General features: G+C 44.6%; 1 protein-coding gene across 2 annotated transcripts; it reads left to right on the top strand.

Moving 5' to 3' along the window:
- Positions 1-7565: 7565 nt before the first annotated feature.
- On the top strand, positions 7566-101910 carry MAP2K6 (mitogen-activated protein kinase kinase 6). 2 transcript variants are annotated; one of them, XR_012154916.2, is made up of 13 exons: positions 7566-7876; positions 54346-54412; positions 57618-57666; positions 63224-63337; positions 68651-68770; positions 69879-69995; positions 70829-70880; positions 73681-73808; positions 75296-75373; positions 80272-80411; positions 82473-82778; positions 84972-85017; positions 91549-91586. XR_012154916.2 is itself a non-coding variant. In XM_073311641.2 (12 exons), the coding sequence occupies exons 1-12, from the start codon at positions 7861-7863 to the stop codon at positions 91624-91626; spliced, it is 1005 nt and encodes a 334-aa protein (XP_073167742.1). In that variant the 5' UTR covers positions 7566-7860; the 3' UTR covers positions 91627-101910. The 2 variants fall into 2 exon arrangements, 1 of the variants encoding a protein (XP_073167742.1); XM_073311641.2 differs by lacking the exon at positions 82473-82778 and having other exon boundaries at positions 91549-101910.
- The last annotated feature ends 1517 nt before the right edge of the window (positions 101911-103427 follow it).

Raw genomic sequence — 103427 nt, 5'->3', positions numbered from 1 at the left:
TTCGTTTATTTGCACTTTCTGCTGTTCAGTTCAAAGATTAGAGGCTGAGATAACTATTTCATGTACTGAGTGAACTTTGCAAGTCACAAATCTTGATCAGAATCAATACTGAAACCGGGTTAAGTAGGGTATATAGCTAAGAATAAATCAAAGGAACGACCACCAGGGGGAATATACAATGAAAGGTGTTCTCCAGTGATTTAGGAGCAGGGCTGAGAATCAGGAAGTCCTGAGCTCTGACAGTGATTCCCCTTTAAGCCTTTGTCAAATACTCAAATAAGTAAGGCCCTACCTGAATCGCAGGACGACTGTCAAAAAATTGTGACTGAGTTGTGGACAAGCCATGGAAAAGTAAAAATGGACCTTGTTATTTGCTGGAATAAGGTTCATTGAGACTTTTCTGCAATTTCCCTCCATGTGCAGCCCCGGGGCTCAGAACAGGGCTCCTGCTGTCAAAATTGTAGTGGAAGCCCATTATTGAGGGATCAGCAATATCACAAATGAAGTAGGGCCTTATAATTAAGACGTTTCTGTCTTGCATGCACATCTACGATTTACTCATTTATACAGAACTAAGAACTAAAATCACCACCCTTTACCTGTGTTTGAAAGTTACTCAAGCACCTTGAGAGATGAATGGTCCTAAGCATAGAATACAATTGAGTAGGGGCTCTGAGGGCTGTAGCCCTTCAGTGTAGACACTCCCTACAGTGACAGGAGGGGCTCTTTTGAGTGTAGACCTGGCCTTAGACAGCCCATTGAAAAAGATTTAGGATGGTGCGGTGGTGGTGGTGGTGGTGAGAGGAGACTAATGTTGACCAAAACAAACAAACAAACAAAAAAGACAGGGTAACTTTTGCAAAGGGAATTTTGCTTTTGACTTTACTGGGAACAGGACCAAATCCTGGAAAACGATAAAGATACAACAGCATTATAAATCTGGACCAATGCCTGTATAGAGATTAGAGTAGAAGTTAAAGATGGGAGGATTTTCAAGTGTCTTCTGCTGCTTTGTCCTTGGGAAACTGAATGCAAGCATTTTCAGACAGAGTCATCATAAAAGCTGGGCAATACTTTTGCCAGAGCAATCTTGTTGCTGGTATCCCTTTATTTTAAAATGTAAAGACTGCTAGGTCTGCCATTTGCTGACGTGTCTAATATTACTACAGTACAGTACCAATTAGTTGGAAAGTTGGCATATTAAACTCTTTATGGCAGCATGGACTTGATCCAACTCCTGTTAAAGTGAATGGAAGTCTATTGACATTAACTGTTGATGCATCAGGCCCTATATGCACATCAACAATTAGGTCCTGCTATTGCAAAGACCTATTCCACAGTAGTAAGAGACAGTCTTTTCTTACAACGAGGAGTCCTTGTGGCACCTTAGAGACTAACAAATTTATTTGGGCATAAGCTTTCGTGGGATATAACCCACTTCATCGGATGCATGGAGTGGAAAATACAGGAGCAGGTATAAATACATGAAAAGATGTGAGTTGCCTTACCAAGTGTGAGATCAGGTGGGTTCTAGCCCATGAAACATGGCTACCACTCTGAAACCAGTCTTTTCTTACAATCTAAGGCCTGGCTTACACTTCAAAATCAGCTTGATCTAGCTATGTCGCTCAGGGCGGTGACAAATGTTGCGGCCTGTGCGACAGTTAAGTCGACTCAACCCCATGTGTAGGTGCAGCTAGACTCATGGACAAATTCTTCTGCTGACTTAGCTACCACCTCTTGGGAGGCGGTTTAACTACACAGATGGAAAAAACGCTTCCACTGACGCAGGAAGCAGACATGCCAAACCTGCGGGGGAAAAATGCAGAAATTGGGCTTGTTTTTGGCTTAATTGGCTTGTGAGTTGCTTGTTAGCTAGTTTTTGGCTTGAAGTTTGTTTGTCCTGTAGCCTGTTTCTTTTTTTTTTGATTGGCTCCCAGCAAGCAGGGCCAAGGGGAGGAGAGAGTCAGGGGGACGCAGCAGGCCCACTACAATCCCAGACTGCATGCTGGGGGGGAATCTAGTCACAGAGTGTTGGGGTTCTTAGGGATTGGCTTGTTTTGGCCTTGTTTTGAAACGGGATTATCTTGATTTTTGGCTTATTGTGAAAGCCGGGGTGCTTATTTACCATGTGAAAGTTGGCAATTGTGGCAGGTTGTATGCCACAGCTGTGCCGCTATAGTGCAGACCTACCCTAGGGCTCTGACCTGCAAAGACTTGTATATCTACTTAAGTTCATGCATTGCATGTACTCAAGTGAGTAAAACTTTATGCACAATGAATTGTTTCACTGTGCTTAAAATTAAGCTCAAGTAAGTCTTTCCAGGATTGGGGCCTTAGACTGCAAACTCATCAGGGCAAGGAGTCTCTGACTCTGTGTTTGTAGAATGATTAGTACAATGGTGCCCTGATCTTGACTAGGGTCTCTACACATCACGGCAATAAAATAAATGCAGCCATCATTACCACTCAAAAGTTACACATCCTGGGGGAATAAAAGACATTAACCAGCAAAAAAAACCCCTCTACACTTCATTATTCATAGTGTTCCTGCGGCATACGTTTTGCTCCTATATTCGGTTTGTGCCTTCTCATCTAAAGTATATAACAGAATGCTTTTGGGATGTATCAACTTTTATGTGCAAGCCAGCGATGGAGGAGCAAGTAGAAAGTGTTGCTAAAACTGCAAAGAAAGATAACTCCACCTTCTACAGGGAAAATGCATTACAACAGATAGTCTGCTGTGGTCTCATGGTGGATTTTTTTTGAACAGCAGTCCAAAAGCTAAAAAGTGAAAAATCAAAAGGAATATCACTTAATATGCCTCCAAATCTGACCACCTACTTTTAATCCAAGGATTGAAATCAAACCAGAAGAAAAAGACCAACTCAATACAGATCTTCAAACTGGCTAGGTTTGTAGACTGCTGCCAGGTTGCTACAGCCATGCTTGAAAGCCACACACGCTACTGTTAATTTAGCTTATGGCTACTGTATTGTAACACTGCCATTCAGGATGTGTTAGTTAAAGGTCTGTCAGCATTTCCACAATAAACCCCTAATTTTAGGGATTTATTGCTTGGTTGTAAAGATTTTCTCTCATATGAAACTTGGCATGTAAGATCTCAAAGAGGGGCACATTTTAAGCCATATCCCTGCCCTCCTGCCCCCCAAACAATCACCCTGGACATTAGAAAGTTATACAAGCATACAGCTAATTGAACATTGCCATATCCTTTTAATTTCTGCTCTCATAACTAAAAATGGCAAAAATACCATTTGCCAAGTGACTACTGCATAATATGGTTTAAGTCACTTGAGGCATGTTGGAAGGAAAAAGGGGAGAGAGACGAAGTTGTGGTATAGAAATCTGCTACAATACACATTTTCCAATGTATGGAAAAAACATATTATAGTGATGACTAGTAGCACTGCTTATAATTATAGATATGTTCCTTCTGAACCCTTTATGCAGGATTTTATACCACTGGTATCGCTATTTTGTGTATAAAAGTTCCAGCACAAATTTTGCTGGAAGTCTTTTAAGAGTGTACAGCTATTCGAGCCCCCAAAACAAACGTTAGATTGTTGAAGCCAGTTTTTACACTCCTATAATGAAAGGCAGCTTTATTATTTAAAATGACACTTTGCAGATAATAGATTTGGAAGGTGGGAATAACTTAAAAAAAATCTGCTTTAAACAAAAGTAGGGCTTTTTTTAAGTGGTTCCCACCTTTCAGTTAGGAAGAGTCCACCTGCTGGCCACACCCCTATTTTCCAGTATGGTGGGGCAAACTGTTCACCATTCTTAAGATTTGCTATGGAGTACAACAGAAACTTCATTGGCCTCTATGTGAATTCTCCATGGGATCACTGGGACAGAGTTGACCATTACACCTCCGCATGGTGCAAACGCTGCCTTGAACTGCCTCTTCCATTTCAAAGTTGAGCATCTTATCCACCTGAAAGAAAAAAAAGAAAAAAAAAAGGAGAGAAAATAAGAGCTCACCCATCTCTGATCTATTTGCACCATGTGTTTCCACCTGTGTGCTTCACAGTTTAATTGTATTGTGTCCTAATTGAGTGTGTAAGCTCCCCAGGCAGGGAACTGTATTAATTATGGGCCAAATCCATCCCTGGTGTAATTCCAATAAGTTACACCACGGATGAACTTGCTCCTATGTGGTTTGCAAAGTTCCATGCAGACTCTACGGTCTTTATAAATAATTTCTGGAATGGATCAGTTAGACAGAGAAGGCAAGATTTACACAGGAATAGATCAGAATTACATCCACTAGGATCTCTCATTAATATGCATCCCTAAGACTGATGTCTGCATCCAGAATAAGATCTCCTAGATCTGCTGAAGAAGGGTCACTTGGCAATATTTATTTTTGAGGACCTGAGTGATAGCGGTGGGCCTAGACACGGAGGAGGTGCAATTGCAGTACACGTAGGCGTCCCCTCGCTAAAAATAGCAATGTAGCCATGTCAGTGCGGGTGTCGTCTCAGGCTAGCTAGCTGAGCACAATCCTGCTCAGGCCCCGGGCTACATACTCTGGTGGCTAGCCCATGCCAATGTGGCTATGCTGCTATGTGTAATGAGCTGACTCGATCAAAGCTACCTTGGGTATATCTATATGATCCTCCTGATTGCAGTGTAGACATAGGTCAGTTGTGATTCAGACTCTCTCTCTTCATCCCAAATGGACCACAGCTGACCCTCATTTTGGAGAATGATTACTCTAAAGTGAGGCATTTTGCTGCATGTAATGTGTACAGCATGCTGCTATAAGGACAGCTTTTTCGCAGGTTGACCCAGCTGCCATTGGTACAGCAGATCAACATAACATATACAGTTTAAAAAAAACCTGTCCAACATGAAGACTTTACCTGATCGCCTTGAAGAGACCTATAAGCAGCTGTCTGGGTTTGTCAGTTTTTTACTTAGTACAAGATTAAAAAACAAAAACAAAAAACCACCCTATATATTGATCTGGAAGTTTGGAATGACGTCTTCAAACAAACCAAAAGTGAATAATCTGACAAGAGACAGGAAATTAACAGCTAAAGTTGACATTTATTCCCTTCCTCGGTATATTGTACCTTCTAGTCCTCCTAACTAAGGGCTCGTCTTTACTGCGGGTTAATTTGAGGTATAACTCGAGCGTTGCCCATAGCCCAACTCCTGACAACACACAAAAGTCTCTAGCTTGCGTTAAATGAGGTTTTAAATTCAACTTATGTGGTTCTGCGCATCGCACACAATCATTCTGTGCCGCTTGAGGGTTTTGCAGTGTGACTGTTCTCACTCAAGCTAGGCTAACTTGAGCTAATGTATGTTTGGGCTGTAAGCGGCTTGGAGGAGACACATAGGCCCTGCTGCAGAGCTCACTGGTTTTATTCCTGATTTGTGCCCAATCCTGCACGCACACACACACACACACACACAATTTAAGCACACGAACAGTTCCACTGACCTCAAATTAAGCATGAAGGGAAATCTTTGCATGATCAGGGCCCTGGCAGAAGCAAGATCACACTCAAAACAGTCTTCAGAGTAGCAGCATCCGATGAAGTGAGCTGTAGCTCACAAAAGCTCATGCTCAAATAAATTGTTTAGTCTCTAAGGTGCCACAAGTCCTCCTATTCAAAACAGTGTTAAACTTCCATATTCACTTACAGCCCCCTAGATAATAGTTTAACCTAGAATGTATTAGGTTCTTCTTCATTATTATCACATCCTAACTTTTATACTGGTGCAGTTTTAAAAAGTATTCTAATGTAGCTAATGCTATTGTCTCATTATTACAAACTATTCTATAAAAATACACTATGCAGCATATGAGTTATTGAAAACTCTTGTTTTTTGGGGAAAAAACAAAACCAAAGCACACATGATCACTCTGAATAAAATTGCAGCAGAAAAGCAGGCTTACTGCTCTTCAAGAAAATACCATAATATTGTTTTGTTTTTTCAGAGTCACATAAAGACATTAAAAAGAGCACCCAGATGGTTAAAGACTGTCTGAATTCAGAGTCTCTCTCCATAAAATAGTTACAATTTTTCAATTACAAAGTTCTCAGAATGAGTATGTCAGACCTTGACACACCACCTGAAAAAATGAATGGAATAGGACTCTAAATAGAGCCATTCATTCCCATGATATGAAGAGGACTTCACAATAAAATTTGACAGCCTGGATACCACATGTTTTGTATGAAGAGAGAGGTCAAGGAAATATAAGGAAACGAGCACAATTAGTTTTTAATACATCAGTGATGCAATAACAGTGACGGGCATGCCTGAATACAGGCCTGATGAAAGGGAAAACGTGTTTGTACCCTTCCTTTTGCTTCTTTATGATGCATAAAGGGAAGATTTGGATCGTTTTCATTCCTCTTTTCAGAATTATTTTTCTCGGTGGTTGATTTTTTTTTTTAATTTCAGATTTTACAGATTTCAGTAAACATCAAGTCTGATTGCCTCTGTATTTGCTGGAGGAATTATTGGAAAACTGGAGTGGGAGATTTTATAGCCTTAACTGAAAGAGGAATCATTGTTGAATCTTTAACAAAGAGAGGATTTCTCCCAATGATGTGTTAGTTAAATGGGTGGAGGTTTTTTTTAAATGAAGTATTTCTATGGCACTGTCTCCTTGAACTGCCTCCAAATGGCTTTATTGAAAACCTGCAGCATATATGCACCAGTGTCTCCCTTCCTCTTACATATTTAAATATTGGAGTAATCTCTTTTTTCCTTCCACAGGAGAAACAGCATAACTAGATTGTAAATTCATGGTGTTTATTTTTGTGGGTGGCAGCGAATCAATGTGCTGTATGCAAACACTAACAGAGCGAAGGCCAAACTGAAGAAATGAGTCCGGCACTTAGTTTTGAAAGCAGTAAATTCCATGGACATTTTTATTTCCTGGGGGAGTTAATTCCATGATCGGGCTCCAGCTCTTGAGCTCAGCAAGCTGCCCCCTACTGACTGATGGTTTCATTGATCCAGTGGAACATGGCTGTCCTTGGAGGCTGCTGGAGGAAGAAGACATGGTTTGTCATTGTCAGGGCGTTAGGACCAAAGCCATCACTGGACTGTGCTACACTGGAAGCCAGTGAATAAGCATTGGCGAGATGTGTTCTAGTCACCCTGTGTTGCTAAGCAGACAGGCTGCTGGATTTTGTACCAACATGCATAACAAGGAAGGACTATTATTAACTACCATAAACAGAAAAATGCACACAATCGCCAAAGGAATATTGTAACTAAGGAGAGAGTAATCTGCATCTCCCCCAGCTTGATCAAAGCCACACAGACTCAAAGGCTGCTGTTACCGTGACACTCCCTGTAAGCACAAGGACGTGCAGTCGTTTGTGGCGAAGCCGATTTCTGCCGTGTGAACGAGACGATTATTTTTTGCAATGCATCCAGATCGACTGTGCTGTGCAATGCACCGCAGCAACTGTCTCCCCCTTAAGGAAGCGTTCCATGGACTTCTCCGGGAAACTACATTACCCAGTGATCACCGCGGTGCTCGTAGGAAGGACGTCTGCGCACTAAGATACTCAGATCCAAGTTTGGAGCTTTTAGCTGCCAGCCCTGGCCCATCATGTAGGTGCAGCAGAGCCTTCCCTTCCATTGCAATTGGGGAAAAAATACTTTGCAATCTGTTTTGCAAGGTGTGCAATTGCACCGCTCCTCTCTGCAAAGAGATCTGCTGCAGCAAGTCAGAAAAACTCCAGTTGCATGAAGATTGAGCGCTTGCAGTTTGCATCTTTGTTGCAAAACTAGCTACAGAAGAGAGGCAAGGCAAAGTCTTTTGTGCTCCCCTCCCCCATCAAAGCAAAGGGGAAAATGTCTCAGCCGAGAGGTAAGGATCCGACTTCTGTTCCTTGCAAAATATGCAAAAAAGCATGCATGCATTTTCAAGTGCATGAATGCAATTTTCGGGATGCAATTGCATTTTGAAGTTTGAGGCTTTCAATTGCTTTCAGTTGCATTTCCTGTTTAGTATGTGCCTTTTTTGTAGACAGACACACACACACACAGTTCCTGTAAGGCAGGGCTTGCAGTTCAGCTGTGCATTGACGTTATTTGCATTCTTCTGCTGGGATTACCGAGCTCTTTTTGCCTTTTGCACAGTCAGGAGAGATAAAGAATGTTGAAGAGCACATGCATGCACTGCTGTATACATTTGCAAAATAGGCAAAATGCATCCAAACTGCGGATACTTTCAAGTGCAGCATTAAGCCAAACTTTTTTTAAAAAGGTCTCTTCAGGGGATGGAAGGTGAAACTTGAGTGGAGTTACTCGGAATTAAATATATACCTATGTTTCCATGAGAAAGTATTGTTCTGGTGCCAGCATTGAGATCATTTTCCACCGACATTCCCCCCCCCCCTAATATTTGGTAAGTTTTGGTCAGAGGCAGCGAGGGTGACAGCAGATCGCTGGGAGTCTGCAATGGAAGGCTTTTGTTTTATTTCACCATTAAAACAGGCTGGGGGCGGACTGGGGTACTACTCATTTTTTAGAAGCACTGGGGACTTGGAGAGAACGCATCCGATGAAGGGAGCTGTAGCCCACGAAAGCTTACGCTCAAATAAATGGAGTACTTGTGGCACCTTAGAGACTAACCAGTTTATTTGAGCATCAGCTTCCGATGAAGCAGGAAAGCTTATGCTCAAATAAACTGGTTAGTCTCTAAGGTGCCCCAAGTCCTCTTGTTCTTTTTGCGGATACAGACTAACACAGCTGCTACTCTGAAACCTGCTCTCTCTTTGTAAATCTTGGATTGTGCAGGACTCCTACTGCTTTGTAGCCCAAGGGGAGGGGGGGAAGTTGTGGGCGATTTTTTTTTTTAATTGTAAAAATGCTGGCGAACTGCAGTAAACGTCTCAGACAGGTCTCGAATGGCATAAGTAGGAGTCACTGCACATATTTGTCAGCAACGAGATTCCTGGGTACACAAGATGCAGCTTTGAGCTGGCTGGTTTGGCTCTCATATGGGGGCTGCTTAGTCTTGCATTTTGCAGCCATCAGGTAGCTTCTGGGGGTGGATTAGAGACATTGCCAGCCGGGGACACTTGGGAAGGTGATCCGAGGACTTTCGGGCAGTCTGTCCCGCAACTTTAGTGGCAATCAATACACTTTGATTAAGTGCAATGGGAAAGGACAGGGTGAGAGGGTAAGTTTATCCTTTAAATCAAGGGGTTGCGCTCATATTTCCCCCACCCCCAGTTTTCCTTTTGTACCAGATTCAGAGGGGTTATGTAATTTATTCCTAATTTGGATTTGCTGCAATCATCTTTCCCAGCCAAGTGGAGAAGTGTAGAAAAGTTTCCAACAGAAGGAGGCAAAGAAGTTTGACCAGATAAAATAGAACAAGAGGATGCTCACAGGACTTGTCACTAATGAGACCCCCAACATGCTGATCTATAGCTCATGCGGGGATCCTGCCTCATGTGCAGGGGGGAATGGAGGGATGGAAGGCGGATGGGGTGGGGTTCTTCCTGAGATTCCCCCAGCCACAGAGTTGGAAAAACTGATCAAGCAGGACCAGATGCCTTGTAGAAAAAGACTTTTAAGCAAGTATGCCTAGTAAAGGGAAAGCAGCCCATTTCTGGTTTTAACCTAGCTTTTTGCATTTCCCAGCAATAGCCCTGTCAGTTCCCTTCGGTACCAATAAAATGGAGTGGACAAGTAGCCAACCCACAAAACATTATTTCAGTGAATAGGCTCATTCTTGAATCCCTTTTCCGTCCATCCCACTCCATCATATGAGTGCCTTTAAGTTTACATTACTTTTGAATTGAGTCATCAACAGCCTTCCCCTACCTCAAGAAACTATTGAAATAGTCAGTCTTCAGAATGAAATAAAGGCATAACATGTTAGATCATTTAATATTGGATATGAAGTTTTACCTTTCCAGGCTTGTCAAAATAAAAATTTATTGAATAGCTCTTGCCCTTCAACTCTAGAATCCCCCCTCAAGTAATTTCCAACAACTTGTTCTGAAAAGTTGACTAAGATTATATTTAATTTGGTTTTGGTGCCTTTCTTCACAACGGAGATAATGCAGTGAAAAGAGATTGGTCAGTAAGTTTCTCTTGTACATACATATATCAAGTCTTGTCCTTGGTTTAAATGAAAGATCGGTATTTTTAGATACCGCCTTTTAGATGTACGTAACTGGAAATAAAATATTTCTATTCCATCAAAAATGTGTCGCCAACAGATTATTTGAGAGTAGAGACCATCCTCGGTAAAGTTCCTTCGTTAATTGAGAGGTAAGTCTTATGCAGATTTCTTTTCATTATATGTGCTTATAAACATATTAAGGCTCAGAATTCCAGTGCTAGAATTCAAAAGTTTTGTGGCAGGTAAAATACAAGTTAAGAAGGCAGGTCACGAGAAGGTACAGAATTCTAGTATCTCAAACATTAAGCAAATCACATGATTTCCTTATTTTTGTTAGTCAAGAGACTAAAACTACATTCGTATGTATGGAATTATTTCCTACCCTAAAGAAAATGCAGTAAAAATGAACAGAAAGAACTGGAAGGCTAGAATTATATGCAAGTATCATTTCTGTATCCCAGAAGTTAATTCCACCTTGATGTATGCAAAATAGTATGGAAGATTATCTGTTTGAGGAAATTACAGTACAGAAGAATTAGAATCAGTGCCAGATATGGAATACATGGCTGTCACAACTAATAGGATATCACAGAAAAAAAGTGATGAAATCCCTTATTACATAGATTCCTTGCTAAACACATGAAAGTCAGAGGCTGCAAGTCTGAATAAATGTGTTATATTTACTTTTTAAATCCATATTAAAAAACAAAAACCACCCTGTAGACACTTTCGGTTGTTTTTTTTTTTTTATGTTAGAGAAGTTCTGATCACAATCCTATACTGAGATCACCATGTGAGATAGTAAATATACTTAGAGCCCAGTTCCTGCATTTCAGTGATTCAAGTTTAAGGGTTTTTTTTTTTTTTTTTTGTTTTCAAATCAAGTTAAAACTCGATGCAGATAATGTTATGAGAAGCTAGTCACGTGTGACTCACTGACATATGTACTTATGGACTTTGATCAAAGGAAGTGCACATATTGAACGTTACATTTTATTTATATTTCATTGTTCATTTAATTTTTTTCCTGCTCTAAATAGCAACTGAACAGATGTAACACAAAATAGCAACTCCTGTTTATCATCTTTGTGTATAGCACCCCTATGGGTTTCTGCTGGTATAAAATTAACCTCTTCTAAGCTATGTAAAGATTCAGGTTAGTTATGTAATATCCACGTTTTCTCCACTGTGCTATTTCAGAACTTCTTGCCATTAACATATTGTCCTTACAGGCACTTGGCTAGGAGAGAATTTGCAAAAGCAGCGTAAAGTAATGCTTGGTGTAAATCCAGGAGGCTTGAAACTAGCGAGTTTGTCTAGTTGGGCAAATGCTGCAAATGTTAAGTTGCTTGCAGGAATTCTGCCCTTTTAGTTTGTAGGGTTCCCCCCCCATTTTTCAAAGAGGGTTAATTATGGTTCCCCTTGTATGGAACAGTAAAATATATTTTTTATTATGTGATTGGCCCCGCTAACGGAGCTGTGTTAAGAATAGAGAACACATTGTGCATTAAAAAATTGAGTGAATCTCTCAGACGACAAAGGAAGATATTTCAGTTTTCTCACAACTATCAAAAGGAATTTTCCTAGGGTTGAGAAAACAGAATGTGAAACTGAAGATTAAGGAGTGGAAGATTGCTCCTAGGCTATTAATCACTTATAACACAGAACTGACCAGTATTTTGAACAGCTGACTAAGTGGGAGTGGTTATAGCTTAGGGTTCCCCCTCTCTTTTATTAACTTAAGCAGATGCCATTGGCGACACTATACCCGTGCTTTTGATAAAGCAGCTTCCAACATCACTCTCTGTATTACCTATCGGTAGCCTTGGCAGCATTAGATTTTTAATTGGTAAGTGTCGGTAAAAGTTGATTTCACTGCACACGCAAACCGATGAAAAATATTTCCATTGAGGATAATCAAAACGTACATATAGGCAAAGTAAGAAAAAGCTGCTTGAGGACTTTGTAGAGTTAGATTTAAGGATATTTATTTGGTATGTTTTGACATGCAATGTTGACAATTTCTGCTTTAACTTTTTGAATCTCAACGTCTCAAAATCATTGTTTGGCCATCCCCTGCAGTTTCCCACAACTGGAAAATTTAAATAGATAAAAATAGAAAAAAAAAGGGCTTCAAAACAGGGCTGTCAAGAGATTAAAAAAATTAACTGCAATTAATTGCACTGTTAATAACAGAATACCATTTAAATAATTTTGGATGTTTGGATATATTGATTTCAATTACCACACAGAATACAAAGTGTACAGTGCTTACTGTATATTTCTGATTACAAGTATTTGCGCGGTAAAAAGCAAAAATAGTATTTTTCAGTTCACCTAATACAAGTACTGTTGTGCAGTCTCTTTATCATGAAAGTTGAATTTACAAATGTAGAATTACGTACAAAAGAATAACTGCATTCAAAAATAAAACAAACTAAAACTTTAGAGCCTACAAGTCCAATCAGTCCCGTTTCTTGGTCAGATCACTCAGACAAACAAGTGTGTTTATATTTGCAGGAGATAATGCTGCCTGCTTCTTGTTCTCACTTTCAGGTGACATTGCGAACAGGGGTTCACATGGCACTGTTATAGCTAGCATCGCAAGATATTTACATGCCAGATGATCTAAAGATTCACATGTCTCTTCATGCTTCAACCACCGTTCCAGAGGACATGCATCCATGCTGATGACAGGTTCTGCTTGATAACAATCCAAAGCAGTGCAGACTGACGCATGTTCATTTTCATCCTCTGAGTCAGATGCCACCAGCAGAAGGTTGATTTTGTTTTATGGTGGTTTGGGTTCAGTAGTTTCTGCATTGGAGCGTTGCTCTTTAAGACTTCTGAAAGCATGCTCCACACCTCATCCCTCTCAAATTTTGGAAGGCACTTCAGATTCTTAAACCTTGAGTGCAGTGCTGTAGCTATCTTTGGAAATCTCACATTGGTACCTTGTTTGCGTTTTGTGAAAGTGTTCTTAAAAACGAACAACATGTGCTCACTTATCATCCGAGATTACTATAACATGAAATATATGGCAGAATGGGGGTAAAACAGAGCTGGAGACATACAGTTTTGCCCCAAGGAGTTTAGTCACAAATTTAATTAACGCTTTATTTTTTTAACGAGCATCAGCATGGAAGCATGTCCTCTGGAATGGTGGCCGAAGCACGAAGGGCCTTATGAATATTTAGCATATCTGGCACATAAATACCTTTCAATGCTGGCTACAAAAGTCCCTTGGGAACACCTGTTCTTACTTTCTGGTGACGTAAATAAGAAGTGGGCAGCATTGTCTCCTGTAAATGTAAACAAACATGTTAGTCTTAGAAATTGGCTGAATAAGAAGTAGGTCAGAGTGGACTTGTAGGCTCTGAAGTTTTGCATAGTTTTGTTTTTGAGTGCAGTGACATAACAAAAAAATCGACATTTGTAAGTTGCACTTTCATGATAAAGAGATTGCACTACAGTACTTGTATTAAGTGAATTGAAAAATACTCTTTTGTTCACAAATATTTCCACTGTAAAAATGATAATCAAAAATATAAAGTGAAGAGTGTACACTTTGTAGTCTGTGTTGTAACAGAAATCAGTATATTTGAAAATGTAGAAAAACATCCAAAAATATTTAATAAAATTTCAATTGGGATCCTGTTGTTTAACAGTGCGATTAAAACGGCAATTAATTTTTGAGTTAATCTCATGAATTAACTGCAATTAATAGATGACCCTACTGAAAAACAACCATATATAAAATATGAATATTAACTAGAGTGTGTATTCTGCCAAGCCTACTGATCAGGAAAAGAGTGCATACTCTGGGCTCACCCTCTCACACCAGGTCGTCTCTCCAGATGCTGCTACTGGAAAAAGGTGCTGTGGGCGTTTGTCCCACATGTTTTGGAGCTGAAAGTGGTTCTGTGAACACACTCTGTGCTGGTGAGAAGGAGTGGCTCTGGCAGAAGGGCTCCTGAGGGTGCCCCTTGCACTTCTTATATGTTTGATGGGAAGTTTTGTTGCCAGCTGGCTCTGGTTTTAGGAATGAGAGAGTGAGCAGGGTTTGCAAAATGCCAGTTGGATGCTAAAGCGTATAAGGTATCCCGTCCTTCGATCTCTGAGCCACTTGTCACTCACTACGCTGTAATAGCATGGGTGGAATGGCCGACATACTTTCTAGGACACCAGCTTTGCACAGTGCGTTGCAGACCACTTGCTGGTTAGGAGTATTTGAGAAAATGGAAGTGCTAAAATAATTTGAGCTATAAAAGTGATAAAGTAAGGAAAGGGAGAGAGTAGGGTAGAGACTAGTGCTCTTTTTGGGTCTCAAATGACTTTAAACCTCACAGCAACCCTGTGATATAGGGGAGGGATATTTTAAGAAGCACATCACTCACCACTGAAATGCAGCCACCTCTGGGGTGAAACAAGACAACTACTTAGCAGCCTCTTGAAATATCTTCAGCTATTTAGGAGAAGGGAGTGAAGATCATCATATTCAATTAAACCGGCTAGAGGGATTTAGAGAGGTAAATATTAATTCTGCCCAAAGACATTGGAGTTAAAGGGATCCAGTCAACATGAAAATTATACTTCTGTCAATAGTACGTACCAATTTTAGTTACAAGTAATATCTATGACAATTGGGGGGGGGGAATTCCCCCCCCCCCCCAGTATTTTCTTTAATCAGTCAGTTTCTTCCTTGCTGAAAGATTCTTAATAAAAACTTAAAAAAAAAAAGTTCTTGTAAGTTTCTTATTAGAACCATTTTAAAAAAGGATTTCAAAAACCAACTTCAAAACCATACTAACAGAAATTGTTTTAAAGTAGTTTTTTAAAAGTCAAGTTACAGAGGAACACTTTTAAAAGGTAACATGGGACCTGGAATGATCACGAGAGAGACACAGCTGAGGTCCTGATCATGTATCATTGAAGGCACATTGAGCATCGCTGTGTCTATTATCATATTTAACTTTTGTTGCCCCTGTTTGCTCATCGCTGTCTTGTCCCTCCTTCCAAATGCGTTACCTGACTGCGTCCTGTGGATTTGTTGTTGTAGCTATGGCGGTCCCAGGTTATGGGAGAGACACAAATCACCCACCTTGTCTCTCTACTGTAGATTTAGCATTTCCAGCCCCTTGCTTCACTGGATTGTGGATATACAAGAAGAGAGATGTCAGAGCTTGTTTATTTTAACTCCCATGTGGAATGAATTGTACTAATTCTGTGCTACCATTTTGCGGAGAAATGCACATGTTCCATGCTTTCAGACTTGTGAGGCAGGCTTACAATTTGTACAGCAGCTAGTCAAAGTGACTCTAGCATTCCTATTGTCACCGAGGAGAAAAATAATTCAGACCACCTGGAAGGGAAAGCGTGCCTATTTACTGGCTATTGCAGCCTTCTCTTTTTTCCCCCCACAGGCCTCATCACTGGACACTGGGGTTAATATCACACATTCTTCTGTGTGTCAATTTGTCTGTAAAACATCAGCATTTTAAAGACTAGCCATCTACCCGTACAATACTGAGTAGGTGCATACACATTATGCAATACGATGAGTCAGTCTCTAGGGCAGGGGTAGGCAAACTTTTTGGCCTGAGAGTCACATCGGGGTTCTGAAACTGTATGGAGGGCCGGGTAGGGAAGGCTGTGCCTCCCCAAACAGCCTGGCCCCTGCCCCTGCCACTTCCCACCTCCTGACTGCCCCCCTCAGAACCTCCAACCCATCCAATCCCCCTGCTCCTTGTCCCCTGACCACCCCCTCCCAGGACCTCCTACCCCTAACCGCCCCTACCCCCGGGACCCCACCCCCATCCAACCCCCCCCGTTCCCTGTCCCCTATCCATGCCTCTGCCCCCTGACAGCCCCCCCTAGGACTCCCATGCCTATCCAACCGCCCCTGTTCCCCATTCCGACCATCCCCACCCCGAACCTCCAACCCATCCAACCGCTCCATGTCCCCTGACTGCCCCCTGGGACCCCCTACCCCTTATCCAACCTCCCTGCCCCCTTGTCATGCCGCTCAGAGTGGCAGGACTGGCAGCTGTGCCGCCGTGTGGCCCGTCAGGAGCTCACAGCCGGCTGTGGGGGAGGAGGGACAGCAGGGGAGGGGCCAGGGCCTAGCCTCCATGGCCAGGCCCTCAAGGACTGGGCAGGACAGGCCCGCAGGCCGTAGTTTGCCCACCTCTGATCTAGTGTCTGGGAAATAGAGGGACTGTTCCTTTAATTCCTAGGCATGGCCAGAGCTATAATTTAAAAAAAGGGTTTCATTTCTTGTAAAAGTGCTTAGAGGCCTGTCTGGAAATGTTTTGAGATTAGAGTTATTGGCTGCAGTGATACTAGAAGCAAATTTAGGAGCCACGATTTACACAGCTTTAAATATTGTGCTGTACAGTAACAGGGCTTATGTAGGTGATTAAGTCTAAGTTTCATATTTTCTTGGATATTGCATTTAAAGACTTTTCTTCTGGCCTCTCATCCCTTCCAAATCTACCTTAGTTTGGACATAAGCAAGTGGGGAGAGAGGAAAATTTGTGATTAGTCATCCTTATTCAATGAGAAGGTGATTTAAATAAATAGTGTTAGGATTTGGGGGACACAGTTGCTCCTTTTGTAGTTTATTTTTTTTTTTTAAAAAAAGCCAAAATTAAAAATTATTTTTAAACTGAAAATCCAGAGCACTTGGCTGGAGTTTCATACATTTCATCACACCTGTCCTATCAGCATGTGGCCTAACCTGGCCATCCTGCTAAAAACCTCTTCTCTTTGCCAAGCTACTTCAGTTAGCTTAGAGTCATCCAGAGCAGATGCTGGACATCCTTGATCAAAATTCCAGCAAGTTACACTCATGCTTTTGCAGATCGTTCTTGTTCAGTTAATGACCTACTTACTGGAAAAGGAGGCTGCTTACTGTGCCAATTTCATCAGTTTGGACTCTACATACAGGAGGGGATTGAGCTTGCATAAATGTGGTGCAAACAGCCATGCAGCTAGAGTCAGGGGGAAAAGCAGCATTTTGGGCGTCTAGTCAGGTATCATGTACAAATGTACATAATGTTAGAGTTGAAGATCCTTTTTCCATGAGGCCTCAGTGGGAAGAAAGGGCACCATTCATTAGGGCTGCTACCTGGCTTAGAGGGGAAGTGAGGGTAGTTATAAAAAATGAACTAACAAGTAGAATAAAGGAGAAGTTGATAGTAATGAACATAACTCATTGTATTGTAGAAAATTGATAAGGGAAGCAAAGGGACACACGACGATGTCTATGGCCAGCAAAGTTAAGGACAATAAAAAGGAGTTTAAGTATATTAGGAACAAAGAATCCTAACAAGGCTCGTGGTTCATTACTAAATGGAAATGGTAGAATTATCAATACAGAAATATTTCTGTTCTGTCTTTAAGTACAGATGTAGTCCTATCCTAACACTTTCCATTCAGCTACTATCTCAGGAGGATATTAAACAGCAGCTGCTAAGTTAAACATTTTTAAGTTAGTGAGGCCAGATTACTAGCTTTTTTTAAAAACTCTTGGATGCAAGTTGAGGTGCTCATTGGATTATTAATGTTGATTTTCAATAAGTCTTAGACTATGAAGGAAATTCCAAAAGACTGTAGGAAAAATTATAGATGGGACAACTGAGTTAATTATAGGTCTGACAGTCTGTCATTGATCCTGGGCAAGATAGTGATGTGGCTAACGGGGACTCATATAATAAAGAATTAAAGGAGGGAACATAACTAATGGCAATCAACATGGGTTTGTGGAAAAACAGATCCTGTCAAACTAACTTGATTATTTTTGAGGGGGTGGGGGAAGAGATTACAAGTTTGGTTGATAAAAATAATAGTGTTGATGTAAAATACTTAGACTTCTGTAAGTCATTTGACTTGGTACCACATGATATTTTGATTTAAAAAATTAGAAAGATAAAACTAAGCAGGCACACATTAAATAGATTAAAAACTAGCTTACTGATAGGTCTCAAAATGTAATTGTAAACAGGCAGTCATCACTGACTGGATTGGTTTCTTGTGGGTTCCCACAGGGATCAGTTCTTGCCCTACACTATTTATGTAAGAAGTGGAAGGCAAAAAACAAACAGCTAATGCTTACAGGTGACAAGTTGGGAGAGTGTTGAAATAACGAAGATAGGTCACTGATTCAGAGCAATCCGGATACAAGCAAACAACGTGTGTTTTGCTATGGCAAAATTGTAATGTTTATCTCATGGCAAATCCTGCAGGATGGGGGACTCTATCCTGGGAAGCAGCAACTCTGAAAAAAACTTGGGGATCATCAAGCCAAACATGTCGCACTGGGAGCTCAAGGGCTGATGCAATCCTTGGGTGCATCAACAGCGGAGTCTCACGTAGCAGTCAAGGTGTTTTACCTCTGTATTTGGCACGGATGTGACAGCTACTGCAATCCTGTGTTCGGTTCTGATGTCCACAGTTCAGGAGGGATGCTGATAAATTGGGGAGGGGGTCAGTGAAGAGCCACAGAAACAAGTAAAGAATTAGAAAACCTGCCTTACAGTGATAGATTCTTGGAGCTCTATTTAATTGAACAAAGAAGGTTAAGGGGCGTCTAAGTATCTACCTGTGGAACAAAGATTTAATAGTGGGCTCTTCAGGTATAACACAGGCCAATGGCTGGAAGTTGAAGCTAGACATGTTCAGACTGGAAATAAGGTATAAATTTAAACAATGAGTGTAATTAACCATTGGAACCACTCCTCAAGGGTTATGGTGGGTTCTCCAGCACTGATTTTTAAAAACAAAAATCCAATCTTGATTTAACATCTGCTCTAGGAATTATTTGTGAGGAAGTTCTGTAGCCTGTGTTCTATAGGAGCTCAGACTAGTTGAGCATTCCGATGACGTGAGCTGTAGCTCACGAAAGCTTATGCTCAGATAAACTGGTTAGTCTCTAAGGTGCCACAAGTACTCCTTTTCTTTATACTTTCTACAGTTACTGAAAGTAGGTGCAATTTACGAGGGCAGCGTACATTTAGATTTTATAACTCGTTTTGTAGGAGGCGTCTCAGTATAAAAACTTAACTCCAGCAAAAGAAACACACAAGCAGAATGTTCATTAGTCATGAGTGACCTTAGAACATCACGAAGATCACAATTGGCTTAGCTTCTCTGTGTTAATTACAAACAATATTTACAGGTGGAAGTTACACTTAAGTCAAAGGTGCAGAATCAATTAATTAATTGTGTCTTGGAGAATAAAGTCCCAATCCTGCTAGTAGTTCTTTCCATGCACATGCTCACTCTGTCATATAGTCTCAGGTGGTAGTACATGCAGGAGTTACTGTTTGCCTGCTCAGATGCTAAGGCAATTACTTCTTTATCAGACTATAAATTAAATCTGTGATTAGATGCCTCGATCTGAATCGCCCCTCTCTTAACTGCTTCTCTAGAAAACAATATATTTAGAAGATCAAGACCAGTTATTGTAGAAGGGGACTTTGATCCTTTATTGACAAATCTAAAGTTTGATTAAAGTAAATGGATTTAAAAAAAAAAAAAAAAAGTTACTTTGCGGAAAAGAGCAGTTCCCCAACCAATAAGGGATTTGTGAAAGGGGTAGGTTTTATATAAGAATTGTCCCATCCTTACAAAAAGACTTTTTTTAGCAGGTCAAAACAGTCCAGAAGCGATTATCAAGTCAAATTTCCCTAAATGGTCCACTCATTTGTTTTCTCTCTAGAGTCTCTTGATTATTCGATCACATGTGACTTAACACTAGCAAGTATCTCATAATTCCCAGTGCACAAGGCAGATGACAGCATAATAGAGTTACTAAATGTTCCACAAATTCCAAGAAAATCAGAACCAACAAGTCTCTGTGGCACAAGCACCGAAAGAGAGCTGGCCATACCATCCTATGGATGCTTTCCAGCCCTCCAAACAAGAGAGCGAGTTCACTTTTATTCCCTCGGGGGAGGGGAGACAACAAATCTAAAGCTCACCCAGAGTTCAGGAACTGGACTCAAAATTATTTAGAAAAATCTTAAAACATGAAGATTTGATACATCCCTGAGGGGGGACAGACAGGGAGGGAAGTGGATTAAGAGAGAAGGTCAGTGGTATCCTCATGTATCAGAGGGGTAGCCGTGTTAGTCTGTATCCACAAAAACAATGAGGACTGAAAGCTTATGCCCAAATAAATCTGTTAGCTTTTAAGGTGCCACTGGACTCCTAGTTGTTTTAATGGTATCCTCAGGAAGACAAGTTACTGAAGCAGTTGCTCAACGTCTGTTCAGGCTGAGATCCTTAGTGAAGCTTTTAGCAAAAGGGTGGGTGCAAATTACCTTTTCCCTAAGGGATTGGATCGCCATCTCTGGTGGCCTGCATGTAGGTTCCCCCTAGCCTTATAATACAGCCGTGCATGCCCAAATAAGGATGCTTGGAAATTTTACTAGGCATCTTTTCCTACAAACACACACCTTTCACGTCTCCATTTAATCCTTACCGTGAATTAAAATGCGATCCTCCTTGATGCCTGGTGCCCTGCTGGCTATGGTCAGTGGGCAGCCAGTTCCCATTGTCCAACATAGGACTAGGGCATTGTTTGCATCTTTTGCCACCACCTGTAGTCACCAGTCCATTCTCTCATCATATGGAAGCCTTTCTTTAGTCCACTAGCAGATGCCATACTGTCTACTTAGGGCTTCCATTAGTCATGGCTCGGACAAATGGGGGGCAAGTCATAGAATCATAGAATATCAGGGTTGGAAGGGACCCCAGAAGGTCATCTAGTCCAACCCCCTGCTCAAAGCAGGGCCAATTCCCAGTTAAATCATCCCAGCCAGGGCTTTGTCAAGCCTGACCTTAAACCTCTAAGGAAGGAGATTCTACCACCTCCCTAGGTAACGCATTCCAGTGTTTCACCACCCTCTTAGTGAAAAAGTTTTTCCTAATATCCAATCTAAACCTCCCCCACTGCAACTTGAGACCATTACTCCTCGTTCTGTCATCTGCTACCATTGAGAACAGTCTAGAGCCATCCTCTTTGGAACCCCCTTTCAGGTAGTTGAAAGCAGCTATCAAATCCCCCCTCATTCTTCTCTTCTGCAGGCTAAACAAGCCCAGCTCCCTCAGCCTCTCCTCATAACTCATGTGTTCCAGTCCCCTAATCATTTTTGTTGCCCTTCGCTGGACTCTCTCCAATTTATCCACATCCTTCTTGAAGTGTGGGGCCCAAAACTGGACACAGTACTCCAGATGAGGCCTCACCAGTGTCGAATAGAGGGGAACAATCACATCCCTCGATCTGAGTAACTCAAGCCTTTTTATTTACCACGTGTATTGAAACAGGGTAGCAGTGCAGTGCCCCACAAATACATTTATGTGGAAGCAGCTATAGGATTAATAGAGGCCTAAAGGCCACCCTGACAGAAATTGGCTCCTATGCAGTCCACAGAGGTTGGTCAGCTGTATTCAAAATAGCTGCCATAGGGTGGCGGTTGACCGTTCTAATATTTAGCAGGCTAATTGCTGATAGGACCAATTGTGAACATGCAACATGTCCTGTACAAAAGAAGCAGTCTGGAATTCACAGCCAAAGAGGATCAGCCTTTAGGTAAATCTAGAATAGCAGCCAAATGAGTTTCCAGGCACCTGACAGTCAGGGCGTGGGCTCGGTTCCTTGTATGCCTTTGACACAGCCCTAGCTACCTTGAGAGGAGGCACGTTAAGTAGAGAAATCGAGCCTTAGAAGGTTAAACCCAGTGGAAGAGCCATCCCAGATCTAGGGGTTAGTGAGATGTCGGAACCAGGCAATGAGAATCTCTGGAAAAGCTACCTGAAAAAACAAACAAACCATCAACAAAGTCTATGGCGGGTGATGTGTCCCCTTTCAGATCAGTTTTCTGTGTTTTTTTGAGACTGTAAGCTGTGGGGCAGGGACTCTTGTGTTTGAACACCACCTAGCATAGTGGGGTCCTGTTCCATGCCTGGGGGCTCTTACATAATTAATAAATAATGATAATGCTGCTGCTAACTGGAGGGGAGTAAAGGACCGGCTTTCTCTTCTGAGCGAGGCAAAGCGCTTTCATTTGAATGCGACCTTGGTGTTTCTTTTTATTAGCGGACAGCTGTGGGATCTCCCATATTCTTTGTACTGACAGAATATCAATGAGAAATAAGTAGAGTTTGAGGTTTGGAAGGGCCGAGTTTGATTTTGTAACCTGGTGCTGTTACAGGCTTCTTCCTTTTTAAAAGGGGAGGGGTTTCGTGTAATCCCTCTCCTTTGAAACTGGCGGGGAGAGAGAGAATGTGTGTGTGTAGGTTTCAGAATAACAGCCGTGTTAGTCTGTATCTGCAAAAAGAAAAGGAGGACTTGTGGCACCTTAGAGACTACCCAATTTATTTGAGCATAAGCTTTCGTGAGCTACAGCTCTATTGGTTAGTCTCTAAGGTGCCACAAGTACTCCTTTTCTCTTTGTGTGTGTGTAGTGATGTTACAAACCCTTCTGAGTAAAGATTAAAAACCCCCAATACACCATATAAGAAAACAAACATGTTTTAAATTGCAGTGTTCTGCAGAAAGCTGGAATAACTTCCAGTTCTGGAAACTTTAATGGCTATCTCCTGTGGGTGTATCATAAAATAATTTATATTCTGACAGGAGCTGTCACAATTACACCTTCATTAGGTAAAGATAGCCACTGGCCACAGCTGTACCTTAGAACATAGATTTAAAGCGCAGTTCTCCTCCAAGGAGTGTCTGTTGGTGGGGTTTTTGCTCTTTTTGTTTTTAAGTAAAGTCTCCTGTTTCCACAACCCTGTCCTTGTTCATATGCAAACTCATAAATCACTGACTATAGGGACACATTTTTATTGCTCTTTGGTCCTGTTAGCCCTGCAGCAGGAAAGAGCTAACAGAAGCTCGGATTCTGGTCCTTCTTCTGCAGCACCAAGATCGCTTCCTAAAATCCAGTCAGTGGCACCTGTGCAATCCCACTGCCTCTGGTGGGGTTACACAGGGGGCACAGAGGCATAATTTGAAAGTGATGGGATTCCACAGGTCTAGAGCGAGGACAGGATCTGGTCTGTATGAAACTTTGCTACTGGTGGGCTGCTCGGGCAGGAAAGAGCCTCGTCTGATTTACACAATCCAGGCTGAGTTTTTAGGGCTGGCAGCTGGGAAGAGGGCACCCCCAGTTTGATAGTAAAATTGGGCACTCTTGGTGTTGGAGAGAGAAGTTTAGACACCCCACAGGGTAGAGTCACTTTTCTGAATAGCTGATCTGTGCACTGGAATTAGAATTCCAAACAAACCTTAATGCGTTAATGTTTTCAAAGCCCAGAAGACTGACCCTCACAGCATACCCGCAGCAGGGGGGTCATTTGTTGTGCGGCAAGGGGGATAGCTGCCCCCTGCAAACCTTGGCTTGCCCCCCAGATTCTTCACAGGTCTATACACTCCACTCCCCCTGCACTACTGTGCAGGGTAATATACAGTATTCTTTGTACTGACAACTTCCCCCCGCCACAGATTTTCCTCGGTTATCTAAAATGCATAAGGTTGATAGAGTAACATATTGCAAAGAAATTAAATGCAAACCCGTGGTTCGGAACATTTTCCTCACTGGGAATCCCGTCCCATTTATCAGTAGGAGACTGTCCTAGTGTTTGTAATCTCCTAATACCTAATCTGTTAGCTTCCAAACCCCTGATGTAAACAGTAAGATTTGGGATAAATTACTACCTGATAAATCTCAACACACGAGTCTCCAACTTACTTAGACAGCTATAAAGAAAGCTAAGATGAGCAGTTATATACACTGGAAGTGCAGAAATAGAGCTAATCCAAGTGTTACAGAATTGTCCTTTGAAATATTTCTTCCCAGAAGGAGTAAGGAGAATCCGTGCAGACTGACCACCTTGCTATTCTGAAAGACCATATATTAGACATCAGTAACATGCCCAAAACATACATACACACACAATTTCTACTGAAGACTTGAGTTGTTGTCCAGAGTCTAGGTTGATAAATGGACTAGAGAACAGAATTTCAGGCATCAGACATGGAACAAAGTGACCTCACACTATTACAATTTACAAAATAACATTTCAGCTGAATGAAGACACAGAAAGACACACTACCAAGGTCTGTAGGATTAAACCTACTAGGGTTATAGGTACATACCACTAGATCATCAGATCCCACTGTCTTGTTTTTGTGTCATGTAAGAGACTAAAAACATAGCTGGGATCTTTTAGCCTTGTTCTGAATCTGCAGCCCTTTGCATGGCAATGGGGCACACACCATTTGTGATACAAATGCGTTTACTCCTGCTAATACCAGCATAGGCTAGACAACCCAGCCAACCTTTCTTCCTTATCGTGCAAAGGGAGTTTTATTCTTGTTGTTAGGCTACATCCTTTAAAACCTAGCAGGGGATTTCTCAAATGCTGTTTGGGAGTGCCCCTCACAAGAAGGCAAGAGCTGGAACAGCTTTCTGTATTAGGAGAACTCTGCAAGCCCTACATGTATTTTAAAGCAAGGCTAATTGTTCTAAGCTTTAAATAAGTATTTACACTGTGTGCATATTTGTGAAGATACTCACCAGTTTGGGCCCGTTGTTAGATAATTGCTTTGCTATCAGCATTTTTTCTTCCTCTAAAGCAGGTTTCCTTTCAGAACAGCTTGTTTTAAAGAGACTACATGATGGCTGATTGGGAGAGCTCTAACCACAGGGTATCCTGGGATATTTAACTCCAACTTCACAACTCAGTGGGGGGGAACCATCCAGATTTTGTGGGTTCTGGGAATTATTTTCTTGATAAGAGGCGTGGGAGTTGGGATTGATCTTTAAGGTTCTGATTTTACAAATTCTTATGTATATGTTTAACAATAAGCATGTGAGTAGATCTTCAAGTTAAGCACATGTTAAGCATTTGCAGTGTTAGGGATAGATCTTCTCTTGATTGCTAAGTGGAGCAGTTAGAGGATGGGCTGCAGTGTGTAAATGGAAAAGGAGTACTTGTGTATCTTAGAGACTAACCAATTTATTTGAGCATAAGCTTTCATGAGCTATAGCTCACTTCATCGGATGCATAAAGTGGAAAGTGTGTAAATGCTGTATGTGTGCCTGGCTGCACTTGTTTTTCTGTTTGTCAAATATTGACTGCTTATGCTATCAGTTCTAGTGACTTATAAATACAAAAATCACTTAACACCCCCCCCCACACACACACACACTATGGTCTCAAAACACCAGTCTTGCACAGGGAGCTCCAGAGAGACAGTGGCAGGAATATTGCTGTGGGGAGATACACTTGAAGCTCCTGAATGAAAAATCCTATTCCTAATTGAAAAGCTGGAACTTTCCCAGGGGGCGTTTGTTACACCTGGTCTCACTTGGCCTGGAAGAGTCATTAGGAGGATAGAACTGAGGTACTCAAGCAGATCTGAGTGTGGGCACGCTACTGAAAACAAAAAAGCACTCTAGTCTCTTGTGTGTTATTGCTATGCTGTAGTACACTCATTCAACTTGCTTTTCAAATTGAAGATAAAGCTACACAGTAGGTAAACAGATGTTTGTTTTGTACACTGTGTACTTTGTCATGAGATACAAACCCACTTAGATGTCTAAAACGATGGCTAGAAATTTACACTTGTTGCTCCAATTTGGTTGAAGAGGGTTTATCTATTGATTCATAGATTCATAGATATTTAGGTCAGAAGGGACCATTATGATCATCTAGTCCGACCTCCTGCACAATGCAGGCCACAGAATTTCACCCACCACTCCTAAAAAAGACCTCACACCTATATCTGTGCTATTGAAGTCCTCAAATTGTAGTTTGAAGACCTCAAGGAGCAGAGAATCCTCCAGCAAGTGACCCGTGCCCCATGCTACAGAGGAAGGCGAAAAACCTCCAGGGCCTTCCAATCTGCCCTGGAGGAAAATTCCTTCCCGACCCCAAATATGGCGATCAGCTAAACCCTGAGCATATGGGCAAGATTCATCAGCCAGATACTACAGAAAATTCTTTCCTGGGTAACTTGGATCTTACCCCATCTAAAAACCCATCACAGGCCATTGGGCCTATTTACCATGAATATTTAATTACCAAAACCATGTTATCCCATCATACCATCTCCTCCATAAACTTATCGAGTTTAATCTTAAAGCAAGATAGATCTTTTGCCCCCACTACTTCCCTCGGAAGGCTATTCCAAAACTTCACTCCTCTGATGGTTAGAAACCTTCGTCTAATTTCTAATCTAAATTTCCTAGTGGCCAGTTTATATCCATTTGTTCTTGTGTCCACATTGGTATTGAGTTTAAATAATTCCTCTCCCTCTCTGGTATTTATCCCTCTGATATATTTATAGAGAGCAATCATATCTCCCCTCAACCTTCTTTTAGTTAGGCTAAACAAGCCAAGCTCCCTGAGTCTCCTTTCATAAGACAAGTTTTCCATTCCTCGGATCATCCTAGTAGCCCTTCTCTGTACCTGTTCCAGTTTGAATTCATCCTTCTTAAACATGGGAGACCAGAACTGCACACAGTATTCCAGGTGAGGTCTCACCAGTGCCTTATATAACGGTACTAAAACCTCCTTATCCCTACTGGAAATACCTCTCCTGATGCATCCCAAGACGACATTAGCTTTTTTCACAGCCATATCACATTGGCAGCTCATAGTCAACCTATGATCAACCAATACTCCAAGGTCCTTTTCCTCCTCCGTTACTTCTAGTTGATGCGTCCCTAGCTTATAACTAAAATTCTTGTTATTAATCCCTAAATGCATGACCTTACACTTCTCACTATTAAATTTCATCCTATTCCTATTACTCCAGTTTACAAGGTCATCCAGATCCTCCTGTAGGGTATCCCTGTCCTTCTCTAAATTAGCAATACCTCCCAGCTTTGTATCATCTGCAAACTTTATTAGCACACTCCCACTTTTTGTGCCCAGGTCAGTAATAAAAAGATTAAATAAGATTGGTCCCAAAACTGATCCTTGAGGAACTCCACTGGTAACCTCCCTCCAACTTGACAGTTCACCTTTCAGTAGGACCCGTTGTGGTCTCCCCTTTAACCAATTCCCTATCCACCTTTCAATTTTCCTATTGATGCCCATCTTATCCAATTTAACTAATAATTCCCCATGTGGCACAGTATCAAACGCCTTACTAAAATCTAAATAAATTAGATCCACTGCGTTTCCTTTATCTAAAAGATCTGTTACTCTCTCAAAGAAGGAAATCAGGTTGGTTTGGCACGATCTACCTTTTGTAAAACCATGTTGTATTTTGTCCCATTTACCATTGACTTCAATGTCCTTAACTACCTTCTCCTTCAAAATTTTTTCCAAGACCTTGCATACTACAGATGTCAAACTAACAGGCCTATAATTACTTGGATCACTTTTTTTCCCTTTCTTAAAAATAGGAACTATGTTAGCAATTCTCCAATCATATGGTACAACCCCTGAATTTACAGATTCATTAAAAATTCTTGCTAATGGGCTTGCAATTTCTTGTGCCAATTCTTTTAATATTCTTGGATGAAGATTATCTGGGCCCCCCGATTAAGCCCCATTAAGCTGTTTGAGTTTCGCTTCTACCTCAGATATGGTGATGTCTACCTCCATATCCTCATTCCCATTTATCATGCTACCATTATCCCTAAGATCCTCTTTAGTCTTATTAAAGACTGAGGCAAAGTATTTGTTTAGATATTGGGCCATGCCTAGATTATCCTTGACCTCCACTCCATCCTCAGTTTTTAGCGGTCCCACTTCTTCTTTCTTTGTTTTCTTCCTATTTATATGACTATAGAACCTTTTACTATTGGTTTTAATTCCCTTTGCAAGGTCCAACTCTACTTGACTTTTAGCCTGTCTCACTTTATCCCTACATATTCTGACCTCAATAAGGTAGCTTTCCTTACTGATCCCTCCCTTCTTCCACTCCCTATATGCTTTCTGCTTTTTCTTAATTACCTCTCTAAGATGCTTGCTCATCCAGCTTGGTCTACAACTCCTGCCTATGAATTTTTTCCCCTTTCTTGGGATGCAGGCTTCCGATAGCTTCTGCAGCTTTAATTTAAAATAATCCCAGGCCTCCTCTACCTTTAAACCCATAAATTCTTCAGTCCAATCCACTTCCCTAACTAATTTCCTTAATTTTTGAAAGTCAGCCCTTTTGAAATCAAAAACCCTAGTTGCAGATTTATTTTTGTTAATCCTTCCATTCAGTTTGAACTGAATTAGCTCATGATCACTTGAGCCAAGATTATCCCCTACAACCATTTCCTCTATGAGATCCTCATTACTCGCCAAGACCAAATCTAAAATGGCATCCCCTCTAGTCGGTTCAGCAACTACTTGTTGAAGGAATCCATCAGCTATCGCATCTAGGAAAATCTGAGCCCTATTATTATTACTAGCACTCATCCTCCAGTCTATATCTGGGAAGTTAAAGTCTCCCATGATCACACAGTTTCCATTAGTATTTACTTTATTAAAAACATTAAAAAGGGCTCTATCCATATCCAAATTAGATCCCGGCGGTCTATAGCACACCCCAAGCACTATCCCAGGGGAGGCTCTAATAGTTTTCTTCCCCAATTTAATTATTGCCCAGACAGACTCAGTCATATCCATTTCATCGCTTCTTATTTCTTTACATTCTATCTCATCATTGATATACAGTGCTACTCCACCACCTTTACCTTTATTTCGGTCTTTCCTAAACAGCACATACCCTTCAATACCTGTAGCCCAGTCATGACGACTATTCCACCAGGTCTCTGTTATACCTATAATATCTGGTTTCACTTCCTGCACCAGTAACTCTAGTTCCTCCATTTTGTTACCTAGGCTCCTTGCATTAGTGTACAAACATCTTAATTTTTGCTGTTTGGCCTCACTCACATTCTGTACCCTATTAGGCACGGTTATTTTACTACCAGTATAACCTATTAGACTTGTATCTACACTGCCCTTCCTCCTACCTACAGCTGTATCCACTCTTACTTCATTTTCTTTCCACTCTATGCTAAATTCTGGCGTGGAGATTACCTGGACATCTCCCAACCATCTCCCCCAAATTCCTAGTTTAAAGCTCTCTTAATCAGTTGTGCCAGCCTCCATCCTAGAAGTCTATTTCCTTCCCTACTCAGATGAAGTCCATCCCGAGAGAACTGTCCTCTATCCATGAATGCCTCCCAATGGCCATACATCCCAAAGCCCTCCTTATAGCACCACTGCCTAAGCCATCTATTGATAGTCATAATCTTGTCACACCTTTGTTGCCCTTCTCTAGGAACAGGCAGAATCCCACTAAAGATCACCTGAGCCTCAATTTCCTTAAGCGTCCTCCCCAGCCTAACATAGTCTCCCTTAATACTTTCCAGTGAGAATCTAGCCGTATCATTTGTTCCCACATGAAGGATAATTAGGGGATTCTTTCCCGCTCCCTTTAGAATCCTTTTTAACCTCAGGTCTACATCCCGTATCTTAGCACCTGGAAGACAGCACACCCTCCTATTTTCTGGATCAGCTCTGGTTACAGGCCTATCTATTCTTCTCAATAAAGAGTCCCCAATCACATAGACCTGCCTTTTCCTAGTGACGGTGCTATTCTCCAGTCTATCCCCTGTTCCCTCTGGCTGCAAGTTTTTTCCATTCCCATTCTCCCTTGTAATCCTTTTTAACCCATCCTGTATCCTCCTGGGGCTCATATTTGGTGTAATCTCCATTAACTCTTCCCCTTTTCCTATAGGACTAACCGCTCTTCTCTTCTTCCTTGCCCTGTCACCTTCAGTGACTACCTGCTGAGCCCCTTCTTCATTTTCCAACTCTGCAAACCTATTCTGAAGCTCTATTTCTCCTTCACTAGCCCGTCTTTTCCTCTGCCTAGTTCTTTTAGTCACATGCTTCCACTGACCACTTTCCTCACCCAGTCTCCCCTCAGAATTCCCTAGTCCTGCTTCCATCTGCAAGATGGCTAAGATTCACTGTAATTATCAGTGGATATGGCATCTATTGGAAGGCTCAGGAAATCTTATTCTGTGAACCCAGTCCTGCAAACATATAAACTTATGCTCTGTGGGACTACCTGCATGTGACAGGTTTCAGAGTAACAGCCGTGTTAGTCTGTATTCGCAAAAAGAAAAGGAGGACTTGTGGTGCCTTAGAGACTAACCAATGTATTTGAGCATAAGCTTTCGTGAGCTACAGCTCACTTCATCGGATGCACTCCAATGAGGTGACCTGTAGCTCACGACAGCTTATGCTCAAATACATTGGTTAGTCTCTAAGGCGCCACAAGGACTCCTTTTCTACCTGCATGTGTAAAGTTATGCATATATTTAAGTGTTTGCAGAATTAGGCCTATAGTTGTTGCATGAGAAATTCATTGCCCTCAGAGGGCTTCCCTCTAATACGTTTGAGCTTTTACTTGCTGCTAATCTCTGTTCCTTGTTTTTAACAGCTATTTGTTTTGCTAAAATGTTAAGGTTGCAAAAATGGCAAGAACCATTCTTCTTTTAGCATCTTCCCTTTCCTTCTCTAAGTTCTAATATATCAGTTAGAGGGTTCAGTAGTTGATGCTCAAGTTTTGGAAATCTGATGAGGATTGTGTTCTGGTTTTCAGGTGTTTTTAAATTTAAATTAATCAGCCTGCCAGTGAGACATTAAGATATCTACCTGTGTAAGTAGGACCTATATGAGTATTTTGTTCTGTTACATTGCCAGCAGAGGGAGTAAGAGTTAGCTCTCAATGTGTGCACCCTGAACAGTTTGATAGCATCATCAATGATACTAAAACCCCCCTCAAAACAGGCCTTATCAAAAGCAAGGGAGGGGTGTTTAAAGCGACAGCACCAGGGTAATTTAGTAAAAAACCAGGCTTTTACAAAATCTAAGACTAATAGAAATGTTGGCTTGAAACTTTAACAACCGTAATGTTGTTAAACAAACAAGCATTCCTCTGCTGTGTTTTTATTAATATATGAAAACCCTGAAAGTGAAATTGATTAGGGTTGTCCCCTGGGAGTAAAGTGCAAAATGTAAATAGTATAAACGGAACAAAGTAAATTAGATCCATATAACTCACAAGTGCTGTTTGAAACACAGGAAAAGAAAGTTCTAACAATTACTTTGACTCTGCCCTGTTTAAAAAAAGGAATAATTGCCAAATTCAGCTAGATGACAGTAGGATGGGGGGAATATTTCAATGTGGAGGGGTCCCTAAAGAACCACTTAAAGCTTTAGCAGGTTGTGGTGATATTAACCTGTAGGGAAAAAAAAATTAAAGTCCCATGCGAAACTGTACTGCAGTCTGCACATTGCAATTCTGCTTATAGTGAAACCTCTGAGAGTGAAGTTTCTTGAAAAAGAAGAGAAAAAGTTACACTCCAGAAAATAAATATTCAGAAGTAAAAGTGAAACATTCTCATTATAGCCATGCTAACAAAAATAAAAAAGACTAATGGTCTCTTGATGGCATTTAGGACTTAATTTTTTCTCATGGATCTTTAAACATGGGTTAGAAGTTCTAAAGAAGTGTAAATGTTGGGGGTTTATATGTAATCTTTCATTCGTGAAAGATGGTTGTAAACAGGGTATAAGCTGCTGATACTACAACGTCTGGAACATGCGGAACCAGTTAAATCTATTCTTGGTAAGATGAGATGCCTGTGGCTGAGTAGGTAAGGCCCTTGGTAAACAAATGAAACTGTAGCTCTGATTGCTATGCAATACCACTCGTGGTTTATCCCACTGAAAGCGTGGTGATGCCACAAGTAATAATTATTTGGGAACATTTTATTCAGTGATACTGTTTCTTTACTGGGGTGGGATGTACCAATTTAACATCATTTGGGTGGACTGAAAATTAAAGGGAAGATAGAAAAAAGCAGTTTGAGTTTATTGTGGTTTTTAAGCCGTGATTCTGCAAGGATTTCTGCACATGCTCAATGCGTGAAGAGTCCCATTAAATTTGGTGGGACTTCTCCTGGATGTAAAATAACTCATTGCAGGATTGAGCAAGAGATGCAGACTGTAGGCTCTCATTACAGGCAATAAGGCTGCAATTACAGGCAATAGGCAATAAGGCTATAATTAAGCACTTGCTAAAGTGCTTTGCAGAGGTCCAGTCCTGTTCAGTGAAGCCCTTGAATATATCCTTAGAGTGCAGCCTGGGATTAAGTGCCTTGCTGAATAGGGGAATGCTTTTCTGAATCAGGGCCTAAGGGCAGACTTCCTTTTGAAAAGGAAGGCTTTGAACAACTTAAAGAGGACTCTGAAGTTGTAAGCAGAGAAATGCGGGACAGAGGTTTTTATGGAAATACAGTAGTTTTGAACAGAGAATTAGAAGGTGCCGAGGGTTGAAATACTCATTCGGTTTAGCTGATAGCATGTATATTGATGGCTGATATATCATACCCTCCCCCCGGTGCTGAAAAGCCTCTTATAACCTGCAGATGTGTCAGGAACATGCCAGGTAGCATTCTAACAATCTGGATTCCCTTTGCTTGAGCAGAGAAGTGTAATTATTTTCCTCACAGCTGCTGATTATGGATTTTTCTGGCTTTGACAGTGAACCACCTTTTAAAAGAGCATTTAGGCATTCAGTACCTTTTTAAATAATGAGTGAGGCACCTAAATACCTTTAGAGATCTCATCCTGCGTGTCTAGCATGCTGAGGGGCAGAGCCTCATTTGGTGTAGGTTGTACCCCATTGGCTTCCGTGAGGCCATGATTACCCAGGTTCCCCTAGAAGCCACCTTTTACACTGGAAACAAGTTTGGTTGATGCGGCACCCAGCATGCTACAAGTGCTGAAGGTGCCTTTCGACAACAACAAGAATAGAACCCCCCCTTCCCCCCAAAAACCCCCCACACCTTTTAAAACCCCACTATCCATTTAACTACAAGCCTGAGAATAGAAATAAGTCTGGAGGGCAGCTTTGAACAAAGCCACATTGGCGCTCTGACAGAGAAGAATACTGTACTTAAAAACAAAATAAAAAACCCCTCATACCTTTGCGACTAGACAGAAAATCCTCGAGCAAACTACTGTATGGCAGGCTAAGGAGAATTGCTCAGAAGGCACCGTGCAGCGGGAGCTTGGTTACAACAAAAAGTTGGAAAGACATCGACTAATTAGGAGGAAGAAGAATTGTTCAAGCTGTGTTGTAGGCTTAAACTTAAAAACAGATCTAAGCTCTGGCCATGGCTGAGATCGGAGTGATGTGTGAATTAATTGTGTTGTCGGACTAAATCCAAACTTCCCTGTTAGGGGTTGCCGCAGTCTGGAAAGTGTGCTAGTACGAAGATCGTAAAACAGACATCTGGGGTGGGACTATCAGCTGTTTTGTAGGCTAGTGCCTGGTGCAGGTACAAAATGGTCTTAAAAAAAAATCACACACAAGAGAGAGGTATGAACAACTGGAGGAATAAGACTTTAAAGATCACAGATAACCCAAAACCCCGACTTAATTCAGTGTGAGAGCCCATCCTCATGAGAGGAGCAGATCTGTCTAAAGTTAGACAATCTAATGAGCAGCATGTAAAGTCCTTTAGACCAAAAGAACCTGGAGAAGAATAGCAGAAATCATCCACTCCTAGGCAGGTGTCTTAGGATTTCACTGCTTAAAGCAGGGACGGACAACCAGTCTACACGACAAAGTTTGGTCGTCTTAACTACATCACTCAGGATTGTGAAAAGATTTCATGTGTTGCACCATGTAGTTAAAGTGACCTAAGCCCTGGTGTAGGCACCACAAGGTTGATGGAAAAATTCTTCCATTGAATTAGCTACTGTCTCTCAGACAGGTGGATTTATTACCGCAACAGAAGAACCTCTTTCATCACTGTATAAGTATCTCGGTGCAGCTGTAATGTTTCTAGTGTGTGGACAGTTTTTCAGAGCAGGAAGAGAGAGGGTCAGGTCTCCTGGGTCCAGATTTTCAGTTGATGCAAGTCAGCATACATCCATTGAAATCAAGCTGTTCTCTGATGCAGAGTCCCAGAATTGCCACCACTTTGTAGTGAGACTCAAAGCAAGCCATCCAGCCTGTCTGCAAAATGGACATAAACCTCTTTACTCTTGCACAGGGGTGATATGAAGCATAATTAGAGTTTGTAAAGCACTTTCCATCTGCAGCAGAATTGCTGGTGCATGAGAGATAATGGAATTAATTGTTCAATAAATCCAAACTGGTCTCTGTTAACACACAGGAGAGTCCTTTGAAAGTGAATACAAAAAGAGGGAGCTGAAAACCAAAGCAACTACAGATCTGGAGAAGGGGAAGAGCCAAAGTGCACAAAAATAAACCAAACCCCCGTGTATAGTTCAAGGGGTGACTCTATTGTACTCAGGCAGATTCCCACTGGACGCAAATGACCTAGGGTTTGGCCCAAGGGTTGGAAGACAAAGCAACAATTAAAGAAAAGGTAGCTAATTAAACACCCTTCCCCCCCTCCCCCCATAGGGCTGGAAGCCTCTTGCATGATTTGGAATTCCTGTGGATTTCTTAATTTGAGAGATAAACAGCAAAGAAAACAGTATCTGGGATGGAAGGCAAAGAAGCCAATGGACCTTGGCAGAATGAAAATACAAGCGTGATTGATGTTTCCCTGGGGACTCAGCAGAGCTACCCCCACCCCTGCCGCTCAGGTCACTGGATTTTTATTAGTGTTGTTACGTCCAGAGATAAGTGGGATGATGAGAGGCTGTGGGGGCTTGCAAAACTGTTACTTGACCAGATGCCTCAAACTTCTTGAAATATAAATTCTTTTTTTTTGGTGATACATATGGTGAACTAGGTGCCGTGCCTGTGAGTGATCGGGATCACTTACTTGGACGGGCAGGGTCTCTGCCAGCTGTATCCACTGCTGCCCATGCTCTGCCAGTTTATCTCAATCTTCTTCAGTGTTGGATCCCTCCTGTGCAGAGGCTGATGATCATGCACATCACAAACCCACCGCCAGAATGAAGGCAGATGGAGACCACGAAACTTGTCTTGGTTGGACTTGACTGATCATGTGCAGAGACTGAAAAGCGAATGGAGTAAGCCATCACCCCATCTGGCTTATAACTAGTCTTATTTGTTTTACAGCAGCACCTGGAGGTCCCAGTCGAGATCAGGGCCGAGTGCTATACAAACTTAGTGAGGGAGTCCCTGCCATGAAGAGCTCACTGTTTAGACCAGGCAAAGTGAGAGAGGGGAAACTGAGGCAGGGAGAGAGATGAAATGACTTGCCCAGAGTCACACCCAGCAGGCCACTGATAGCTAAGGGGGAAAAAAGGAGTAATCTGTAGCCTCCATTTGCACTCCTGTGAGTTTTCTGTAAATAATTCGTGCCGTTGTAGGCAAAGAGAGATTTTGAAGGAAGAAATATCTCCCTTCTCATCCTTCCTCACCTCTCTCTTCACAGTGTGGGGGCAGCAGATGCATGTCTTGAGCTGCTTTGTCTTAGGGAATGCCAATCAGTGCAGGCAACGACATCATTTAGCTTTTGGAGCATTGGTTTGGAGCACCTCAGTCATTGCTGCAGAGACCTGAGGCAGCAGCTCAAGGGTGTTTGCTATAGCACTTCCAAACTCCACGCCACGTTAGCTTCCACTCGCTCATCTCGATGCGTCCAACAGTGACACGGACAAGGTTCTGCAGCTGTGCCAGCCAGTCAGTGGCACCAATCTGGCGCTGAACAAGCTGTGAAGAGCCAAGTGGGTTAACAGCTAGTTGTGAAGAGCAGGTAACTTCATGTCTTGTTTTGGCCTTTCTTTTGGGGAAAAGTTTACAGGTGAAAATGACCCTGTTAGGTCCTAATTGATCTCTGGTGTAATTTCACTGACGGCAACAAAGTTACTCCTGGGATGAACTTGGCTCTTAGAATATAATAGCTCACCAGCTAGATCTATTATACTGAGCATTAGCTAGATTTGAGGGGATTTGTGGATAGAGGCAAGACATTAGAAGCCTTTTTTGGTTCTGCATAAAGAGAAAAGCCCAGGTTGCTTGCACAGACACCTTATTGCACCTGTACAGAGAGGCTGGGATGAAAGGCTGAGCACTGAAAAAAAAATGCATGTTAAACTACTGAGTAAGAAGAACAGTGTAAGGAAAGGAAAATGTTTGGAAAGAGGAACAAGATGCATGAGCATCGCAGTCCTTGAGCGGATAGTCCTGCTTTTGCCCAGACAATATTTCTATCCGCTGGCAGAACATTGGCACGTTTATGCAAGTCACAGAAATTTGTATTTCGTTGTTAGCGGCATTGTTTTTTTTAATGCCGCTAACTAGGAGCTTCATAAGCTCCCACGAACCTTGGCATGTGGTCCAGCACTTCTTAGCACAACATATCCTTCAGCACAGACAGGTGTCCCTGTCCAGTTTGAAAAAGCAGGTGTATTTTTGTCTTATGCCAGGATCATGGAACGCCTGTGAGCTAGGCACATAGATAAGTGAGGAGGGACATTTCAGTTTAAAAAGCATCATCCCTTTGACCGATCCTCCACTGGTATAAGTTATCAGAGTGCCGGTGAAGCCAGTGGCAGTTTGTGCCAGCTGGGGATTTATGCAACAAAGTGCAAGTCTTTGAGATCAGTGGGGCTCCATTCAGGTTCCAGGGTCTGCCTGTGGGGATAAACATGCAGGATCCAAGCCAATATTTGTGCCTTCAGTTCACCCACAGGAGCTGATCTCGCCACCTAGCGCTCTGAGTGCGAGGCTCATTTCTTTGCTTCCCTAGCAAGCCTCTAGCAATCTGTGTGTTTATACATCCACAATGTATATCTGCATATTCTGTATAAAAATATCCGAAAAACCCCATTCCACTGCACACACTTCTCCCCCGGGGCAACAAGGAGAGCAGAAGCACAGGGCAGATGTTAGTCATATTCCTTATTGTATTACTGGAAGGCGCTCAGCTATCATGGTGCTGAGTGGTATATAGGAACCGATACAGAACAATCGGAGCACTTGCATTTCTACCTGTCCAATGAAAGTAATAGATAATATCTAGCATATTTGTGGAGATAAGCATCATCAGCCCCATTTTACGGAGAGGGAAACCAAGGTAGAGAGATGAAGTGATTTGCCCAGGGTCACTCAGTAGGCCAGCGGCGGAGCGGGGAATATAACCTAGGTCTCCTGAGGCCAAGTCCTGTACTCTGATAAGCCACACTGCTCCTTTTGGAAGGAGAGCAGATGCGGGATAGTGATAAAGCCATTCATGTCCCCAGCCTGTTGAGGTGCTTGAGTAGCTGCACAATTAAAATGGTGACAAAAGGTGATAAGTGTTATGAAAACAAGGTAAGCCAGTAGCACATAATGAACGTTATTAAGGTCCAATCTCCATCCTTAGAGGTTTTAAAGGCCTGGCTTGACAAAGCCCTGGCTGGGATGATTTAGATGGGGTTGGCCCTGCTTTGAGCAGGGGGTTGGACCAGACGACCTCCTGAGGTCTCTTCCAGCCTTAATCTTCTATGACTCCAATCCTGCGGTTCTTATGGAGGCACAAGTCTCCTCATTATTTCACTTTTCATGTTGTATCCTCTACTGGCGCAGAGCCAGGTCAGGGCCCCATTGTGCAAGTCACTGGCTAAATAAGGACTTTTGCTGATTCGAGGCTGAATAAAGGTCACAGGACTTTCCCCTGGCCACAGAAACGGACAGTGTTGCTGCATCATGGCTGCAAATATCAGCCCATTTCTGGCACCAGCACCACTGAACAGCAGGCGTATCTTCCCCACCCCCTTTCCAGATCTGCACCATCTGCTTAGAATTCTATTGCTTTGGCATTTCCTTGTTGCACTTCTTGCTCGTCCGGGTACTGTTCAGATAGGCAGCGTCTTCTGGGCCAGGAAAAGGGGAGAGCTGAGCAAGCCACCCGTTTCCTCAGAACTGCGGTAAATGAGAGGGCAGTATGTTGAAGGCAGAGTTTCTTTTCCTGGCCATTGTCCTGTATCCTCTCCTGCATGCTCTGAGGACAATCTGACGAGTAGGCACATAGTCGTGCAGACTGAAACAGGAGGAAGAATATAGACAGACCTCCTAGAGCCAGAGCTACTTATTCAGTTTTTACCCAGCTCTAAGCTAATTGTTGGTCATTGCATGAAAACCTCAGTATACGAAGGGTTCTGTATAAAATGCAGCTGGCTACAGTAAAGAGAAAGGAGGAAATCTTAGCCCTACTGAAGTCAGACGAATAAACAGCCAATAAAATCAACCGTGCTGGAAAGCCTTGCAGATTGCAAATGCAAAGGGGTGGTTGCTGACTGGGGTAGGATTCCCCTGGTGCAGGCACCATGGGGACAGCCATAAGCTCTGGTGTAGGGAGTGGGTCAGGTGCGTGGCTGGAGTAGGAGGGAGGATTCTAGGCAACTAAGATTCAGAGCTGCACAGTACCTCATAGGGCCAGCCCCAGAAGACTGCCGTAACGTAGTCCCCCAGAGCCATCTAAGATATACTGGGGGCCACAGAAAGGCATCTTAAACCCACTTTAGTGTCCCCTCTTCCTGAGCTGCGAGTTCTATGCTGCACCTCTTAGAGCACAGCTGCACAGAATCTCACCTCTTTCCCCTTTAAATCTCTAGTCAGTTTAACACCCAGATGTTTCTTATTAGCTACCTGTACATTCCAAGGAGCAGTCATAGCAGAGTGACAGCCTCTCAGTACGCTTTGCATATGTTTGTTATGTTTTCTAAAGATGAAACCACCATAAGGAGTATAGGGTGAAGACAAAACGGAAATCCGGAGTCTTGTTTCAGACTAGATGAGTGTAACCTTGGATACCGGACCCCGGATCTGCTGGAATATATGTTTAAGGACAAATTTGACAACCAGTGTGAGACTTGACTGAATCAGGAAATTGACTTAAAATTGAATTACCAGCATCTCGAGTCTACTGAAAGGACAGGTAAATAAATGCATGCTGGTCTTTGCACAGCTTAGGGACATTTCCTTGTGCTTCACTCACTGCTAAGAGAGAGCCATTAGCTTACAGGTGTTCTTTGTGCTTGATGCTTCTGAAGAAGGCAAAAAATTCCCCTATTTGTGTAGCATTGTATAGGGAAGGGGGATTTTGTTTTAGATACCGGACCATTTCCTGAGTTTACTGCCAATAAACCTATACAGAGCATTGCTCTAAAGATAATTCATCCATTGTCTCTGTCTTGTCTTAACCGTGGAATTTCATTAAGAAATGTGTAATTGCATTACCAATGTTATTGTCAGTTGTAATAGCATCCTCAGGCCCCTTTTCTTCTCCCATTTACATTAGTGTAAATTCAGAGTCACTCCATCAAAGTAAATGGCATGACTCTGGATTTACATGGTGCTAAAGGAGAGTAGGCCCAATGATGTTGGGAGATGGGAGTAATGTAAATGTGTAACACATGCACATGAAGTTTGTATACACTGGCAAAGGTCATCCGGCTCAGATTGCCTGTGCTTTCCTGCAGCTTTTTATACTCCTGTAAGTATCAGTGACCTGATGACTGCAATGAGAACAAGATTTCAAGGCTCACCCTGCTCATGTTAAATTGGAAGGAGCAGGAAATAATTAGGAACCAGGCGCCCAGTAAGAAGATAGGTAATTAGTTAATGTAACTTGTTACAGACCTAGATGACAAAATGCAGTTTAATTTACGTAAGTGATTTCTGGAGCTGTGAGACAATATTTATGCCATGGAGGATGAAGTAGCTTGATATTTTGGGGCCTACACAGCCTGGCAGTCTGAGCAGCTTGGCCTTCTGCATAGACCTTTCTATATAAGAGTATCCCCACTATGTAGCCCACAGAGCTGGCCTTCCTGCTTGTTTTATTACATCCTGTCTTTATTTACTAGGTTGCTGGTTGTTTTATTAGAATTGGCTTATATTTTGTATTGAATTACTTCATTTGACATAACTTCAAGTTAAGGGGATTTGATCATTTTATTTCATCTTTGTATGTTTGACTCTGGGCCAAGTAACTTGCCAGGAGGCTCCACAGTCAGGACCTCTGAGCAATGCAGTCCACGTGGAACTGGCTTGATCAGAGCAGAGGCCACATGAGCTTCCCCACAGTTCATCCAGTGCACCTCAATCCTTCTTTTGCAACACCCCTGCTATTTTAGTTTGGGGGCTCTCCTGTGCAGCGTTTATTACAGGTTGCAGGATTGAGTCATAGGAAGGGGTGGAACAATGTGACAATAAAACCCCTGAGAGGCGGCTTGCAATACTGCTAGATCGACAGGGTTCTTTCACCTCTGGAGTAAGCAGCAACAAGTTTGCTCAATCTTTGGCATTACAGTGTAGTTACTAACCGTGTCACCAAACAGTTTGGGAACTATTCACCCACAGTCTCTGCCATAACCATACATCTAAGGGTAGCCTAGAATTCCTTCTGACCTGTAAGGGGTTAAGAAGCTCAAATAATCTGGTTGGCAGCTAACCAAAAGGACCAATGGGGAAAGAAGATACTTTCAAATCTGGATAGGGGGAGGCTTTGTTTGTGCTTTTTGTAGGGTGTTCTCTCTCCTGGGACTGAGAGAGGCCAGGCCGAAATCCATCTCCTCCAACCAATCCTGAACCACTCTCTAATATTACAGAAATAGTAAGTAAAGCCAGGCAAGGCGTGTTAGATTATCTTTTGTTTTAGCTTGTGAATTTTCCCTTTGCTAGAGGGAGGTTTACTCCTGTTTTTTGTAACTTTGAACTAAGCCTAGAGGGAGTTCTTCTGTGTTTGTGAATCTTTTGTTACCCTGTAAAGTTATCTTCCATTCTGATTTTACAGAGGTGATTCTTTTACCTTTTCTTTAAATAAAATTCTTCTTTTAAGAACCTGATTGATTTTCAGTGTCCTAAGACACAGGGGGGGGTTGATCTGTGCTCACTTTGTAACCAATTGGTTAGGATATTATTCTCAAGCGTCCCCAGGAAAGGGAGCTTTGGGGGGACATTTTGGGGGAGATAGGGCTCCAAGTGGCCCTCCCTAAATGTTTGTTTAAATCACTAGGTGGTGGCAGCATACCGTCCAAGGACAAAAGGGATTTGTGCCTTGGGGAATATTTAACCTAAGTTGGTAGAAATAAGGTTAGGGGGTCATTCATGCAGGTCCCCACATCTGTACTCCAGAGTTCAGAGTGGGGAGGGAACCCTGACAGTCCCTGAAAGAATCGCTCCTCAGACCAATTGACTCTGCCTTACCTTGACTACCGAGGTGAGGTGCTTGCTGAATTCGAGTAACAGCAGAATGAAACTTAGGCCTGGGCTATACTAAAGTTAGGTCAATGTAAGCGGCCTTGCATCAACTAACTGTGTAAGCATCTACACTTAAATTTCACTCCTGCCGGCGTAACTGCCTCTCTATGCTGACTCTACGCTGCTTGTGGAAGTGGAGTTGAGTCAAGGTCAGTGTAGGCAGGTCAACTCAGTATCCGTGTAGACACTGCATTGCTTATCTCAACAGTTATTGGCTTTCAGGAGTTGGCCCACAGTGCCCCACACTGACAGTACAATTGACACAAGCGCTCCTAGCAAGGATGTGCACTGCTGACAGAAGAAGCAAAGTGTAGACATGCACAAGTGAAGTAATTACTGCAGCGGATGTATGCCGACGTAAATTAGGCCGACTTAATTTGTAGCGTGGACATGTCCTTAGTTCATCCACATGATGTACCACTGCTTGGCTGTTTTCCCTGGTGTGAAGGTTCCCATATCGAGAGCCCTCTGTCTACTTTGTCTGGACTTAAAGCCAAGTGGAAAATAAAATCTTCTGAATTTTGGATCTGATGCCACTTTCTTCTCACTAAGTATTTGAGAGTGAGACCCTGGCCTCATTGAATTCAGTATGAGTTTTTCCATGGACGTCAGCATGGCCAGGATTTCACAGCCCAGTGTTAGAGGGGCACAGGGATGTGTAAGGGACAGATCCTGAGATGGTGTAAAGCATCTCTGTTAAAGTCTGTGGAGCTCCATTGCGGTCAGCTGAGCGACATGAACCAACACCAGATGAGGACTAGAAATGGAGCAAATGCAGCTGTTCCCTAGACATGTCTGAGCACCAAGGCCTGGCATGTCACCGCCCCTTTGATTTCTTATATATTGGCAAAGTCTATGACATTCTTAAAGCACTCTCCCCTCCCCTGCTTCCCGCCATTAAAGTGTTTTAATGCTGTTTCCTGTAAGGAAAATAAGAGATGATAAGATGGTGTATGTAACCCAGCACTCAAGAGCAAAGCTACAATTCTAAGCCAGTGCATGCAGTCCAGCACTCAAGAGCAACCCTACAATAGCCACCAGCTTGTGCAGGCAAGCACATACCAGCTGCCCCCTGATAAGCCAACGTGCGCAGGCCAGCAACCCTGTGATAACAAAGGAAACTAGTACGAGGAAGCCCAGCATTTGCAAGTAGCCCTGCAATAACACTACGTGCAATGTTCCCTACTCCTCTTTGAACAGCCCTGCAACTATGAGGGAGTTGTTAAGGAAACCAGTTTCAGTTTGCAGCTTCCAAGGTGTTATTGCAGACAGTGAGTAGAGACGTTAATAAAAAGCAGCAGCAGGAAATCCTTTGAATCCCACAGTCTGTTCTGTGTAGCTTCATCACTGTATTGTCCGAGCACCTCCCTCTGATCCACCTCCAGCTTTTTTCATTGTAAAATCCTCCAGGCAGCGCAGGGCTGTGTCACTTGCTGTTACCCCCAAGGAGGTGGGATGTCTTTTGCACAAAACAATCATGAAGATACCCTGCAGGCCCTGGGGATGTGTCTACCCACCAAAGTTGTCCCTTTAACTATATGGGTGTACTTGATGGAGTACAGCTTCTCTCCCATGGGTACAGTTATAGGGGTATACAATGCTTCTCCTGGTAGTTTATTCCTGCACAGGCTTTATACCAGTATAGCTGCATCCACATTAGGGGTAGCTCTGGTATAACCATCAGTTAACCCTGCTCCTCCGCCCAGCCATCGTCATAGCAACGTAAGAGACTCTGTAGACCAGGCTTCAGGGACAGACCTTTCCTAGCTGCACTGTAGTTCATCTGCATCAGTCAAACATGGTCCACTCCTCGGTGAAACTAGGAAGTTACCCATTCTGGCAGAGTTGCTAGTATGCACTTAAGATCTTAGGCGACAGAGCCCATGTCAGCTTGTTCACTTTCAAGGTTGCAAAAGGCTTCTGATATTGATATTGAGCCCTCCTGTCTTCATCCCAATCTGGGTTTCAGTAATGAGCTTTTTGGCTCACCGTTAGCCAACTGGAGTGTTTTTCATTCCAACACTAATACAGAGACAGCCAGGTACTAACACTTGGCAGCTCATATTTATTGACGGAGCTAAGGAGAGAGCGTCTTAGTTATATTTCAGTGGTACAAATAAAATATAGGTTTCAGAGTAGCAGCCGTGTTAGTCTGTTTTCACAAAAAGAAAAGGAGGACTTGTGGCACCTTAGAGACTAACCAAGTCATTTGAGCATAAGCTTTCGTGAGCTACAGCTCCGAAGTGTGCTGTAGCTCACGAAAGCTTAAAACAAAATATAGCTCTCTCTTTGGCTCTTCCCTTGGCTTTCGGCTGAAGCTTTAATGGTGCTTAGAAAGTTCTTGCATTCTGCCTGCTTCGCCTATAGCTTACTGGGGCTATGGCTACACAGTGAGGCTTTTAGCGTCGCGGCTGTGCGACTACTCTTCCTCACAAGTATCAGTGGCTTTGTGGGCAGGAGCGCTCTTCTGCTGACAAAGCGCTGTTCACACCGGCGCTTTTCGTTGGTAAAACTTTTGTCGTTTGGGGGGGAGGGGGGGTTGTTTTTTTTTTTTAACACCCCTGAACGACAAAAGTTTTGCCGACAAAGTGCCAGCGTAGACAAAAGTCACTAGTTTTTCCTCCATCTCTGTTCTTTTTGGTTGGGGGCGTGGCTTGCATTTCAGCTGAAAGGGAGCCAGCTTGTGAAAATTCACATGGAGGAGCCAAGCCATCAGGAGCCCAGGAAGTGACATTCCTGTCTGAGGAGGTGCATTTAAAATGTACTTTGCTTAGTTTAAATCTTTAAGTCCAAAGACTTGGCTGGGAAGCAGAAAGGTTCTTTACTTGGTGACTATTTAGTCTAAGGGTGGTAAATGTTTAAATTCAGGCAGTGTAACATCCTTTTCCACTCCTCTTAGACTTGGCCGGAGTGTCCTCAGTTGGGGGAATTCCTGGGGGAGAGACATGGGATGAATTAAATGCTTTTCAGCCTGATAGTTGACAAGTGGCTGACGTGCAGCTGCTTGAGGTAAACGTATGTGGATGTACAGAGCAGACAAGTACAGCACCTGCTAAATAACAGCTGAATTCTTGTAGGTTCATAAATAAACTGCTGTCTGTTACCTTGTGTGTGTTAACCTGCAATCATTTGTTTGCATCAGAGGTAAACCTGCAAACTGATCTGTAATATGTTTCCTTAATTAAAAGCGATACTCATTGCTTCCTGGATCATTCTAAAAGGACAACCATGATATTAATAATGCAACATATGCTTCTGTTAGCACCACTAGGGTGCTATGTTTCTTTGCCGCTGTGCCCCAGCGTAACGGGCAGTGCTACCAAAATATGCAAGTATCCTAATCTGGAAAGCGCCAGGAGAGCAGGATTTCTGCCTGTTCACCCGTTTCGCATGGGCCACATGTACAGCTAGATCTAAGGAGAGGTGGGAGTCTGGGTTTTGGCCTTGATAAAACTGCTTTTGTTAATGGGAGCTTTGCCTGTGTAAGGACTGCGGGAATAGGCCTCTGGAAGTGCATGGTTTGCAGGCTTGGTTGGACACGGTTGCTCTGACTCTGTTGGATAGAATCAAACAGGCCATTGCACTGTGATCTGTTCAGCTCCCATAGGTGATGCTGGGTCAGGCTTGTTTGCAAAGTGTTCAGGGTGGAAGGGGCCACTGGAGACATGTGAGCTGGTTATTAAAAGCCTCTGTGGGTGTGCACTGAGGCACCAGGTGTCTAGATTAGCTGCCAGCATGCTGGTTTTTTAGGTGGTGGATCTGTGGTGGAAGCTGACCCAGCAAACTCACTTGCCTCCTCCCCGGGAAGCTTTTACTGCGCTGTTTACTGAAGTGGGTCCAGTGAAAGGGGCCACATACAGCACACTCGATTCTAATACCCACCAAGGGAATGAATGATTTTCATTACATGAAGATATGCCCCATTCAGTTGTTTAACTCATAATTAGCAATCCACCTCCTGCTTCCGCCCCAAGCTGTTCCGACACCCAGTTGGGTCTGTTGGCGTTAAATTAATATCTGTGTCTGTGCAACTCCCTTCCTTCCCACAGCTAGATCCGGCTCCCTTTTAAGTCAGTGGAAAAACTCCAATTGACTTGATTGGTGCAGGATCAATCCTGCAGGGCACAGGGATGGGAGGAAGGAGACCTGGTTCTGTTCCTGGTTTTGCCACTGACTTCTCTGAGACCATGGGCAAGTCTCTGCACCTCTGTTTCCCTTCTTGCTCTCTGTCTGTCCTGTTTATTTAGCCTGTAAGCAGGGACAGTTTCTCACTAGGTGTTTATACAGCACTCAGCGCAAAGGGGCCCAGATCTCAGGTGGGGCCTCCTGACTCTGCTGTATTGGTTTTCAAACAGTGGGGTGTGATGAGATTATCAGGGGCCCAAGGTGGGGTATAGGTTTGGGCTGGCCAGGTGCCCAGGTCAAAGCATGGCAGCAGCAGGGAAAGCATGCAGGGAGTCCCCAGCAGCCAGGGGAGGAAGGTAGGCCCCCACCTCCCCAGTCCCATTCCAGCAGCAGCCTGACCACTGGGGATTTCCTGTGCGTGCTCCTAGGTGCTGCCCTGCACTGGCCCAGATGCCAGGTCAGCCACAGACCTGCATATTTTAAATCCTCCAGAGCTTGTAGGAGCCTGCTGCTGCCCCTGGGCATGTTATCTGTTCTCTTCAGTGAGTTACTTTCTGCCCCAATGGGTGGGAGTTTTGGGGGGCTGTTATGTTACTCCCATGGAGAAGGGAGGGCACAGTAAACCGTTCGGGAGCCTCCGCTCTATTGTAATACAATTAATAATGAAGGTCGCCTTGGGTCTTGGTCTTAGCTCTGCCACTCCCCCAAGCTCACACTGAGACAGTATCTTCCCCGTTCCATACCTCAGTTTGCCTTCTGTGAAACAAGAGGAACAATAATACATCCCTGCCTCCTGAGAGGCCTACATGAGCAATGTTGGTGAAGTGCTTTCAGAGCCTTGGGTTGAAGACCCTGGACCAGTGCCAAGTATTTATTCTATCTGAAGTTTGTCATTGCCTTGATTTCAGCAGAACACTTTGCACAGTAAAGTACTATTGATCGTGGGAAGGAGAAAATAATTTGTCCCTGAGTGCCTTGAATAAAATCAGAAGCAGAGCCGCATATAGATACCAGCAGCTCTCTTTGCTCCTGGTTATTAGATAACACTCCCTCCAATCCTAATAGGGAGGAGTGAAAACAGACCTTCCTCTTCCTGTGACGTTTTACCAGTGACCCTTAACACTAAATAGCAGAACATTGCCATGTGCCTATTGAATTTGGCTTTAATAATAAATTGTGGCAGAGACAGAACTGGCTAATATCCTCTGAAGGAAACAGGAGCATTTTGGAGTAAGAAACCCTTGACTTTGGATTAGATCAAAAAGAGCTTTTGGCCACGATGAAATGCCTGGAGGCTGGCGTACAGGATTTCTCTTTGGGAGCAGCTGTTTATTTTCTGTCCCAGTATCTGTGGGTAACAGACTCCTCTGTCTTTGCATTCTACACAACTACATTATTCTCTAGTAGGTTTCCTTTATTTTTCTGTGAAATATTAAAGTTCAGTGAATATTAATTTTTTTTTTAAACTTTAAACTTTTTTTAAACTAGCAGCAGTCATCTTCACCAGTGAGCCTATAGCAAATTGCTGGACTCTGGAACCAGATTAGCAAGACTATTGCATGAATGAGGTGGTGTTTTTCTTCCCCCTAGGAATGGTGCTGAAGACTTTCAAAGGAAAGCATTCAATCTGCTTGGGGTTTTTGTTTTGTTTTTTTAAGTCAGAGGAAAAATACTAATAATTTTGTTTTTTAGCCCTTACTTCATTCCCAGCCCCAGTTCCTCAGTTTGTGGTTTACGCAATGCCCCTGATTTAAAAGAAAGAAAAAAGCCAAAAGATAAAGCACTAGAGGATTACAGCCCTAAAAGCTAAACAACTTTGCAGTATCTTGGCTTATTACTGGCCACTCCAGTAATTACTGGCCTATTACTGGCCACTGGCAGTGATTTCTCTGCATCTAGACTCCACCCAGGTCTAAATATTTACGCTCCAGCTGAAGTGCATTGTAGGATGAAGATAATTTAAGCACATGCTTAAAGCTAAGCATGTCCTGAAGTGCGTTGCTAAGTAAAAGCCTCAATTCTCTTTATCCCATTGTCTTCCCAGCCTTGGCAGGGCTAACACAAAACCCTGAAAAAAATCTGTTCAGGCCCTTCCTTCAGGACACAATCCAGTCTGCAGTACAAAACATTCACAAAGTTAACACCCAAGCAACCCTATTATCCTGACCAAAGTAGCTGCAGAGGTCCAGAAGGCTGTCTTCTCATGTCTCGCCACTCCGGGATGACCAACAGCAGCCAACTTGCAGCTCTCCTCCAACTGAACTCTCTCAACCCTTTATAGCAGTCTCCTGACCCCTTTCCTCAGCTGGCTGCGATAATCCGACAAAACTGGCTAGTGCCAGTGTCCCCCCACCCCAGCCCTTAAGAAAAGCAGGCCACCCACGTCCCATTCTTGGTACTTCAGAACCAACCTTGTTTCATCCTCTTCTCACCAATGCTGTTCTTAAAGCCCAAGCTCCTGGGGTTACGTGACCGGGTCAGAATCTCAGTGGTCATTTGTAAAAATGAAATAAGATTCTAGCTCTCATGATTGCAGAGAAAAATGTGACCTAAGTGAAGCCTGAATGCTCAGAAACCAGGAGGGAAAGAAAAGGACACACCCCCTTTCTTATTTATTGATTGATTTATTTTAAATCTAATTATTTTTAAGCCAATTTTATGCCTTTTGGCTGTTTGGGGTTGACAATACTCTTGCCCTTAACCAGGGATGCAAGCTGTTTGAGGCAGGGACCATGTTTGCACTCCATCTTTGTACAGTGCAACCACAATGCATTCCAGTCCCTGATTCTAGTTACTACTGTACTGTAAATAGTAATGCTGCAGAACAATTCTTTTTCTTTTGGTGTGTACCAGACTGCGTCAAACTTCATGTTTTAAAATTGCCTGAAAGCCAGATAGCCCTAGATCTTTATCTCCTGTACATACTACTCCTCCCTTCAAACTGTAAGTACAGTAGAATACATCCTTTTTATCGAGTTCCTTTTAGCTGTCTATAAGGAGGAGTCTCATCCTTGCTGCGATCAGCTAACAGAGAGAGGTGATCACAAGCACAGAATTAGTGAATTGCACTCATGTAGAACGGACACCAGTCACTAACTCTGTTGGCTTGCGTCTTTTGCTTCTTTTCATCTAAAGTGCATTTAGTGCTGGGAAAAGGACAATGTGTTTTTTTTATCACAATGTGTGTGTATCTGGGCAAGGTACCTCTTCTTGCTCTCTGAAGAAAGCACCTCAGGGGGTTATCAGTCAGTTTCCCTGGCTCACTCACTTCGTAACTGCTCTCTTGAGACTGATAAAAAGATGCCAGCTAATGTAAGGTGGGTCCTGTCCAGGAGGAACTGGGCTGAGAGCCACCCAATTCCTCCCACACAGTTGGTGGAAACAACTATTGGTGGCTGATAACCTGGGGTAGATTCAAACCCGTGACCTAAAGGCCTTTTATCCTGGATCTGATCTAAAACCTCTTGAACATAACGAAAATAACATGGTTTTGTAGTCTGGGACTCAGGAAACCTAGTTTATATTCCCAGTACTGCCACTCATCGGCTGTTGGACTTTGGGCAAATCTCTTCATCCTTCTGTTTTCCTTCCCACCCTTGGTATATTTAGCTTACAAGCTCGATGGACAGGGACTGTCTCCTGCTGTGTGTCTGTACAGTGCTCAAGTCAACCTTGGCTGAGGGCCCTAGATGCTTCAAGAATACAGTTAGTAATAAAAATCAGTGGGTGGCTTTCCATTGGCTTCCCTGGGCATCGGATCAGGCTCCTTGTTAGCAATCTCTGTGCTATCCAGGCTGCCCCCGCATTGCTGTACCGTCTTGTTTGGTGGTAGCTACTGTGATAAATCAAACATTACACTTTGTATCCGTATAAAAATGATGATTCCTGGGTGCGTCAGAATGAAACGTCATCCGATTCAATCTGAAGGCTGGAAGGCAGATTGTTCATGCTGCACTCTAGACGCCCTGTTGCGGGCACAGAGCTCCGGAGAGCAAGCACTTTGCATGTTGTAACAAAAGGAGTGAAGAAACTTTGTCTAATTCAGCTGAGAGGCATAAAATTGCTGGATTACAGCCAGGGACTTTCATTAAATACCCATGAGGTGAAATGTGGTGCGTGATGTAGTTGTTGTTGTTGTTGTTGTTTGTTTCACACACTAATACTGCGGGGAATTTGCTGGTGCTATGAGGGTGAATTCCTGCTGGTTTAATTCCATCCTGCAGTTCCACTTCTCCCAGTGCCATGGTGAGATCCATATTTTCTTTTGATCATTGTTGATGCTTTAACGTTAAACTAGGTCCATGTCTTGGCAGCTTTGTTAAGGGAACAGATTGTGCTTCAAAAAATGGCAGAGTTTCAAAATATTGTATTCTCTTAAGAAAGACAAGGAAAATAAACTCAAAACATGCAGAATATATTTCAGCAGAAGGCGGAAAGGCTTTTAATATTTATTTGGGTTTGGTATTTTGCTACTTTGTTCTTCCTTTGACACCACTTGTGAACCAAGATAAGATTAAATTCTGTACAGTCTGTTATGGTTCATGCTCAAATTAGGTTGATTTCCAATGGGTTAATTTCCATCCCTTCAGAACTGCCTAAAATATACTATGCTGAGATATTGGTACAGCATGTGTGATTCTGCAAGTAAATTAATGCAGGAAACAAAAAACAAAAATGGGTAAGAATCTGTGCTTGTTTTCACTTTTAGGTAGACCATTTGTGAGTGTTTTTGCAGCAGCAGGGGCTAGGATAGAGTGTTTCTCGATGACCAGTCTGTGAACTGGTGCCAGCCCCTGAGATCTCCCTGACGCAGTTTAGGAAGGCAGCAAGCCAGTCCCTGGTATCAAAAAGCTTGAGAAACACTGGGATAGACGATCAAGATGAAGACGAAGTAGCAAACCAGAAGAGGACAGATGGTCTTATGGTTAGGGCCCTACCAAATTCACGGTCCATTTTGGTCAATTTTATGGTCATAGGATTTAAAAAATAGTAAATTTCATGATTTCAGCTATTTAAATCTGAAATTTCACAGTGTTGTAATTACAGAGGTCCTGACCCCAAAAGGAGTTGGCGGGGAGGGGGGGTCACAAGGTTATTGTAGGGGGCATTGTAGTACTGTTACCCTTTCTTCTGCACTGCTGCTGGCTGGGTGCTGCCTTCAGAGCTGGGCGCCTGGCCACCAGTCGCCACTTTCCAGCCGCCGAGCGCAGAAGCAAGGGTGTCAATACTGCAACCCCTCTAAAATAACCTTGTGGCCCTCCTGCAACTCCCTTTTGGGTCAGGACCCCCAATTTGAGAAACGCTGGTCTCCCCATGAAATCTGTATCCTATGGGATAAAAGCATGCAAAAGACCAGATGTCATGGTGGGGGAGACCAGATTTCACAATCCGTGATGCATTTTTCATGGCCGCGTATTTGGTAGGGCCCTGCTTATGGTTAAGAGGCTGAGATGGGACTGTGGAGTACTGGGTCCAGTTCCTCAGTGTCCCATAGACTCCTTCTATCACCTGGGGCAAATCGCCTCGTTTCAGTTCCCTATCTGTATTACGGGGATGGAAAACTAAGATTCTTATACTCTTTGTCTTTGGAGCCAAGCTTCCTCTTCCCCCACCATTAGCACCTTTCACAATGGAATATTAAGAGGCAGTCCCTGCCCCAAAGAGCTTCCAGTCTAAATGGAGACCATAGACAGTCATGGACCCCATCAAAGTCAATGGGTGTGCCATGCAGGATGCATGGGGTTTCCCTGGTTGCATGCTTAGGGGCTAGGATAGAGGTTGCAGGCTGTGTCAGAGAGCCAGGGAGAGGAATTGTGAGGATGATCTAAGAGGAAGCAGAGAGACAGGGCTTTTTGGGCACTGAGCTCGCTGGAGTGGCAGGCTTGGAGATTTCTGAGGAAGGAAACTGCTGGTTGCTGTTTGTATCTCCTGTGTTCAAGGAAACAGGACTCTATACATTTTTTTTTGGGGTAAATAAACAAGATTACACCAAAAGTATACCTGACTCCTCTTACTGATTCGTCAGCCTAATGGAAACAACCTATAAGAGCCTGAATTTTGGCTAACCACTCCAGCTGACGAGGCAACAATATGTACAGTGCCTAGCACGGCCCCAATCTTAGTTGGACCCTCTAGCTCAGGGGTGGCCAACCTGAGCGTGAGAAGCAGCCAGAATTTACCAATGTACATTGCCAAAGAGCCACAGTAATACGTCAGCAGCCCCGCATCAGCTCCCCCACACCCCGCTCCCAGCGCCTCCCACCCACCGGCAGCCCTGCCGATCATCGCCTCCCCCTCCCTCCCGATCAGCGGTTTCGTGGCACGCAGGAGGCTGTGGGGGAAGGGAGGGGAAGGAGCGAGGGCACCTCGGGCTCAGGGGAGGGGGCGGGAAGGGGTGGAGTGGGGGCAGGGCCTGTGGCAGAGCCAGGGGTTGAGCAGTGAGCACCCCCTGGCACGTTGGAAAGTTGGCACCCGTAGCTCCAGCCCTGGAGCCTATACAAGGAGCCACATATTAACCTCTGAAGAGCCTCATGTGGCTCCGGAGGTTGGCCACCCCTGTGCTAGCTGCTATTATAATACTAAGAAGACCAGAGATGTAATGAGCAGGGGTACTCCGCTAGGGTTACCGTACGTCCATATTTTCCAGGACATGTCCGGCTTTGTGGTTCTTAAATCGCCGTCCGGGAGGAATTTTTAAATATCTAAAAATGTCCGGGATTTTGCCATTATTATTTTTCCCCAAAGATGAGTTGATCAATCACGAAAGAGAGCAGGAGGACTTGTGGCACCTTAGAGACTAACACATTTATTGGAGCATAAGCTTTCGTGAGCTACAGCTCACTTCATCGGATGCATAGAATAGAACATGTAGGAAGAAGATCGATAGATTATACATACATACATACATACAGAGAACATGAAAAGGTGGAGTCAGAGGCTAATTAATTAAGATGAGCTATTATGAGCAGGAGGAAAAAAAACTTTTGTAGTGATAGTCAAGATGGCCCATTTAGACAGTTTGACAAGAAGGTGTGAGGATACTTAACATGGGGAAATAGATTCAGTTTGTGTAATGACCCAGCCACTCCTGGTTGAATATCCAGGGCTGCTACTCTGAAACCAGTCTCTGTTCAAACACCTCCCCCTGGCCCCCATGGAGTGTCCTCTTTTTTTTTTTTTGAATGTTCAAATATGGTAACCCTAACTCTGCTAATCTAATTACAGAAGCGTCTGCCTTTGTTTTTACCATTTTCCGTCTTCCTTATAGACCAACTGATGTCTCTTGGGAAATTTTTGAAAACTATTCATTATTATTCTCAATAATCTCTCTCTCTCTTAAGCTGTTCTGCTGGGTCTTGTCTTCTGTTTGCTTTTTTCTATTTAGACTTGAAGCTCTGTGGAACAGAGAACATGTCCTTTTCAAATGCAAGTTTGTAGTATTGTTTTTTAATTAATAATAATAATAATAAATAATATAAAGCAAGATATGTGCAATAGTTTCCAAGTAAATGTTTTTTCCATGAGGCTGCATTGCAGCCATCTGCCACATGCTGGAATGGCCTGTGGCAAACTGAGCAGGCTTCATCTTGTGTGTTCAAGCTGAGAAGAAAAAGATCTACAGTTAAAAAGTTGACTAGTTGCTTTAAAAGGGTCATTTTCAGTTCTGTGGGCATGCATCGTAACCCAGTGGCCCCTGCAGCCCTGGAATGCACAGATATTTATAGTCCTGCGTGTCAGAGCATGATGGTAGGGTGCGTCATAGGAAAATAAACTGAGACACGTATAAGTAAAAGGCTGAAAGAGAGTGTCGTGAACAGGGAGAGACACAGAGGTTTGAAGAAATACAGTAATTGATGTAAATTGTTAGGTTAAAAAAGTCTAAATTAGGTGGCTGCTTTTTTGGGACCCAGTGTTTTATAACACACCCAAGCTGCATCTGTATGTTTATCCTGGGGGTTTGGTGACATGACTTATGTTCCCAGGTTATTTTGTCCCTGGATTCAGAACCTCGCTCTGAAATGTGACTATATGTTTAGCAATGAAAAGGTTCTCATATTGCCCTAGTCCACTGGACTGTGTCACCCTCTGGTTTGGAACCGAATTACTCTAGGGTGAACTGCTTTAGAACTTGGTTTTAATTCTGTTCATGTTAACTCACTTTAAGAAAGGTTTAGCTAGCCAATGTGAACAAATACCGTTGTATATTTTGAGCCTAATTCTGCTCTCATTTGTGCTGATTTTACATAGCTACATTGACTTCAGTGCTTAATCCTGGTTGACACTCGTGTAAATGGCCCAGACGCTCAAAGGTATTAAGGTGCCTAAGTCCCATTGATTTCAAGGATCTGGGCCTATAAGATCAGAATTTGGCCCTATGTTGTCAAACTCTGTTTAAAAAGATTCTATCCTTGCTTGCACAAGGTAAATAGGTATTTACACCTGGTATATTGGAACTGGTTTCAGTCTGAATTGAATCAGTTCAGGAAACATGGGAGCCTGTGTAGATAGGGCTTAAAAAGATGAGATGCCTTTCCCCTCTGCACTTTCACGAGGGCTTCGGTTGCCTGAGCTGTCGCCTGCATTCTGTGCTTGCGTGGGAGCTAGAACTGCCGGCCTGGTCACAGCTGGCTGAACAAAGGAACTTTATATTTTGAACTCTGTGCCCTGAATCTGCACCACCAGACTGAGCTGGTGTTTCTGTTAAATAAGGTCAGCCATGGTAGACAAACTGTGTTTTACAATTATAACCACAGAGGTTAACACCCCACCACCTCCTTCACCCCCCCACATGGAAATCATCTCTCTTTCCTTCTGCCTCTTTCTTGTTTCACAGGCAAGAAGAGAAACCCTGGGCTGAAAATTCCTAAAGAAGCATTTGAACAGCCACAGACAAGCTCTACGTAAGTCTCAAAAAACTTAGGGTTTATAAACACCCCCCCCCCCACACACAGTTAATTTTCTCTTTCATGTACTGCTTTGTCGCGTGTCTCAGTCAAAAGAACAAAAGGGGGTCTTATTTTAGCTGATGGTGTCACTTCTTTTGCGTGAATGAGTTAATAGATTCAGAAGGGACCATTGTGACGTGCTGCATAACATGAGCCAGAGAACTTCCCCAAAATAGTTAAGAACAAGCTTTTAAAATAACCCCCCAAATCAACACACTCAGAAGAGAGAGCCCGGTATTATTAGGGTGCCGTTTGCTGCACAGGGCAAGCCCTGCAGCTAAGGGTTCCTTGGCTTTATCAGCCTCCTTGAAGGTTAACGTTGATTATTAAAGCAGCAGCACCCACCATCCTGTATGGCTTGGGTATCTATTTGCATTGGCAGGTCTGCTCAGCTGATAGGCATAAACGGAAACACACAACGTGATCTGATCCCATCCATCAGCCCCTTCCTCGTGCTCATTCTGCTAATCCTCTGAAGGGTGAGCCCCTGGGGGACTGATTTTAGACAAGTCAGAGACACAGATGTTTGGGAAACTACATGGGGGAGGGAAAGGAATAGGTACATGGGGGAGAAAGCCCTGGGCTATAAAGTAGCCAACAGCTGAAGGGATGTCACGTCTCCCTCAGAAATAAGAAAATTGTGGCTGATGCTCTTGTGGTCGTTGGGAGAGTAATTTAGATTTAAGTTTCTCTTAAGAGAACCTGTATTGTCTACTTGCTTGGAACTGTTGCTACTATAATATCCCTGGAGCTGTCTCCTGGATGGTTTATATTCAATACATTTGCTGGTATAGTAATGTTGCTTAGAGATATATGTGTGGGATGGTTTATTTTGTTTGGGGAACTGGTAAAAGATAGCCCAGCAAAAGTACTCTTTTACTGGTATGAGCTGCGTCTGTACTAGAAAATGTTTGCTAGTGTACATCTAGACTGGTATAGCTATAGTGGCAAACCTTTTCTAGCGTAGACAAATCCCCAGTCAAATCAGTAGACATCAGATACTGCGACTATGCACTGCCCTGTACTGTGTGCCCTCATATGGGAATAATTTTATGACATTGATGAGATTCCAGAAACAAATTAGTTTAAAAAAAAAAAAAAAGCAAACAATCCAACTGGCTTTTTATTCAGAGCTTAATTCAATTGCCTGATCAAAGGAGCAGCCCTGGTATGCCCGGGGGGGGGGCGGGGGGGGCAGCCTCTCAGCCAATTAGCACCTCATGTAGGCCACAGTGTAAAAAGATGGTATGAAGGCCTTGATTTGCCAGGGCAATTCTACTTGGGCTCCCCAAGCTTATGTACAAGCAGGAAGCCTGACTTTTTAAAGTGTGTGAGCCGTGGTTTTAATAAATTAAAGAAGTTAGACAGCACCAGAAAGGAGAAATTTGAGAAATCTGTCTCTGGGCAGATATACCTGATGCCTTCCCTTCCCCGGAGGAGGAGCATTTTCTGAGAAAGAGAACCATCCCCCACCTTGTCTTAACTATTCCTGGAAAGGATTAGTGTAAGATAAATGACAGGTTTCAGAGTAGCAGCCGTGTTAGTCTGTATTTGCAAAAAGAAATACTAGTGGCACCTTAGAGACTAACCAATTTATTTGAGCATAAGCTTTCGTGAGCATCCGATGAAGTGAGCTGTAGCTCACGAAAGCTTATGCTCAGATAAATTGGCTAGTCTCTAAAGTGCCACAAGTACTCCTTTTCTTTGTAAGATAAATGAAGGCTGCTTCAGGTTCTCTGTAAATTGGATGGGGTAGCTGTTCCTGCAGAGACTGTGGAGGAATCAGAGCTGGGATTCCCTTTTTAGCTGCCTTTATTTGTATTCTCGCTGCCTTGTGGAATCCTAGATGGAGCAGGTTTCCCTTAGCAGGACTGTGGAGAGATGTAGCTTTGCTTAACGATCATTTTAGGGTAAGTGGGACCCTGCTAATTGACCTGCGTGGGGCCTTGGCGTTAATGGGCTGCTGTTTTGTACAGCGTTGGATGTGAACGCTAAATAAAGATGTCAAGGGGGTGACAAGATGTTAACCTTTTTGCCTGGAGGCAGGTAGTAAGCAGTTAGATGGGCTATCAATCCTTATGCTTTAGGACACAGAGTACATCTACACTCCAAAAACCCCCCTTGTCGCAGCAAGTCTCAGAGCCCAGGTCAGCTGACTTAGGCTCATGGGACTTGCTGTATGAGGCTAAAATTCACAGTGTAGACAGTTTCCATGTGGGCTGGATCCCGGTCTCTGAAACGGGAAAGGGGGTGGGTCTCAGAGCCCAGGTTCCAGCCCTTACATTGCTATTTTTAGCCCTGTCATGCAAGCCCCTTGAGCCTGAGTCAGTCAACCCAGCTTCTGCCGCTTGCTGCCCCTAGGTGTTTTTTGCAGTGTAGACGTACTCACATTGATCACCAACTCAGAGGCCAGGGGTATTTCACAGTTTGGTGGATTAGGGCTTACTGCTTTCTTCTGATTTTTGTTTAAAAGCTCTACTGGGGATGTTCCTTCATCAGGGGAAGGGGAGGAACAAAACAACCTGCCAAAAAAATCAGTCATGTCCTACTGAAAAATATTTTCCCTTTCTAAATGGAGAAAAGTCCTGAACAAAAGCATCGGGTCCCAAACTCCTTTTAGCCCCAGGTGCGTTCGGGGACAAATGCTACTTCCGAGACAGAAGTGAAACTGGGCTTGCGTTTTTCCTCTCTGCCTGTTTAATCTGTCCTGTAAACTGGCTAAGGCGGATTTGCTTCTCTCTGCCTCTCTTGTGTGTCCCAGGAAGTGGTTCCAGTCCCAGCCTCTCAAAGGGAGTACTCTGTTTGAATTCCTTGGCGCTGGAATTGGATGCAGGCTTGTGAAATTCCAACTCCAGCAACTTCCTTCCCGACACCTTTTGGGGTGACTTTGTGAACCATGGCAACATCTAATAGCACTGAAAGGCTAGGAAGCCAGCTCGGCTACTCCGGGTGACACTTCTGCATATAATGCATCGGGCTGCTGTCCCGTCAGTTTGAGGGGAACTTACACCCAGACCTCCCATTACTGAGTCCCATATCCACAGGGCAATAGCCCCTGGACTAGGGGCTCTGAAAGGCTTTGTCTCTTTGGAATATTATCTGTGTAAGGTCTCTGTGACTGATGCTTTCTGCATACTATTTTGTTCTTTCTCTTCCACAGGCCCCCTCGAGATTTAGATTCCAAAGCCTGCATCTCTATTGGCGAGAAGGTACAGTTACGAGCTGTGGCAACCAAAGACTTCATATGTGTTTGCGTACACAGGGTCAGGAACTAAGTTAGGGGAGCGTGTTTAGAAAAATAATTCCTGGCTCTTGTGTGGGAGGGGTGCGACGATCTGAACGTGGAGGAGGATTGCAATCGGGTTGAGGGCAGGGCTTCCTGGCCATTTTTAAGCATAAAACCACTGACGTTTTCTGTCAGTACACCCTAAACTATGTGTTTCTCCATTTCTTAGCATCTTTTGTGCTTTATCAGCTAATTCCGCTCCCCCTCCAAAAAAGAGAGACTGTTCTGGCGCATAATATGTATATTATCTTATGTGCATTGTGCCACTGTGTTAAAAGTTTATGTTCAATGCATAGAAATGGGATCATTACACATTTTAAAAGCCATGTCCAGAAAGTATTGTTTATCCATTCAGACTGAAAGTTTGTGGATTACATACTCTCTAGTGCCGTATCTTCAGTAAAATTGTTAACTGGAGAAATGGGTAGAAATGCATATTACATATTTGTTTATAAGTGTGTGACAAAAAATAGCTCAGATCGTTCAGTGTATTGAAATTATAGCACAAGGGATTATATGCATGTGTGTGAAGGGATATATGTCCATCCTAAATCTGTTTTCTAGGAGCTGTAAAATTTTCTACAGAATGAAAGCTTTCATTATATATCTCTCTGGTTTAGAGGATGGAGGTAGGTTCATGGTGGTGGTTTCCTTACACGTATGTGTTTGGCAAAATGAGAGTAAAATTGTAAAGTCTTTGGGTCAGGGACAGCCTCTTTGTTCTGTATTTTATACAGCGCCTTGCACAATGGGGTCCTGGTTCATGACTTGGGCTCCTAGGCATTATCACAAATTCCCAGTGCAAATCATTATAATTATTATTATAATACAAACCAGGCTGTGCAGTTACAGTGGACACCAGCATGCTTCTAGAGTTTTTTAAGCAGGAGGTCATAAGCCAAGCACCCTCAAGCACCTTTACAATCGGTGTCCCCTTTAGCACTGCAGCCTCTCAGCCGGTTTTAGTTCTTGTCTAAGGTTATTTTCCCCCCTCCTAGGTTTTGATGAAACAGCCCTGCCCCACGGATGCACAGGGATGAGAAGTGTGCTGTCATGCTCATAGCTTGGCTGCTTTAGCTAGGCTGTAGCCAACAGGGACTTGGTCCCAGTCCAGAGCATCCGATGAAGTGAGCTGTAGCTCACGAAAGCTTATGCTCAAATAAATTGGTTAGTCTCTAAGGTGCCACAAGTCCTCCTTTTCTTTTTGCAGATACAGACTAACACGGCTGCTACTCTGAAAACTAAACTGGCTAGTGAGTCTTCTTGACCCAGAATCCCACACAATCAGAACCCAGCCTACTCCCTTCTGGCCAGTGTCAGTGTCGCAGCTGAAACGTTTCCGTATCATTTAGAGAGGGATTAGCCGCAGCTCATCGAACCTGCCTCGGCCTGTATTCACCTAATCCGGAAGTGAGATCAAGGAGCGTGTGAGGGGTCTTTTGTGTCAGCACATCTGTTAAAAAGCAGCCAGGCTCAGAGCTCGCATATGAGACTGTCCAGCTCCTCCTGTGAGCAAAGCAGCTCTGCAAAGCCAGCCCAGGGGAATGGCCTAGCAAGAGGCCATCCATAGGAGCAGATCCTTCTGTGGAGAAGGCCTAAGAGGTGACTCCCATTTGGTGCTCCAGGGAATAACCCAGTTTAATGAGAGTGACCTCATTTCCCTCTGCGACACGTGCAACATCCTTTAACCCTTGCCTGGCTTTTACATAATGCCCCCAACACCCCACGCTTAATGGGATTAATAGTAACATGTAGTCAGGGGCAGGTGCTGATTGCTAAACCCTGGGTAATGTTAGTAGTTTTCTTCCACTTCATTCTCCCACCACCAGGATCAATACAAGCCAAGAGGACGCAACCCAAGAAGTTTACTTTTTAGATGGTCTGTGTGAGCCATGGTAGTCACTTCTAATAACTGGAGTATTTGCCCTAGTTTAGTCCCACCCACCTGCCTGGCCCTGAGCTATTGTTCGGTGTCCTTGCTACGAAAGCAAACTCCTCCTTCAGTGGCAGAGTTAACACTTGTATCCTCAGCTAGTGATCTTAGCACACAGGGCGCTGCCCAGCTCACACAGAGGTGGACATGGAGTTGAGGCAGGGTTTTAAAATTCTCTGGAACTGGATGCAGGCTGAGGGTTTTTCCCAGAAGATTTTTCCTGGATGAGTTTTCTGGGAGCTCAGGCCACTAGCAGTAACGCATGATCTTAACTCTGGTGATCCCAAAGACTTCAGAGCGTTCCTGGACAATGTTCTTGTGACTGGAGTCGATGACAGTAATTGGCTAGGATCGCCTGCTGCTGCTGGTCCTGATGTGGGATACTGAGTCAGGGCATTATGCGGACCTCATGGAGGGACTCTGCTTAGAATGCTGGCAAAGAACTAGATTGTCTGCTAGGAATCTCCATGTGCCTCATAAGTGTGACTGGCCTGTTCATTAGCCTTTCATTTGTGGGGGTGGGGATCCTCCTTATTGGCATCGGATGCCCCCATTTCTCTTACATAGCCTCACCTTTATGGCAGCCCTCCCTGCGTCAAACCACTGAGAACCAAATGGGCTCTTGCTTCTTCAATGGCCAGAAGCTGATTGCTCCTCTGTAAAATGTAATAGCCTCAGAACAGCCCTAGATACTGTTGACCCACGAGGTGGGACATAGGGGAGCTGTGATCAAGTATGTGTGTGTACAGGCGTGCATGAACACCTCAAAACTGAGCTGGGTAACAACTTGACCTGAGGCTCTTGGAAGCGGCCTGATCACCTTGTAAATGGCCATTTTCTCCTAGCTCTAGCTGGAGCAGAAAGTAGGGTTTGTTTTCTTTCCCCATTTTTTCTGCTTCCCCTTGGATACTGACTCATTCCTCAGGAACAATGTCCCTAGCTCCAGCTGAGGTGTGAACTTCCACTGTTTGTTGCTGGACTGTTAACTTCAAAGCCTAGTTCCTCCCCTCTCCCCAGACACTATTAAACAGCTTCCCCAAGTGCTCGGCCCTGGCATTTCAGTGAGGGACACCTCTTCTGGCTTTCACTCTGAAGACACTTGACTGGTAGGCCTAATGGATGAGGGGAGAGAGAGCCCACTCTCCCCTCCTGAAATATAATCAAAGCCAACTCAGTCATCTCCAACAGCTTGCAGGGCTATAGCCTGGATTGTCAACCTGGGGGAGGGAAGAGATCACACAGGCTTCAGCGAGCTCTGACCACCTTCCCTGGCTGTGAGGAGGATCCCAAATCTTTTTTTTGCTGTCAGAACATGGCATCGCTGAAATATTACATTAAAAGTACGGTGTGGGTGTGTACCTCTACCAGCAGGAGGGCAGAACAGTATGCATCTGATGAAGTGAGCTGTAGCTCACGAAAGCTTATGCTCAAATAAATTGGTTAGTCTCTAAGGTGCCACAAGTACTCCTTTTCTTTTTGAGAATCAGTCTGGTCTACTGCTGACTTAACCTGCCGTCTGAAGTTTTTGACTCCTTTCTTACATTGGAGGCTTTTCTTCATCTGTGCTGCTACCATGAATTTATATGTCTAAGATTCTAACCAGCGCAGGTCAGCCTGTCCCCAAATCAGATTCCGAGGAAAACAAGGATAGAGTCCAGTTCCATTTGACATCGTAAATTTTTCCAGGAAAACAAGAACGTGCAACAGCTGTTTTTATTAGAGTAAATGTCCCAGGAGCTTTAATAAGAGCACAATAAATCCAGGCAATAAATCGGTTAGGACTATCTCTTGCCACTGAACATCAGCCAGTTAATTTATTAGGTGATGTATTAGGTCATTAGCATTTTACGATATCTGTCATTGGGCGTTTGTCTCTCTTTCAAGTTTGAATTTTTATTTTCCCTGGCATAGCACTGGGGCTGGGAGATGGAAAGGGGGGTGCGGGATCTGCAGCTCAGGGGCTGGGAGATGGAAAGGGGGTGCGGGATCTGCAGCTCAAGGGCTCAGCGTCAAGTCAAAGAAATACCTGCTGCTAAAGTGATCCCTTGTTCCAAGAAAAGCGGTTCACATCCACAATCCCAAGAAAGAGGGAGAGAATTCCAAAAGGAGCTCTGCATGGAGGCAGAAAGACTGGAAGGCGCAAAGAGGCAAGCGCTCATAAAATACAGAGCTCAAGCTTTTTTTTTTTGAATATGGCGTCCCATGGAGGAGGGGGACTTGATTGGCTAGCAGTCAGTACCCTGGTAGGAATTAGCTGTCTCTGTCCCAGAATGCATTTGTCCTGCAAGGTTCCTTTAGGACATGATATCATCATGCTCCTGTTCCACAGGCTGTATTGTGTTCCCTAGAGTAGGCTACTTGTCCCTTTCCCTTTAACTTTGCTGCTAAATTTCAGAACGCTGCCTGAAAAAGAGACAAAGGGCTCGTTTTGGAAGAGTTTGCATTAAACAGCAGGCACGGTGTTGGACAGAACAAGATGCTTGGATCCATGTTAACACAAAAAAGGCTAGTGAGGGCTGGTTTTACAGTAAATGTAATTGTGACCAAACAGCCCACGTCCAAGGTGTGCGGTAACACAGTGCGTGCGCCCAAGCTCTCGGAACCCTCTCCGGGTAGCACTTTGCAGGCGGCAGATTTTCCGCAGCTCAGGTAGAAAGCGGTGTGGGATTATGTGCTGTGAATCAGTTCATTATAACCAGTCGCTTTCAGCAGGACGGTTGACTTCTGCGGTGGGGCATTCAGCCGGCTTGAGCAGCGGAGACCTATTTCAAAACCCAGAAATAATAATGAGCAAAATACAGCCAGTGCACAATAATGCGTCGAAAAGAAGAAGGGGCAGGGCAGAAGGCAGAGCTGAAAACAAAGTCGTCCTTTAGGCAAAGCCAAGAGAAAGCAATCGGTAACGCTAGACAAAATAAATCTACCGAGGTTTAAAGTAGCACTCTCAACTCCGATCTGGCCCCGATACAGGTTTGTAGACACAAGCTTTTCAAACCCTAAGACCATTTGGAAACACTTCTTTGGATTATTTTTTTAAAGACATTCCCATGGGAAGAGTTGTTTCAGCATTTTCCGGCAGCGTTTTCAATGACCATTGCAGCACTGAGAACCTGAAAGTGAAAACTGACTAAATGAAATGGGAACTGGCTTGACTTTCCTTGCCTAAAATTTAGGAAATATAACTGAAAAGGTTGGAAAGTCCGTTCTTAAAACTGTTTCAGCTCCATGTGAGGTGCTGTTAGTCACACAGGTGAGGGCTGCACCACTGTAGTGATATACCTCTTCTGGGGCCTAGCTAATCCTCACAGCACTCCTTGGGGGTTAGGGTCAGTATTCTTATCCTCATTTTACAGATAGGGAGACAGGCTAGAGAGGGGAAGGTCATCTGCCCAGTACCACCAGTGGGAGCTGGTGTTCAAGCAAGACCTAGATCTTAGGAGTTCCTGACTTCCTTTATCACCCTGTCCATGGTGCCTTCAGTGAGGAAAACCGCTGCACCTGTTCTGTTGCCTTTGGCCTTTTTCACGGTGGTCTTTTCCTCCCACAGAACTTTGAAGTGAAGGCCGATGACCTGGAGCCGATCTCTGAACTGGGCCGAGGTGCTTACGGGGTGGTGGAGAAGATGCGGCACATGCCTAGCGCACAGATCATGGCGGTGAAGGTAGGGTGAGACTCCTAAGGTGTTTTCTATGTGTGTATGTGTGCTGACCCGTCAGGCTGTCCTCAACATAAGCTTCCACTCTTACCTTCACTCGAGTAGGCCTTAGTCTGACAAGGGACTTACTCTTTCCATGTGGAGGTGCTGAGATGGACAGGACATTAAGCCTAATTCAAGCCCAGATCTACACTTGGAAAAAAGGTGTGTTTTTCAAATGTGACCGCTGACGTGTTCAAAAATCCTAGTGTAGACAGGGCAAGTTATTCATCTGCACACCTAGGACTTTAAAATGCCTTAGCTCTGGTGTTTTGAAAGTACACTTCTTTTCTTAGTGGAGATATACACTCTGGCTTACAGGAACTCCTCACTTAAAGTCATCCCGGTTAACGTTGTTTCGTTGTTACATTGCTGATCAATTAGGGAACATGCTCGTTTAAAGTTGTGCATTGCTCCCTTATAATGTTGTTTGGCAGCCTGCTTTGCAGGCTCGTTGCAGCGAGCTGGTTGGGGCTTGGAACCAGGGTGGGCCGGCAGCCCCCCTATCAGCTCCCCACTCCCCTAAGTTCCCTGTGCAGCAGCCGCCCAGCAGGCTATCAAGGGCCTGCAGTTCAGCTGTCCCTCCCCCCTACTGCCCTGTGCTGCTCCTGTCCCCTGCCTTGGAGCTGCTCCCCTAGCCTCCTGCTTGCTGTGTGGGGGTGGGGAAGAGAGGGGCTAATGTCAGGGTGTCCCCCTCCCCCTTGCTCCTGCACCCCGCTTACCCCATCTCCATAGAGCAGGGGGACACAGGACAGGGCTCAGGATGTAAGGAGCTTCCTGGTGGCAGGTGTGGTCTCAGCTTGTTGATTAACTTAACAAGGCAGTGTACTTGAGTGGGTCAGCGTACTTAAAGGGGAAATGCCCATACACACACACACACGGTGTGTGTCTCTGTCTGCCATGCTGTCTCCCCTCCCTCCATTCCTGCTGCCTTGTAGAGTGTGAGGCTACATTAACAACGAGTTAACCCTTGAGGGCTCAGCCAATTGCTAGTTCATCATTTAGCAGTAAGGCATTCCCTGGGAAATATCCCACCCTCTGACTCCACCCCCTCAACCAAGCTTCACAATCATCATTGCTGTGTACAGTATTAAATTGTTTGTTTAAAATTTAGTGTGTGTGTGTGTATATATATATATATATATATACATACATAGTGTCTTTTGTCTGGCAAAAAAAAGTTTCCCTGGAACCTAACCCCCTCTATTTACATTAATTCTTATGGGGAAATGGGATTCGCTTAACATAGTTTCGCTTAAAGTCGCATTTTTCAGGAACATAACTACAACATTAAGTGAGGAGTTACTGTAGTTTGAAAACCAACTACAGCAGGTGTGAATTTGTCCCATTAAGTCGGGAGGATCCATGTTTTGCACTGCAGGCCACTTAACAGGAGCCTAAGGGTCACATATAATTAAGAGCATCCACTTTTAATAGGCATGTGCAGACCATGGAGATTCCAGAAGACTTGTGGGTGGATGAAGATGCACCACATCACACAAGGAGATGCATTCTCCACAGGCTGTACGTCCCTATTAAGTGTAAGGGCCTTTCCTTTGGCCTCGGCCTCCCCCTGCGTTAGAACTTTAGGAAGAGGTGAATTTCTCTTACTGCAAACAGAATAAAAGGATGCAAGGAGTGTCTGTGTGCACTGTTTATGTATCCCGTCTCCAAATTTAACATGACATTTTTGGGGGGCAAATGGGGTAATCTTTGTTGTAACCCCTCTGACGGAGGCAGTAATTGCAATACACTCTGATCTGAGCCCTGTATTGTGAACTTTACCCATTTCCGTTCATATTAACCTACGTTCATTTTATTTTATCTTTGTCATCATTTCATGGGGTTGCTCCTCTGCATCTTTAGTAATCCATGGGTGGGTATGTATGTATTTATACACCCCCCCCGGCCCCAAGTAAATAGTACCTGTAATAAAAGTACCTTCAGGGACTTTTGGTATTTGACAGCTCTTTAATCTATCAGAAAAAGGCATAACAAGACCCAGTGGTTGGTACCTGAAGTGGGACACGTTCAGATTAGAAATAAAGCCCAATTTTTTAACATTGTGGGGAATTAACCACTGGAATACTTGATGTAGGAATGTGATGGATTCTTCATCACTTTAAAGGCTTTTGATCATGACTGGATCTCATTCATGTAGATATGATCTACCTCAACCAGAAGTTAAGGGCTTGATCTAGAAATTACTCGTTGGCCTGTTATACAGAAGGTCAGACTAGATCATAACAGTCCCTTCTGACATTAAAATCTATAACTCTGAATATACATGCATATGAAGAGTGAGAGGGATACGTAGTATTGGGCAGTGTGTATACCACAATCAGAAGACCTGGGGCCTGATTCTCCTTACACTTACAAAGGGGCAGCAGACCCCCAGACCCTATGCCTCTGACACAGAACATCTGTTTTACAAATGGTGATCGTAGCAGAGCTAATTTGCTGCCACGGTGCCTCCTGCTGGGGATTAGCTCTCTTGGACCACCAGGGCGCCTTTTACTAGTGGTGTCTCACTCGCCATTACTTCCGCTTCCTCCACCGTCTACACCATCAGGACCTGCGTTGCTCCCGGACCACGGTGTCCTCTTGGGACATGGCCCTCCAGCTGTGCCCCAGCCCGCTGTCTCCCCCATTTCGGGGGACAGGCAGTCCTCAGTCCCTCCACTTGCCTCAGCGGCCAACTGCAGTCACTAGTCTAGCCCCTGGCTTCAGGGACAAACTGCAGTCTGGATTTAGGCCACTCTCCTCATTAGCAAGTAGAGGTAAAGGGTGTATGTGTATGGGAAGGAAACCCAGGCCCACCTGCTACTCTGGGTCCCAGTCCAGGGACCCTATAGGTGGCAGCCACTTACTGCCCCTCTTCTTATTCCCGCTGCCTACTTTCCCTGGGCCACTTCCCCCATAGCCCTAGCACCTTCCCTGCCCTTTCTTCAAGGCCTCAGTCTGGCCATGGTCAGCCAAGAGCTCCCCTATTGCTCTGCTACCCTGCCCAGCACTGTAGTATCTTCGGTGCTCCTCAGCAGAACTTCCCCTTTGCTCTCCAAGAAGAGACTGCCCCTTGCTCTGCTGAGCAGCCCTTTATATATGGGCTGCTCCAGCAAACCTTCTCCTGTTTGGCTGGGTTCTCTAAGGATGCCTTAACCCTTCTCCTGCCTGTGTGGGCAGCTGCCCCACCACAGTGACTCTTCCAGCTTCGTGCCTTCATGGCCTCTGATAAATGCAAGAAGCTCAGCATCTTCATCCAGCTTCTGGACCTGCTAGCTTCAGAAAGGCCCTCTGAATACCAACACTCGGAAGCAAAGAACCCCCTTGTTACCAGCTGTCACGAAGTTGCATTCTTTTCTTAAAGCTCCAGCTCCTGGGCTCATGAGATTATAGGAGAATTGCCACTTTCAAATTTTTATTTTAAAGTAAATTTCTAGCCCTCCTGGCTGTTGAGAAAAGCCTGAAAATGTAACCCCTAAAGGTTCTGGCACCAGAAGAGAAAACCCAGACATTAGTTTAAGAAATCTCATGCTTTTTAATGCAATCTCATGATTTTTGGAAGCCTGATTCATAATTTTTTAATCTTGGGGCTGGCAATACTGGGATCCACTTAGGGCTATTTAGTGCAGGGACCGTGTTAGGGTGACATAATAGCAAGTGTAAAAAGTCAGGAGAGGGAGTGAAGGGTAATAGGTGTCTGTATAAGAAAAAGCCCCCAAAATCAGGACTGCCCCTATAAAATCGGGACCTCTGGTCACCCTAGACCCTGTCAGGTTGATGATTTTGTTAAAGTCCTCTGTAAGAAAATTGTAGATTAAAATGGCAATAATTGTTAAACCATAATTTACTTTTTACTGTGCTCCGTTTTTCTGTGGGTTTCTCTTCGCTGGGACACTGAAAATATTGAAAAGTCAGTTTCACTTTTGTTTCTAGTCTCCTGGGGGCAAAACTGTGTTTTTGTTCTGTGTTTGTACAGCGCCTAGAGTAATGGGGACCTGGTCCATGACTGGAGCCCCTAGGTTCTACCACAATATGAATAAATAATAATAATAGTTAAAAAACAAACAAACCCCAAACTGTCTTGCAATTAAAGAAAAAAAGTGAGAACAGATGTGTTGTACATAAGTTTTCTAAAAGGCTATTTTTACAAAGCCTAAATCTTGGGCCGAATTTGAGCTGATATTTTCCTTTTAAAAAAAAAAAGATGCAAGGCTGAAAGTAATGGGTGAAGTGAAACAAAACTCTTAGCTCATCAATACTGCCAAGAACACAGCAAAGCTTTTCCAGTATCTGTGGGACAAGGACTAGTCTTAAGGTACATCTACAATGCAGCTTGGAGGTGTAATTCCCAGCTTGGTTAGCCATACCCTTAGAGCCTGCATTCTGTACATTTCGTCTGTCCTCTTTGTTCTGGTGTCCACCAGGTTCCAAAAGCCCTCTGAAAATGGGTATGACTGGGGTTAGATAGGATGGTGGGAGCGTACAGATCTGTTACTTATTTTCTTCCTAGCTGCTCCACAGTGCTGAGCCATTTAATTCTATTATTAGGCTCCAGTGCCTTTGACCAAAGAGCCTAGAATATCTGCATCTGGTCCACGTTTAACTGTGTGAGCTTATAAAGCTACCCTAGCATCACAGGCACTTGCTGGCAGCTGTCACTGGGGCCTTCCCGTGATGGAAGGAGAGAGAGAAAGAAAAAGAGATGAAGAAAGAGATGTTTCAATAACAATAATCCTTTGCCCTTCTATAGCAGCTCTCCTCCGAGGATCTGTCAGGGCTTCACAGACATAAATCCCACCTCACCCCTGTGGGGTAGGTAAGCCTGATTATCCCTGTTTTACCATGGCACAGAGAGGTTTAAAGACCAAATTTTCAAATGTCCCCTGTAGTTTTGGGTGCCTGATTTGAGACATCTGATAGACTTGTTTCAAGCCACAAAAGGAGTCATTGGGCAGGGATAGAACTCGGGAGTCCTGACTCCCAGGACCAAATTCTCTGCCGGTGTAAATTGCTACAGCTCTGCAGTGGTGGCAATTTACACCAGCCTAGAATTTGCCCCCCCCAGTTCCCTGCTCTATCCATATGACCACAATGCCTCTCAGTTGTAAAGAGAGCCAGGAAAAGGGGAAATGATTTAGAATCCGGAGTAAATGCCGGGACTTCAGTGTGTTGCATTGTGTGGCATTTTCCCCTCATGTAGCTGTTGTGAGCACACATATGCGAGTGAAACACGGCATGCGGCTGGGAGAGCCAGTGCTAAAATGCTCTCTCTTCCAGCGGATCCGAGCCACAGTGAATAGCCAGGAGCAGAAGAGGTTACTGATGGACTTGGATATCTCCATGAGGACGGTAGACTGCCACTTCACAGTCACTTTCTATGGTGCGCTCTTTCGAGAGGTACAGCATTCTGGATTCCTGCCTACGTCTTTGCCTTACACTTACTTGGCTTGGAGGCCACTGTGATGGGCACTGTTAAAAAAATGTAATAGAAGTTAGAAGATTAGACTACATTGTAAGCCTTTCCCCCAGCCATCTAGGCACTTATGCTGTGCCCCTCCCTGGGGTGTCTGTTTTAATACACCACCATTTGTGTGCAATCTGCTATGCAGGTAGGTATAAAGACGTGATCCATCCCTAGGGGAATTTACAGTCTGATTCACAAAGGCTTCCTTGATCAGAGGAGACAAAACCCCCAAGGATCCTGGGTGAGGTGGGGAAAGCCATCTCTATGGCACTACCAGTTTCTATAGTGTTTGTTTAGACCCGGACAGTTGCGTGCTGAGAACATCAGCTCATGGCACATTGAGTTGCCTAGAGTTTAAAGCCAGAAGGACCATTAGATTCTCTAAACTGACCTCCCATTTATCACAGGCAGTAAATCTTACCCAGGCACCCCTAACCCATAGTTCTCTTAAACATCCCTCCAATGGTAAATACTGCTCTAGACGTGAATTGAGCCAGGGAACTAGAGAAGAAAATCACCACTGGGGAATTTTTCAAAAGCACCTCATCCCTATTTTCATAAGTGATTTAGGCCAAAGTGACTAGTGATTTTGGGTACCTCAGCTTTTGGGTGCTGAACCTGGGACACCGTAGAGGGGCCTGATTGTTAGAAAGTGCTGAGCACCCATCCTCCGAAAATCTGTCCCCTTTGAGAAGTCCAAGTTGAACAACCAAAAATGGAGGCATCCAGAATCTCTAGTCACTTGTGAAAATCTTGGGGCCTTAGGAACTTAAGTCCCATTGACTTTCAGTGTGGCTTAGACTCCTAAGTCATTTAGGTGCTTTGGAAAATTTTACCCAATATCTGATTTTTAAACCCTTGAGCCATGTAGTGCAGCACCATATATAAATCAGACACATTGCACTTAACCATTGTGTGCTTGGAGGAGAATGGAAAGCCCAGTGCAATCTTCTATGAGACGTTTAAAAAGCCAGCAAAAGCAAGCCAAGGGCGAGCGCTGTAGGAGAGACTGGGCAGATGTTTGCTTTCTCTTTCCCCCAGGGAGATGTGTGGATTTGCATGGAGCTGATGGATACCTCGCTGGACAAATTCTACAAACATGTCATTGACAAAGGCCTGACGATTCCTGAAGACATCTTAGGGAAAATAGCCGTCTCTGTGAGTACAGGCAGGGGTGATGTTTCTATTCTAAACCTAGGCTGTGAGGATCTAGCGTCCCTGCCATCGGAGCCCTGGGATGAACTTGGCCCACAACCCAGCCCACATGCTAATTCTTATTTGGCTTCCAGTATTTGGTCTGCGGTGACGTGTCTGCATTTATGAGCCATAAATGCTCTCAAATCTGCCGATCTGCTTTTCAATTATGAAGCAGAAAACCCGATTGATGTGGAGAGGGCACAGCAGCTGCTTTTCCTTTCCATCAATGTACGGTCATTCCCAGGAGATCTCTGAGCATGCATATTCCCTTAGAGCAGTATGGATCAGAGGAAGGTTAGCTGTTGGTTGTGGGGAGGGGACCAGCCTGCCAGGGAGGGAGGAAAGCTAGAGGGAGAGTCAAGTGGAAATCAGGGAGGTGTCCTTGCCAGTGCAGGAACTCATTTTGCATGCTCACATATCTCACAACTATTGCCATGAATACTAAGTCCAGACGTGGCGGGGGGCAAGAGCCCCCCAGGAATTCCTTCTTTAAAGATCCTGTGTAGCAAGAAAAGTTGAACGTGGCTCGCCTGGGTGAGCTGCATTCTCAGCTCTCCACTAGGAGTCGCTACCGAGGCACACTAGCCCACACCTGCCACTGAGCACGCTGCCTCCCTAGCACGCACGGCTGTGTGCTGCCAAAATGACAAACCAAGATCGTTTCCCCCAAGCGAGGCCGAGGGGGCGAGCGCGGGGCAGTCGCTGTCGAGGCAGGAGAGGTGAGCTAGCAAGGTGTGATCAGCCACGTCATGCCGCCGCCAGCTCTGGTTCACTGTAGATTTGTTATGTTTCAGATTGTAAAAGCACTAGAACATCTACATAGCAAGCTCTCCGTAATTCACAGAGGTAAGTGTGACCTGCGTAGGTTCTGGCACTGCTTGTTTCTCACTGAGCCCTGTGTCACGCTCTTAGTCCAGCAGGGCTTATACTCAGAGCCTCGCTTGGTGCACTAAAGATAGCCCAAATACATGAGCTTTGGGAGGCAGGGGAAATCCTGTGGTCCAGCAACCCAGGATAACCCAAAGCCTGCTCAGGATGAGTGGTGGGTTGTTGAGTTGCTCTTAAAACTCCCATCGACTTGCCAGCATATCTCCCCTGAAGCTGAACACAGAAAACAGCTTCCACCTTCGCTTGGCTAGCAGAAGAAATGGATCATTTGCCTGCTTGCTTCATTGGATTCCTCTTCTGCTTCTGCTTCCCCATTGCATGCTGGGAAGGGCACAGCTGGCTAACTATGGGCCTAACTCAGAGCTCCTTGAAGTCCATGGAAAGACTCCCATTGGCTGCGATGGGCTTGGGATCAAGTTCTGCATATGCAAACTCCTCTCCGGGTGCAGAATGGGGCAGAACTGCCATTTGGTGGCATTTACACTAAGGCCGGTAGCAAGTCTCAGATTATTCACCCTCTCATGCAGGTCAGATCAACAGCTTAGCCTGTGGGAGAGGCATGCAACATACGTTTATAGATGAACTAAGCTTTAAAAAGCCCGACATAGGTACTAAAAAATAAAAATTGGGGCCTACCGTATTTTCCTTTCTGGCAACCACATTTGATCTCCAGATTTGTGATCAAACCTGCAATGTTTTGGTAATATTAGAGACACTGGCAGGGTAAATATCTTCGTATGTGTTTCAACCCCCCAAAATTTCCTGACCGGTATCAGAAATCCAAAATTATTAAAGCTGAAAAAATGTTTGTTGTGTGTTTGTACAGCACAGTGGGGTCTGGTTCATAACTGGGGCTCTCAGGTGCTACTGTAGCTTACCGTAGCGATAATAATTTATTTCCCCATTTGTTTTTGGGTTTTTTGCCCTCCGCTTTAGTGTCAGATCAGTTTCAGGATCTGACCCTAATGCTCTCTTGCAACATTGAAGGGTTTGAGTTGCAAAAGCTGAAGGGGGCATCATTTCTGTGTCATTCGGGCAGGTTTGTTTGGTTTTTTGTTTTTAGCAGAATCTAAATTTGGGGTTTAAACTCTCTTGACAATGTCCCCTTTAAAGCAACAACCCGCATTCAGGCTGATGCCAAGAACTGACATGATAGGAAACTGACTAACTTACTCTTTTATCAGTTGGCGCGTTTATGTAAAGGATTGTTTTCCATTTGTTGTCATGAAAAAAAAAAAGCCCATATCTGCAGCGTGACTGCTGGGGAAAGAGTTGTTTGAAATGATAGATGTTCAAACGTAACAGGGGATCGTGTCTTGTACATAATGTGTGTAATTGAGGTTGAGCTCCTGCCTTTTGGATATTTTATGGTGGGTGGGAAATGCCATTTCGCTTCTGGATTTTTGTTTGTGTGACTGAGTTCAATTGAAAATTCCTTGTTCCGACATCATAAATGAGGGGGGAAGATCTCAGATGCCAGAGGCTTTGACTGCAAAGAGACAAGATGCTAAATACCATGAACCTCTAGGTTCTGATTAGTGGGCTCAAGGGGATGGTGGCACTGCTAGCAACCCTCAGATGCCTTTACAGCTTTGTATTATTCTATAATATGTGTAGATAGAGCAAATGGTTCAGAAGGAATGGTGGGTGCCTCCAGCATGAGGGATGAGCCCATGGTTAGATGAGGGCACTACCCTAGGATATGAATGACCTGGGTTCAAACCCTGCTCTGCCAAAGGCCTCTTTATGTGAGCTTGGGCAAATCTCTTGGGAAACTGAGGCACAGAGACATTATCTGAATAATGGTGTTAATAGCACTGGCCTCCCTCACATATTGAGTGTGGCATGCTCACGTACTATGGTGTTGGAGGCCAGATAAGTATGATAGAACAATAGAATTTCTGACCCCTTGGGCCTGATTTCCAGGAAGTCTGGGTGCTCCCAACTCCAGCTGAAGTCCGTAGGAGTTGCAGGTGCACCCATAGGGGCTGGAACTAGGGGTGCTGGCTTAAAGTGGTTTCCATCATATACAGGGTTTACAGTTTGGTTCAATTCTTCTCAGCATCCCCACTGTACAAATTGTCCCAGCACCTCTGGATGCATCTCTGATTCAGGCCCAAGGTGACTCAAGTTGGGCACCAAAACTAGAGACCACTCTTGGAAACTTTGGCCTCTGTATCTTGTCTTACGATTTTCTCTTTTCCCCAGCTCTCTATTCTCTCCTCCCATCTTTCCCGACTTCCACCCTTCTTCCCCATCTCCTGGCCCCTTCACATCTTATTTCTGGGGATTTCCTTCATGCTGCTGTGAAAGCATCTTCAGTTAACGCATCCTCACCACGCGGTGGATTTTCACTGCGGAGATTTTTGTTATCTGTGCTGCCGATGGTGTGCTCAACGGGCAGCTTCTGGGTGCTGCTCTGTGACATCGCTCGTCTGTGACATCATGATGCTGCGCCCTACCCAAAGTAACAATAACAGGGAAATCTGTTAGTTTCCCTGGGAGCAATGTTTGTAAGACGTGGGAGGGGCTTGTGTAAATGGGGAAAATCTTTTGCATTTGCAACAGCTCCCAATCTTAGTGCAGTGGCTAAAAAAAGCCCTGCAGATGAGCCTGCGTGGATTGATGCAGTCGATATTGCTTGGGTGCCTTCTGGTGGTAGGAAGCTAACCCGCCTTGTTCGCTCCCAGGGATGCTTTAAAACGATGGGGCTAGGCCCAGTTGTGACAGTGACGATGGTGTGTGTTCCTTCTTACAGATGTAAAGCCCTCTAATGTGTTGATCAATACACAGGGGCAGGTGAAAATGTGCGATTTTGGAATTAGCGGTTACCTCGTTGACTCTGTTGCTAAAACCATGGATGCAGGATGCAAGCCCTACATGGCTGTAAGTTGGGAAGATGTGTGGGAAACTGACTGCCCCACTGTAGAGAGGAATGTGGCAATAGATGATCTTAAAACGGGAGACCTAAAACAGAGCAACTTCCAGCATGTGTCTCAATGGCTCGCTTAGTGAAACATGCCTCTATAGTTATTTATTGTCTAATTATTTGTAAACATAAAGAGGAGGCTCTTACAGCTAAAGCTCAAAGCTGGGAATCAGGACTCCTGGGTTCTGTTCCCAGCTGACACTGACTCGCTGTGTGATCATAAGGAAGCCCCGGTAACCTCACTTTGCTTCAATTTCCCTATTTGCACAGTGGGGACAATAACACTTTTAGCAACATCCAGGCTCCTCTGTGAAAAGTCAGCAAGAGGCACCTGTGAGCACCACGGAGGGGTCAATTTAGAAGGGTCAGGTACATTAGGGCCCATCAGGTTTGACATCCTGTGGGCCCCAGGACAGCTGCTGCTTCAGGTTCACTTAGCAGCCAATGCGTGCAGCCTCTTTTGGCTCTTTAAAGAGATGGTTTGCAATTCCCCTTTCAGTGCCATTGCCCAGCGCGGGAGAGGGTTCACAGTGCTACGCTATTCAGGGGTGCTGTGAACACCGCCTTTTGGCCCATGTTTCCCCCCCACGTTCATAGAATCATAGAATATCAGGGTTGGAAGGGACCTCAGGAGATCATCTAGTCCAACCCCCTGCTCAAAGCAGGACCAATTCCCAACTAAATTATCCCAGCCAGGGCTTTGTCAAGCCTGACCTTAAAAACCTCTAAGGAAGGAGATTCCACCACCTCCCTAGGTGATCTGTTCGTGTAGCAGCAGCTTTGTTATAGCTTCTAAGTCAGGATGGATCTCACCTGCCTTGCACTTTTCTATGCCTATGCGAGAGTGGGTGTGAAACACTAACCCGGGGGGTGGGGAATCCTTCGCCCACAACCCCCGGTGGAGCATTTTACTTTGCTGAGGGGCAAATGCCTACGTGGGGCTTAAGGAACTAGTGAATTGTGGCCTCCAGTCTCCTGGATAAATCCGGGCCAGACCATGTTTCGAATTGGGAACTGGGGAAACAGGAATTCAGCTTTTACTATCTAGATCTCAGAATGCAAATGCCATCCGCTTCCGGTCCCCAGTCTTGTTGCCTGTCCTTGCAGAGACCGTAGGCCAGATCCAGTCAAGAGATAATAGGGGAGTGGAGTTTCAATAAAGAAATGGCCCTATGGGTTTCCTCTCAAAGACTCCCCTCGCGATTGGGGATTGGTCCTGTGCATTCAGCATGGTTAGTGCTGCAGTGGGGATTGCCTGCTGGAAAGCATTCAGAGATGGTGCAGACTTGCTCTGGGGATATTTGCTGAAACATAGGGAATAGTTGCTCAGTATGGGGAGCTCACATCAGTCTTAACAGGCACTCCAAGGGGATGGAGAGGGGCCGAACGATGTAGGGATTGAACCTGTATGTCTATTTCAAACTGTTCTCGTCTCTCTTTCCAGCCTGAAAGAATCAACCCAGAGCTAAACCAGAAAGGATACAGTGTCAAATCGGATATCTGGAGTCTGGGAATCACTATGGTAGAGTATGGAGCCCTGAAAGGGCAGATCTGAAAGGGCTTGGGGTTTAAGGGAACACTCAGCAGGGCTGACAGTCCTCTCTGGTTCTGTTTTGTTTTGGACCTCTCCTTCAGATCACTGACACAGTTCCAGAGCCGGGGGATATTCAGCTCTCTCTGCACCAGTAGCCCAGAGCATATCTCAGTTTAAAGGGGAAGGAGCCTAGTGCTAATTCACTAAGCCACGTAATCTGAGATCCTAGTGATTGTCACTAATCGTACTAGGCAGTCAGCACCTAGAAACTACAGCAATGAACACACTTGCAAAACAGTCAGTCACAGGAGACACAGCACGCGGGGAGATTCCTGAATCCGAGTCACATGTCATTGAACAGAAACCAAGAGTGCGACTCCTCTGAACACCCAAGACAATGTGTAATAAGCTAACCAATAAGCAGGAGAGGACCCTGATTTCTCGAACATCCAAAGATCTCTTTCAGTCTCCCCTCTGAACACCCTTGCAACTCAGCTGCCCACATCCAAGTGATGCACTTAGAGACAGCAGGCCTTATAGCTACAGCAGTCAACCCATAATACTTTTATTATTTAAAGGCACAGTGTTGTATTCTCACATTGAGCTCATAACATAAGAACATAAGAATGGCCATACTGGGTCAGACCAAAGGTCCATCCAGCCCAGTATCCTGTCTACTGACAGTGGCCAATGCCAGGTGCCCCAGAGGGAGTGAACCTAACAGGTAATGTTCAAGTGATCTCTCTCCTACCATCCATCTCCATCCTCTGACAACAGAGGCTAGGGACACCATTCCTTACCCATCCTAGTTAATATCCATTAATGGACTTAAGCGCCATGAATTTATCTAGTTCTCTTTTAAACTCTGTTATAGTCCTATAGTCACAACCTCCTCAGGCAAGGAGTTCCACAGGTTGACTGTGTGCTGAGTGAAGAAGAACTTCCTTTTATTTGTTTTAAGCCTGCTGCCCATTAATTTCATTTGGTGACCCCTAGTTCTTATATTATGGGAACAAGTAAATAACTTTTCCTTATTCACTTTCTCCACACCACTCATGATTTTATATATCTCTATCAGATCCCCCCTGAAACTCCTCTTTTCCAAGCTGAAAAGTCCTAGTCTCTTTAATCTCTCCTCATATGGGACCCGTTCCAAACCCCTAATCATTTTAGTTGCCCTTCTCTGAACCTTTTCTAATGCCAGTATATCTTTTTTGAGATGAGGAGACCACATCTGTACGCAGTACTCAAGATGTGGGCGTTTCATGGATTTATATAAGGGCAAGAAGATATTCTCCGTCTTATTCTCTATCCCTTTTTTAATGATTCCTAACATCCCGTTTGCTTTTTTGACTGCCGCTGCACACTGCGTGGACGTCTTCAGAGAACTATCCACGATGACTCCAAGATCTTCCTCCTGATTAGTTGTAGCTAAATTAGCCACCATCATATTGTATGTATGGTTGGGGTTATTATTTCCAATGTGCATTACTTTACATTTATCCACATTAAATTTCATTTGCCATTTTGTTGCCCAGTCACTTAGTTTAGTGAGATCTTTTTGAAGTTCTTCACAGTCCATTTTGGTTTTAACTGTCTTGAGCAGGTTAGTATCATCTGCCGACTTCGTATCAGTTTAGTATCATCTGCTCCTGAGATTCTCCCACCAGGACAACAGGAGGGTTGTCTTTCACTGTGCAGAGCTAAAAACAGGAAGAAGGGGGTTGGCAGCCACTAAAGAAAAGAACAACATTGACTTGTGCATGCCCGGTGCATGGTTGGGCAATGTAAGTCATCTCCAGGAAGTGACATGGAGGAAAAGAAGGGGGTGCCTCTTTCTGGGACCCTTACATAAAAACCCAGTGGCTTTCACTCCTGCCATGAATGTGGTAGTTCTCAGCCCAAAGATCTCCATCTAAGGCTGCTCCCCCCAATATTTTCTTCCATAATTTTTGGGCAGATGTGGTGAGGGGAAGGATCAGGTAAGAGAAATTACCTCCATGTAATTTCACTTATGGAAACACATTTCTTTTCTGGTGCCAAATGGTTTTCAAAACTGAGCCTTCTCTAGACCAGTGGTTCTCAACCTTTTTGGGCTCAGGACCCATTTGTAAATGTTTATGGCATGTCGCGACCCAGTAAATAGTCTGGGGGTGGAGGCCCTGGGGTGGTTTAGGTCGGATCCTGCCCCCATGGGGGTTGGGTTCTTCCCGGCACTTACCCCATAGTGGCCGCTCCTGTGCTGTGGGGCTGGCTGGGCCTGGCTCCCTGCTCTGGGGGTTGCAACCTCCGGGGGTTGCAACACTACTCAGGTTTGGCCCCGCCCCTCCTCACTGGATCAAATTTGCGGGAGTGGAGTTGTGACCTGGCTCACAGGGTTGCAGTTCCACTCATTCAGATTTGGCCTACCCGGACTCCCATCATTATGATGGAAGGACCAAACCTGAGTAGTGCTGGGACCCCAGAGGCTGCTGTGCCTGGAACGGGGAGGCGAGACCCACCAGCCACATGAGACAGGAACCACGGGAGCTGCCTTGCGACCCTTTGAAACATTCTGGTGACCCAATTTTGGGTCCTGACCCACGGGTTTAGAAACCCTGCTCTAGAGGAAGTACAGCCCATCTCTTTAAATATCTTCTGAATTCCATGTGAATTCCATTGAATTAAGTGAAAAATGACTGACATTCCTTCCGGGCAGGGTGGGAGCAATTTTAAAGGGCAAGAACTGTCTGTGGAACCTCCCTCAGCCAATTCCTGTCTTTTGGACTCCTGCAGTCGCACTGTGTGCCTTCCTCATCCTCTCTAGAGAGGCAGGAGGGTCTGGTGCTTAGGGTGTGCACTTGAGAGGCACAAGTTCAATCCCCCTTCTCTGTGTGAGCTGAGGTAAGTCACGAGGGGACATTTTTAAAAGGGCTGAAATGTCTTAGGCAGTGAGAGTGAAGCTCCTAAGTCCCTTCCAAAAATGGGACTTTAGAGTCCTGTAGAGACTTTACCCTCAGCCCCCGTGCCTCAGTGTCCCATCTGTACAATAGTTAATAGCACTGTGTCCCTCGCAGGGGCGCTGTAAGTCTGAATACATTAATGATTGTGAGGCGCTCAGACATGAAGGTAATGAGGACCTTAGCTAGGGAGTGGTTTAAAGCCCCCTTTAAGGGTACGTCTGCACTGCAGCTTGAGGTGTACTAGACGTGCACATGCTAGCTTTGACCTAGCTAGCACCCAAAATAACAGCATGGCCGTGGTGGCACAGACAGCGGCTTGGGCTAGCTGCCCAATACAGTCCCCTCCTAAGTCCTAGGTCGGTACTCGCTTAGGCTTGATCAAAGCTAGTGCCTGTATGCCCACCTCCAGCTGCGGCATGGAGGTACCCTGTGCGGTGGCTTTTCCCAAGAATAGCTGGCTGCAGTGTTGTGAACTGCGGGGAACCCACTGACCTAGCAGGATAATTCCACCCATGCTCTGCTGGTGGGGCAGTGAGGGTAGGCTGTGACCCTAGGTTGCTGCAGCCTTGTCCTTGGATAACTTGTGTGCTCAGGGTGTGCACAGTCTACTTCTTGTGCCATCGCCCTGCCTCACTCAGCACAAACCAGCAGAACTGGCCTCTTCTGCTGCACCCTGCACTTCCCCTGAGGCACAAAGAATCCTGGGACTCTCCTGGTTGGTGCCTTAGAGACACAACTGAGCCCAGTGTTCCTAAGTTAAATTGCTTTAGGGTTCGACTGCACTGCTTAAAACTGAAAAGCAACTTGAGTGTAACTTCAGCTGGCCAGCTGATGGCAGTACAAGCCAACACTAGCAAAGGGCCTGAAATGCTGATCGGGAAGCATCCATCCCTACTCGGAGAGTCTGTCGTTTCGGAGTCTCTTTGATTTCAAAAAGATAAAAATAAACTTGGTGGTTATTAGCAAAATCTCTCTTTAAACTCAGAATTGGAAGATCTGCCCTGAAATCCAGGAAAACTGGAGTTAAAGGGACTCCACCAACTTAACTTGTCACAGCAATAGGTCAAAGATTGATTTTTAACACCTGAGAGTAGGGTAATGGAGAGAGATAAGAGGGAGAAAAGGTTTTATCTCAGATTTGTTCACTTTGTGCATTTAACTTACTTGCTATATAGTCCATTTCCCCTGTAATTTGAGTGGGTCTTTCACACAGAATAATACATATTAAAAGAAAATTAGGAAATTATCATTGTACTTAGATTGTAAGATCTTTGTGGCCAGGAACTGACCTTTATGATCGGTATGTACAGTACCTAGCACTGTGGGTCTCCAGTCTTGGTTGGGCCTCTAGGCACTCTCAGAATACAAATAATAGTAAAGCTACAAGCTGACAGAGTGGATGCAGTACAGATACCATGAATCCACCTCTCCCTTCTTCCAGGTGGTGATGATACAGACTCGCTTTGCAGGGGTGTGAATGACGGCATAGGGGGTAGGGCAGTGGGGATCGAGTCCTGGAAGCATGAGATGAAGAGAAGTGGAAAAAGTTGTTCACTGATTTATCTGGTATGGGAGAAGAAAAATCAGTGCACCCCCTTGACTGTGTTTTAAAACTGGTTCCACTAGTGTCCCTTGCAAAGTAGGGACCTGCTCCTATGCTCCGTTCTGGCAGAGGAGGATTTAAGCTGAGTGCTAAGTAATGGGGTATGTCTTGGTCTCTCCCATCCCCAGCCCCTCCAGAGAGCAGTGCTGCGGGAAAGAGTGCGCATTGTGTTCAGACAGGGTAGGTGGTGAAAGGTGCCTTGGAAACTGACAGAGCCAGTGATTGAGACCCTTCATTACTGCCGGTGTCACTCGAGCTCTTCGTGGGGCTTTAAAGCCACGAGGCTGCGGGGGGGAGGGGTGTCTTCCGTGCTGATGCCTGCCCCTCTCCCCCCCCCCCAGATCGAGCTGGCGATCCTGCGGTTTCCATATGACTCTTGGGGGACGCCATTCCAGCAGCTCAAACAGGTGGTGGAGGAGCCGTCGCCGCAGCTTCCGGCGGACAAGTTCTCAGCGGAGTTCGTCGACTTTACCTCACAGTGGTAAGCGGATCCCTCCTGAGCTCTGGCTGTGGAAACCCAGGAAGGACCCCCCTCCCGCCCCCACGCATCCAGGAAGCTCAGTCCAAGGCTGAGCCCTGTCTGCTTGGAGTCTGTAGCTCTGATATGTTTTCCTTGCATTCGGTAAAGAGCAAGAGGCTTGAATGCTGGCTGCGTCACTTAGAACAAAGTAAAACTGAAGCCTCCTGCCCCAGCATGCCCTGGGCCTGGAACCAGAATTGTCTGTCACTGGTCAGGGGTGTGAAAGAGGTCCTGGGGGGATATTGTGCTATCAGCGCCAATCTTAAGCCTAATTCTGCTGGTATAAACTCCCCGTTGAGTGTGTGCGACGGCTCCCATCTTGGCCGACACGAGGGATTGAACCGGGGATCTCCAGCATGGCTCTTTACAAGTCACAGCCCCAGGTAGCGAGCCTGGCTTTTTAGGCAAAGACTCAAATGTTGTGTGTATGGGGCATATAACACACACTGTCCAGAGACTCTCACACGTCTTAGACATGAGGGAGAAATGCGAGAGAGAACAATGGCAAATCATTTCATCTTTAAAGGGGACACTAGCTAAGTAGTGTGGGTCCCAAACTGGAACTACTTCAAAGTAGTTGTGCTGACCTGGGGGATGTTTCCCCAGAGGTGAGATGGAGGAAGAGAATTTTTCAAGCCACTATATTCTTTGCTGAATAACTAAACAACCCAAGTCACTCCTCGTGCCGCTGTCGACGGGGAGCCATGACCCGGGCCCTGGAATTGGCTCCTCTCTTTCCACAACAGGTGGCTTCCCCCAAGAGAAGATTCAGAAATGCACGTACCCCTGGCCCTGCACATCAGCAGCCTCGCACTGCTTTCCTGTGCACGGACACGTGAGCCTGAGTGAACCTTCCGTAAGGCATCCAGGGTGGAACGTGTTTGGGCCTGAGAATGGCTGTTTCCTGTGGCTTTCAGGAAATGTAGCGCTGACCCTGAACGACCCCCCCACCGCCTCAGAGCCCCGGGAAGCTGTGCCACAGAGTGTCTAGCTGAGGGTAGTGGAAGTTCAGAGTTTACTCAGAGCTCGGTCACATCTTCCTTTCGATCAGTGCAGGGGGCAGGCTCTGTTGTGGCTTACAGCAGGGCATCTGCGTCGATTTCAGTGGGGCAGGGTGGGCCCGGAGGCGCAGAAAGAGGAGGTGAGCACGGGGAGAGGTAAAGGATCCATGTTACAGCCTGGGGCACACTAGCGCTGTCAGCAGGTTTGGAAGGCTGCATGAAAGAACAGATCCTTCCTGCCCCCTAAAATAGACTGGCATTTGTCCTTGTCCTGAGGTGCATTGTTTAGTAGCTTCTAGCAACAGCCCTACAGCATTTGAATGCTCCTCCCTTCAGCCTCCCTGGAAACTACTCCGGAGGCCTCCCCCCCTTTCTTTTTTCCATTTGCTGTTTTGCCACTTGCTGTTTGCCAAGTTGGCAGATGGATGGCTGTTTGCATGGTAGCCAGGGAAGTGCTACAGGCTGACAAATGCAGAAATATGAGACTGTTCCTGATCTCCCAGTGTCAGGGCTCACAGCCCTGCCAGCTCCGCTTGTGCCCCAGGAAGGAGTTTATCACATCAGCCCAGTGGACCTTAAGAAACAGTACTTGGGATTCTGCTTTGGGGCCCTGTTTAAATCGGCCACGTGCTCAAGGTTCCTGGAATTTATTTCCTCCTCTTACTATGCAGAATCAATCCCATTTTCCCCACTTCTGCTCTACACACACACACACACAGAGCAGGACTGATGCCCCCCCCCCCCGGGTAGGGGGAAGTGACACCCCCCGTTTTGGAAGCCAAACACTGAAATTCTCCTTTCTAGACAACCTTCCTTTCCTCCATCTTGCCTGCTTGCCGCTTTGTTATTGTAGGGTTGTTTGAGCAAGCTGGGCAGCTTGTTGTTTTCCAAAGAACGCTGAGCTATTTGCTTTTCCAAGCCCCGTTGCTTGTTGCAGGTCACATGGACTTCACCAGCAGGTTTAAGAAGAGGAAATCCAGACTGTTTGCGATGGTTATAATGATAATATCCTATCTTTTAGGACTTGCAAGAAAGTGTGTGTGCATCTCAGAGGGCCTGATTTAGCATCCACAATCACACTTGATGTCTGTGGGAGCTGCTGGTGCTCAGGACCTCTGAAAACCAGGCCCTTGGTGTCTTTGGCCTGGTTCAACATCACTGAACTCAATGGAAGCAGATTTGGACCCTTAATTTCTGGCCAGGATCGGATCTGGGGGTGTTGGGGTGCTGATCTTAAACAAGAAATGTAGGAGGTGTTAAAGAAGCTCAGGGAACTGAAAAGAGAATTTGGCAGAACCAGAGGTTCCATATTGCTGTGAACTCTATGGTCAGTGATGATCAGTAGTGGGTTTTGAAAGGCTTCTTAAAGATTAACGTTAAATTCCTTCAGTAATAACCTGCCGCTGTATGCCGTGGGATTGGTAATCCAAAAATGAGTCTTTTCCATGAAGTCTAAATTAACAAGAGCACAGACCAAACGCTGGATGAGAACACATCCAAGCTTTGAAGCTCACCTTCAGCTTGACTTGAAGCTTGACTCATTGCAGACTTGAAGGATATGATGCATCTCTTCCCAGTCACTTACCACAGTTAGCAGTTTTGACATGCATTATACCAATGCACTGCGGTTACAGTAAACGTGAGCTAACCATGTGCAGCAAGAGACAGGAAATATCTACTCAGCGGGCATCCATCACTTCCCTTGGGCCTGGCAAATCCCACAGTGGAGTGGCTTATCATAGCTGAGGCTCACACTTTTGTTTTGCTCAGCATGACACCTTTCCCCATGGACGTGTCAAGATCTTTTAAAATCACTCCAAGCTTCTTCCCATAAATACACCATCAGGAAGTGAGTAGCGATTACGTCCTGTGATTAGAAGCTATTTTCTGCTGGAGGGAAGCAAAAATAACCTCCCAGCCACCAGCCTCCCGAGCCATCTGTTGTAGTGGAGGAGACTAAAGGATGTTCCGTGTAACTGTCCCCATGCCATAACTGAAGTGCAGAGATAAATAATAGCCAGGCATGGGTTTCCAAGCCATTCAGTTCTCCACTCCCTTGCTGGAGCATTGAGGAGCTGCCAACTTCTGCAAGCCCTGATTTTGCCCTGAATATATTCAGAGGGTCCCTTCAGAGCTCACCAGATGTGCAATGTATTGGCTAGCATGTATGCTGTCTAGGGATGTACCTGCAGGAGTCAGAGCTCCTGGGTTCCTTTTCTGCCACTGACTTGCAGTTTGATGTCTGTCCCCAAATCCCTTCACCTCTCTGCCCCTGGTACTTACTTAGCTCTCAGGGGTTATGGGAAGGTTAATTGGAGAATGCCGGCTGCAGTGAGCTCATATGAACAATGCTGTAGATGGTCTAATTATTATGACAGTGTGTGTATCACTCTCCCTTCATGATTGGCCTTCCACGAGATAATCCTTCTATCGCCACCACTAGAGCTGGGGCAACTGTTTGTTTTTGCAGCTGATGGCCCTGGCATTATTCAATGACTCTGTGGACCACAAGTGAGTGGTGTAGCTTGTCACCGTTATCTGTATGTTTGTTGACCACCAGAGTCCATATCTAGCTCGAGAGGATTTTACTGAAACACAAAGTGCAGTAATTTCCCCTACCACCATGCAGTCCTTGCCCTGGAACTGAGCTGCTCTGGCTGAGGGACTGAGAAACCAAGACTCAAAACCACAGTGGCGGAGTGAGGGTACATGCCATTGGGCTGTCGTGGGGTCATGAACTGAGTGTGCTGAGCCTGCAAGTTCTTGGGGCTCTGTGGCGGGCCACTTGGGGAATAAACCTTGGCAGACAGAGCCACAAATAATGAATAGATAATGGAAAAGGAAGTAACAGAGGGGATAATTTAGAGAGGCCCATGGCTGCAGATGGATGTTATCTTGAAAGTTTTAAAATGCAAAGGATCTGATGGGTGAGATGTGATCGCTAGAAGGCACAGGCTGCCAGCTTTCTCCCAGGATGTCGGTGGGGGTCTGCATGCACAGACTGCAATCGGAGCATGGCCCTAAATTTGTAGCATGTCTTTTTCTAGATAGTGGAGTTTTGAATAAACCCAAACTTGTGAAGTAAGAACACAAATGGGGAAAACAGGACTGCTGGGGAGGTCTGATCCAAATCCCATTTGCAGTCAATAGAAAGACTCTGGTTGACTTTTTAATGAGCTGTAGGCCAGCTCATTATTTGATTCCTGATGAGACTGAATGAATCCGAGGAAGGAGTACATGCTTCAGAGATGTGCCATGGAACGTGGTCTTCAGGAAATGGCATCAGCTGTTCAGAGCCGTGGAAAGGCCAGAGTCACAGTGACGCAAAACAAACTAACTGCTGGGAAATCTACAGTGTTCATACTCCAGTCACTGGAAGGTCCTGAAATCTGAGGGCTGTTGATCGAAAATATGGATGCAGGACTTAAATCTTTGGGTATTTGCGTGGTGTATTTTTATGGCTTTGCTTAAATTACATACAAGATATAATTCTCTTTTTATTTCCTTTCCTTCCTTTAAGCTTGAAGAAGAATTCCAAAGAACGGCCAACATACCCAGAGCTTATGGTGAGTGTGGCAAGGCTAAAGGTACATGGTAGCCAGACTTAAAGCTTAGGTTTTCAAAAGTGACTAGGTTTTCACAGGGGACTAGTGATTTTGGATGCCTTCTTTCATGTGTCTGGAGTTGAGCACCCAAATCACTACTCGTTCTAGGAAATCTTGGCCTAAGTACCAAATTTGGTTCTTTGTTACTCAGGTGCATTTCCCATTCAGATCAAAGGAAAGTGTACTGGTATAACTAAGAGCAATATGTTTCCCTAACGGTGTAATGGACCAAGGGTGTATGGGGAGTACTGCCAGGATGGATGAGGGTGGGTTGGCAAAGGCAAAACTCTCCACTAGGATCTGCATGAGGGCCTTCTACACCCATCCTGAGCAGAGTTTTCATTGCTGTTCCACATGGGCAGCAGGAGCAGAACGTGCAACAGAGATTCATTGCCATGGCAACTTGGAGAGGAGGCTTTTGAACCGAATGATTTCCAGATGTTATTGGCCAGGATCAGCATGTGACCAAAACAAGCATTCACGTACTGAATTTCTTCTGCTGCTTGGAATATATTTGCTTTGGGCAGGGCTGGGGGAAGCAACTGTGGAAAAAGATTAATGATAGGAGGGCAATGCAAGGTAATTTGTGGGCAGTGCTGAAAGGGGCTCAGAGGTCAAGTGTGCTTAGCTACAGGTGAACTCCCAGCTGTTCAGACACTGCTCTAAACTCAGCCAGAGCTGTAGGAACTGATTTGGCAAGAACAGGCTATGCAATGAGGTGTCTTGTACCTCCAGACTGCACTTTGGTCAGAACCTCTCTCCTGATCTTCTGGAGCTACTTCTGCTCCTATTTCTGGTTAGAATCTGGAATTGCCGAGTCCTGATGAAAACACGAGAGAGAGAGAGAAATAACAGAGCTGAATAGCTGCTTGTGAAGTTAACATCCCACTCTCCTAGACATTCTGCTTGGTTTCTATTTTAGCCCAGTGCTTTGTCCATCCCCAGGTGCATGTCCCACTCCCTCCCTGCCATTTCCAACACCTCTTCCATTTGCTGGGACACAGGAAGGAAGTTAGTCAGAAAGTATGAAAGTATCCTCCCTCGTCGCTTCCTCCCGGCTCACTTTACGGGTCTTTGCGATACCTGCTGTAAGAGAGCTTTAAGGTTCCTAACACTCTATTGGTGTTCTCTGCACTGGAAGGTCATGCACCTTTTAAAAATTACTTGTAAGCAGTGAGTAATTCCTGTGGCATTTTTGCTGGGGTCTGTAATGCGATTAGACTATGTAGAGATCTACTTTACACACAGCTTTGCTTGCACACCGACTTTCAGACAAAGGGAAGACCAAATGTTTTTATTTATGATTGAATAGATAGATGTAGAGAGAAAGCAAATCTCAGACCTTTGCCAAATGGCCTTTTATCAAAAAGGCTCACCAGGGCAGATTTGTCTGTTGCAGCATAATACCCATTGGTAGCTGTGCTCACGTCTATTGAATTAGGCCCTTGGATCACCTTTCCAACATATCTCAACACTGTGGTATTTTACGGCAGATGTTAATGTTGTGAGGTCCTGTGGTTTTGGGGTGGTTTTTCTTTTTCTCTCCTGTTCTGTAATGGCATTACAAGTTGCGGTACTGGAACGGACTTGCCTTTTTAGAACACGGCTGCTCTTTGCTTTCCTGTGGAATTGGGGTTTCTCATGGAAAATGTGACTCTGTGTTCTCTGACTTGAGTAGTGGGAAAACAGATACCGGTGGTCTGTGCTTAATTCTTTTTTAAAACCTGTTTCCCCAGGTGAAATGGAGCATGAAACAACAAAAGGAATCCCTCTCCCACAGCTTACAGGCTGTAAAATACAGCCTAGGTCATGTGGAGGTGGCTGGGCAATTAGCTTTGCGCACTGTTCTCTTCCAGCCAGTGGCTGAGGTTGAGATCCTGCAGGGATCAGCATGTGACCAAAACAATAATGGGAATTGCTGTGAGAATTGTTCACGGGGCACTTGTGAAAAGTGACTCAGGTCACTTAGTGCATCTTTCCCTAGCCTCTACTCATATAATGGCATGGTTTGCGTCAAGTGACTATCTCTGATCAGCAGAAATGATCTCCGGGCTCTTATCTCCTGTCTCATACCTGCTTGAGCCCTGTTCTCTGCTTAAAACCTATGCCTCTCTCAGATGTTCCTCCTCCTCCTTGCAGTTGTGTCTCTGAACCTTTTTTACATGCTGCTCCCTATGCTTGGAGTAGCCTCTAGTGCATCAAGCTACATCACTCTCCTTTTTCAAATCCACCCTAAGACAGCTCACTTCTTCCCTCGTCCAACCACCCTCTCCTGTCTCCACTCGGTCAATGCAACAGACAAAAAGTAATTTTGATCTGCATTAACAAACAAAGCTTATAATGCAGGTGCCAAGCCTAAACCATAACCGCTCCCATGACATCTTCACGTGCGCTGTCCATCCAATGTCTGATTTAGGTTGTAAGATTATTGGCAAAGGGACTTTGTATTGACTTTACTGACAGATGCAAGACAACAAATTACATTTAGCAGCAGGGCTCTTGGATCTGGATTGAGACGCATTGGCAGGATGGTACTTGGAACCTGAACTGGAGTAGAAGGTGTTGCAGGTCTCAGTTGAGGGGCATCAGGAGAGCTGCGACGAAGCCCTGAACTGAAGTATGGGTATTGCAGGGTTGGACTTAAGGTGCACTGGCAGAGCCGGGCAGGGGCGTGGGGCTACAGCAGGTGTTGCAGGTCAGGACTGATGTTCTTTGGCAGAGCTGGGTACACTTTAGACATTGTCATGTAGTCAGGCTGTGATCCATGCTCTTCATTCCTCCGTTTTATGAGCTGCACGTTAGTGTTTTAAAGAAAGCCAGGTGAAGGGCCTTTTTCTCTCCAAGAGGTGACACATCTGCTGTTTTTCCCATGGCTTGGCAGGGCATTTCTGCAACACAAGCAGAAAAGCAAAACCCCACCCATGCCCAGCCTCAAGAGAGCTGCGGGAGGGACTTCTTCCATCCAGCAGCTCACCGTCTTGTGCGTCAGAAGCTGAAGGGAGTAGCAGGACCCCTGTGCCAGGAATTGTCAATGTAGCCGACTCCAGTTAAATTGGTCCCATATCATCAGTGAGACGTTTTGAAGGATTTTGACAGAGTCTTTAAATGTCAGACGAATTCAGATTTGAGGTGTGGTGGGGGGTTCTTGAAATGTGATGAGCAGTTAAGATTGCCCAGCAGGAGTGTTGGAGGATTGTTTACACAGAGTGAGTAGGTCGTCTGGGTATGATCCTTGCATTACTGTTAGGGTGCCGCAGGAAGCTTTTATTTTTGCTGAGAAAGGGTGAAGGAAATGATCTGAAAAGTAGATTCTTTGAAATCCTCAGCCTAGCATCCAATGCCAGTAGCTCAGGTAAGCACTGGGGAGATGGGCAAGGGCCAGGTCTCCTTCCCCCGCACTCAGGCAGTGATTGCCACGCCCTGCTGTTTATGTAGGGGGACTGAGGGATCCATGCAGTGGCATCTCTCTCCTGAGCTGGATTTGCCTATTGCGGTTCCATATAACTCCCACTGCACACAGATGCCTGCACGCAACAGCAAGGAATATTCAGCAAAAACTTGGTAACACATGCCGGTGACTGGAAGGCCCAGTGTAGGTCACTGAGCACAGGGAATCATGGCTACTCGCTCCGAAACTAACACCCGCTGGATTGGGTGTAACCCAGGACAGAACATAGCCTGCAGTGAGAAAACGAGCAAACAGGATTTGTGAAAAATTCACAGCCAAAATAGCCTTTGCTCTTTCATTTTGAAGGTGGGGGGGAGAAAGTGGGAGATAGAGGGAAGAGTGGAGGGTGGGTATTACAATACAGCAAAATGTCCAGGAAAACGTTCTAAAATGGATGAAAGTTTAGAAGCATGAAGCCTCGTTGCAGTCCTGGTCTCTCAAATCTGCTGAGGTGTCAGAGATTTTATTGCTCCCTGCAATGGCACGTCTAATACATTGCACCTTGAGCCAGATTGATTAGCTGTCGTCCCAGCTGTGCCCTGGCATTTGGACGAGCGCACAAATGGCCCTTTTGGTGCCTAACTAGCCCTTGTATGTGAACGCACCTGGCTTCCCCTCAGCAATTTCATGTGCAAATTACAGGCACTAAGAGTTACACAAGTGTGTGGGCATTATGCATGTGAACCTCTGCCCATAGTCTTTAAAAATCTAGCTGTTTCCCACTGGATTACCAAATGCTGGGATTGGACAACAGGGTGGATCACTTGATGATTATCCTGTTCTGTTCATTCCCTCTGAAGCACCTGGCATTGGCCACTGTCGGCAGACAGGATACTGGGCTAGATGAATGGACCATTGATCTGACCCAGTATGGCCACTCTTATGTTCTCATGAACCAATAGTAAACCAGCCTGGATGTAAGTTAGAGATACCTGCAGTGAGGTGTATGGGACCTTTGTGTGCAATCCCTCTCATTCTCAATACTGCTGTGCCATACAGGCAAGAGTAGGCAATGGACAGCTGTGTTTTTAGGTCTGTGCAGAATGAACCGACACAAATCATGGTGGAGCATTGCATGCCGGGACTTTTGGTCTCCATGGGTCACACCTCCTAGCTTAAGGTGGAGATTGCCTGCTGGGACCTGGGTCATGCACCCATGTTGACCTGTCTGTGAGGGGTGCTTATATGGTTCCAATCAGAGTAGTGTCTGAGCACCCCAATTTATCTTCCCAACACCCCTGTGAGGTTGGGGAGTAATATGATCTCCACGTTACACCTGAGGAGCTGAGACACAGAGAGATTGGCCCAAGCAAGACTTTCTCAGAACCAAGAATTGAATCCAGCACCCCCGTGCGTTAACCACAGCCCCATCCTGCATGAAGATGAGGGCCATAGCAGTTTGCTCCATTTTACGCACATTGGTGTTTGGACTGTAAGCTCTGCAAGGATTGTCTTTTGGGTTCTATGCACAGTGGGGTCCTTGTCCCTGACTGGGCTCCTAGGCTCTCCTTTCAATCAAATAAATAATAAGAATAACTGATCGTTAGATAAGCCTCACCCTGCTTCTGGCAAATTGCAGTGGTGGTGCTGCTGTGTTGCTCAAAGCCTTGGTGATTTCTGGTTTAAGTGAATTGATCTCACCCACTGAGATGCAGCCGTCAGTAGCACATGTTAGTTTCTGGTCGAAGTAGGGTTTGGGATTGTTTTGTTTTTTGTTTTGCTTTTTGCACATATTTTTCCATTTACAGAAATGTAGACAGAACCTCCGGCTGGATGCCTTAATATGTTAGTTACAATTAAGTGTTTAAATAGATAGCTATTTATCATTTTCCAGCCAGCATAGCTGGCCTCTCTGCAGAGTGGTTAAGAATGAAGTAGCCTTAACAGTTGCTGATGGGAAGGAACAAGACACAGAACTGAGCAGAGGGAAAGGGATAAAGAAATAAAATTGGAAGCTTGGTAAATATTCACTGAGGATGCGGTTTCCCTGAGAGGCTTTTCCGTGGAAACATTTACACGTTTGTGGAACTATATTCATGCTGTTAGTCCCATTTCTGTGAATTCAGTGGGAGCATGCTCTTTGACTGCACACCCCTAACAAACGCATGAGTATCTTCCCTGAGGATGGGAATGCAAATTCAACTGAGAGATGTCTCTGCCTACTAAAATAAGAGATAACACCTTTCTTTCTTTCTTTCTTTCTTTCTTTCTTTCTTTCTTTCTTTCTTTCTTTCTTTCTTTCTTTCTTTCTTTCTTTCTTTCTTTCTTTCTTTCTTTCTTTCTTTTCTTTTCTTTTCTTTCACAGTTCAATGATCCAATGCCTTTGATTTATAATATATAAATCAAATATATTTGAAGGAGACAAATTCAAGGCTAATGTGCCCAGCATTTGTCTGACCTTCCTTGTTTTGCCTTGGGCCCAAAGCATCTGTGTAAACCTATATCTACTGTGATCTTCTCGTGTGCCATGTTGTTTACATCTTGGACTGCTTTGTTCTCTTTGTTGTGGGCTTGTCAGGACGTTTCCATCTATTCCTACCCACATGGGGTTCACGTGCCCCAATGGTCACTTTGTAATTCTTAGATGAAAGGTGCTGACAAAGTGTTATAATTATTATTTTCATCTGGGAAGAGAGGAGGAGCCTTTCCACTCTTGGACCAATAGAAGTTCTACGTTATACACCCACCAACACCCACGTAGAGTTGAGTGAGCAGTCCATTCCAATATTGCTAATCTCTGCCAGGACTGAGGGACAGTAGACAGCAGAGGATACTGGAGCTAGAGAGCCAGAGAAAACTGCGGGGTCCATTTGGGTCCAGATATAGAGAATCCACATATCATTCATTTACCAGCCCAGACACGATATGTACTTACCCACCTGAATGACACCATTATGGTGCTAGTAGGGGAAACAATATTGTTTTACTAGGAAGACTTTCCCCAACTGAGTAGAATTTTGCCAGGCTGACACTGAGAATGTCAGCTTGGTGGTTATGGTTTGAATAATACATTTTAATATGTTCTCTTTTCTTTTCTTTCCCAGCAACACCCTTTCTTCACCCAGCACGAATCCAAAGAGACAGACGTGGCTTCTTTTGTAAAACTCATCCTGGGAGACTGAGAAACGGACTTGTACACGATTTGCCTTTCTGTGGACTGGTGGGTTTAGGGGAAAAGGGGTGTGCGGCGGGGCTTGGTCACGAAAGCACCAATAGAAAGTCGCCTTTTAAAAAAAATTTTAAATCCCCGCCTCGCCAATGTTTTTAAAGGGTTCTTTGGTATCCATAGTGACATAGAGTGAACTGGTTAGTGAAATGAATTTTAATAAGGTTGGCACCCTTCAAACAAACAAAATAATTTTTAACAAGGGTGATTGAAATATTTAATGACTGTCAAAATGCCATTCCCCTCCATGCCCCAACCTTCTCCTCAACCCTCTTCCCTTGTTTCTGTCAAATTGCTTTTGTCATGGTAATAGGTGCTATGGTAGTCATGAAGTTGTATGTAGATTTATATTTTGTCCCTTCCATTATTTTAATATTTATGTTAAGTGCTGGATTGAATAGATTTCTGTTTTATATGAGAATGAACGTGTGATGATGATGACGAAAATGAGGCTACAGCAAGCAATATTTATAGGGCTTTGCTGTGGAAAGGGTTAAAAGGAGAAAAGGAAAGAAAAAAAAAAAGAGAGAAGAAGCCTGTATGTTGTGGAAAACTATTTAATGTGCATTGTTAAAGAATTTTTAACAAGGATCTTGGTTCAAATGCCGGGGCTACCTCGGAAAACACGCTGAGGGGATTGATAGGATCTCACATGATGTGGGACGCGGTCGGGCACAGGAGAGATTGCTCTGATGACACGTAAAGAGGAAACGCAGCTTGGTTCTCATGGTGTTTGCGGTGCATTCCCAGCGCACGGCGTTGCTAAAGCCTCTGGTTCCAGCGGTTTAGACGCGTGTCTGACAGGCAGTGATGTCCTGAGGCAGAAACGTAGTGACTGGGACTAATGCAGGGAGGAAAGGTTCGTTTTAAAGTGCGTGGCAATGTGAAGAGGCAATAGCTGATCCCTCACCTGGCTATGAATTCGGGAGCGTTTCATGGAGAACCTTGCGCTGATGTTAGAGTTCAGATTTTGTGGTGGTTTTGGCCTCGGAAGGGAGTTTTCCTGTCCTCCCTGAACAGAAAGGAACATTATGGATGGCTGGATATCTGCAAAGGGGGAAGCAGGGTCAGAGGATTACGTCCCAGGGTGGGTTTCCAAATTTCCAAGCACTACACAGACAGAAATCCCCTGAACTTACCCACAGTCATTTGAAACGCTAACGAGCTCCGCAGGAACTCCTGCTGGAGTGCAGTTTGATTCACATCCAGGGCTGGTCAGGATGATCGATGCAGCTGTGTGTGTTAGGCTATTGCACACACTGCAGGTGCCCCTCGGAGGGCTTCAGTCCAGGAAAACCCGCAAGGAAACCACAGCTACACCGATCCCAGGAGCTTGTTGCCATTGGACGTGGTCCACAAAGAAAACTGCTAGCCAAGGGAGAAGAACATTGGGGATGTCAGGATGGGAGGGAAAGACAGCATAAGAATGCTGCTCTCGTGTTAACACAGTAACTAGTGCTCTGTAGGGTGAGCAGATGGACCTTAGCTCTGCTCTCGGTGACTCCACTGACTACGGATTCACTCTGGTGTCACCGAGCAGAACGTGGCCTGATCAGCTTTCCTGACTTGGCTCTTTCACTGCAATCTGGTCTTTGCGCCTTGTCTCCCTTGATCTCTTCCCTCTCACCCTCCCGGCAAGGCAGAATGCATGTGTGCAATGTCTGTCTCCCCGTTCTGTCTTTTAAAAGACACCCGCTCAGCACTATGCCTCTCTGCTGGGAGGGTCACAGACAGAAGCTCCAGATTTGCCGATTTGGGAGCCGAGCCCCATGTCGCTCCAGAACAGCCGGGAAAAATGGTGCTATGCCAGTTAAGAGAGCTCCTCTTCTCCAGCTTATGTGCTGAGGGCAGCCTTTTCTATTGCATTACGGGAAACAGAAAGCTCCCGCTCTGACCCAGTCTTAGGCCTACCCCACCTTTTTTTGCCTTTCTCACCTGTATCAGGGGAACGAAGATCCACTGAGGCAGAGCTAGGGTGGGGAGAGGGAAAGTAATACGAAAATCCACAGCAGCCCTAGCTGAAATCCCTCGAAATCCATTCAGGCCCAGAAAGGAACTGCCCGCAGAGTAGCTCTCACTGCGGCACAAGACTCAGGGCCAAGTTGTGCCTTGTTTCACACACTCCACCAGATCGTCAGCTGGTGGAAATGGGCGTAACTCTGTGGACGAGCCCAAAGCATCCATTTGTGAAGTGATCCAATTCCCCAAGGCTGCATTGTTCCTTTGCAAGGTCAGAGGGGGAGGATGGTAATTTGCATTGCATCTGTCCAGGGCGGAGGTCATTAGTAATTGAAGTGCTTATGGGAGTTCTACCATCTCGTTCACCAGGATCCCATCATTTTGCACCACATACTTGCTACGTCCATTGTTTGAGGAGACTCTGGAGAGTTCAGAGTTTGGATTGTGGGATAGTTCCCTGGGGGCACAGGGTCCTGAAGAATTAAACTGGTTACAAAGAATTTGGGTATATCTGTGCTATAATCACAGGGGCTGCCGTTTGAGCAGACGTACCCAAGCAAAGCTAGCTTGGGTCCTGGAGACGTGAAGTGGCAGCAGTGTGAGCTGCAGATTGGGCTAGCCCAATGAATAATTTCCCAGGGTTCCAGGCTGGCTTGCACAGCCTGCTCTGAAAGTCATGCTGCCTCGGTTTCCCTGTCCTAAGCGCTGAGCTAGCTAAATTAGAGCTAGCTTGGGTCTGTCTGCTCGAGCTGCAGTCATGCCTAGTGATTACAGCATAGCATTACCCTTTGTGTGAAGAGGTTCCTTGCTCTCCTGCGTCAGCACCCCTTTGTAAGTTTTACCTCTCTCTCACATGATCCCATGGGGAACTTCCAAGGAGATGTTTTGTTGCAGATGAAACACAAGGTTCTTTTACATTTCAGTGTAATTTTAAAGGCCACTGGGGGGCTCATAATCTGCGCCCTGGTTTTCAGCTTTGTGTGTGTCTGTCTTTTCTCTCTCACACTTTCACATAGACTCCGAGCTGTTTTGATTGATTGTCTTCAGATGCAGCAAAAGTCCAGCCAGCCAGCCAGCTTATAGAGTTGGTTCCAGCGTCAATTCTCACTTGAAAAACATAACGTTTAAAAACAGCCTTTGGTTTTCCTGCATATGGATCTGATGCTTTCGTTAAAGATCGGTTTTGCCTTTTTTCTCTTGGAATATAAATCTCATTTGGACACTAAATTCCCTTGACCTCAGAGCACCTTTATTCCAGTGCCATGGTAACTGACGGGTTGAATTTATGGGATACCGTCAAAGATCAGTATTAACAGCAGATATTAATATCCCCAGCGTTTTCCAACAGAAAACTGTCAGTGTTGTATGCAGTTAGTAACCCTATAAACGGAATTGTGCATGGCTCAACACTACAGGTCGAATGTTTTCTTTTGTGCTTTTTACTCTTGTGATGTCTGGCTCATCCAAAATCTTGGTTTAATTGCATTATAACAAAACAAGAAAGAAGGACTATTGAAAAGAAACAGTCACCCCATTCCTCTATCTGATGTTCAAAAGCCTGATTCTCTGCTGCCTTTCACCTTGGGTAGGCCCTTGAATCATTGCAGAGTAAGTGTAATTTGCCACTGGTGATGTGAGTGGAAAATTCAGATTGAGCAGCATTACACACCCACTTTGCCCAGTATAAATGACCGTGCTAGGTGTGGGTCAGTGGAGAAATTCGAGATTTGCTCCGTATCTCAGCATCCATCTTGGGCAAATATCAAAACAAAGCTTGTAACATCTGGGGATCATTTGAAACCTTTTGAAAGTAGTGTGCCACAGGTCGTCTTGGGGGAAGCATGGCCTAGTGGTCTGAGCACAAGATTGGGAGCCAGGATTCCTTAAACGCTTAGATTACCATTGTGGTGGCTCTTTTACTAACACTGTGGTAGTGGGCAGGTGTGTAATCTCTGCCTCGGTTTCCCCATCTGTAAAAATAGAGATAACAACACCTACCAGGACGGGTGTATTGAGGGTTAATTTTCTGGCTCATGCAGTGAAGGTGAAAAGTGTTCTGTCAGTGGCTTCCCAAGACTCTATTTCTGGACATCACAAGAGTTCCCTCACTCCATCACACACTCAGAAGGAAGGCTGGGGCTGGGGTGGATTTGTTGCTGCTGTTTGTATGGTAGGATTTTGTTTTTTCTGGAGAAGATTTTTCCCACGCATCACACAAGACTTTAAACAGAGATCCGTCCTTTCTTTTACCGTGTTCTGCTGGTTATTGAGGAGTTGTTCCTAACTCACGCCCACAGGGGCTGGGTTTGTGGTGGTGGAGTGGCTGTGTCTGGAGGCAGGGGGAGCTAGAGAGGGCCTTGCTCAGAAATGGCTCTTTAAATGGGGAAGCACGCACTCCCCCATGTGCCCCGTTGCACATCGGCAGGTGAGGGGGAGGGGCGTAGCCATGCCAGTCCGCCCAGTCGTGCTCTCTTTGGGGTGTACAGTGCTGCTGCCCTACACCTTGTGCTTAAGAAGCTCTGGCTCAGCTAGCTGGTGGCCTTCTGCATGTGGGCACTGGTAACGAAGGAGCTCCCTGCACCCCTTTCCCTCCCCACCTCGCACAGCCATCAAGGGGCAGCCAGAATATGGCCCCAGGCTCTTTGTATTTCACAAGGGCCGCCTATGCTTGCTCCTTCGGCAAAGGTGTCATGCCAACACCACCCTTGTTCCCTTCAGCCCCAGATGATAGGTGGTGTGAAACGGGGATTGTGTCTACACTGTAGATTCCAGCAGAAGGAGGCAGTGGGTGGAGCGGGAGGATCTCCTTGATATGCAGAGGGAGCACACAACAAAGGCATTTACACACACGCAAACATGGCCAGTATTTCTTGCTGTTCGCTTCAGTAGAAGAGTCTGCCTCAAACCTTTCGTAGAAATTGTAGATGGGAAAGACCTGCTAGGCCATCTTATCCATTTCCCTACCAATGCAGCATGGATCCTTGCAGCCCATTCACTAGAGCTTGGTCCAGTGTAGTTATAAAAGTCTCAAGCAGAATGGCTTCTATCACTTCTTGTCCCTGCTGCAAAAAACACGTCAAAATGCTCCTTGTCCTCTCTTCCATCTCATTGATGTCCATCCTCCGTGGACCATGCTTGGTGCTTACACACTTTCAGATGGAGATCATTATCACATCCCTCCTAGGTTAGCGTGCCCCCAAACCAGCTCAAAAATCAGCCCCTTCCAGCCTCTTAATTACATATTTTTGCTTTTCATTGAATTTCCTCCTATTTATTGATATCTTTCAGTTACCGAGCAATTAGTTATATTCAGTTTTGCTGATGGGAGCAGGATCAAGACAAACAGTTGCCTTCACTGGTCTGCTTTTATTGGTGCATGGGGGGAATATTGCAGAATGTTTATTGCTATTAATGGAGTAAAATCTCCTGACCCTAAAAATGGGAAAGAGACTTGTTAGGGCTATAGATTCTCAGCTGGCATAAATTGGTGTCGCTCCATTGATTTAGCTAGAGTGACGCTGATTTACTCCGGCTGAGACTCTGGCCCCTTTTGTATAAACAGCTATTCTACAATAATAAAGTTTAATGAATGGAAATTTCCCCTGGATTCACATAAAGTAGCAAGTTCCACTCATTAATCTTTATTGCCGCATTATGGCTGTTTATGTCTAAGGAATCTTGTCTCCCTGTTGTGCATATGTATTTATATAGTGGGAGGGCTGTGGTGAGAAGTGTATATAAAAGAGACATAACTGACCTGATGTCCACATATTTTATAGTCTGCAACTTCCTCCCCTAGTTGATTGTTTCCTTGAAAGCTGTTAACTGGCAGCAAAGGAGGTGTTACAGAGCTTTGTCTGCACAGTTGGCCTTTTTGCTCCACTATGAAATCCAGATTGTTTCTTGTGAAAAAAGATGAGATCTCCAAATTAATACTTCAGCTCAGCCTTTAGTGGAGCAGGTGGATAATATGGAATATGACGAGTTTTGGCAGGCAAGCGCTCTTGCTCCCCCACACCTCGATGGGAAGAAACAGCTGCTGTTGAGGTCTCCCCAGGAGACAGATGTGTTTCTCTAGTTGAAAGAGCATTTACTAACCCCCTGCGATGCCACGCATTAAAGTCAGTTGATTTCACTTAGGAGAGTGTCTGCCCCTTCCCAGTGGGGTTTTTTTTTAATTCCCAAACCTGTTGCCTTTGCATGTTGTCGACTGAGTTTTTATTGTGGGCATGGCAAGGACACCGTTGTATAGGAACTATGGGCAGATGACTGCTGTGCAATGCTTGGTTGCACAAACCCTCTCTAGTAAAAAATATTTCAAGTAGTGGCACAGGAGAAAGAAATCTTCCAGGAAAGTCAAGCAGCAGAATGACCTTCAGCACTGGCAGTCTGAGAAGCGAGAGCTCAGTTATAGTCCTGATGCCTTCCCTTTGCCCATCTCAGATGCTGATGTTGATGCTTTCCTTTGAACACAGGAGAGACAAAGTGGTGTTGCGAAATGTGAGCATGTTGAGCAAAGGATTGTTCCTTAGTAGATTTCCCATGGACCTCTGGCTGCTGGGCTGCATAAATGGAATGTAATCTAACAGTGGAAGATGTGTGGGGAGGAGCACAGTCCCTGTATGGCAGCAGGCAGAGGAAATACCAAGGAACTGGCCACAGTGCTGATCCTCCTATTTCCCTTCTGCTCCTGGTGGGAAGCAGAGCATAAGAGCTCACTGAGTATGCCCGTGTAGTACATCCCATATACCATAGGCTGCTACAGGCACTAAGCAGCCCGGGAGGGAAGATAGCTCCTTTCCCGTGTCTGGTGCATCTGCTTAGCACATGGCCCAACTACACAAGTCGTCCCTTTGCAACATCAAAATGTTTTTTATCAAATACCGATTCCTACTGTAGCCCCCTCTTATCTCCCCAAGGCAGTCCCAGTGCAGGCCTTCAAGCAAAGAGCAGCAGAACCTTAAGATCAACTAAAATCCATTCTGATAAATGTGGCTAGGGAGTAGATATGCATAAGAACACGTATTAGCTGGTAAGGATAAATTATCTGGCAGTGTGTTTCTAGGACATGACTTTGGCAGCAGTACAAAGACAAGAGAGCAAAGGGAAGTTCTACAAAGCCAAGAAATGAGAGGAGACACCTTTTAGGATTGTCTTTGAATATCCTATTACAAGGAATAGATGACTTAAGGTCTATTAGGGAAAGTTCATTCCTCATTGAAGCCAGTGGCGGTCCACCAGAGATGAATTTGACTGTGTGTTATTTTACACCTAGCTGTTATACCTTTACAGTTCTCATCCCAAAGCTGCATGGAAACTATTGGCTACCAATGTCCTCATCTCATTTTTTTGGCCATCCTTTAAGGCTTGCCCTGTGTTCCTGGGATTTCCGCAGCTTTTTGGGAGGCGGGGGCGTCACCTGCTGTTGTTTTTAGGATCCTTTTTATTTATTGATTTATTGTTTGTCCAGTGACTTATGATACGGCAGCGAGCCACATTAAATCATGCATGGGCGCATACCTCCGATGGGAGGCTACCACCAGCTGAGAGGTGTACCTGGGGCCCACTAATGCATGCCCCAGCTTGGCTTGTTGCTATCAGAGTGTTGCTCGATAAAATCTTTTCCAGAAATGGAGCAAGTCTGGATTTACACCAACGGAACAGAGATCTGAATCTGTCACATCCACAGCCATGCTGCAATGTGGACTGTGTTTACTTCCCAGAGGGATTTACAGGTTCCCTAAAGCAATGAGGCAAAACTCCAGGGGTTGAGTGGTTCTATGAGGATAAACAGGCAGAAGCTCAGAAGCTTCTGAAGTCCTCTGGAAGTAGTGATGGAAATCTCACAAGATCAGATATCATTTGAAGATTTCCAATACATTGTGGGTTTGGCCGGAGCAGAACAACCTTCTTATAGCTTCTCTGATGATATTTTGATATGTTACTTCCACTTCTGGGCCCAGCCAAACCCAATAAGGACAGAATTGTGGAATTTTTAAATAGAAGGGGGGGAAAGTGAACCAAGTTTTTTTTTAACTTGGTTGTAAAATGTCTTTTTGGTGTGCACTATAGGAAAGATTCAGGCCAGTTCTGATTATATCTCCTCCCTAATTCTTCACCTTTAGAAGGTGATAGTGGTCTTGAGTCTCACTTACACTAAGGTGCCTCCGCTTTGCCAGAACAGTGTAAAGGAGCTTTAAGGTAAATGCGATTTGGGCATTCAATCCTTTTGAAACTGGGTGGCCCCTGATTTAGTTCAGTCTCAGTGCTAGATTCTGTGATATGACTGTCCAGGTGTATTCTCTGCTCGCGTGTACGCAGAAGTGACACACACCAATTTGTGCCAGAAGTCAACGTGAGATAAGGACTAGAGTACAACTTTTGGCCACGGTGTGGTGGTGAGAGCAGCCATCTTAGAATTAGGTTGGGAAATTCTTTGACCTGTCCTATGCAGGAGAGCAGACTAAATGATCACAGTGGTCCCTTCTGGCCTAGTGATCTATGAGCAACTGGGCCCTGCAGCCTCAGGGTGAAATGACTTGTCCCATCTCATTCTTCATACTGAATCCATGAGGAAAAGCCCAGGTTTCTGCCGAGTGCTTCACTCCTTCCAATGACTGAGAGAGGAACAGGAGCATTGACTGCACTTTTGAAGTACAGATGTGCCGTATAACTAACACTTGGCCCGTCGCTTGTATCGCACAGAGTATTAATGAAGGATAAGCTGCTACAGATTCAGGTTGTTGTACATATAGGTATATTTGTGAGGAAGGAGGGTGAGGAATTAGTCCTAACTGAAGGGAAGAGGTTTTGAAACAGACTCTCAGAACAGCGGGCAGATGGGCTGTTGTCTAAGGCTCAGAACCTCAGCTGATGTACATCACCATTGCTCTGTTGATTTCAGTGACGCTACAATGTCTGAGGTCAGCGGAAGATCTGGGCACTGGACTGTCGTTTGGTTTTTGTGCGGTAGTTCTGCCTCAGTAGAGTGCATTTTCCTTGACTTAGCCAGTCCAGCCTTTTACTTACACATTTTTCTGTTACACTGGCAGATGAATTTTGAAGTATTGTAAATACCAAAGGATGGGAACATTACGTTTCTTTCCTCAGGTAAGAGTGGTATTTTTTTCAACTAAAAGAACATTCAGCCATCCCTGAATTTGCAGGAACAGTCTCTTAAAGTTTTTAGTCCTTCTCAGTCCAGTCGTGTATTTTGTTTAAGAAGAATACTGTGAAAAGATAGGAAGTACTAGATGTGAGAGGTGTATTAAGGAGGTACATTAAGGGTCTACTATGAGCTGGCAGAGGGCAGCAGAAGAGTTAAGAAGTTACCTGCTGCTCATGGGGTAAACTGAAATAAACTGCAGTCAGAATCATAGCTATTTAATCAGGATGTAATTCTGCTGTAATGTACTCTGGTGTAAATGCAGAACTCTCCATCCAACACAGAGCACTCACTCCAGATTTAGACCCTAATTCTATCAGAGTACATTAATGTCAATGGCAGTAGAATGTGGCACAAATTGTTTTGGATATATCCTACCATAGCTAATGAATTTTCAAAGCTATGTCACCTTTTCATTATCTCTGAAGCTGTGAATCATGTGAATGGTCTTTGCGGTGACAACTGCCATTGTACTGATCAAGGTTGGCTGAAATATTCACAGCAACATCTTGAAAATCTTGAAACTTTGCATTTCACTTCCGTTTGGTGAAATTAAATTAACTTTGACAAAAAGCTGCTAAATTTTGTTTCTTGCAAGTTAGGAATAAACATGAACCCTTATCAAGGGGGAAAAAACCTAGAAATGACTGAAACTTTGAAATCAAGTGGTTTAAAAAAATTGGCCAAGATTGATTGATTGATTGATTGATTGATTTTTTTTGGCATCGAAACAAATGAAGTTTCCAAATTTGCAGCATTACAATCTTCTCTTTCCTGGGGTAGTGGGAATTTTTGTAAAAAGCAAAAATGTCTTGCGATGAAATTTCTAGAATCAGATAGTAGAAAAACCAGTGGAACACCAGTTGCATTGCAAATGGGCACATGTAAAGCAGCGTCTCCTGCTTTTCCATACGTTGAAGTGGAAACTACTCTCTCTTATTATTTATTCATTTGTGGTAGCACCCAAAATGTACTAAAGAAAGCCATTGTCCCTGTTCCCTTATGCTTACCTACCTTGTCTTTCTTTGTTATCTTCTGAGTGTTGAAATGGCAAATGTCTATTGCTGGCTAATTAGTATTTTATGTTATATTTCAGAGTAGCAGCCGTGTTAGTCTGTATTTGCAAAAAGAAAAGGAGTTTTTGTGGCACCTTAGAGACTAACAAATTTATTTGAGCATAAGCTTTCGTGAGCTACAGCTCACTTCATCAGATGCATGTAGCTCACGAAAGCTTATGCTCAAATAAATTTGTTAGTCTCTAAGGTGCCACAAGTCCTCCTTTTCTTTATTATATTTGTTACAGTTTGAAATTTAACTTGTTCCGCCCTGTAATTAGACGTAGGAATAAGAATCTTTTTTTTTTTTAACACCTTTTAGTTGAAGGTCCTGGAAGTTTCTAATTAGATCTTGTAGCCAAAATTAAAACAATGTTAACACTAGATGAGGGAGAGTTCCAATTTGGGTGTAACAGTGACTTCAAAAACAGATTGACTGAGTTTAAGGTTCATGGAGTCAGTAAATTCTGAGAGTATCGCAGTGTGATTAACCAAAACGGCCACTGGCAATTGCAAGGAAAGACCTTTTAAATTTTTTTTAAATGCCTGTAATTCTCCACCTGAAAAATAAAATCTGTGATTTGCCATGGATTAAAGACGTTTGGTTGTCTAAGTCTTTGCTTGACTTGGTCGCTCCATCCCTTTATATGTCAAATTTGCATGGAGCATTTCAGTCTTTCTTTAACTCTTGGCCAGTCAGATAGTCACTGGATGTCAATCAAAGGTTATGATTATTGTGTTATGAGGTCATAGATCACCCATGGACTTGGAGGGCCAAATTCTGCCCTTGGATATGCATGACCCAACTTCCATTGATATCAGCAGACATAGCACACACATTCCAAAGGCAGAATATAGCCACCAACACCTCTTGCACCGTGTCCTTGGAATACTCCGTGGCAAGGATCTGCTGCTAGAACCAGGCTGTGATAGTTAATCCTATTCTGAATTGAGAGGTAGTGGGTGACTTTTTCGGGCTTGATTCTGCAAGCCGTCCCAGGAGTAGACCCACTGCAATCAGCAGCTATTAAATCAGTAAGCCCTGTGGCCTGGTAGGGTCAAACATGCACCTGCTTACATTCCTCATTTGTTATACAGAGGACAGAACAGGTATGCGGTCTTTGGATGATGAAATGGTAGAGTAAATAATGGAGGGCTCATTCCTGCTCTTCAACAAAATTCCCTGTGAAGTCAGAGCAAGTCTTGTTCTTTATATTTCCCTCCTGCCATTTGTAAAGGTGCCTTTCTCTTTTGCTGGTATGAAAACGTCACTGGCCCTTCTGCCAAGAGAAGTCTCTGCATCTCTCTTTTAATTTTTTGTGTTGGTTTTTCTGTGAACAAATGTTGGGAAGTGGGTTGCAGAATATGGAACTCATTAGAAGTAAGGATCGCAGAAGGACGTGGGTCTAAATGTTTTCATGCATCTGAAGCGAATTTTAAGGAAATGTCTGTCCACAATTTACTTTCTGCTTTTCCAATACCGTTTGGGAGAAAATGGAGTTATCAAAGCAGGTAATAAGCTTTGCAGCTTTCTGCTTCAAAATGCACAAGTAACCTGTCTTGAAAGTGAATACAATA

Source organism: Lepidochelys kempii, chromosome 14 (genome assembly GCF_965140285.1).
Source record: "Lepidochelys kempii isolate rLepKem1 chromosome 14, rLepKem1.hap1, whole genome shotgun sequence".
In the NCBI taxonomy this organism is placed as follows: Eukaryota; Metazoa; Chordata; order Testudines; family Cheloniidae; genus Lepidochelys; species Lepidochelys kempii.
Note: the sequence above shows the minus strand (reverse complement) of the source record. Positions and strands in the feature narration are given on the sequence as shown.

Coding starts and splice junctions, on each gene's coding strand:
- MAP2K6 (XM_073311641.2), top strand. Junction 75,374..80,271: donor GGAGTCTGGGAATCACTATG/GTAGAGTATGGA, acceptor CCCCCCCCCCAG/ATCGAGCTGGCGATCCTGCG. Junction 80,412..84,971: donor GTCGACTTTACCTCACAGTG/GTAAGCGGATCC, acceptor CCTTCCTTTAAG/CTTGAAGAAGAATTCCAAAG.